The 144,179-nt window shown below is 39.3% G+C and overlaps 1 protein-coding gene and 1 non-coding gene across 3 annotated transcripts; both read left to right on the forward strand.

Annotated features, from left to right (window-relative positions):
- Positions 1-3,907: 3,907 nt before the first annotated feature.
- LOC124545276 (TBC1 domain family member whacked) lies at positions 3,908-93,845 on the forward strand. 2 transcript variants are annotated; one of them, XM_047124158.1, is made up of 9 exons: positions 3,908-4,179; positions 4,812-4,965; positions 42,621-42,720; positions 44,858-45,072; positions 70,265-70,445; positions 75,714-75,788; positions 75,874-75,988; positions 92,363-92,517; positions 92,675-93,845. In XM_047124158.1, exons 2-9 carry the CDS (start codon positions 4,826-4,828, stop codon positions 92,777-92,779), a joined length of 1,086 nt encoding a protein of 361 aa, XP_046980114.1. In that variant the 5' UTR covers positions 3,908-4,179; positions 4,812-4,825; the 3' UTR covers positions 92,780-93,845. The 2 variants fall into 2 exon arrangements, with proteins under 2 accessions (XP_046980114.1, XP_046980116.1); XM_047124160.1 differs by lacking the exon at positions 3,908-4,179 and adding an exon at positions 4,288-4,309.
- A 21,860-nt stretch (positions 93,846-115,705) lies between these two features.
- Positions 115,706-115,780, forward strand: Trnat-ugu. The gene has a single exon. It is a non-coding gene; the product is annotated as a tRNA-Thr (tRNA).
- Positions 115,781-144,179: the final 28,399 nt, after the last annotated feature.

A 144,179-nucleotide genomic window follows, 5' to 3' on the forward strand; every position in this document is an offset into this window, starting at 1 on the left:
GAGCTACCTGATTGAGAAGTAACGGCTCCGGTCTCGTAAACTGACATACGGCGGGAGCGCGGTGTGCTGACCACAGGCCCCTCCATATCCGCATCCAGTGACGTCTGTGGACTGAGGATGACACGGCGGCCGGCCGGTGCCGTCGGACCATCATGGCCTGTTCGGGCGGAGTTTAGTTTAGTTTTAGTCATCCCTAAAATAGGAGCCCAGTGCCATCCCACTGCGCCAACTTGCTCGCTAATAACTGAAGAGTACAGTACTCCTTACATTATTACGTATTATATTACTGGAATGTCAACTATGAGCTACAGACATTGGGGCACTTTGCAGTTGCACGAACGTGATGTTGCTACACAAAAAGGCAGTGAGGATAATTAGATCTTTTTAACGGCCCATCGTAAACGAGCCAACGCCTTGCCACAGTGGTAACTCCGGACTCCTTCAGATCACCGAAGTTGAGCACTGTCGGGCTGGGCTAGCACTTGGATGGGTGACGGTCCGGGCCTGCCTAGCACTGTTGGCAATCGGGGTGCACTCAGCCCTTGTGAGGCAACTGAAGAGCTACTTGACTGAGAAGTGGCAACTGCCGGGAGTGTGCTGTGCTGACTACGTGCCCCTCCATACCCACATCCACTGATGCCTGTAGGTTATGGATGACACGGCGGTCGGTCGGTATTCCGAGGCGTGTTCAGCCAGAGTTTAGTTTTATTGCAAACCCATCTTTATTAAAAAGAAAAAAGAAAAAGATACGTATCTTGAGTGTTTTCAGCCAATGTGTTTCCACTGTTCCTCTGCGTCACATGCGAAACTGAACCATAATTTGCAGCAAGAGAGATAAAATTCACCACCATAACACTCAAAATAAGGACACTCTACACAGACCAAAACATCTATTAATGAAGACATAAGATGATACTGAAAATGTTTAGTGTATGAACAGACAATATTTTAGTATCATTGGAGATAGCAACTATTGTTAAGATTGAGAAAAATCTTCTCGGTTTTCAAACCGCATCAGTTTGAATACAATACTCAAGCTTTGGACGGCTATCTCTGCCATCGTCATCAGGAGTAAAAATCACTTACCCTCCAGACATTTTGCTAAGATACTAACAGCAACACCGAGCGAGGTGGCGCAGTGGTTATCCCACTGGACTCGCATTCGGAAGGACGACGGTTCAATACCGCGTCCGGCCATCCTGCTTTAGGTTTTCCGTGATTTCCCTAAATCGCTCCAGGCAAATGCCGGGATGGTTCCTTTGAAAGGGCACGGCCGACATCCTTCCCTAATCCCATGTGACCGATAACCTCGCTGTTTGGTCTCTTCCCCCAACCAACCAACCAACCACTAACAGCAACACCAGTGTTGTACACGTATGTTTGCAGAAATCTTTCCAGTGGCAATGCAAGAGGGTGGTGGTAGCCTGCCTCTTAAATTGCCATTTTTGTTATAGATTAGATGATCAGTTTCGAGCTCTTTCATTCCACAAAAATTAAATTTTATAGGTGACACAAAAAACTCATCATATCGCAGAGAATTGGTGGTTACCCATTCAGTAAATGAATTAAAACGCTGTATTCCAGATTCCTCCCCCCCCCCCCCCCTCCTCCCCGCCATTCTTACCATGCCTTCTCCTTATGGCACCTGTGATTGTATTTTAAGTCTTTCTACAACATCAGGTTTATTGTTGAATTAATATTATGATTTAACGTAAGCCAGACTCAATTCATTTCGTCGTGGACTATTCAGTTACTTACCAATGATAATAAATGGCGACAGTAAGAGACCTCATCAAAGAAATTCATGATATCTGGGTTGTCCTGTTGCAATTTTCTTGGACTCACATATTCCTTGTTACCGTAGGTACAGGAGCTGGACAAAAATATGGAAAAACCGCGAAAAGTCCATGTTGAAATAAATGCAGATGTTTGGTTGTGCTGTTGTATTTGACCACGAACGGCATCTGTGCAATGTCTTCAATAGGTTGTGTCAGTCGTGCTCTGAACAGTTTTCTCTGCAGTTGTCAGTGCGTTATGTAGGAGCTCAGTGAATCTGAACGTAGGTAAATTCTTGATGCCCGTACGGTGGGTGCACCCGCAAACCAGGCTGCGGAACAGTTTGTACGGAGCCACCGCATCAGATTTATACCAGAGACAGGTAATGCACGGAAACATTAGACGATAAGTCACAACGCGGACAAAAGTGTGTGTCAGTAATAATGACAGACGGTCATTGAAGGAGACTGAGACGAAAAATAAGAGGACGACAGCTGCAAATCACTGCAGAACTGAATGTCGTATTCGCGAAGCACCAGAACAACAAGAAGGGAGTTCCATAAGCAGGGAATTTCAGTGTGAGCTGAAATTCCAAGACCACTCATCACTGATATAAACACTCGTAATTGGAAAACGTGGTGCCGAGGCTATTAAATCTGGACTATGGAACTGTGGAAGAGTGTCATTTGATCGGATCAGTCTCGCTTCACACTTTTCCAACTTTTGACCTAGTTTACGTCCCAAGAGTGAAACATGGCTGGGATTCGGTGATCATTTAGGCAGCCATACCGTGGTATTCCACGAGCATCATGGTTACTTCGCAAGGTCGCATTACTGCTAAGGATTGTGTGACGTTTCGGCTGATTAGGTCCATCCCATAGTACAAGGTTTTTTCCTCAATGGCGATATTGTGTTCCAAGACGATAGCTCGCAACGTCCAGGACTGGTTCTGTGAGCAAGAGGACGAATTGTCGCCTCTTCCGTGACCATCACAATCACCAGATCTCAATATTATTCAGCCTTACTAATCTTCGCTACACATTTCCCTCATCGTTGTTTGAACTTGCCACTATTTTGCAGAAAGAGTAGTATAAGATTCCCTTGTAATGCATACAGTAACTGTATTTACCCATTATGTGATGACTGGAAGCTGTCTTGAATGCCAACGGTTTTCCTACACCGTATTAGGCATGGCAATGTTTACGTTTGTGGCGTTTCCATCTTTTTCTCAACGCCCTGTACGACGTGATAAAATCCTGTTCTTATTAAAATAATGCATCTCGCAGATGCACTTACAGTTACCGGTACAATTTTAGTACTGCCGAATCATTACTATTCCAGAGTAATTTTTATACACGGAAAAACATACGAGTAGGTGCCTCTACTCTATGTACGGTATTTCAAATATTCAGTTGTGCTGCGGAGTTAGCTCATCATTGTACAATAAAAATTGCTGAAACAAAACACAATGTTCATTTTATTAATCTAACGGCATAACGTACCATTAAAAGTGTTATTTACATATAAAACTATTTAGAAAAACTAAAGAACCGCCGGCCAGGGTGGCCGAGCGGTTCTAGGCGCTACAGTCTGGAACTGCGCGACCGCTACGGTCGCAGGTACGAATCCTGCCTCGGGCATGGATGTGTGTGATGTCCTTAAGTTTATTTAGGTTTAAGTAGTTCTACGTGACAGATGACCTCAGAAGTTAAGTCCCATACTGCTCAGAGCCAACTAAAGAACCATTGCTTCTTACAGAATAGTAAATCACCTTGTGCTTAGAGTCATACTTCGCCTGAAGTGAATCATTTGTATAAAGAAAGAAATATTCCTTCGAGCTGGATGGTGAAAATCATAATTCTATTGTACACCTGCTATTGCTTATCTGTCTTTCATTCGGTAAGACTAACAGGCAATAACGAACCGTGCGCCTTAAAAGCTAGGAAATGTTCTGTTAGAAGTTACTGGTCCTTAGAGTAATTGTTACAGCTATGCTAACTATTACAAGTAATAAAAATAACCGTTTTCCAAGTGCAGTAGCCGCACAAGGCACCGTAGTATTGTAGTACTTTCTCCCGTCTGTCGTAAGCGTCTTATCAAGTTCCCGAATTCGCCACTGACAGCGCTGACTGCAAGCCACAGATTGCCGTCAGTGTTATTTTATTTTTCGTCGGCAGGAGTTGGTAATTTATCCGAAAACTTAAGGCTGGGTCACGGTGCGTTTGTGAGGTGGTCATTGGCTGCAGTGTTAATGCGTAAATATTTGCGTTGCGAATTTTGTTCTGTTGTTTTCTACTTGGTTGTAAGTGCAAGTTTTTACGCGAATGGTATGCAAACTGTTCAGCCATAGTGCTCTGTCGTCGACATGTGAGAAGGAAAACAAACGTAAATTTTAAATCACAGGTAAGGGGTGTATGTGTGATGGAAGTTGTGCTGAACAACATTGTTGACACCATACGAAGATAGTGTATTGGTCACGTTCCGTGCATGTACAAATGTATCGTGGCTTATGAAATGAATAATAGTTTATGAGGTAATCATTATTCATAAAGCTCACTAGCCTTGACCGTTCAGAGACTTAAGTCTCCGGATACTGTTAATGCTGTCACGTATCTACATTTCAATTGTTTTTTCCCGTCATGTATATCAGCAGAAGGCAGCATATTATTTATGACAGATTCATGCACATACTAGTATTACGTGGTATGAGCAGTATGGAAAGTAAAATCAGATTTCGGTGTTACTCCGTAAGTTTATTGCACCCCCCTGTGTTAGAAATTTCCGTGTTCTGGGAACAAGTACAGGACAGTAACTTTAGGATTCTGCCGCACCCTCTATATGACGTGACATCAGGATTGCTGATATATTTACACGGAGTGAAGCCCGAATGCATGTTGGTTGTCATTGCAAACGCCAGAATGTGGCTAAAATAAGTATAGCAGTAATATTGTTGGTGTTATTGAGTTTAGGGATCAACGTTTTGGTTTAGTTTATGAAGAAATAAAACAGTCGCTTCTATTTTTTTCTGTATTCAGAATGTAACATCGAAATGGCATCGGCAATAGAACAACAACAAGATGATGATGATACGTGTTCTGAGGCGAGCAGCGCAGTACACAATGGTTCAGTGATTTCCACAGTTCCTGATCGTCATGGATTTCTTGGAGGTTCACAGTACACACCTGATCCGTAAGTGTTTCAGATTCCCCGTTGCTAATAATTATTTGTGACTATGCATTATTTAGAAGTAATTTGTACTTATATTCAGTCGGTGAACTTTATTTGTTGTCATCTAAGTTATTTACTGTTGTTCATAATCAGGCATCGAACAGCCCGTGTTCAGAACCCAAATAGGAAGGGGAGGGAGGACACTTACACCTATCTTTTGAAGATATTGTAATTTAGTCAGTTATTTTATAATTTGAAAAAATACCTTTATTATTTATGATGAATTCTTCTACCAGGTTCCATAAATGTTTTAAATTTTTCCATTAAAATTAGGCCAAAAATTTAAGTTTTATCAATAGATGTCACTTGCCACGATCAACGGCGCATGCAGCGTTTTCTGCTCATCAATGGCTCTTTAATGTGTTGTGTGTAAAAGTCAACAACAATTAATCTAATTCGCGTTTTGAATTTTTTGTGCTGCTCGTAAAAAAAAAAAGTGCTCCCAGCTGGATAGTACACATTATTGACAATGTCTTGAAATTGCAAGGAATGTGCTAAAAGATGTTTTTCAGGTTCTGGACTTACACATCAGTACTTCTTAAACAAAACCATGTCATTAATATAAGAGAACAACACTTGAAGAATTTTACCTTTTTGAAACTTTAGAGTTGGCATAAAGTATGCCCCCCCCCCTTTATTAATGTGCATTATGGAAAATGTTTTGGTATTGCTAGGGTTAATGATTCTCTCTTTAAGTACAGATATATGACGAAATTTGCTGATGCTGTTTATTAGCCTAAAATATAGAATAGTATTTCATCATTACTCTTTTATGTTTATAGACAACATACACATTTACAATATGATATTGTATGAGTCCTAGACGTTACAATGGGTACAAGTTTCCTGATGATATCATGAATATTTTTTACAATCGTGAATAATGAACTGTTTACTAATTTTTTCAGCCTATTATTTTAACAGTTTTAGTACTAAAGTCTGTTGATAAGTGAGTAGGTACCCCTGAGAGTTACTGTTTGGCTACACACACACACCCCCAAGAGAAGAATTACGCTATTTATTATCACTAAAATAGGTCATATTTACAAAATATTTAAATTTTACAAGATGAATACATACATAGCATCTGAAAGGTCAACAACATGCAGCACTTTATGCCATAAAAAAATTCATCTTCGCTGTAATAGTTTGTTGTTAGTTAGTTTAGTTACTTATTGCAAAGCTTTATCCCAGTTTGCAGCTGTCCATCTTGCTTTACTTTTTACGTCTTTTGATTTGAGCGTGTAACTACAGCTTTTTGTCTGGTGGGTGATGTGGTTTCTGCTGTCATTTTCCTCACAAATATTGCCATCTCCAAAATGCGTGAGGAAGGCCATACAAGAAGTTTTTGTATTTTTAAACATTGGGTGATGCGAGTTTGTGAACATTGTTAACTTTTTGTTTTATAAACCAACTTTGGCCTGCAATAGTTCACATGTTCATCCCATTTTTAGATTATCATGTATCCTCAGACTGTGGAATTTAATGGTGTCCACAGTTTCAACTTGCTTTTTTAAAGCCGTGTAAATGAATTGAAACTGTGGCTTTTTTCTGCATCTATTATGAGAGTAATTTTGGACAAATTCTGTATATGCGATTCACATACTTCCATTTCACCATGTACCTTATTTGCAGTCTTCCTTCTTATTAGTAGGTTCATCATCATCTTCAAATTTAAGAAGTAAGTGATGTGGACTGGATGACTATAGACCACATAAATCATGAACAGGATTAAACATGTAACATGTTTCCTTCTTGTACATTGACTTACACTTTCTGTTGCTGTTTTGAAGATAGTGCAGCACCCATTTTTGCGTTGTTTCTGTATACTTAAAGTTCCAATTTTGTAGTCATTAACTCCTCATTAACACCTTTGTAAGATCTAATAATACAGACATTATGTGTTCTTTATATATCTGTGAAGTCAGGGCATCATTGGTAAAATGAAAGATACCACTTTTTGTAGATTTAACATTTCTGAAATTCATACTGCGAGATAAAAAATATTTTTTTTCTGTAAGTGTAAAAGTTTCTTACATAATATTTTAGAGAAACCAAAGAACAACAGGAATGCTCTATAACTTTTCAGGTCTTTCTTATCTTCTTTCTTTTACAGGACCCTCATTTCCCCACCACAAATTTTTCAGGAAATATTCTGAAGAAGAGGATTGCAGATGCAATCAGGACATTTGGCTTTCGCAGCTTCACTCTTCTGTGCAATAAAAATCAGCAATGTTATCAGTGATAAATGAAAACTTTGTACTTCTGTTCACACTGTTTCCTTCTTATTCTCCAAAATATTGAACCTACCGATACCATCCATATGCTTTGACCCATGCTAACATCAAAATGGTTATGTAAACCACCTGTAGGAAACCAGTATGCATACAATAACTACATCTGTATCTCTACTCTGCAAACCACTGTGGCAGAACGTGCGTCTCATTTTGACAGCTCCATTTCCGTTCCATTCACATATTGAGCACAAGAATAATTATTGTTTAAATCCCTTTGTTTATGGTGTAATTGATCTACTCTTGTCGATCACAGTCCGTCTGCAAGAGATTGTAGTATATTCCTGGAATCGTCATTTGAAGCCTATTCGTGAAACTTTGTAAGTGAGCTTTTTCAGGGTAGTTTACGTCTATGTTCAAAAGTCAGCCAGTTCAGTTTCTTCAGCATCTCTGTGACCCACTCCTATTGGTCAAACCAACCTTTGACCATTCGTGCTGCCCTCCACTGTATACATTCAGGTATCTCCTGTTAGTCCTATTTGTTGTGCATCCCATATACTAGAGCAATATTCCAGAATGGGTTGCACAAATGATTTCTAAGCAATCTCCTTTGTAAACCTATTGAATTTTTTGCAATATTCTACAAGTAAACCAAAGTCCACCACCTTCTTTACTCAAGACTGTTATTGTCCAATTTCATATCCCTTCAAAGTTTTGCATCCAAGTACACTGTGAGACCAAAAGTATCTGGACACCTGGCTGAAAATCACTTACAAATTCCTGGCGCTCTCCACGGTAACGCTGGAATTCAGTATAGTATTGGCCCACCCTTAGACTTGATAACAGCCTCCTCTCTTGCAGGCATCACTCAGGTGCTGGAAGGTTTCTAAGCCCATTCTTCAACGAGTGCTGCACTGAGGAGAGGTATTGATGTCAGCCAGTGAGGCCTGGTATGAAGTCAGCATTCCAAACCACCCCCAAGGTGTTCTGTAGGATTCAGGTCAGGACTCGGTGCAGGCCAGTCCATTACAGTGATGTTGTTGTCGTGTAACCACTCCGCCACAGACCGTGCATTATGAACAAGTGCTTGATCATGTTAAAAGATGCAATTGCCATCCCCGAATTGCTCTTCAACAGTGGGAAGCAAGAAGGTGCATAAAACATCAGTGTAGGCCTGTGCTGTGATATTGGCATGCAAAACGTCACAGGGTGCAAGCTTCCTCCATGAAAAACATGACCACACCATAACACCACCACCTTCGAATTTTACTGTTGGCACTACACATCCTGGCAGATGATATTCACCATACCCACACCCTGCCATCGGATCACCACATTGTGTACAGTGATTTGTCACTCCACACAACATTTTTCCACTGTTAAATCATCCAATGTTTATGCTCCTTACATCAAGCGAGTCGTCGTTTGGCATTTACCGGCATGATGTGTGACTTACGAGCAGCCGCTCGACCATGAAATCCAAGTTTTCTCACCTCCCACCTGACTGTCATAGTACTTGTAGTGGATCCTGATGCAGTTTGCAAATTCTGTGTGATGGTCTGGATAGATGTCTGCCTATTACACATTACAACCCTCTGTCAGTCAACAGAAGAGGTCGGCCTGTACACTTCTGTGCTGTAGTATCCCTTCACATTTCCATTTTACTACCACATCAGAAACAGTGGACCTAGGGGAGTTTAGGAGTGTGGAAATCTCGCGTATAGGCATATGACACAAGTGACACCCAATCACCTGACTATGTTCGAAGTCCGTGAGTTCCGCGGAACATCCCATTCTGCTCTCTCACAATGTCTAATGACTACCGATGTTGCTGATATGGAGTACCTGTCTGTAGCTGGTAGCACAGTGCACCTAATATGAAAAACTTATGTTTTTGGATGTGTCCGGATACTTTTGATCACAAAGTGTACCTCATTGTGCTAGAACTCAGATTCAACAACAAATCGATATTGGGTGGTAGTTTTGTGGATCACTTTTACGAACCTTCTTGTAAACTGGTGTGCTTTCTTCCAACTACTGGGCATCCCCCTACCCCTACCCCTCGCCTTCCCCCCCGTCACCACTGCCACTAATACTGATTTCGCATTTCACTCATCTTTTCAGTGGTTTGAGAATTGAATTGGGGTTTCCCTTAAAAAGGAAGATTTTAATTAATGGAGTTAAACATTTCTGCATTTTGGCTTTGCTACTTTGGTACTACTAACAGCCTTTACATACAACAGAATTTGTGAAAAATCATTTGATAGTATTCTGCTACGGTAGTAATTGAAGGTGCCACACTTCGCTTCCTTGACAGCCAAATGTATTTCATCTCTCTATCTATAGTCTTATACTTCGTTTTACATATGTTATACTGGAGTCAGTTTCTTATCAATGACCATGGAGGGTCTCTTCCATTATAAACTGTTCTACTGGGTACATACCTGTCCAGTGCATTGCCAACTATTCTTTTAAACTGGAGCCATAGTACTTCTACATACTCCTGCTGTGTGCTGAAAGTTTCAAGTTCCTCTTTGGTATATGACACTACTACTTTTTTTTTATCTAATTTACTGGACATATATACCTTCCTGCTTCTTTTAGTTCTGTTTTGTACTGTGGTAATCTTTGTTCCATAACCTCATGATCGTCACTGGTACCAGTTTAGATACGGACATCCTTAAAGAGGTCATGTCTGTTTATTGCCAGTAGATCCACTATATTTCCATCCTGAGTGGGGTTCCAAACTATCTGTTCTAGGTACTTTCCAGATAAGGCACTTAGTAATATCTCAAAGTACATCTTAGTTTGCCCACCATTTACAAAACTGTAATTTTTTCCAGTTGATTGTTTGATGTTTAAAGTCTCCACTGCTGATTACAGTAAGATTGGGGAACTTTTAGGTACAAGCGAACTTTTCTCTAAAGTTTTTGGTTAGCCTACATCAAGAGATGAGTTGGTGATAAAAAGATCAAATTATCATTTTATGCCCATCCCTGATACTGAGTCTTGCCCAAACAATCTCACATGTGGCTTCAATTTATATCTCAATGGATTTGAGTTTCTTGTGTAGTGCAACAAGTACACAACCTTTGTTTCTCATTTGCCTATCCTTTTGACATACAATTAAATTTTCCCCAAAAATCTCATTGCTGTGTAATTGCGGTTTCAACCAGCTTCCTGTATCTAGTATTGTGAGCTTCACTGCTTTTCAGGAGCACTTACTTTGGCCTAGGTTGGAGTAGCATGGAGAGCTGCATCAAACCAGTCTTCAGACTGAAAGCCACAACAACAACGAATACTGCATCCCATATGAGCATCTTCTTGAAGTTTCAAAACTTTATAAATGATTTCCCCCATTTGCAGCTTTTTGGCTAATTTGCCTGTGGTTATTTGAAAGTTGGCAATTCACTAAGGGGTCTAAAAGATCTCTGCATGCATTATATGCGTAGTATGACAAAATTAATCCAGAAAATTGACTTGCTCAAATAATGTTCCCCCCCCCCCCTTCCCCAAAAACAAAAAAAGTAAAATAAATTCGAAGATTGTACAGAGCAACAATTTTTGCGACACTTATTTGAAAAGAGGAAAGTTTGCTGGATCAAAAAGAGCTCACTTACGCATCCAGAGGTTAATGCTTGTGAAAAACCGGCTTTATGCGTAATAAGTACTTAGCTTAGGAATTATTTTCATCACATGATCTTTGCAGCAGCCTACATTGGAAATTTCCGCTGTGATGTAATCCAAATAGCTGCACTTACATTAAAGTCGCCTCATAAAATGTTGGAATGGATTCTAGTACTACGACATTTACATCTGAATAGGAACATTGAAGACACCTTTTGGTGCATACATGAGCATTGTCTTTACTTCAGTAGAACCATAATCTCGTTAGATGTAAGTAAATGTATATCAGACAACTTTACACTTAAGACAAACACTTAGGGCATTTTAGATTAAAAAATATCTACTCACCAAGTGGCAGCAGGGGAACACACACACACACACACACACACACACACACACACACACACAAAAGAATTTAACTTTCACAAGCTTTCGCTTGGTGAGTAGATTTTTTAATCTGTCCATGTACATTATGTTATCAGTAGTTGATTATTTTCTTTGCTATAAGTTAGGGCATTTTATAACTTTCGCTTGATTAACCATATAAGCTGCCATTTTATAAACCAAACATTTCTTTGTTGAGTTGCTTTCAAAATCTACAGCATATGTTGTCATTTGGACCGGGTACTGTGGCGATGCATATAGAACACACACGCAGTGTTTTATTGATTACATTTTCCGGTTCCAAAACTATCTCTGTTACTGTTGTGACTTGGCGAGACAGCCAAGCCACTATGAGGTAGCCGAAAGGCACGCGTTTAAGCCCACGCTGGCTGCCGTGAGGTCTGGAACAGTTAAAGGAGTTGAGTCTAGTAAAAAAAAGTACGTAGCTTCTGGAATACTTAACTTTAATCCATAATTGGTGAACATCGGTCTGACGGTACATGCATCACAAGATAAATAGCAAATGATAGTGGCGCCTTGCTAGGTCGTAGCAAATGACGTAGCTGAAGGCTATGCTAACTATCTTCTCGGCAAATGAGAGTGTAATTTGTCAGTAAACCATCGCTAGCAAAGTCGGCTGTCCAACTGGGGCGAGTGCTAGGAAGTCTCTCTAGACCTGCCGTGTGGCGGCGCTCGGTCTGCAATCACTGACAGTGGCGACACGCGGGTCCGACGTATACTAACGGACCGCAGCCGATTTAAAGGCTACCACCTAGCAAGTGTGGTGTCTGGCGGTGACACCACAGTTACCTTGTTGCAAAAGTTTAGCTAAAGCCCACATTTGGCTTATATATGATGTCAAGGAACATTCACATACATATCTCAGTTTATACTGGAATATAACAACTGTTCTACAGGGACAAGTGCAAAATTGAGAAAGTCTGTTGCTGATGAATGATCATTGAAACCTGGGGACTGTATGACACTGAAATGACGTTCAAGTGTAGCCTGATTAAATTTTTTTGTCAGCGTATTTCTGAAACATTTTCTGTACCTGATCAGATCTACTTTCAAAAGTTACTCATAGAGACTGGAGACGTCTTTTGGGAGCAGAGTTGTTACATTTATCGGCAAGAAAGTTTCTAGATTTACTTAAGGTTTTGTGAGCCTTTGAGTTGTTACACAAGGCTCCATTAGGGAAATAAGTTATATAACGTCCAAGATGTTCATATCACTTGTGAATTCCTCTACTGCTTTACTACCTTCAAATCCTATACCTTTTATTTCTCTAAAGAATTTTATGCTCTTCACAACTGAGTGACTGAACAGAGCTCATCTAATGTTTGTTCATTGATATGATGCCTGACCCAAATGAGTGGAAGTTAACTTGTGAGAAATTTTCAGTCCTGCATATCTGGGGAATTATCATATGGATAAAAATTATAGTTAAACTTCTCATCATGAAAAATTACATCAGTTTTACCACAAAAATATCTGAAAATACCCATTTCTGCTGTTTTTATGTTTGGGTTTGGTATAGTCCAAGTAATTTTATATTTTATGCCACTAATTCCTATAAATATTCAATTTTTTGTGTAATTGACTGTCAGCTGCAATAATTTTTGTTCTTGCTTGCTCTAGCTGGATAATCACCTGAGTTAGTATCTATAAGATGGCAGCACCAGGGTTGTGTTAGAACCCACATCCACAGCTACTGGTTGAATCCATTTATGGAGCAGAGGAGCAAATGTTAACATTAGAGCATGATTTTAAAGTTTATCCTTACAATTACCTTTAATACATTCCCATAGATGAATAAAACCATATATCCTCAGTCAAGCATTATTGAACTACAATAATTTTTCTTGAAGCTTCATCTTTTTCAAAAATCAACTCGCACATGAATTTGTTTTCATATTGTTCTTCCTGAAAATAATTCAAGTTGTTTCCACAGCATGTGTATTAATTGTGTGTGCATTTGAGACTCTGTACTAAATTTCAGAGGTGTGTACCCCAAGAAAGTGGCAACAATTCATGCTTCGAATAATGCCTAACTTTTGGGCAACTTAATTTTTAGGAGTACACTGTTCAGAAGAAATTTGTCATACTTGATTCACTTGTTATTTTTCAGTTAACATTTACTTAAAATTAGGTCAGCCGGGGTTTTATGTTTCTTATTGTATTTCAAATGGTGCTGTGGCATGTTGCATTTTTCATATGTGAGCTACTTTCGCAGTAGATCGATTTTAGTGTAGCTTCTCAGTTTATTTTGTAATTGCACAACTTTTAATTCCTTATACTTTAGTATACTTTCTGATCAGACTATCACTGCATCTGGTACCGATTCATTGCTGCTCATTTCGAGCAGAATAAACACTGGCAGACATCACAGTGTCTTCTAATGTACAATGCCCTCTGCCGTAACTTGTCTTTAGTAAATATTTTACTGGTTATTGTATTTATATAATCGTTGGAGTATATAGTTTGGTAAAATGAGGAATATCTCTTGCTTTGAAAGACCATCATCCTCTAGTGCTGGAGGGACCAGCTTTTCTGAACTACCCCAGATGCAACACATTCTTCACTCCTGTAATCCTTCTTGTCTCACTGCAACCACACTTCAACTAGTGCGCGCACGTGTGTGTGTGTGTGTGTGTGTGTGTGTGTGTGTGTGTGTGTGTGTGTGTGTGTGTGTGTGCGTGTGCGTGTGCGTGCGTGCGTGCAAAATTTTCATTCTTTTTTTGTGTGTATACCTGTCCCTTTTTCCCCCCAAGGTAAGTCTTTCCACTCCCGGGATTGGAATGACTCCTTACCCTCCCCCTTAAAACCCACATCCTTTCGTCTTTCCCTTTCCTTCCCTCTTTCCTGATGAAGCAACCGTGGGTTGCAAAAGCTCGAAATTTGTGTGTGTGTTTGTGTTTGTTATTGTCTCTATCAACGTACCAACGCTTTAGTTTGGCAAGTTATAGAATCTTTGCTTTTAGATATATATATGGAGTAAATGAATGAGGCAGATGTAACAAAAAAGACTACCACATATTATTAAGCTGTTGAACTAAGTCCGTCATCCATCGTGGATGAAACCAAACTTGCACACAAGCACAAATCTGACACTCGTGATTACTGTTGTATCTGGACCAGCTGGATCAGGATCAACTGCCCAGATTTTTTTTTCCAACACCTTCTGTATGTTGTGACCAGCAATTTATACTTTCCATATTGTTGTATATGTAAATAATGTTGTAAGTTTGAAGGTTTCGTGTTATCCAACTTTGTAATACAGCACTATACTGTATGTGATGTTGCACATAGATTAATCAGTGTAAAATGTAAAAGTACTTTATAGTGGAAGCCATTATCATTCCCAGTCAGTCATCAACTGATTGAGCATGGACATTTTATTATAGTCTCCTAGTTGTATTATTATCAACAACATCTAGGAAATGTGGTTTGTCCTTGCAACTGAGTAAAAGGCTGTTTGTTTCTGTGCAATAATCATTTTGCTGCTTCTTATTTATGAAGCCTTCTCAGGGGCGTGGATTGAAAGTAAATGAATTTCTACCCTGTGTAAGATGGAAAATAGTTTGTAATTGAAAACAGAGTAACTGTAAGAAAACTGCTTAGTTACTTGACAACTTTGAAATCCATGACAATACAAATTATCTTTCAGTTACCACATGAATTTTCTTACAGTGTACCATAAAATATATTTGCTAAGCTCTGCCAACTTAATAAATAATTACAGTCATTTCAAATAGTGCTCATTTTTTACACTTCTTAGGATGTAGAGAGTCTTAAAAAAAGGGAGTGGTTTTCAAAATGCTCAGTCTTAAAAACTCCTTTTCATGGATGCTATTTTACCAAAATTGCTAACAAGGTTCTTCTGTCACTTTTTCTAAATGACAGGGTTGTTGCCAGTCAATTTTTACCGATATACATCTGGCATCAGATAATGTATTGGCCTTGCAGTGTCACTAGAATGCACCCTCATCTGCTTCCTCATGTTTTCATCTACATCTGCATCTACATGGAAAATCACATTTAAGTGCTTGGCAGAGGGTTCATTGAACTACCTTCACAATTCTCTATTATTCCAATCTCGTATAGCATGTGGAAAGAACGAACACCTATATCTTTCCGTACAAGTTCTGAATTCCCTTATTTTATTGTGGTGATCGTTTCTCCCTATGTAGGTCGGTGTCAATAAAATATTTTCGCATTCAGAGGAGAAAGTTGGTGATTGGAATTTCTTGAGAAGCTTCCGTTGCAAGGAAAAAGCCTTTATTTTAAAGATGTCCAGCCCAAATCCTGTATCATTTCAGTGACACTCTCTCCCATATTTTGCGATAATACAAAACATACTGCCCTTCTTTGAACTTTCCTGATGTACTCCGTCAGTCCTATCTGGTAAGTATCCCACACCGTGCAGCAGTATTCTAAAAGAGGATGGACAAGCATAGTGTAGGCAGTCTCCTTAATATGTCTGTTACATTTTCTAAGTGTCCTGCCAATAAAACGCAGTCTTTGGTTAGCCTTCCCCCCAACATTTTCTGTGTGTTCCTTCCAATTCAAGTTGTTCGTAATGTATTTAGTTGAATTTACGGCCTTTAGATTTCACTGATTTATCATGTAACTGAAGTTTACCAAATTCCTTTTAGCACTCGTGTGAATGGCCTCGCACTTTTTGTTGTTTAGGGTCAACTGCTAATTTTCAGACCACTCATATATCTTTTCTAAATCGTTTTGCAATTTGTTTTGATCTTCTGATGACTTTATTACTTGGTAAACGAGCGTTGTCTGCAAACAACATAAGATGGCTGCTCAGATTGTCTCCCAAATCGGTTATATAGATAAGGAACAACAAAGGGCCTCTAACACTACCTTTGGGAACACAAGAAATCACTTCTGTTTTACTCAATGACTTCCCGTCAATTATTACAGACTGTGACCTCCCTGACAGGAAAACACAAATCAAGTCACATAACTGAGACAATATTCCATAAGCACGCAATATCACTACAAGCTGTGTGTGCGGTACAATGTCAAAAGCCTTCCAGAAATACGGAATCGATCTGAAATCCCGTGTCAATAGCGCTCAACACTTCATGTGAATAAAGGGCTAGTTGTGTTTCGTATATAAAAGCGAAAGAAAATAAGTTCACAAGACCAAAAATTACTCACTCCTAGAAAAATCATTACAAACATCATTTAATACCCTGTAATTCCGCTCTTGTACTTAATAATCAACTGGAATCAGGTAGGAGGTGAGCCCCCAAGGCCGTGCAGGTGCATCACATCCAGGTTACGCCACTCACTGGGGATATGATCATGTAATTCTAACATGTCTCACTGATTTTTCTATAGGTTGGTTTTGGTGAATTAATCAGGCCACTCGAAATGTAATAGGGTGGGCGAGTGTTCAGATGGCCTCACATTCTTCCATCCCAGTGAACTTTACTTTTGTCATCTTTATGTGCGAGTGTGAGCACTGGCCTCATGCGGGGTGGCAGACTCCAAATGTTCGTTGCAAGCAGTTCCCACTGCAATGTGCAGTTCCCATTGCAGTGTCCTCGTTTGGGGTGGACCTTCATTCACTGTCAGGTTTGGAAGTGATTTTGATTCACAAGGCGTGAAATGCATCTCCGGTTCCTCTGTACCAGGATCTTTTTCCAACCAAAATTCTGATGTCATGTTTTGTGGCCTCGTGCATTACGATACGTTGAATAGTCTGGTGCAAAACACCTACCAATCCAGAAACTTCACACACCATATGGCCAAGGGCGTGGTCAAATATGATTACCCCTTTTTGCAGTTCTATCATGTTTACCCACATTTATGTATAATTTCTAGTGAAACATAAATCTGTGATTGCTGCTGCCTTACACTCACATGGAGGAAGCCCACGCCCAGTTGAGCACATGACTCGCTCGCTGTACCACCTGTAAAGGGTTAACGATTCATCTATGTGTGCCCACTGGTGTAACAAATCTTTTGCCAATGAGCTTATAATGTCAATATATGCTCCTGGTAGCTCATCCCTCTACTATTAAGGTTCTTAACTCACCTCCAGTAATAAGGCTCACAAACAGCAGACAGTCTGTATTTACCTGACTATAAGATATTTTTTCCCCCAAATTTTACATTCCATTTTTACATAGGGTAATAGCTTAATACAGAAGTTGTCTTACACTTACAGATGAATCTGTGATACATTAGGTCCTGCACATGTTTAGTTTGAAGAATTCGTAATGGTGTGAGGAGGAACAGTGTTACCAGGTTGGCTGAGTTCTAGGATGTATGTGAGGAGAGGAATAGTAAGCGAGCAACAGATTTCATCCTGTTGCCACCCACGTGACTGTATACAGCACACCTTGGCTGTTTATGAGCATCTGCCATGCTCACCACTCTTCGGTGAGTCTGTCTTGGCTTCCATGGGGCCTCAACCTTTGCAGCACTTTTTCCTTTCCTTGCAGCATGTCTATCCTCCTGCTATTCTTTTTTCCCCCCTTCCTTGGGGAACATGTCTGGTATATTCTTGGGAATATGTTCTCAAGTTTTAGTAGCCTGACATCAGAACAGCCCCTCCTCTGGTTTTTCTTTCTTTCTTTCTTTCTTTCTTCATTCTCCATTTCCTATCCTTCCTCCACTTTGGCACTTGATGTTCCTTTCTGTTTCTTCTTTCTCCCTGTGCGCTCCTGAAGACTGGCCCATGTATCCTATACATAACAGGTGGCTAGAAAACAAATAATTCCCAACTGTGGGTTGACTGGTAGGGTTCGCACATAGCCCCTGGTACAGGTCAGGCCCAGGGAGGGGTAATTGCATGAGTTGTTACCTCCACAAATCACCAATTGGTCCCTCTGTCAGGAGTTTGGAAGGTGTGACATGAGGTGTAAACAACCACACCACCCAAGGTAGGTGAGCCTCCGTCTGAGGGGGACCCCCATTTGGAAGGAACGCGCCATCGGAGACACCCGCAATCATGGGAAATTTTTTTGCAATGAGCCAATAACCATTTCAGTGTACATCTACTGATCTACTGCATGTAAATGGAATGAGGCTAAAGATTCCAAGACCCTCCTACCTGCACCTTGGTTCCTCATGGTATCATGTACTGAAGGAGGCCAGTCCTTTACTACAGTTAATCTGTATATTATTCAGAAATACGTTGATGCAATTGCCGGCCCTGTGATATCCTGCCCTCGTTTACATAATGGCACTTTATTTTTGGAGACCAATTGTGATTCTCAAGCCCAACAACTGCTTGCAGCTTCACTCCTCCATAGCTATCTGTTCATGTTGAGGCCCATCGAGCACTGAATTCTTTGAATTGTGTATGTACACTAGGCTTCTTGATGATCTGAGCGAGAGAGAAATTCAAACTTACCTCTCCGATGAGGGCGTCAATGCGGTCTATCAGATAATGAAAGGGGTTTATGCAGCTTTAGTGCCTGCACAACTCTTGTTATCATGTTTGATAGAGCAGTGCTGCCATCAAAGATCCAAGCAGGCTATGAAGTCATTACGGTCTGACTGTACATTCCAAACTCAAAGTGCTGCTACCAGTGTCAATTTTAGGACCACACTCAAATGTCGTGTCGAAATGTGGCCAAATGTGTTACTAGTGGTAGGGATGCTCATGGAGGATGATCACTCACCTCCTTGTACCTGCTGTATCAATTGCAATGGTGACTATGCAGCTTCCTCTTGAGAATGTCTCGTACATCTCGATGAATGGGCCATCCAGGAGATCCAGCTGAAATGAAAAGTGCCTTACCCTTCACTCACAAGTTGTTTGCTAAACGGAAGCCTAGTGTTTTACCATCTGGCACTTACACTACTGTTCTTGCAACACCTCACTCCACAAAGAACATGGACACGCAGACTTGCCATCTCAAATTCAGCACCACAGTTGTAAAATCGCCCAATGTCAAGGTAGCATCTCAGTCTCCTCCTCCTCCAGCTGTGCAACAAGCCATCAAATCCAGTGGCAAAATCGCCTGCTGAACAACTGTCAGACTGGGAAGAACAGAAGGAATATTCCCACAAAGACTTTTCACGTCTGTCCAGCCAACAAACATATGACTCTTCATTTGCCGACTGCAAAGGCTCCAAGAGATCAAAGGCAAACAATCATCTCCTTCGCCGACTCTGAGAGAGAACCTTGTCAACAGTGTTGTCGTGGTACCCTCACCAGATCAACCTCAGTTTCACCAGTACACACCATCAACCGTTTCTCTGCCCTGGAATCTGCAGGCTGACTCAGTGAGAATGCTGATGCCTCTTGTAGATCTCATGGAACAGTACCGTCCCCTCCAGCCTCTGCGCCCCATAGCAATGAGTCGTCGTAGGATGGCACTCGACAGTCACCCTCGCCCCCTCTCCTGCGGACAGCATTCCATCTCGGGGGGGGGGGGGCCTCATAATGCTCATCCAGGATGACATTCATAGCCAAACCATCTTGCTGAACAACCAGCTGCAAGTTATTGCAGTTCCCATTGTCTTTCCTCGCTTCACCTTCATATCGTCTCCATCATTCAGTGTCACCAGGGCAGACTTCCTCTGGCTTATTGAGCAACTCACTCACCTTTTTGCTGCTCTGTGACTTTAATGAACACCATTCCCTTTTGGGTTCATTCAGAACCTGTCAGAGAGGTGCTGTCTTGGCTGCCCTTCTCAATCAACTCAACCTCATTTGCCTTAACACTGGAACACCTACGTTCTTTTCAGACTCCGTGCACACCTATTCCCAATTGGACATCTCACTCTGCACTGCCCAGCTTGCCCATTGTCTCGAGTGGTCCATTATCTGTGACACATACTCGAGCAACAATTTCCCGTGTGCTGCCCATTTGCTGACTCCTACCCCAACTACGTGTAAACCCAGTTGGCAGCTCTCTAAGACCGACTGGGGGCTTTACTGTTCCCTGGCAACCTTCAACGAACAACCAAGTAGAATACCTTACAAATGTTATCCTTACTGCCATAGAATGTTCCATTCCTCACACTTCATCTTTATTACATCATGTCTCAGTCCCTTAGTGAACTGAGGCGTGCTGCATTGCAATTTGCATGCGGAGACATGCTCTTTGCAGTTTTAACAGTCATCCTACAATGGCGAACTGCATTCGTTATAAACAGTTGCATGCGCAGTCTCGTCTCATTCTTTGGTGTAGCAAAAAAGCTGTCAGGATTTCTTTTACTAGTTCTTTTCAGCATTTCCACTCCCTCCTCCATTGTGGGTCTGCGGCCACTTTTTTCTTTATTTTGAGAAAGGCTACGACACCTACTGGAGGACTAGTATCCTCCATGCTCTCTACACTTGGGGCTTCTGTGAGGCTGTCTGCCCCTTTTTTTGTGGGAATTTTTGAAAGATAGGTTTTCAAGGTACATGTGGGTTTTGCCTTGGCGGACACCTTTATCCAGGAAGATGGGGTGCCTCAGGGCTCCATCCTAAGTGTTAACCTGGTTATGGCCTGTCTTCCACCAGGTATCTCCAGCTCCCTTTTCGATGATAATTTTGCAGTCTATTGCAGTCTCCAAGAACCTGTCTCCTTGAACGGCATCTTCAGCGATGTCTCGATTGTCTTTATTCCTGGAGCATCGACAGTGACTTTCACTTTCCCAATGACAAAACCGTCTGTATGAATTTCTGGTGGTGCAGTGAGTTTCTTCCACCATCTGTTGCTCTTCCGTTCGCTGAAACTGCAAAATTGGTGGGGCTCATGCTTGATAGGGAACTTTCTTGGTCCTCCATGTGTCTTACCTGGTCTCTCAGTGCCCTGTGTGTGCTAAGCGGTACTTCCAATGGAGCAGATCAAACCACCATCGTCCATTTGTACCTATCCCTTATCCGTTTGAAATTAGACTACGGGTATTTTGCTTACACATCTGCACGTCCATGTGTCTTACACCATCTAAATACAATCCACCATCATGGAACCCGTTTGGCCACTGGTGCCTTTTACTCTAGCCCAGTTGAGAGTATGCAGAAGCTACCGAACTATCACTGTCATACCGATGTGATGCTCTCCTCAGCAGATATGCCATGCCCGGCCACCCATCCTTTGCCTCCTCCTTGCTGGCTCCTTTGACCACCAGGATGGGGCACATCCCTCTTCTCGGAGTTCTCTTTTGGCTATTGCTCCGGCAGCTTAACTTCGCACTACCTGCCATCTTTGTGACTGTGTTGTACGCAGTTCATCCCTTAGGGCAAAGGTCGAAGAAAGCTTCCAATTGTTCACTCTTGATGGAGCCACTGTGATGTTTATGTGGCTCCCTGGTCACGTCTGTCTGATGGGAAACGAGGCTGCTGACGCTGCTCCCAAAACTGCAGTCCTCCTTATCTTGACCCACTAATTCTTCCATTCCTTCCGATGATCTTGTTGCTGACTGTCAGCAGGTGGTGTTGCTTTGTCATGATCACTGGTCTTCCCTCCATGGGAACAAGCTCCAGGGAATTAAACCTCTCCCAGTGGCTTGGCCAACCTCCTCTCTGCCCTCTTGCCATGAGGAGACCATTTTAGCTAGGTTACGCATTGAGCACTGTCGTATTAGCCATTGCCATTTGTTAAGTGGTGATCCTCCACCACATTGTGCTCATTTTCAGCCTTTGACAGATTGCCATCTCCTGACTGAATGCCCGTTTTTTGACTACTTATTTTCTAATGTCTATCTGCTGTCTTGAGTTGTCAGCCATTTTAGTGTACACTGCACAGGCTGTTGACCACGTTTTACTTTTTATCTGTCATAGCAGTACGGCGAAGGACATTTAATCTTTAGATCTGGATCTCCGTTGTCTCTACCTCATATTTTGTGGCCCTTTCTCCAAGAGGAAGCCTTTGCTCTTAGCTCTCTGTCCTTCCATCAATTGGAATTAATATGTAGTTGCTTCTAACTCCTTTTTTCGCCGTAGTGGTACAAGGTTTTGACATGGGTGCATATGGCCTAAAACAAAACAAACAAATACCATGCTTAAATTGCAGTTCACTTGAATCTACTTGCAGTTGGAACTGAACTGAGTTTAAATTTGGGTAGTTACTCAACAATAACAGCCTATATGTTTCTACAAATTATTACTGAAAAAGAAAATGTTTTTGCTAAACACTTGAAATGCAGTACAAAAAATGAAACTTAGGCTTTGACAACAGCAGTAAAGCTGCCACTGCTCTGTAGTATGTTGAGTTTGTAATAGTGTTACTCCGAAGTGGCACAGTTTCTGTCAATTCAGCTGTAAGGAGCTATGTGTTGTCATAGAGTTTGCTTATATTGTCAGTGCTGTAAAAGGCACTACGAACATGTCAATTTAGTGCCCGGTCAACCAAGCAAACAACTAGTTTGGTGGCAGCCTACACATATCCCAACAAAATGCACTAAACAATTGCAGTGCTGCCCTGTTACTATCACTGGTTGCAAATGTTTATAGTGAGTTCATTGGGGACATGTTCTACAAGCTGCTGCTACTGCTCTTACGAAAAGAAAAGCTAGAAACAGAAACTGGGATTTGCCTTGGCTATTTTAGATGTAACGAGGCCAAGAAAAGCCGAGCGAAAGCTGTGGACAAGGAAGTGGCTTATGCAAAGAAAGAAATTCACCCAGGCTTTGTTACTTAAGGTGCTGGGAGTCATTGATTTTCATAAATATGTAAGAATGGATGAAATGTGCTTTTCAGAGCTGCTGAATGTCATGAAACCATTCTTAACAAAAAAGAATACAATCGTGAGAGATGCAATAAGTTGTGAAGAGAGGCTGTTAGCTACATTTGGTGTCTAACCACTGAAGAAATTATGAGGATTTCAAATTCAGTGCTGTTGTTCCTCCATACTTGTTATCAAAAATGATTCCTGAAACCTTCAGTGTGGTTTTCAGGTGCCCGAGGGAATATATCAAGGTAATACAAAACAGATAAAAAAATAAAACAAATAATATTCAAGTAAACTTGATTAGCACACATTTGTACCATAAATCATCGTCATTTTGAACTGTTTCCAGCCACATGCTGGTTCTGTTTGGAACATATTTTCCCACCGTCCTTCTGTGTTCACTCTGGTCTGTCCTTGCCTCTTTCTTCCACACCTTTCGGCCATCTGTCCCTCGGCCTTCCTCTTGGTCATTTCCTTCACGTTTCCATTTCTTGTATCTTCTCGTGACTCCTCTTGTTTTCCGTTCTTTTTAAGTACCCATACCGTCTCGTCTTTGGTGTTCTTATCATGCTCTGCAAAGGTTTCTCTTTCACTATTTCCCTTGCTCTTTCATTTCTCAACCTCTCTTCTTGTTACTCCTGTCCTACTTCCAAGGAACTTCATTTCACATGCTTGTAATTTGGTTATATCTCTTTCCTTGATTACATATGTTTCAAATGCATAGGTTAGTATAGGGATGTGGTAAAGTCTGTATATTACTTTTTTTTTTATGTGGGATAGCTTTGTTCCAATCAGGCTCCTAACACTTTGTATGATGTTTTTGCCTGTCTGCCACATTCACTGATCTCTGTCACACTTCTCAAAATATTTGATGCTTTCCATCTTCTTCAATTGTTCACCTTCAATCCTTATTCCATTAGTTGACTTAGCTTTCTTTCTAGTTGTCACTAGGATCTCACATTTGTTAACATTATATTTCATTCCATACCGTCACTGTTTGTTCCCAAGCATCCACCTGTTCCTGAATCTCCTCCTCTCCGTCTCCTTAAATCATCAAGTCATCTGCCAACACCATTGCTGTAATCTTGTCTTTGTAGTTTTTTCTGACATCTTAACCATTATCTATTTCAGGACCACAGTGAAGAGGAGAGGTGACAGTTCACTGCTCTGTTTCACACTGCTTGTTCGCTGGAACCAATCCATCCTTTCGTTTCCCACTTTCACACAACTCTGCAATCCTTTCTGTTCCCTTTCTCGAACTCGGGGACAGTTAGCGCCCTCTTCCAATCTTCTGGAGTCTCATTCTACACCACCCTTGTCACACAGTACACTGTTTCCCAACCTCCCCTGCTGCCTTCACCACTTTGACAGTTACTTCATCCGTACCTGCTGCCTTTTCTACTTTCATCTTGTCCAATGCCATTTCCATTTCTTTCTATGTCAGGTCCTTTTCTCTCCAAGAGATTACTTCTAACTCCTATAGTCTACCAGATGTAGAAGTATGAAACAGAATTTCTGTATATATGGCGTCAGCCATCAGTGTAGGGCGTTGGAGATCGCATCTGCAACACCACCTGCTTCCTCTAATGGCTGATGACGAGTGTCAACACACACAGTAACCCGAGTTCCATACATTGATATCTGTTTCGTACCTGTAAACATGTAGTGTGTTGTGTCCATGAGCTACGATTTGCGGACAGCATTGGTTTTCTGTTGTTGTTTGGTTATTATTAGAAGAAAAATGCTGCAGAGTCACAATGAAAGCTTGTCGAAGCTTTCGGTGAACATGCTCTTGGGAAAACACAATGTTTTAGGTGGTTCAAAAAATTTAAAAAGTGGTGATTTTGACATGAGAAACAACAAACACGGGAAACCAACGAAAAAGTTCGAAGACAACAAATTGCAGGCCTTATTGGATGAAGATGACACTCAAACTCAACAGAAACTCTCTGAACAATTGATTGTGGCACAGAAAGCTGTTTCTCTTCAGTTGAAAGCTATGGGAAAGGCACAGAAAGTGGGAAAATGGGTCCCGCATGAACTGAATGAAAGACAGCAAGCAAATCGAAAGACCACTTGTGAAATGCTACTCGCCAGATACAAAAGAAAGTTGTTTCTTTATCAAATAGTGACAGGTAATGAGAAAGGGATATATTTTGAGAATCCTAAGCATTGTAAATCATGGGTGGATCCAGGCAAACCATTGACATCCACTGCAAGACCAGATCGCTTTAGAAAGAAGACAGTGCTCTGAGTTTAATGGGATCTGAAGGGTGTCATCTATTATGAGCTGCTAAAACCTGGTGAAACTGTTAACACTGGTCGCTACCAACAGCAAATGATCAATTTAAATCAAGCATTATGTTAAAAATGACGGGAACATGGGAAAAGGCAACCTAAAGTAATACTGCTCTATGATAACACCCCATCACACACAGCAAAACAAGTCAAGGAAACGATCGAGGAATGCAGGTGGGAAATACTAGGGCATGCGGTTTATTCCTCAGACTTGGCTCTGTCTATGTATCATCTGTTTGCATCACTGGGGCGCGTTCTTGAAGAGTATTACTCTTAATTCATGTGAAAATGTACAAAAATGGCTTGCTGACTGGGTCGCTTGAAAAGAACAACTGTTTTTTTGGTGTGGCATTCATAGCCTGCCGGAGAGGTGAGAGAAATGTATGAGCAGCAATGGAGATTATTTTGAATAAAATGTTGTTTATCAGTTTCAAACAACAGACATGTAATTATTGCAACCAAATTCCGGTTTCATACTTCCCCATCTTCAAGCCTTTTCAGATTTAGCACATGCTCAAAGTACTCCTTCCGCACTATATCCAGTGTCTCTTTATTATTAACCTCATTCCCATTTCTGTCCATCATTGTTGCATCCTCTCTCAAGCCTCTCTTACTTTTGACCATTCCATTATACTTTCCTACTTCCTCTGCTTCCTTCCTCCATCATCTTTGGCCATTCTTCCATTGACTTCCTTCTCTCACGAGCCACTGTTTTATTTGCCTCTTTCTTCTTTTTCTTATACTCTTCTCTTGCTAATTCAGTCTTTTGTCAGAACAACAGTCTGACAGCCTTGTTCTTCCTTCCCACTACCTCTGTGACTCTCTCTATCCACCATTGTGTCTCCTTCCACTATTTGCTGCCACTTGTCCTTCCATATACAGCTACTGCAGTTTCTACCATAGCACTTAAAGTGTCTCCATTCTCTTCCTGTTTCTATTTCGTCCTTCGGTAACCTTTCCCCTATAATCCCCAGGTATTCTTACTTGACGTCCTTTTTCCTTCAGTTTCCGTACTAAGAGTTTCATCTCTTGGTTCTCTGTCTTTTTCTGTTCCTTCATAATTCTCATGCTCATCACCAGTAGCCAGTGGTCACTGTCCAGTGCCTCAGATTGTAGTACCTTCATATCCGTTACAGTCCTCTTCATTTCCCAGTCGTAGAACATGTAATCCCCCCAAAGATTTCTGTGCTAGTTTCGTGCTGTACCACTTTACTACTTTATGGCAATCTTTTTTTCCTAAACCACTTAATGGGCATACACCTGAACCACCTCCATACTTCCTTTTGATATTATTCTGATCTTCATTATCCTGTTGCTTATGATCTGTACCTCTTCTTTTAGACCATCCCTCACTACGACTCACACTTCCTTTTGTCTTCCTTCTTCATTTCCATGCCAGTAAAATTTTTGTAGCATAACTAGTCATGATAAATAAAGAAACAGAAGATCCCTGTCTAGAAACACTATCAGATCTGTATTTGCCTTGCTATCTGTTGTAGTAGCCGTATTCAACAATGTATATTTTCGTGTGAACATTATTCATCAGCTGGGAAGTTGGCACATGTACAAGAACTGTAATTGTAGCAAGTGATAAAGGATGCAAATAACAGACTCTATTGAGGAACTTGTATCCAAGAGTTCACAGTGAGCTCATACAGATGATACGACACTAATTTTAAGTTAAGAGTGACATGTGTAGCAGAAACAACAAGCAGCTGTGGAACATGAAGAAAATTTAGTGTCGCAGAAGCAAATGGTCATAGGTGGTGTCAGATGAGGAATAAATTAAAGAACACCATTTCTACTTGCCAGACATTCAGTGGTCTTGAAGGTTTCATTAATTGGAGCAGCAGGTTGTTAAGTACATGTGAGAGAAACACAATGAGGCTTCCTGATTACGCGAAGTTATTCGAAATAAGGCACTAAAGGTAGGAGGAATTTTCCAACTGCATGCTTTGTGGAATTCAAAGAAAGTATTGGCTGGTGCATAAAGATCATGAAGAAGACAGGGCTTACTTTACGAGAGAGAACATCGCTAGCCCAGTGACTTACGTCATTTGACTAAAACCTACTTGTTTATCAATGTTGTGTGATCATTCTAATAACAGGGTGTGACTATTTGCTAGGCCACATGATCAGATGCCTGTTTATTTTGACATGCCCTTCAAAATTTATTGTCAACATGAAGAACATTAAAAGCATTCCTATAAATTCTGACAATAAGGAGATCAATATAACAGTAATTCTGGGGGCACTAACAGATGGAAAACCATACCAAAAGAAAATCTGCCTGCAGGTGTTATCTTCAGAGGCAGAGAAGTGGGATGGATGGCAAATGACCCAATACTAGACTGCCTAAAAGTAACAGAAAACAAGACATTTTGCTTAACAGAAGGAAAATGTTGGTGATGGATTCTCTCTGGGGACATCTCACCAGGTACATAAGAATTTGATCAAAGAACAGCACAGATACCTAGTGGCATGGTCTCACAGCTGCAAGTAATAGATTATGTTGTGAATACACATTTTAAGGCTCACCTGCGACAGCTTTACAGTGACTGGCTTCTTCAAGGAGACCAGCCCCTCACACCAGGGGGTAAGTCAAAGAAACTCTCAGTATCTATGCTGGACCAATAGATCTTTACTGCCTGGCACACAATCCCGACTCAATTTATAATGTAAAGATTCAAAAAGTTTTGCATATCCAGTGCTATGGATGACTCAAAAGATGACATAATATGGGAGGAGTGCCAGGAAGGAAGAAATGACAGTAGGCTTACAAATGAAGATGATACAAGTGGTGATAGTTAAAAACTAGTAGTAACACAGACTACTCACTTAAAAAGTGAGCAGAAAAGTAATTGAAGATGAAAAGTAGTGTAAACTATTTCTTTTTGTTAGTTGAATTCTCCTTGTATTACCAAGATGTAGAAAATCAATAATGGCATAAGTTTAGAATAGGTATAATTTTATTTTTTTTGACCAATGTTTTATGTCTATAAAACAATTTCTAATTTTGATTAGTAAGACTGTGTTAAAAATAAATATTTCTCAAAGATGTTTTAAAAAAAAGGGGAGCCTGTCATCTCAGATTCAGGACTGTCTTTTAGGCAGGTAAATTGGTACAAAATCAGTTACTGGCCACTAAAAAAAGTCATGCAAATAAGGTGAAATGAAGAGAGTGATATGAATTTAGCAAATTCTGACTTTGCAGTACATGATGAAAATTTCAAAAAACTTGCAAGTAGAACGAATCAGTGATTTGACCAAGTGGTCCAAGAAAAAAAATAATTGATTGCTTGACCATCTCAGAAAAATTTTATATTTGCTGGGCAAATTCCCCAGTGTTTAGTAGTCACAAAAATATTTTTTAAAAAAGTTTATTGTTTATTATTTTAAAATGGTGGCCACATTTGTTCCAGGCCGCATGCATTTTTTCGTATTTGCAAGCATCTACATTTTTTACAATTATTCAGTAGTGGATTGCCCTAAGGCTTTCAGATAAAATGCATTTAGTTCAACACACTCTGGGCTACAAATTAACATCATTATCACTTAGCTGAATGTATTCTGTAATATATTTTTAATAGTTCAAAGTTATCAGCCACAAATTAAAAAGACTCAATTTTTGAACAGTAGTTTTCCAAAGAAAGATTAATTTCTCAGCTTTAATATTTTTTCTGCTATTACACTGTATAGTATAGTTACTTTTTATAGAGTATCAATGGTGATACTTACACTTAAAAAATACATTTTTCTTTGTCTGCAATATCTTTGTTGGGGACCAGATAAAAATCTGAAAATTTCACAGTTAATAGACCTTTATTATATGAAACTTCAGTATAAATTTCAACTTTGCGATTCAATTGGAAGTTATGGAAAAAAAAATTACAAACATGAGTCAAAAATACATTTTTTAACATCTGTGATATGTAGACTTATGGAATCAGATGTATCAGTTGCAGTATATAATTTAATCATATCTATGATTACTTACTTTTTTATTGAAAATAAGCCTACTAATTACATTATATTGTTCTCTTGTTATTTTTTTTATTACATTGCTCATTGATCATTTGAGATATTTGTTCATTCAGTTTGGGTGTTAGATTATAAGTTCGCCCAGCCACAGTTGTAAATTACATGGGGGACAGCTTCCTTAGTACATTTTTAAGTAGCATCTAAACTTGATCCTTCTCAATTTTTTTAAAAGATGTCCTTGGTCCTGGATGGTGATAAAATACAACATGTACATCTTGGTTTTGACAGTCAATATTATCAACTTCTCCAATCCACCACTGTTCATCGTAAACACAAGCCACTGTGTCTTTATTTTCAAGAACCAATTGTACAAGTTTTTCACACTGATGTTCACTATCAGGCAAACTTGATGTGATCTTACACGTCAGTTGTTTGAATGGGATACAAAAAAAGGAAAGGTTGAGTGCCTTTAATCTTCTGACAAGTGTTGTACCTTTCCTTCAAGACACCGTCACAGTCTTCCTGTATTTCCTCAAATTGTACAAAAACATAGGTAATTCCTTTGATATGTTTTTTACAGAATTCAAACATTTCTTGAGGTGTTATGATATGATTGTCATCGGTCCACTGCAGACTTTCTTTCGTGACAGCTCGCTTTGTTGTACCCCCGACACCATCAGAAGCATTCTTCCCATGGTATGAAGTGAAAAAGTGCCATTCTACATCAAACCCAAAATCTTCTTTATGAAATGAGATGTTAATAAATGTCTTTTTGTTCTTATATCTAAAAACAAAGATGTTGTAACTTACCTAACGAAAACGTTGGTATGTTGACAGAGACACAAACAAACACAAACACACACACAAAATTCAAGCTTTCGCAACCCACGGTTGCTTCATCAGGAAAGAGGGAAGGAGAGGGAAAGATGAAAGGATGCGAGTTTTAAGGGAGAGGGTAAGGAGTCATTCCAATCCCGGGAGCGGAAAGACTTACCTTAGGGGGGAAAAAAGGACAGGTATACACTCGCGCATACACACACACACACACACACACACACACACACACACACACACACACACACACACACACACATATCCATCTGCACATATACAGACGCAAGCAGACATATGTAAAAGCAAAGAGTTTGGGCAGATATGTCAGTCGAGGCGGAAGTACAGAGGCAAAGATGTTGTTGAATGACAGGTGAGGTATGAGCGGCGACAACTTGAAATTAACGGAGGTTGAGGCCTGGTGGGTAACAGGAAGAGAGGATATATTGAAGGGCAAGTTCCCATCTCTGGAGTTCTGATAGGTTGGTGTTAGTAGGAAGTATCCAGATAACCCGGACGGTGTAACACCGTGCCAAGATGTGCTGGCCGTGCACCAAGGCATGTTTAGCGACAGGGTGATCCTCATTACCAACAAACACTGTCTGCCTGTGTCCATTCATGTGAATGGACAGTTTGTTGTTGGTCATTCCCACATAGAAAGCTTCACAGTGTAGGCAGGTCACATGGGTGCTTTCACACGTGGCTCTGCCTTTGATCGTGTGCACCTTCCGGGTTACAGGACTGGAGTAGGTGGTGGTGGGAGGGTGCGATTGGACAGGTTTTACACTGGGGGCAGTTACAAGGGTAGGAGCCAGAGGGTAGGGAAGGTGGTTTGGGGATTTCATAGGGATGAACTAAGAGGTTACGAAGGTTAGGTGGACGGCGGAAAGACACTCTTGGTGGAGTGGGGAGGATTTCATGAAGGATGGATCTCATTTCAGGGCAGGATTTGAGGAAGTTGCATCCCTGCTGGAGAGCCACATTCAGAGTCCGATCCAGTCCCGGAAAGTATCCTGTCACGAGTGGGGCATTTTTGGGGTTCTTCTGTGGGAGGTTCTGGGTTTGAGGGGATGAGGAAGTGGCTCTGGTTATTTGCTTCTGTACCAGGTCGGGAGGGTAGTTGTGGGATGCGAAAGCTGTTTTCAGGTTGTTGGTGTGATGGTTCAGGGATTCAGGACTGGAGCAGATTCGTTTGCCATGAAGACCTAGGCCGTAGGGAAGGGGCCGTTTGATATGGAATGGGTGGCAGCTGTCATAATGGAGGTACTGTTGCTTGTTGGTGGGTTTGGTGTGGATGGATGTGTGAAGCTGGTCATTGGACATATGGAGGTCAACGTCAAGGAAAGTGGCATGGGATTAGGAGTAGGAGCAGGACCAGGTGAATCAGATGGAACCAAAGGAGTTGAGGTTGGAGAGGAAATTCTGGAGTTCTTCTTCACTGTGAGTCCAGACCATGAAGATGTCATCAATAAATCTGTACCAAACTTTGGGTTGGCAGGCCTGGGTAACCAAGAAGGCTTCCTCTAAGCGACCCATGAATAGGTTGGCGTACGAGGGGGCCGTCCTGGTACCCATGGCTGTTCCCTTTAGTTGTTGGTATGCCTGGCCTTCAAAAGTGAAGAAGTTGTGGGTCAGGATGAAGCTGGCTAAGGTAATGAGGAAAGAGGTTTTAGGTAGGGTGGCAGGTGATCGGCGTGAAAGGAAGTGCTCCATCGCAGCGAGGCCCTGGACGTGCGGAATATTTGTTTATAAGGAAGTGGCATCAATGGTTACAAGGATGGTTTCCGGGGGTAACAGATTGGGTAAGGATTCCAGGCGTTCGAGAAAGTGGTTGGTGTCTTTGATGAAGGATGGGAGACGGCATGTTATGGGTTGAAGGTGTTGATCTACATAGGCAGAGATACGTTCTGTGGGGGCTTGGTAACCAGCTACAATGGGGCGGCCAGGATGATTGGGTTTGTGAATTTTAGGAAGTAGGTAGAAGGTAGGGGTACGGGGTGTCGGTGGGGCCAGGAGGTTGATGGAGTTGACTTGCTGCCCCATCCAAAAAGTAAATCAGTTTTTTTTTTAATGGAAAGGTGCTGCTGTTTAATGTAGTTCGTTAATTTTAGTTGAAAAATGTGCACTGCTGTAGTGTTGTGTTCAAGGTAGCCACTTATGACACAAAAGCTGTGGCTCATTAGTTTATCTTCATCTTTATAATAGAATAGAAATGGATGAACTGTGGCCTGTTTGTTTACCCAGTGGTGTCCTTGTACTTGATCTTGAACAACAAAGGAATAATTTTCCGAAAAGTCAGCAAGAACTATGCATTCATCAGCTGCCAAGGTTTGCTATTTTCTTTCAAAAATTTACTTTGAGCTTTTGCAATAAAATTTTCAAGGTTAGCCACCAACACTTCAAAAAACTTTTTTCGTGGTTTTATGACTGTCACCATTTCAGTTCTGTCTTGTGTCACCCATTGTTTGTATTTTATATTGTCAGGCATCAAATCATCATCTTTGGATTCTTCAAACATGTCAAGTAAGGCTTGTTTGCCTGAACAATTTTCACATTTTCCCTTGATCATACAATTGTAACTGTCAATATTGCATACTATAACTTCCAAAAGGTCTTTATTGTCAACTCTAAGATTGACCCCATCTATCGTCAAATTTACATTCTGATGATACAAACACAAATATTGTGGGTGCCAGATGCCCTGCAACAATACACCATCTTGGTCTCAACTCGCAAAACTTTGATCTTCCAATTTTAATGTCAGGGTTTTCTTTTTTAAATTCAGTGAATAGTTCATTTAAATTACACAATATTAACCTTTTTTGTCTCTGAATCTTAGAACCATTTTCTTTCACAGAAACACAGTCTTTTTTGCCAGACATCAAATGGCTGTTATTGTCATCATCATAATACATAATAACTTTATTGATTGAGTTTTCACCTACCAAATTATGTGCACTTTTCTTCTGTAATGCTGGTAAAATTCCCTGTTTTTTTACTAATTGCCTTATTAACTTGACAAGACATTCTGACACATTAAATTCGTCACTAACTTTTGCTCGACTCCAAGAATTTGGCAGTAAACTGATAATCTTAATTTTATCCTCTTTGTTTGAAGTACTGCATTTAGTTTTTTAGTTTTTCTATCAAATCATCATATTTGGCTGGTGAAATTTTAGAACTTCCATCTGTTTTAGTACAAATTGTATTTTGAAATGGAACTTCCAAATTCTTTGTGACTGTAGCTACCACGTTCTCAATTTTTATATTCAGGGCACTTCGTCTTTTATCTCGACTTAGTTTTCTAATTTTACTAGCAGGTGATACACCCAGGATTTCACAAGCTGTATCTACTTTTTTAATGGTTGCTGATAAGTCACAAAATTCTGTATCTGAGGTTTCACCATCCTTTCTCTTGTGAATTACAAATATCTTAGAATAACATGTTGGATACAATGATTTTCCTGGTATGAGATTGACAAAAGGGCTTTTATTTTTAGAATAATGATAAAATTTCTCGCAGTCCTTTTGTTGTAGGTTTCTTATGTTTCTCAAAAGGATCCATGCATTTCATGGTACTTGCATGTCGATTTGATCTCTGGGCCGACTTGTTAGTAAAACAACACTTTTTCTTCTTCACTGTAATCTTCTATTAAAGTAATGTCTTTAGGATACACTCCATACACATTTTTATGACATGCTTCATTAATAACACCAACAGAACACTGAGACACCATTTTTCAACTGCACACTTCAAGAACTTCTAGCTAAATACTGTGTGAGTAGACAATTGTTGGTGTAAGGGGGAAGACAACAATCAGACTTGTATAGGCTTGCAGATGCAATTGTTAGTCTGCTGAAACTATTACCATAGCATTGTTTCGACAAATAAGCATTAGCTAATGTAATGTGGTGTGTTATATTATGGGTCAGGCCATGATATTGTATGCCACAAGTACTGAAATTCAAAAACCTTTTAATCACCATAAAACTTCTGCTATTTGTACTATGTAGTTTCATATGCTATATAGTCATTTTCGTTTGTAAAAAATTATTAGTGTGTTTTTTTCACACATTTCGAAAATATAAAATATTTTCTATTACAGAAGGACATATCATTTTTATTATTTGTATCACACACGTTGATGATCCTGTGACAAAATCTATGTGAGCACTTAAGTTAGCCTAACAGGAATACATTGGTATTAAAAGAAGGAATTTGGTATGTTTATCAAAGACATAACATTTCCCCCAGAGTTGTAAATGTTCTTCCGTAACAAATTGTTGACATAATTTCAATATAAAATATAATGAACAGTTAATATAAAATTTTCTTTTCCATAACATCCTAATATAAGAGTATTAAGATGTCTTCAGTACCATAAAGCCACATGAAACATGACTATTTAATAAATATTTATTTTGTAAAACTTGTTACAGAAGGATATTTTTTGTTACGGAAGGACATTTGTTATAAATGTCTATTTGAGTTTCCCTCTAAAAATGAAACCAGCCACTCACAGCATGTCTTTACCTCGCTAGCCAATGAATCAATTCTGTCAGATGTTTTCCCTCCAGTTTTCTGTTCTCTCTCTCTCTCTCTCTCTCCATTGTTGTATAGGTTTCAAGTGGCTGTTCATGTTGGAAGTGTAAATTTGCTAGTTATAAAGGTTATAAACAATTTGAAAGTAAGTATTAGTTTAATGTAAACAAAGTTTGTTTATTTATGCATAAGTCTGAAACTTTTTTTTTTTTTTTTTTCAAATAAGCCTGATTACTTCAAAAGCCTGAGTGAAGAATTTAGGCTATAACCCCATGTGCTACATAAGCAAGTATATCAAATATTTACATGCTGAGGCATCTTATTAATATTGTTGGTATTTATCTGACAACTTCCAAATATTTTTAATAATTATTAACAGTGAACGAATATCGTAGCCTACTCTGCAAAGACTAGGTAACAGTGTTATGTCAGGGTGTATGCGACCCGGGACATCCGGGAAAATCCCGGGAATATTTTCGTCCGGGAGAAAACCGGGAAAAACCCGGGAATTTTTTAGAATTCCGGGAATTTTTCATTTTTTTAGTTACCAGTTAAATTTTTGTGATTTTGACTGGTAAGAACCAATACTCTAACGAAGGATATTACTGTATCCCGCTTCTGCAGAGTGATACTGCAGCAACAAAACATGAACGAGAGAAAAAAAACGAAAATAAAACTTAAGTCGCAAAGGAAATGCGCCATATACAACAACAAAACACAGTACTCATACAAGCGTCTGCCAACCAAATTGTGTCAAAGGCTTTAGGAAGAATATGCAGTGCTTCCTAACAACAAATTGCCTCTGATAAGCGTGACGTGACAGCTGTTTACATTAGATTCATTTGAGCAGTTGCGGGCGGGCTCTTACGCATGCGCAGTTGAGTCGCGTATGAGTACCTTCTCACGCTTCTGGTTACAGATGTGTGGCTGGGCGCCACTATCTAAATTGGTCCGGTTCGGAAATGTCGTAGATCCGGACCTGATGCACAGAGCAGTCTGAGTTGTATGGGGAGGTGGGTAGTCTCCAGTGATTTTTCTGTTTCCTCTTCGTTTATTGCTCTCACATTAAATGAAAACAAAACGGATTTCTGTGGCCGGGAGCTGCCAAATGAATTAAAATACGTTCACATAATCGCGGAAGGCTAAAATATGTTTTCAGTTTCAGGTTTTTTCCACTTTTCTGACAGTCAAGCATTAATCGCCTTGCAGAACAATGAAGTTATTTTTGACGGTTTGCTAAAGAGATTTGGCTTTTATTAATCTTTTCGCCGAGGCAGTCAATTTATTTGAAACGAAGTGTTTAATTTCACAGTGTTGGCTGCACACTGTTCGCTGCATTTGAAGTGCACGTTTTCCATCTTCTAGTTCGTATGGCATTATGCCATAATAAAGAACCAAACATGCAATACAATACTGGTACTCAAGAAAATTTACATCCGAATCTGGACACAGGATTGTGCACTTTAAGCCGAATTATGTATTTTAGTATGGTTCACGAAATTCCGGTGACGCCTGTTATCTGACGCTCTCTGGCAACTGCTGAAACGAACCAATTTCTAACAGGTCACGGGAAAATACTGTGGATGGTGGTTTTTCTTTTACGCAAGATGAACTACCATATGTGCGAGAATGTACGATGAATTTCTTAAAGCACAGAGCGTTTGACTCTCATTTACAAATCAACTCTTTAAGGACGACCATGTAGAAGAATTTCGAGCCTTGAAGATCAGACATTTACGTCGTTATTAAAAATTTTACTGGCACATTTGTGTGCTGTATCTTAAAGTGTAACACGCGCAAAAAGATCAGCATTATATGTGGAAGCTTAGCTTCTCTTGCAGCTTATTAATCTTCGAGACCAGTATTATTTGTGAAAGCTTTGTCTTTCTTGTAGCAACAACTATGTATATTAATTTAAACCATTAACTTTTCTTTTTTGTGCGTTCGCGCTACTTACGAGTAATCTTGCTATTGGTTGACTACATCACGTGTCCTATGCTGTCATCAGCTGGCGAGATCACGTGACATGAGCTATGACTAGCTTACAAAAGCGCGTCGCAATCTCGATTTCATTGCTTCGGAAAGTAACATGCAGTGTTTGGTGGAAATCGAATTTATACCTCCGTAACACGAAAAAATGGAGCGTACATGTTGCTGCACATCAAAGATCTTTCCAAAACGTGTTTTTTTCCCCCCCCCTGGGTTTCGTTTTCTAAAGTGCCGGCAAATTCTACGGCTGTGTAGAAAACCATGAACTTTCTACGGATTGATAAGTTTTACAGGGCCGAGGAAAAGTATATTGTCACTTAAGACTGAAAAGGTTTATTTACACCCGGGAGAAAGTGTATTTTCAACCGGGAAATCCGGGAATTTTTTTTTTCCTTGTCCATGTATATACCCTGTATGTGCAACACTTTTAAAAACATGTAAAAAGAATTTCTCAATTTTTTGGCTTGGTAATTTTTAATTCATACTCTAAACAAACATGGCATATCTGCTTTGAGCTGAGCATATGTTCACTCTTTGAGCTTGCAAATAAAATGCAATGTACATCAATGGCTTACTATGAAACTTTTGGAAACATAATGTAAATTCAATTGGTTCTTTGGTTCAGTTATAGACTTAACAAGTTTCTTGAATATATGCGCAGGTGTGATGGCCAAAACTGGTGCCAAGCGTGCTAAGGAATGCAGAAAACGAAAAATGAATGATCCAGGAACAGCAGAAGTGTATCGTCAAAAAGATCGTGAGAGAAAGAAAGCAAAACGATAGAAGTTAATAGCTGAGGGAAAGATAGGTCATTAACGAAAATATGAAAAATAAAATAAAAAAATGCAATGCACCCTTGCTCGTCAAACCAGTGCAAATCCAACATTAAAAATGCCAGCTAGCATGTTAGGTAAAGCTACCGCTAGGATCAAAAGATGTCTCCCAAAATCACCTTCCAAGCATCCAGAAGTTCTTGGAAAACTCGTCAAATCCTTTTCACCTCAAAAACTTAATAATTTTTTTGAAGTTGCTGGCTTTACTGCTATGAATGCAAAACCAAAACAATCAGTATTTGAAAGGAAAAAAAAAGAAGGGATTCTGTGACAAATCAAAAAATACAGAAGGTGATACAATTTTATGAAAGAGGTGACATAAGCTGGCAGTGCCCTGGCAGAATGGAACTCATTTCTATTAAACGTGGTAAAGAGGACAGGCAAAAGAGATTTTTGTTATACAATATTAAAGAAATTTGTGAACTTTTCTGCAAAGAGTATGGGGAGTTACCCATTGGATTGTCAAAATTTAAACAATTACGACCAAAGCATGTTGTACGTATAACACTAAGAGATTGAGAAGTTTGTGTCTGCACTTATGAAAATGCTGCTATGTTATTAAGGTCTTTGAGCAAGCATGTGCCAAGCATACCAAAAAGTTTAGATGAAGTACTTGAGAAAACAGTTTGTGATTCCATCAATATCAGCTGTATAGACAGGAATTGTGAAGAGTGTGGCACTTCAAATTTTGAAGGGTTAGATTTAAACAAAAGAATAGCTTTTTATAAATGGTGTCTAGAAGAAGGTTGTACAAAGAAACGAGAAATGCAAACAAAGTTGTCAGAAGCAAAGGTACAACTTTATTTACAATTACAGACTTTGACCAGGCATGTTTACAATGCACGTAGGCAGCTCTCAGAGTTGCGCACGTTAAAACGTGTCCTTCCTGAAACAGACGTTGTTGTACTAGAGAATTTCTCAGAAAACTTTTCGATAAAACATCAATCTGAGATCTTGCTGGCTCACTAGTATTCACCCAGTGTGTCTATTTTTACAGCCATTGTGTATTACAAGTGTCCTGAACTGAAGCATATAAAGTACTGTATTGCATCTGATTCTTTCGAACATAGTAAGGACAGTGTCCATGCTTTCAATCAGGCAATTTTAGCACATCTGAAAACAAAAGTTGGGCTTCCAATTTCACATGTTCATACTTTAGTGATGCAGCTGCAAGTCAGTTCAAAAGCCGGTTCTCTGGTTGTGATCTTTTTCATGAAGAAGATTTTGGTGTAACAGATGATCGAAGTTACTTTGAAACAGCTCATGGAAAGGGTCCACATGATGGCACCAGAGGAGAACTGAAGAGAATCATTTTTCGTTCCATACTCCAGAAAAAAATAGTAGTAAATAATGCAGAAGAATTTGCAACAGCTGCAAAAGATCTTGCCAAAAGTATTATTGTGATTTACGTTCCAGAGTCAAGAATTGAAGCAGTAAAGAAAATGTTGGAAAGCCGATGGAATAACTGTTTGCCTATAAGTGGCCTTCGAAAATATCATTTTGCACAACCCTCTTCTGATAAAAAAACATGTCACACTTTTGGAAAATTCTGTTTTTCTGGGCAGCATAGTAGTGGAAGGACCTACAAACTTATTCAGAGTGCAAATGTTTTCAAGCAGCAGCTGCAGAACCAAGTAGTTCAAAGCAAGTAACCAATGATTCAGTCTTGTCTAATGGGCCATTTTTACTTTGCAAAGTGTTTAATGATACAGCTATTGTATACAGGTATGCATGCATTATTCAGAAGTTTCATGTTGATAAAGACATTTACGAAGTGATGGGAATGAAGTCAACAGACAATACTAAAAACACATTTAAAATTGTCCAGAATTATGTCTTTAATGTTTCTCCTACTGACATTATTTCTGTGTTAAGTGAACCACATATTAATGGTAGTTCTGAAAGACTTACTTATATATTTTCAGATCCTGTTGATGTTTATAAACAATAACTAAATAAAAGTTTTTTTTCCTGTTGCTTTCTTTAAAAAAAAAAAATTTCAGCAACATTACTCATGCTTTCTTGAGCAAGTAATTATGCCTAAGTATATATTTTTTCAATTATTTTGACGTTTATAAACCATTTTCCAGTGTTACTTTATTAAATGTAAAGGGTACTTTCTCAGAACAGTGTTTTAAATTATTTATGTACAAAGTCTATATTTTACTAACAACAATTTCACTTTCCTACGCTACATAGTTTTAATTTCAGTAATAAATTAATATGTAGCATGTATGATAGCATTTATTGTTATAAAATCAATAAATAACAATGTATTTTGTGTTAAAAGTCAAATTTCTATAGCCGGGAAAAAATGTCCTTCCATAACGCCCTTCTGTAACACTGCAGCTATTCACTTCCTTGGATGCAGGATTTAATCTAAGAGCTAAAAAAATCTATTATGCCCTTATTTATGTACTAAACAGGTGCAGTTAACCAATTAAAAAATTTGCTTAGTGAAACATAAACATCAGAGCAGGAATTAATCTTTATATTCAAGCATCAAAAAAGCTGTGCTTTTTCTTGTCCTTCCATAATGCTCAGTAAAATAATTACTATTTAAAATATGGAAACATAATATTACTATTAAAATGCATAAAAAATTTCTGTTGCTTGTAACAGTTTGCAGAATATATGTTGTGCCCTAGTTTTACATTTCTAGTGAAAGTTTTTTACCCAGATTTCACAGAAAAGTGTCCTTCCGTAACAAAAAAATAGCATGGCCTGACCCTTATGCAATTGGTATACTTTATTTGATTAGCCTACCAGTTATCGCAGATGTTAAAAATTGTATTTTTGACTCGTGTATGTAATCTTTTTTCAATAACTTCCAGTTGACTCTCAAAGTTGAAATTTATCCTGAAGTTTGATGTCATAAAGGTCTATTAACTGTGAAATTTTCAGATTTTTATTTGGTCCTCCAACAAAGATATTGCAGGCCACAAAATGGAAAAATAAAAAAAACACAATTTTTTAAAGTAGTGTATTTTTTGAAGTGTAAGCTGCTTACCATTGATACTCTATAAAAAGTAACTATACTGTACAGCGTAATAGCAGAAAAAATATTAAAGCTGAGAAATTAATCTTTCTTTGGAAAACTACTGTTCAAAAATTGAGTTTTCTTAATTTGTGGCTGATAGCTTTGAACTATTAAAAATATATTAAAGAATACATTCAGCTAAGTGATAATGATGTTAATTTGTAGCCCAGAGTGTGTTGAACTACGAGGGCAGTTCAATAAGTAATGCAACACTTTTTTTTCTCGGCCAATTTTGGTTGAAAAAACCGGAAATTTCTTGTGGAATATTTTCAAACATTCCCGCTTCGTCTCGTATAGTTTCATTGACTTCCGACAGGTGGCAGCGCTGTACGGAGCAGTTAAAATGGCGTCTGTAACGGATGTGCGTTGCAAACAACGGGCAGTGATCGAGCTTCTTTCGGCGGAAAACCAGGGCATCTCAGATATTCATAGGCGCTTGCAGAATGTCTACGGTGATCTGGCAGTGGACAAAAGCACAGTGAGTCGTTGGGCAAAGCGTGTGTCATCATCGCCGCAAGGTCAAGCAAGACTGTCTGATCTCCCGCGTGCGGGCCGGCCGTGCACAGCTGTGACTCCTGCAATGGCGGAGCGTGCGAACACACTCGTTCGAGATGATCGACGGATCACCATCAAACAACTCAGTGCTCAACTTGACATCTCTGTTGGTAGTGCTGTCACAATTGTTCACCAGTTGGGATATTCAAAGGTTTGTTCCCACTGGGTCCCTCGTTGTCCAACCGAACGCCATAAAGAGCAATGGAGAACCATCTGTGCGGAATTGCTTGCTCGTCATGTGGCTGAGGGTGACAATTTCTTGTCAAAGATTGTTACAGGCGATGAAACATGGGTTCATCACTTCGAACCTGAAACAAAACGGCAATCAATGGAGTGGCGCCACACCCACTCCCCTACCAAGAAAAAGCTTTAAGCCATACCCTCAGCCGGTAAAGTCATGGTTACAGTCTTCTGGGACACTGAGGGGGTTATTCTGTTCGATGTCCTTCCCCATGGTCAAACGATCAACTCTGAAGTGTATTGCGCTACTCTTCAGAAATTAAAGAAACAACTTCAGCGTGTTCGTAGGCCCAAAAATCTGAACAAACTTCTCCTTTTTCATGACAACGCAAGACCTCACACAAGTCTTCGCACCCGAGAGGAGCTCACAAAACTTCAGTGGACTGTTCTTCCTCATGCACCCTACAGCCCCGATCTCGCACCGTCGGATTTCCATATGTTTGGCCCAATGAAGGACGCAATCCGTGGGAGGCACTACGCAGATGATGAAGTTATTGATGCAGTACGACGTTGGCTCCGACATCGACCAGTGGAATGGTACTGTGCAGGCATACAGGCCCTGATTTCAAGGTGGCGTAAGGCCGTAGCATTGAATGGAGATTACGTTGAAAAATAGTGTTGTGTAGCTAAAAGATTGGGGAATAACCTGGTGTATTTCAATGCTGAATAAAACAACCCCTGTTTCAGAAAAAAAATGTGTTGCATTACTTATTGAACTGCCCTCGTAAATGCATTTTATCTGAAAGGCTTAGGACAATCCAGTACTGAGTAATTGTAAAAAGTGTAGATGCTTGCAAATATGAAAAAATGCGTGTGGCCTGGAACAAATATGGCCGCCATTTCAAAATAATTAACAATAAATTGTTAAAAATACTTTTGTCATTACTAAACATTGGGGAATCCTCCCAGCAAATATAAAATTTTTTCTGAAATGGTCAAGTAGCCAGTGCTTGGACCACTTGGTATGGATTGACCCTTAGGGAACCTACTCTCTAAAATGTTTTCTTAAGTAACAATAAGAGAACAATGAGAAAACTGTAATTTAGTCGCATATGTGAAAACGTAGCACATTCATTATATACATACATACACCAAAAATGTATTATAGGCCACTGAGTATGCTTAATAAATAAAAGTAAGCGAAATGTGTGTGGCATAAAATCAAATGGCTTTCTGTTTAGATGTATAGACAGATCATACCTTCAAGGTGATGGTGTTGATAACAATTAGCTTTAGTTTTTCTGCGTGTTTCATAAGGGGAAACTTCGTAAAAAAAATAACCACAAAAACAGTTTATTCATTGTAGTTGCCTGGTTATGTTGTTTTTAGAATTTTAAACGTGTTATCATATTTGTGTGGAAATTTTAAGTTCTACCACAGAATCCAACTCTTCTTTTAAAAACTATATTTCAATTTCAGGAAATTGACTGTTCCTCCAAGTGTCATACTTCGCCGTGAAAGAAAATGGCTGCGCATGCTCAACAATTGGGAGAAAATGATGAACAAACACTATAGGAAGGTCTGTATTATTAATGCTTTTTTTCAGTTTGTGTCAGCTTCTTATACTGCTTCACAATTTGCAAATGTATTAATAACTTTATAACCTATCATCTCATTTAAGATAGTTTCTCAACATCAAAGCATGCATCTGTACTCTATAAGTCACCATACAACCCCACTCCCACTCAACACACACAACTATCATCATTATATTCTATTTGAAAATTACGTCATAGTGAGAACGGTTGTTGATGTGCCTCCTTATAAGTCCACCTTAGGTCGTTCCACCATAACAGTCATTGTGCAAATTGTATACGGCAGAGAGAGACTATTTCTTGACTCTTGGAACAGTCATTTTTAGAAATTTAAAGTTAAGCCTTTATGTAGTGCACTCCCTCCTTCCTGTAGCATCTTATGCTAGCTACATAAACATGCCAAATTGCAGTTCTTCTTTCATCCAAATATATACATGTCAAAGATTTAGAAACAGTACTGAAGTATTGATAAGGCAGTTTTGTAATTGAATCTCATTGGGGCGAATTCCATTTCCTTTGGAATTTCCCAATGGATATTCGGTATTTACCTTGCCAGCAACAAATCTTACATGTACTTCCACTTCCACTGTGTACCACTAGATGTTTCGCAGTCGTGACCAGTTCCGGTGATTCATGAGCAATGATTTAACAATTTAAGCAACTGAAAAATGCTTGCAACCTCTTTGCAGTTACATGCCAGTGAACTTCTGATCTGTCCAAATCCGTGCATTGCAAGCTTCGAAAGATGTTCTGAGAGAAAATAAGTCAAATTAAATCTGATAAGTTTTTTTATTCACTGACATTAATGGACATTGTGTATAAAAGAAACTAAAATAATTTTCTGTTTTCAGTTTTTCGTAATGTACGTAAAGAGTTTAATACAACTGGCTAATCATAAAACTGTATTGTTTTCTTTTAATATGAGCAATTTGTATTGTATAAATTGGATCTGAAAAATAAAATATGTAATGAAGGTTATTTGGTATTTAATTGAAACGAAGGTTAGGGGTTGTCGCTTTCATAAATGACATCTCAGCTGAAGAGCGAAGCAGCTGTAGCATCTTTTAGAAAATATCCCAGCAATTGCTTATAACTGTTTGAGGAGACAATGTAAACCTTAAATTTTGGATGGGTGCATGATTTGAATACTGTTACTTCCAAATAACATGTCCCAATTCCCACTGACACTTCAAATAAATAACTTAAAATATATGATGATAGATTGATCGGCAATTTTGGTTTTGACAGGCATAATTACAAAGAATGGTATATTCTATAGGGACTGCAAAAGAACTATTCATATTCCTTGTATGTATATTTTGCTTCAAACCTTCTTTCTCACCCATTTCCCTACACTTCTGTATGCACATTGGTCAACACAGTGTTTATGAAAAAACAGTGATCATGAATTGAATAGTTCTGAAAGTTACCAAACTTCTTGTAAGGGTAGTTGTTTGTAAATGGTGTGTTTTGTCAAAATATTATGAGATACAAAATGTGAATGTGGTTTTCTACAGCTACTATAATTGAATGCCCTAGTGGAAATAATGGCCTTACCTCTTTTGAGTACTTTTTTCTGGAATACATAATTATAAGTGATTTTTAAAATATACTTTATAACAACACTTATTTATGAAATTAAGAGTGAATTAGTTCTCAACATGCATGTTACAGAGCATGGAAGCTGGTAATATCGTTTTTATCAGTTTATCCTCCATTCAGAGGCTGTTGCACGCAGCTACCGTTATTTTGATTTGGAAATAATAGATTTCAGCTATCAGTCGTCCTTTGGAATATTTATTGGCAGATCTAGATTTCGGCTAGCAACTAGCCATTCTCAATGCACTATCCTTTCTGGTCAATGCCAGTTGGTGTGGCTTTGTACGTCATGACTGATAGCTGAAATCTATTATTTAGTAATACAATATCATTTTTATTTGCCTTAGTAATCTCACATTATTAACATTTCTTTTTAAATGTTAATATCATTCGTGGAAATCAATGATATATGTTAAAAATAAATATGTAGTATATACATTCAGTAGATGTCTATAGCATAAAGCATTGGTAGCATTGTTACTCATACGTGGAGAAATGATTGCCTAACTACTGCATTTTCAGGTGAGAGAACGCTGTCGCAAAGGTATCCCTCCATCAGTCCGACCACGTGCCTGGCTCTATCTTTGTGGTGGCAAACTAGTTCAAGATCAGTGTCGAGAGCAATATGCAGCCCTCATTAAACAAGAAGGAGATCCTAAGTGGGTTGATGATATACGCAAAGACCTTCATCGGCAGTTTCCATACCATGAGATGTTTGTTGACCAGAATGGACTTGGGTCAGTATATCTGTGTCTTTTGTGTTATATTATATAGAACACTGTAACATCTTTGATACATACAAGCACAGTTTATAGGTGTTACACTTGCTGAATATGTCTATTTGCCATGAGCAGTCCTATTTAGGTAAATAGTTCTCTAATTTGTGTAAATCAATGCCTCTAAATAAACTACATTTCGTTTCAGTAAAGAGAAAACTTCATTCTGAGTTTTTCACATCATATTTCACATTCATTGTTGGTATACTATAAGACAGGGCTTCACAACATACGTGCTCGCGGAGCAAGCTGTGAGCAGCAAGGCGCGAGCACGGAGCAGCGCGAGCACGCTACCCCCACTACCGGACCAGAGCAGAGAGTGGGGAGAGTCACGTGGGGTACACAACAGCTGCCGCCAGTCGATGTAAATCTGCGACCTGCAGGGATATCACTCACGAATTATTACTGCGACAAATGAAACAAATAAAGGAGAATGTACACGTGCCACATAATTTTATTAGCTTAGTGTATGCCTCTACCATCTGTAGACACTGAAACTAAAGAATTCCACGACAATCCTATATTTTCAACACTTTCTTCAACACTACTTAAAATTCACCTCCGGTTGTAGTGTTCTTCATGGCTACTACATCGAGGAGCTCCTCCCTCACCTGAAGATCTCTATTAACACCTCTAATAAATATGGTAAGCTGCGCTGTTCCAGTGATATCAACACTTTCGTCCAGAGCTAGAGAATACGCCATAAAATCTTTACAGATATTTGCAAGCTGGCTCTGGACGTCGTCTGCCATGTCCTGTATGCAACGCATAATGGTCATGTTAGATAATGGCACAATACGAAACTGTTCAACTTGAGATGGACACAAATGTTCCGCTGCAACTACCAAACATTCTTTTATTAAATCGCCATCAGTTAAGGGGCACAAGGATTTTTCTAAAAGCAAAGCAATTTTGTAACCCACTCTGAGAGCTGCCTCAGTTGATTTTTCTTTCTCCGTCCAGATCTTCTTCGGATAGCTTCCTTTTAAGTTTAATAACTTCCTTTGCACGATCTGGTCAATCACATTTTCCACGTCCGTAGTCTTTCGCGTGGTACGACATATAATGTCGCTGCAAATTAAATTTCGTAAAAGAATTCAGCGTTTTGTGACATACTAAATATTTTGCAACACCATCTTTTTCTGTAAACAGATACAATTCCTCCCAATGGGGGTTGAACTGCGAAAGCATGGTTGGGGTTACACAACGGCGACTTCACATGATTCTTAACCAGCGAAGTGACTGTTAAGAGCTGATCGTAGTACTTTAAACGTTACACAGTCGGCGCGAATTCAATAGGCACGCTGCGGCCCTATTCAAACGTGCGCGCGCATTTCCCCTCCCTCCCTACTCCGCGACCTTGCACCTGCTCGCGAGCACGTGCCTGAGCAGACGCGAGTACTCGTGCTCAAAACCGGCCAGTTGTTAAGCCCTGCTATAAGACATTGTGGCTAAGTCCTGTATTATCATGGGGGGGGGGGGGGGGGGCAGTTTTTGTGTAAATTGTGAACATTGCCTCTGTGTGTCATGCTCTATTTGGGAAAACACTGTGAATTACACTGTGCTGCTACTTTCTTTCCAGATGCTGAAAAATATGTAGCTCTTTGGAGTGTTTTGAATTATGATGCTTTGTGTTTTGTTACTTGTGGCTTTTACCAGCTTCATCTCTGTGTTACCAACTATTTGTTCATACATTTAACAGCTTGATGTGGCAGACATTTATCTCAGCAGTTTGTTTGGAATATGAAGTTGTTTTCTGTATGTCACAAAGTTCAAAACTTGCTGTTGTAAGACAATGAAGTATAAGAACTGTTTGTACCATTTTTATTTTCTAGTGAGAGTATTGCTTACAAGCAGCTTGTGAAATTAGAAAGTCTTTAGTAATGGAGACCATGGCTAAAGGTTCTCATTTAACTTACCATGTCAAGTTTTCTCATATCTGCTATTTGGAAGGAGAGTCTGTGTATGACATAAAATTCATCTTGCAGTTCATGTTTATATGATAGTTCTTCCACCATTCTTACTGCTCAAGAATCATCTGACAAAGCATCTAAGAATCTGCATTCAGTCTGAAAATTATTACTATAATCCGTTCACCATAAGAATAACCCCGATGTAAACAAACACAAACACGATGATGGGTCAAAGCCTTAGCACACGTAAACCAGTGTTGTTACACTGTTGGAAGTAGGTCATAATTATATATTAGAATCTTATTACTAGGTTACATTAAATGAAACTAAGATATTCAAATTTATTAACAGCCATCAACGTTTTTCTTAATCACGCTTTAGCTACATAGTTTTTATTTCAAAATTCATGTACAGTCGCAGCCTCTGCAGCGTTGTGCTCTGATTGTCATGCTGTTAATGCACAGAATAAAAATGGCTGAAGCTGCTTTCTGTTCTGTAGTAAAACACGCACGTGGAAAATGGTTAAAAAGTGCCGAGAAATAGGCTGCTCTTAATGTTTTTCATAAATTTACGGAGATAATCGGCTTTTAACTTCTACCAGAGTTGTATCTGATGCAGTTGATTGTATTAAACATGTAGCCCAGTTGGTAGCGTAATGTGATGTAACCAAATGTGATTATTTGTCCATTGGTTCAAATCTCCCCAGTACCATCTTTTTATCATTCAATTTGAAGTTCCTACATCTCATTATAAAACTCATAATCATTTTTATGAATAATGCACATCTTGTTTCTAATTACATACTGAATGCAAAATTCCTCTTTCCATTTCAAATACAAATTCTTAATTATCAATGGCTTATGAAAGACAGTTCATAAAAGTTGTTTGAATTAAGAAAATGTAACAGTTTAATTTTTTAAGGCAAAAATCAAAAACCATATTTTCTCTATTTGGACTATGTCCATCGTTTTATACCACAGAGGTAAATAAGTAACGAAGAAACATGAAAAACAATCATTTTCACGGCATCAAGCACATCACACAAATGCTGCATTTTTACATTTGCTGCTGTACCATTACAATATGAACCCAACAGAACTGATCTGGAGCCAAGTGGCAGGATTGGCCTGAGAAGTAACAAGACTGTTAAGCTGCTAGACGTACTGGAACTAACACACACAGCTTTTTAACACTTCACTGCCGAGCACTGGCGGGATATAGAACAGCTCACGATAAAAGAAGAAGAGAAAATGCTGCATCTGTTGGCTTTGTGGATTCTGTTGTTGATAGGCTCATTATCAACGTAGCAGGTGACACTTCCAGAACTGAAATGTATTTGTCGCATTCGGATAAGGAAGGAGCTAAGAGATTAACAGGCGACTGACTGTAAGTAATACCTTCAGTGGCTTCAATATTTGATTGTATGGTGAAATCCTTCAATACTCTTACGTTACACACTGCTTATGCAGAAAAACTATCCTGTAGTTAAGTCAGAAATTTTCATCAGTCTTGTTTTTCATTACAATAGTACGTTAGCTAAAAACAATAACATGTTGCGATTTTCGTCTAGTTGTCTAAGGAGCGTGTTGTGGGAGATTTGCAGTGTATTATTTCATTCTGCTTAAAAATTAAATGACATTCGAAGCTGTATTACTCCTCTGCTTGTTTCTTTTATCATGTGAACTGCAGCTGACCACGTCACTGCAGGCTAGCTTTACCAGCTGACCAACCAGTGCTGTCCAAGTTAAATGTGCTGGTAAAGCCGTTGTCCCGTATTATCGCTAGGTCGATGTGCATGTAACGCACAGCACAAAACATACCCTTATTACTGTACTTGACAGTACTCGAAACAGCTTGGGTGCAGTCCCGCGTGAACCGGAAATCCAATGAGGTTCCAGCAAGCGCGGAAGAGCACACAGTGCAATGTTTACATCAGGTTTCTTCTTATGATGAACGAATTATAATAAGCAGGGCTGTTTCCAGTCAACTGTATGTATGTGTATTATGACAGGAGCTTTTTTCTGGATTACATTAATGCAGGATTCTCTCGTGAATGAATATTCCTCTTTTAATGTTTCACAAACTCTAATCTCATGCAGGTCACATGTTTTAAATACAGAACACAGATTCGAAAATGCATAATCAATCATATTTTATTCCATCAAGCCACAACACAAATTGTGCATTGTTGAAACTTTGCATCACAGTGGCATTCTCTGTCTTCTCAAGAAATCAAGTCGGCAAAACCTGGGTTTAATTTGGTCTCCATTCAAGGGTTCTCACTCTAATATTCAATAGAAATCTGTTCTGCTTGTCAATTGCTCCATCTAAAATACAAAGGATCATCAGCTATTACTCATCTGACTTGTGCCATTTTGTCCTCCATGACCTGGTAGAATTTCTGCTGGACTCTATACCACATTTGCAGCTAAGTTAGAGATTGTCTTTAACCATTATATACCATAGATCTCTTGAACACAAAAAGCATGCCCAGTGTTTGGAAGAAAGCACAGGTCACAACGATCTGAAAGAAGGGCAGCAGAAGTGACCCAAAAAATTGCCATCTATTATCTTTGATATCAATTTACAATAGAATTTTATAATATTTTCTGTGCTCAACTGCAATAAGGTATCTTGAACAGAAAGACCTCTGTGCCAACTAGCATTGATTCCAAAAACTTCGATCATGTGAAACCCAACTTGCGCTTTTGTCACATGTCATCCTGAAAGCCATGTATCAAGGCAACCAGATGGATTATGTCTTGACTTTCAAAAAGCATTTAACTCAGTACCACACGTATGCTTATTATCATAAGTAAGGTCATATTGAGTATCAAATTAAGTGTGTGACTGGATTGTGAATTACTTGTTAGGGAGGACATAGCACATTATCTGGGATAGAGGGTCATTGGCAGATGTAGATGTAACTTTGGTGGGATCCTTGTTGTCCATGTTGCATATTAATGACCTTGCAGACAATATTAATAGTAACCTCAGTCCTTCTGAAGGTGAGACAAGGTATCCAGCATCCTGTAGAACCTGGGCATTTTATTGCCTTCTGCTTGGCTCGATACAACACTGTGCTCACCATTCATCGTCAGCTTGGTGCTGTGTGAGTGCCTGCCTCTGGCGTTTCAGTATCCCTCACTCCGTTCCCTCACTCTGCCCAATGCAGTGCCCAGCCGCCCAACAGGGATGCGGGCAGACAACCTGAGTTGTGCATAGGTTTGTTGTTGTTGACATGGAACAGCCTGTCACTGAAGCCAGGGCACACTTCCCTGGTTTCTTGTTGTACCCGGTGGTGACCACTGAGGCCTTCCATTGGCGGTGCAAAAAAAACATAGTTTAGTAGCATCGAACGTATTACGGCATTTCGTCAATAATTCATCAGACAAAATGTATAGGGAAACAGAAATAAACACTTACTACAACAGCATATATCTCATGCACAGTGAGAGTTTGATATATTCCTGAAGAACATGATAGCAAACATTTGAGAGAGAGAGAGAGGGGGGGGGGGGGGAGGGTGCTTTAGCTATCTTTTTTTCCGTATCTGCATGAGATATAAAATGTAATGACTCAGAAAATCTCTCTCGCACACACACATGCTTGCGTGCGCACACACTCATACAAACAGCACAATTCTTCACTGCTCACAGGGTTTGTGTGGTCACTTTTACGACGAACAGCACAATTCTTCACTGCTCACAGGGCACGTGCGGTCACTTTTATGTGGCAGACATAAGTAGGGGGTGTTTTGATGTTTGGTTGCTTAAGATTTGGTGTAAATCAGGCGTGAACTACCATGTTAATGACACTGCCAGTCTCAGCTAACAATTGCACTCTATCAGTTACCGAATGATTTATGTGCTCTGCTTTGTGTTGAGTTGTGCTTGCTGGTTGTTTCCTTTTCTTATTTTGAAATGAGTGCAGAGAGCAATCCAGGGTTCGAATATGACTCTCACAACACCAGAAGGAATCAGTGATCTATGTCCATTATTACATCGGTTCTGCCTTTCCAGGAGCAGAGAATGTGGATGTAGGCTGCCAGCCCTGTAAAAGGGAGGCATGGCTTGTCCTCCCACTTCGCTCTTCTCCCCTCGACAGCTAGAACTTCTCGTTTGTTTTACATTCATGGCCGACTGCTAGAAAAGTGTCTGCTACAACATGAGTGCCAGTACCGGAAATAATAGAGCATGTATAAATCATTCGAACTTGTAATCTGGATTTTGCGAAGCAAATTTAATCAAATTACTGACATTTAATACTAAAGGCACTGTACTCATCTAAAGCAGCGACTCCATGACTGTTTGCCTGCGGATTGTGATGACCTCAACCCACAGGAAAAATAATTATCAAAATCTGAACTGTGAAGTCCAAGATTCTAGTTGGAAAACCACACTCTTTGTTATACTTCTCAATTGGTCACGATCCCACTTTGTTTATGAACTGAAAACTCTAATAGTCACGAGAAACTGCTCTGAAATTAACCTGAACCGACAAAATTGTGTATATATTCTCTGAAACTTCAAAGACATCTAAGACAATATCTGAAAGGAATTAGAAAAAGTGCCAAAATTTCGTGAATCACACACAATACTGTTAATAATCACATGAACACTGGGGGGTTTCACCATACATATACCCACTTTTGAGTATAATCAGTGTCTCTTAATACTACGACTCGTAGCAATACAATATCAAAAACTTTTTATTACTGGGTAAACAGTCCCTACGTGATTTGACAGCTGACATTTATAATTCCCGCTCACGTCAGGAAAAGCACCAATACGGGAATAGCAGCTTTTACGTTATTGGTCAGAACGCAAGCAATTATGGCGGTCTCCGTAATTTTCGCGCGAAGCCATATTTCGCGACAAAATACTCTTATTAGTCACTATCGTATAACTAGTCTCATAACAATACATAAAACTACATAAAATAACTACAATAATTTTGACATGTAAGGAGAATTAGTCCTAATGAGAGGAAGAAGTTTATGTTTACTGGTGTTTCAACAATGACTACCAGGCAACTTTTAATTCACTGATTGTAATTTTATTTTTGTTGGCAGAAAGCAAACATAAACTAAACGAAGAATTTATTTTAATAGAGTCTGTAATTCTTTTACTTTTAATAGAGAAATAAAGTTTCTAGGTCAGGGGATAGTGTTCGGCGAAATCTCTTTAACTTTTTGTTGCATACACAGCGTTGCATTGAGAAGCACGATGTCGGCGGGTTACAATGATGAGAGCAGGATACAGACAGTTCCGCTGGTTAATCTTCTCTGGCGAAACGCAAATAAAGTTCTGGCACAGCTGTATCATTAACCCCGTGGTGATTAACAAACCACAAGACACCAGTATACAAACGTTGTTGACGTGTCCTCTCTTTCAAAGTACATGACGTAGACATTGCTCGTTTTTACACTTTATGCACTGTCCGCGTTGCTATCGTACGTAATTACAAAGTTCATCACATTCATATAGTCATAGCCACAAATACACAGTTCATAGAATTGTTGTTGTGTGGTAAACGAAATCACACCGTAAACAATGTCCACTCTGTTCTCGCATTTCAAACTTCGACGACGTCACTGAAAATCATTTATATTGCACAGTTAATTAAAGTCTTCACTTTCACGGCTTGATAGAATGTGATATACTACAGTTCCACCACCCAAAACCAATACCAGCAAAGTTCATTTGAATAAAAGCACAGTTCGTGTCGGCCACAACAAAGTAATGTTAGCGGCACTTTCACAGTCCGGTTTATTTGCTCTTAAAGTTAGCTGGCGATGGCATTACATACCGCAGTGGTAAAGAGAATTAACAATCTGATAGTTCAGTATCATTGTCCATACAATTACATACGCTTTTCATGAACCACAGTACTATTTTTCCCGCGCACGCTTCAGACACACCATCCACCATCCCTTCTACTACACAACCACCTTTCGACTATCGATAACACTATCGCTGTCCCCTGTCTATAGATGTTATATCATTATTGTAAATTACATAAATCTTTATAAATTGTTATTGTCTGCATTTTTCACCATTAATAATGTTCCAAAAGAGAACTTTACCACAGGTACAAAGTGAGAAACATACTTATCCATTGGTGAATGAAATAATCACAATTACATCTTTACATTTAAAAACCACAGTAGAATGTTACATAATCGCAATTAAAAATGCCCATATGAACAAAAGAAAAAGAATAGAAATCTAAAGAAAATCACGAAAAAAAATTGTATGTGCGTAATTAGCAATGACTTCACAGGATCCAAGGGTTAGAATAGGCCCGAGGTATTCCTGCCTGTCGTAAGAGGCAACTAAAAGGAGTGTCTCACGTTTTGGCCTTTGTGTGATGGTCCGCTGTAGAGTTTGACCTACATTTTCTAAATTTTTTCGAAGAGCGAGCCAATTGGGGAAGTGCACCTTACACGGTGCATCGTGGTCATCATGCATTGAGATATTTAGCCCACTTTCTCGTCGTGGCATTGCAGTCCTGCTCATTCTCCATCTCTTGGGTGAGGGACACCTTCCTGGGTGTGTTTACCTCCACTCTCTGTGCAATGTCATTTTCTGCGCCGACGATCACCATGGAATTCTTCGCACCTCATATCCGGCAGGGTAGCCAGTCTGTTGTGGTGGGGCTGCCATGTACCCTGTTGGTTGTAGCCCCCTGCTTACACAGTGATCGCTCTGCTTATGCCTTCACTGTTAACTCCCCACGTATGCCAAGGAGTAGATGCCTGTCTCCCTGGGGCATTGGGACTCTCGGCAATGGCCATCCTGCCAGGTGGCCCTTGCTGAGGCTGGAAGTGCTCCTTTGGTGAGGTCCCCTGGTCAGAATGGGTGGCATCAGGGTGGATGACACGCCATGAAGCGTAGTATGTCATCTCTTGCTGGTGGTCCTACACCAGCAGTCTCTAAGCGGTCAAAGTCTAACTTCAGTGTTAAGAAATATGACCCCAAATTGTATCCCTCCCCGGCCACACCATGGGAGGAACGCCAGGCTAAGGATGGCAGTTAAGCTTATTTGCCCCAGTACCTCGTTTATACGAAAGTTGACGGGGAATCTTTCATGCCAATGAACCTTCCGATTTTTGTAGAGCATTTAGAGGGCAAGTTTGGGGAGGTGGAGGGCTTGTCCAAAATGTGATCAGGATGTCTTGATAAAAACAGCATCCTCTGCCCAGTCAAGGGCATTACTCACTTGTGACAAATTGGGGGATGTATCTGTTACCATTTACGCCCTATAAGAGCTTAAATATGGTCCAGGGTATTATATCCCACAGGGACCTTCTTTTGCAGTCTGACGACGAGCTGCACGCCAATTTAGAGTGGCGAGGTGTTCATTTCATGCGGCGCACCCATCAGGGTCCGGGGGATAATCTGGTTGCCACCGGTGCCTTCGTCTTGGCCTTTGAGGGTACTCGAGAAGGTCCGGGTGATGGTCTACTGCTGTGATGTCAAGCCAAATATCCCTCCCCCGTTGCAGTGCTTTAAGTGCTGGAAGCTCGGCCATATTGTCTTCCCGCTGTACTTCCACCATCACATAGCGAGATACTCCATGTGCCCCGCCTCCCATCTATGTCATCTGCGGAGAGCATCATTCACCTTGCTCACCAGACTGCAGGATCTTACAGAAAGAGAGGAAAATCATGGAATACAAGACCTTGGACCAACTGACCTACACTGAGGGAAAGCAAAAATATGAGAGGCTACATCCTGTGCATACAACATCCACTTACGCTGCAGATATGACAGCGATTCTAACATCTTCTGCCCCACCGCGCACAGTTGGCTCTGAGCTGTCAGACTCAACCTGCCCCCTTGATGGTGGGGGCACTTCCCTCTCTGTTGCTCCTGCACCACCTACTCCAGGGCAACCCCCCCCCCCCCCCCCCCCCGCCCCTCCAACCATTGTGACATCAGTCCCCACTTCTGTCGGAGAAGCAAAAATCTTCAGCTCCTCTCATTAGGAAGGGTTCCCTTGGATCACGCCCTTCCAAACGTTCCTACCAGTGGCAAAGCTGACACCCACCTGTGGCCGAAGCAACCACAGGTAGCTGGTCGAAGGGCTTCACGTTCCTTCTCCGTCCCTGAGACTGACTCAGGGAAGCCCTTCCAGCCAGTACAGCCAAAGGTGCAGCGAGAGAAACCAAAAAGAATAAAAACCCCAAAAACCCAGACTTTGCAGTGACACGCATACCACCGCTACCTACAAGCTCTGTGTCTGTGGATGAAGTGGAGATTCTTGCGTCCGCTGAGGACCTAGATCTCTCTGGGCCCTCAGACACAAATGGATTTCAATCACACAGGTACCCATCCAGTGGCAGCAGGTGACCCTGAGGAGTAGACAGCCTCAATGAGTGTTTCATGCCTTCCCAATCTCGCGAGCACGTCATCCTCCAGTGGAATTGCACCTGCAATGTGGACCCCTGCCCTCCATGGCTATAGGGGATATTACAAGAACCATAGTGAATACAATAGTGTCAGGTGGAGTTTGCGTCTCTTTCCTGAACTCTGTTTGTAGTGAACCTGTGCCCATTCAAACTCCTCTTGAAGCTGTGGCTGTCAGGATAAGGACGACGCAGGAAATAACTGTCTGCAACGTATATCTTCCTCCACATGGAGCAGTACCCCTGAATGCAGTGGCTGCAGTGATTGATCAACTCCCTACACCTTTCCTACTGTTGGGAGATTTTAACGCCTATAACCCCTTGTGGGGCGGCACCGTGCTTCCTGGCCGAGGTAGAGATGTCGAATTTTTGCTGTCTCAGTTCGCCCTCTGCATCTTAAATACTGGGGCCCCCACACATTTCAGTGTGGCTCACGGCACTTACTCGGCCATTGGTTTATCCCTCTGCAGCCCAGGATTTCTCCCATCTTTCAGAGGAGAGCACATGATAACCTGTGTGGTAGTGACCACTTCCCCATCTTCCTGTCACTCCCCTGGCGTCGTGCCCATGGACGCCTACCCAGATGGGCTTTCAACAAGGCAGACTGGGAAGCCTTCACTCTGCTGTCACCGTTGAATCTCTCCCACATGGTGCCATCGATGTTGTGGTTGAGCAGGTCACTACAACGATCGTTTCTGTGGCGGAAAACGCGATCCCTTGTTCTTTAGGCTGCCCACGGTGAAAGTCAGTACCGTGGTGGTCACTGGATGTCACTGAGGCAATTGGGGAGCTTCAGCGACATAAGCGGCACCCTTCCCTAGAGCACCTAATAGCCTGTAAATGGCTCCATGCCCACGTTCGCCAGCTTATAAAAAGATGGAAACAGGAGTGTTGGGAGAGATAAGTCTCAACCACTGGGTGCCATACGTTACCTTCCCAAGACTGGACGAACATCAGACGTGCTTTTGGGTACCAGAACTCAACAGGTGTCACTGGCATTAACATCAATGGCGTGTTATCTACAGATGCAAATGCGATTGCTGAGCACTATGCTCGAACCTCTGCGTCGGAGAATTAACCTCCAGCCTTTCACACCCTTAAATGGCAGATTGAAAGGAAAGTCCTCTCGTTCATCACACACCACAGTGAATCCTATAATGCCCCATTTACAGAGTGGGAGCTCCTCAGTGCCCTTGCACATTGCCCCGACACAGCTCCTGGGCCGGTTCGGATCCGTAGTCAGATGATTAAACATCTCTTGTCTGACTGCAAGTGACATCTCATCCTCTTCAACCAGATCATGTGCGATGGCATCTTTCCATCGCAATGGCAGGAGAGCATCATCATTCCAGTGCTAGAACCCAGTAAAAATCCACTTGATGTGGATAGCTATCGGCCCATCAGCCTCACCAACGTTATCTGTAAGCTTCTGGAACGTACTGGAGTTGCTGAGCAGCACCTACAGGGAGCCATCCACAAGGTGCAGTTATGGGCTCTAGCCCACAGCTTCCAGTTTTCGGCCACGAAGTCGTGTGTTATGCATTTCTGTCAGTGTCGTACCATTCATGGAACCAGAACTTTACCTTAATGACAATCCACTCACTGTAGTGGATACATATCAATTCTTAGGATTGGTTTTTGATGGGATTGACTTGGCTTCCTCACCTTCGTAAGCTTAAGCGGAAGTGTTGACAGCATCTCAATGCCCTCAGCTGCCTGAGCAACACCAACTGGGGTGCAGATCGCTCTACACTGCTGCAGCTCTAGACAGCCCTTGTTCAATCCTACCTTGACTAAGGGAGTGTGGTTTATGGTTCAGCGGGGGCCTCAGCGTTGTGTTTACTTGACCCAGTGCACCACTGTGGCGTTTGACTAGTGACGGGAGCTTTTAGGATGTGTCCAGTGACCAGCTTCCTGTTAGAGGCTGGAGTCCCTCCATTGAAGGTTAGGTATGCACAACTGCTCGCCAGTTACATTGCACACATTCGTAGTTCTGCGCATCCAAATTACTGTCTCCTTTTCCCAACCACGATGGTTCATCTCCCGCATCGACGGCCCAGGTCAGGGCAGAACTGGAGTCCTTACCTTTACCACCTATACGTGATCTCCATGCAAGTACACCTCCATGGTGTATACCTAGGCCGTGTTTTTACCTGGACCCTTCACATGGCCCTAATGACTCAGTCAACCCCGCGCTTCTCCGCTACCACTTCCACTCAATTCTTGACATTTACCAAGGTCAGAAAGTGGTTTACACTGATGACTCGATGGTTGATGGTCGTTTCAACTTTGCGTATGTCCATGGAGGACGTATTGAACAGCATTCCTTGCCCAATGGCTGAAGTATTTTCACTGCAGAGCTGGTGGCTATATCTCACGCTCTTGAGCACATCCGTTCATGCCCTGCGGAGTCATTTCTTTTGTGTACTGACTCCTTGAGCAGCATACATGCTATCGACCAGTGCTACCCTCGTCGTCCTTTGGTAGTGACCATCCAGGAGTCCATTTATGCCCTGGAACGGTCCAGTCGTTTGGTGGTGTTTGTTTGGACCCCAGGTCACGTCGGAATCCCAGGCAACCAGTCTGCCGACAAGGTGGACAAACAGGCTATACGGAAACCGCTTATGGAGATCGGCATTCGAATAGCTGACCTGCGTTCGTTTTTACACCGCAAGATTTTTCAGCTTTGGGAGACGGAATGGCTTAGTCTCGGTATGCATAACAAACTGTGTGCCATTAAGGAGACTGTGAATGTACGGAAGTCCTCCATGTGAGCCTCTCGCAGGGACTCTGCCGGTTCTGCATTGGCCATGCTTGGGGACCCACGGCTACCTCCTGCGCCGTGAAGACCCGCCTCGGTGCAGCGCCTGGTTGACAGTGGCCCATATTCTGGTGCACTGTCCCACTTTGAGTGCCCTGCGACGAAATCTTGGGTTGCTAATTGTATCTGACATCGCCTCATCGGCTGATTTAGTTTTATGTTTTCTTCATGAGGGTGAGTCTTATCATTTGATCTAAGTTTTAGCACATGTCCTTTGTCCCTCTGTATCCTCCACCCTAGTGCTTTTATGGTGGAGGTTTTAATGTGTTGCAGTGTGGCTGGCTTCTCCTTTTTATTCTTATGGTCAACCCGCCATGGTAATCTCCTTTGTCGTTTTAATATCTTGTACCTGTTTCTTTTGTTTTCTTGTCCCCTTTGGTCCATTTAAGTGTTTGTTGCCCTTCCATCATTCTTGTGGTTTTTCCTTTCATTCCGTTTTGTGTTGTAAGTCTCGTTTGTTTTATTCTCACCCTTGTGGCATTGTTTTATTCGAAACAAGGGACCAGTGACCTATCAGTTTGGCCCCCCCCCCCCCCCCCCTCAATCAACCAACCAATCCATGACTTTGGGATAACAGCTTCAAAAGATTTAGTAGGAACTATATTGGAAATTCATTCCTTGTTGGAAATAAATCTGTCACTCTCAAATTGAAATCTTCAGTTTTAGCCTCAAATGACTTTTCACAGGATAGCATCCCTAAGGCACTCAGTCGTTCTTCTTCCATGGTGTTGCACAGGAACATTTTAATTCTCTTGAGCCTTGAAAAGCATCTCTCAGCTTCTAATGTCGAGATAGGTGTCGTTATTAGCAGTTTCAGAATATTTTAACAGTCTTGTCAAATGTGTCACAAAGTTCATCCTCTAGAATGAGTGAAAGAAATGGAACTATGCCAGAAACTGCTCTCAACTCAAGCTAACATAGAAGACTTGAAGCTCACCCCTCTAATTTCTTTTTTCCAGAAATGTATATGTGTATGTAATTTGAAGGAATTTGTGTGGAAAATTTGTGATGTATTTGTCAAACTGATTTACATCAAATAAGTTGGCTGCAGTGAGGTTTCCAGTGAACTGAAAATGTAATATTGTTTCAGAAAGGATGGCAACGCACACTTCCAAAGCATCTCTCTTTTTTATGCCCATCAAAAGTCCGTGGATTCTTGGCAGGCATCATTTCATCATTTTTGAAACTAATATCATTAAGGATTGAGTCAGTGTCATCTCTCTTGTTTTGCATTACCACTTTAAAGTTTTGGGTGTCTTGTTCTGCTTTGGTCAGTTCGGTTATCTTCTTCTGGAGCTGATTAAAAAGTACGTCTGCATGAGGAATTATCTTATAGAAAAATGATAGTCAGAAAATGAATTCGTTATCCTGCAGTCTTTGTTTGTATGAACCAACTTTTTCAATATTAGAAGATAGTTTTATGCTCTCAGTTGTTTCAGTGTCTTCCATAACAGCAGTAGTATCTTCCCTGTTTTCAAAAACATCTTTTACCACTACTGAATGGTAATTCCATCTCGTGACACACACACAGGACAAGCTTTTTTGAATAATGCTATGCACACTTTTGATGTTTGTGGCGAGTAAAAGAAAAGAACAAAGAAGTAACTGAAAGATGTGCAAAAAATATACAGGCTTTGCGATTAACAGAGGCTGCCATAGATATAATAAAGTTGAACTGATGTGCATAACAATGGATGTAGTTTTCATTTGGGTATTTGTCTTTAATTAGTTTCTGGACGAGATTCGACTTGCCACTCCTAATGTTTGCACCATCGTAGCTGTGAGCTATTAGTTTTGCTGAGTCATCGCCAATTAATGATTCAATTTCTTTCACAGTATTCTCAGCTATAGTATGAACATTCTGACTTCCTGGATTAACAAAGTTCCAAAATCTTTCAACAGGTTTCCCCTCAACACTATAACGCAAAACAATAACCAATTGAAATTTGCAAGTCACATCTGTATTTTCATCCGCAATGATTGCAACATAATCGGCACGTTTTATCTCTTTACGAAATTCATCATGGTATACTTCCAACATGCATTGCAGTAGTTCATTTTGAAGAGTGTTAGAAATGCCCTTGAACACTGATGCTTGACTAAGATGAACGTGAAGATCTTTATCCTGTTCCGCACTGAAGTGAATTAGCTCACAGAAAATACCCTTATTTTGGGAGGCATCAGATTCATTGTGGCCCCTGAGAGCCAGTTCCAAAGCACCACAGAATTGAATACATTTTACAGTTGAATTCAATATATCTTTTCTAGAAGTTTGCTGTTGCTGTCAGTTGTCTGTCTATATTGCGAATCTAATTTCTGCTGAACGTTGGTTTTGGCTGGAAATGAAAGAAAAGCACATTATTCATGTGTCACTTTGACATTTCATGTACTTTTATTTTAGACCATATATGCCCAATATCAGTTATTTCAGTCTTACCCCAATGAACATCTCCCCCAAATAACATACAAGGAAAACAGTTTTTCTTTCTTCACAGCCACGAATCCATTTGCTTTTTGGTAAATTTCCAGATTGAACTTATGGCATCGATTTTTTGTTTGCTGCTGCGGATTCAGATTTTTTTCGCTGAGAGTCCTGTCACTAACAAGGGAACCTCCCCATCGCTTCCCCCTCAGATTTAGTTATAAGTTGGCTCAATGGATAGGCCGTGAAAAACTGAACACAGATCAATCGAAAAAACAGGAAGAAGTTGTGTGGAACTATGAAAAAAATAAGCAAAATAGACAAACTGAGTAGTCCATGTGCAAGAAAAAAATTCAGATAAAAACACTAGATAGGCCACTCCCGAATCTGAATCTGCAGCAGCAAACAAAAAATCGATGCCATAAGTTCAATCTGGAAATTTACCAAAAAGCAAATGGATTCGTGGCTGTGAAGAAAGAAGAACTGTTTTCCTTGTATGTTATTTGGGGGAGATGTTCATTGGGGTAAGACTGAAATAACTGATATTGGGCATATATGGTCTAAAATAAAAGTACATGAAATGTCAAAGTGACACATGAATAATGTGCTTTTCTTTCATTTCTAGCCAAGGACAGTGTGAGCTCAGGAGCGCCGTGGTCCTGTGGTTAGCGTGAGCAGCTGCAGCGTGAGAGGTCCTTGGTTCAAGTCTTCCCTCGAGTGAAGAGTTCAATTTTTTATTTTCGGACAATTATTATCTGTCCGTCCGTCTGTCCGATACGAGGTAACTGCGCCGTAGTATTGGGACGCTACACCTAAACAATTAGCACACCCACAAGAAAACCTAATTCAGGCAAGGTAGAAGAACCTTTTTACCCATTCGCCAAGTGTACAAGTTAGGTGGGTCGACAACATATTCCTGTCATGTGACGCACATGCCGTCACGTGTCATATAGAATATATCAGACGTGTTTTCCTGTGGAGGAATTGGTTGACCTATGACCTTGCGATCAAATGTTTTCGGTTCCCATTGGAGAGGCACGTCCTTTCGTCTACTAATCGCACGGTTTTTCGGTGCGGTCGCAAAACACAGACACTAAACTTATTGCAGTGAACAGAGACGTCAATGAACGAACGGACGGATCATAACTTTGTGAAAATAAGGAAAGTAAACTTTTCACTTGAGTAAAGACTTAAACCAAAGACCTCTCGTTCCGCAGCTGCTCACGCTAACCACAGGACCACTGCGCTCTTGAGCTCACATTATCCTTGATGTTGCCTATCTTGCGCATGGACTACTCAGTTTGTATATTTTGCTTATTTTTTTCATAGTTCCACACAACTTCTTCCTGTTTTCTCAATTGATCTGTGTTCAGTTTTTCAAGGCCTATTGACTGTGCCAGCTTATAACTAAGTCTGAGGGGGTGCGATGGGGAGGTTCCCTTGTAAGTGACATTTTTAATAACTTGTTTACTTTGTTCACATTTGCTATTTTCACAGTCAACTGAATTTTCCCTTACAGATAACACTGTGCACACAGCTATATACAGTCAATTACATGATCTCACAATAAGAACAACATATTCGGACAGAACTGTATTACATGAACGCAAAGAGTATAAACAGAAATACTACACCGTTGTTTGAAAAACAGATGCTCAACAGGTGGTGAATACGTTAGATTTTTTGTTCTGTTCCTATAGCCCTGCTGTTGTGAAATATGCCAATATTGAAATAATGCCTCTTAGTTTCAGAATCTAAGGGCATAATTATTTCACATTGTATATAACTATTTATAATGATAATTAATTTTATTATTTCAGTGTTTGATTTAATTAAGCATTAATTTCCATTTAGGAATGCTTTAGCATTCGCTTGCAGAAAGATTATAGAACTAGTTTGCACCCCGATGTATTCTAACGTGATCACTAAATGGCAGATCATGCTTCTGTAGTTCTGCACTGTAATGCTCTCTGGCAGAAGGAACGTAAAGCTCTGTGCCAGAGCAGCTGTGGCTCCATTCACCGCCATAAGAAGCGTATAGAAACAGACCGCCGATCCTTTCGCACAGTGCTTATTAGAGCAGATGGTACCAGTGTGCAGTTGACTCAGAGCTTCAGAAAACCACTGTGAGAGCGCGCGCAGCGAAACGTACCTTTTCAAATCAGAATATACATACTCTGGAACAGTGTTCTGCTCGCAATTCGTATAGATTTCTCTTTCTTTCTTTTTCATACAAGTGGGGCCACAGCACAGTGGCACTACCTCAGAAGCTGCCCCTGTTTGTATCACTGTGTGTTTACCATGCAATGTGACCAGCAAGGATCTGTGAAGGCTATTTGGCATGGTTTACATTTACACTTGCACAGATGTAAGTATTGCTTTGTGTACTAGCATGATGTGGTGGAAAAGATATGTCTTTTAAGGGATGTCTTTTAAGGGGAGTTCACAGCTTATTTAAATGCGTTTATTTTGAACCAGGTGTAGGTGGTACCGAGTGATAACAGCTCTATGTTGTCAGGATGGTGTTGTGGAACCTGTAGGGTATCTTTCAGTGCTAATAAAACACGGTTAGCGAGTTAATATTTATTCATTCAGATATACAGTCGTGTCTCTTCTCGTCAGCCTCATCTGATTCCTCGTGTCAATGACGCAATTCTGTTGACTCCTGTTGTAGGCTCAGGTGCTAAGCCTCCCGCTCCAACAATCTGGCCGAAGTCTTGCGGTCTGAAATCCGCTGTCTGCAGGTGAAGCCATAGCAAGAGATTATGTCCTCACACTGTTGTTACTGTTCTCACTCCCTCTCCAGAAAATCATGATGATTCATGGTAAATGATTGGTATGTATCACACTGTCGAAAACCGTGTAGTTGGCTGATCCAGACCCCAACAGACAGTTAGGCCAAGACACCCAGAAGTGCCTTTAGCAAGGATCAGGAAACAGGCACTAGACAGCCCTCTTATCCAGCAGTGATGACGAAATTAGTGGGGCAAGCACTGCAAGATGTACTGGCGTTGGAAGACCCTCACTTGGATGCTATCATCTTGGAAACAGCAAGCATTGTGTTCATGAGAGGTGCTGGAACATCTATTACGTGGGTGTCACTACACTGTAATAATCATTAAATCTAGGGCTTCGGTACAAAAGCCATCAATCTTGATGACCAATTGAATTCAGAGCTGGAGAACTGCAGTATATATGAAGACATGTGGGAGATAATGACATGAGACTCTTGTCTGTTATGACTGAATGTGATCTGCTTCTTTACTAATGGTGAGGAGTCCTTATTCTCTTGTGTTTGTTTGATGATTTGTTACAGGCCATTAACAGCACTGGAACTGTCAACTCTGTGAAGTGTGTTATTGCATCTAAAGTATAGTTTATTGCTCCATGTAACAAGAGCTAATAAATCTCTCGACTCTTCGTCAGTAAAAAAGACACACACACACCATTCATACACACAAGCAAACACACCTCATGCACACATGACTGCCAACTAAAAAACTGAAATAACTGATGTAAAATGATGCTGGCGTGGCATTGGACATCACTTAGCGTATACAAACTTTGCATGGTTAAGTTTCCTGACACCAAGGTCGTGCTCTAACACAACACATCTGAACTGATAAACAGGTCACGATTCGTACCATATCTCCTGCCGCTGCCAAGTTCTACTCAGCTTGGCGGCTGATGGGAGTAATGAGGATTGTTTGTTCGAATAAAGGTATCATGACCAATCACAGTCATTTCCAAACTGTCTGCTGCGCATGAGCAGCTTTGTGGATGTTCTGATCATCATGACATCTTTGTCAAACCTTATTTAGCATGTTTTGTCGTTTGGCCACTTGTAGCGTTAGCTGACACCTTTGCCCAGTTTTTGTTGCTCAAAGCCTCAAATGTTTTTGATTTAAACTCGGTGCTAGTAACGTTTTTTTTATACTTAGGAAGACATGTTTCAAGTTTTTATTCTTCTTGTCAAGCGCAATATTTATGTAAGTATTTTATGTGACATTTCACAAACTAACAATTTGAGTGAGAGATTGTGTGTGAGTGGTTTTCTGTGTAATTGGGGGACACAGTACCGGATAACTTCAAAAAGACAACTACATTGCAAGAGACACAGAACAACACATAAGCCAGTACTGCACAGAATACTTAAGTAAATATTTTCACTAGGCAGTGAGAATGAATTCTCGAAATAGGTCTTGCTAAGCATGAAAAAATAAGTAACTGTTGCAGTGTTTCATTATTCAAATAATGAATGAGAGCTACATGCTTTCCAAAAACATTGATTATGATGTATGGAATTAAGTCAAACATTTCTATTTCCCAGACAGTTACTAGTTCTAGTTATATCAGTGGTTTTTATTGTATAATAAACCTTTACATGTAACTTTTACCACTTAAAATGTTTTTTCCTCATTTTACATTTTCCAACATTTATTGGTCAAATAATAGGGAAGTGCAGTGTCTGCAAAAGAGATTGGTTGCAAAATATTTGTGTGACCCACCTTAAAATATTGCTCAGGTGAGTGGAACCTATTCTAAGCAAGACTAACAGGTGATATGGAATGTATACAAAGTATGGCAGCACAAAGTTTATTTGACCAATAGGAGATCTTCATGGAGATACTGAAAGAACTTAACTGGCAAACACTTGAAGATAGATGCAAGCTATCTGTGAGAGCTTACTAAGTAAGTTTCAAGAACCAATTTTAAGTGATGAATCTACAAATATACTACAATTCTCTATGTATCACTCCTGTAGAGAACACAAAGACCATCCTAATTACAGTGTGCACAGATGCATTTAAGCAATCATTCTTCCCACATTCCATACGTGAATGGAATGGGAAAAAGACCTAATAACTTGTACGATGGGAAGTACCCTCTACCATGCAATTCACAGTGGTTTTCAGAGTATTGCTGTAGGTAAGTGTACCTTTCGTGAAATACTCTCATTGGGAACAGATTTGCCAGTCTACTTCTTCAGATATGATTTCATAATGTTGTTGTCTAGTTTGGGAAAGGGGAATACTAAGTGCCAAAATTGCTGCAATGGTGTCGCCATAAAAAAAATTATTTCTACTTTTTTAACTCACAGATACCAATGCCTCAGTAATACACAATTGTCGTTGTACTGTTACCATGTTGTAGTTCCTTATTCTTGGCATGGCTGGCACTTTATATATTTTTGTTGGTGCTTTTTATCAACTGGATTGAGACGTTAGAAATGCTCCACCTTACAGTAGATTTGTCGCCCTGAATACTATCACTGATACAGTCCTCTAGTGCTCATAATCTATTTTGGCATCTTGGATGCAGACAAAAAAATAAATAAATAAATAAGCAAAAGGACACCATAAGTCATACAAACTGAACTCAATACTGTTTGAGATGTACTGAACCTCATGGAGTGGGCACGAGACCGCAACTACATGTTTAATCAGCATAGCAACCATTGTCATACTGAAGTATTTCAGTAATCTAACTTGCATGTCTGCCCTACTTTTTGAAAATCAAAATACTGGACAAACTTTTGAATGCATGTCTTCTGTGAGAAACTCTTTCAGGCCAAAATTCAAATATTGAGACTTGGTCTCAAAAATAGGGTAAACAAAATACATTATGAAAGGATTACAGGCGGAGAAGAAGAAAAATATGCTAGAAAATGTGTTTATGCCGCAAAGAGGTTCAACTGAATCACAGTTGGGAGCATTTATTTCGTGTTTTCTTTGTAGTATAAGTCATATAAAACCATTTGTATAGCAAAAAATGTAAAAACATGTAAAAGCCCTGGATCATTGTCACAATAGCGGTGTTGTCAGAGGAACAGGACATAGTGTATGTTCTACAACTGCCAAAATCAACAAAGATTACAAATATTATATACTCTTGTGGGAACTTAGGATATAATTTTATAAATATTTTACATAAATAGCAATCAACAATTTGTGTGCTTTGCTTTGTTGAATGTAAATGCAAGTATCTGCTGTAGAACTAATAAGCATTCCCGCCCCCCTCATGAATGAGTTGAAACTTATTATTCCAGCTATGAGGTGACTGCATAAGTGCATACAATGATTTTGTGAGGCGACAAATACGACCTGACCCATCATCGAAACCTTCTGGTTGAGTCATGTATACTTCTGTATCCAAGTCACCATACAAAACTGCAGTTCAGACATCTAATTGACCAAGTTCCAAATTTTCTTCTGCTGCAATCGCTATTATAGCACAAATACTGCCATAAAGAGCAACTGGACTAAAAGTTCCATCAACCTGGCATGTTGAAACATATTGCACACAACCAAGTAAGCACAGTATCGATCAGTTGATCCATCAGGTCTATTTTTAATATGAAGTGCCCATCGATTATTGATAACACCTCTTTTTTTGTACAGGTATTTTCTTCAGAGGACTTCATTTCTTAGCTTTTATCACATTAAACCGTTTATTGGAATTACTACTTTCCGTAGCTTTGTTGAAGTTTGGTGGCTCAAGCTTCGTTTTTGTCAGGCAAACTAATGTGTTTGCTTCTTGAGACTCCTGAAGGTGTTATCCCAATTATAGTTACTAAATTTCACTTGGGGACGTATTTTATGAACTGGTTGACGATTTGGCAACTTATTCCAATATTCTTGGTCACTAGTCACAAGCTGATCGACAGTAGATCCACTTTGTTCTCCAGTTTCTTCAGGTATGGAATAAAATTCCAATTATATCAAATTTCCAGTTGCACATAGTTTTTCTGGTTGAAAATCAACATTGCACAATTTTGTCACACAATGTTTCGATGGAATCCACACTTTGTAACGATTGTTGTCAGTCACGTAGCCAATGAAATGGGCAGGCATAGCTTTGTCATCAAACTTTGAATGAAATTCTTTTGCAAATAAACATAGCATTTGGATCCAAAAAATTTGTAGATAGCTGAAACACTTAAACATTTTGCCAGACCACAATTCGAAAGGTGTATTACCTTCAGCATGTGACTTCCCAGTACAATTGAGTAGAAAAGCAACTGTGTCACTTGCACGAGTCCAAAATGATCTAGGTAATGTGCTAGATGTTAACATTGAGTGAGCTAATTCAGCTATATTTTTATTTGCTTGTTCAGCAGCATCATTTTGCTCACACCCAAACCTCCAGATGTCAGCCAATCAGATTAGTACCAAGCATTGTGTGTTGATAAAGTATCTACCAAAACACCAATTTAGTTCATGCTGTGTGCTGTTGTCACGCAGAAGGTGGGCAAACAGTAATTAAAAGTAACACCAGAACTATGGAGTATAGGCAAAACGTATAAAGATCTCTGGCAGGTGAGTTGGTAGGGTGTCAGATTGTCATTCTAAAGATCCTGAGTTGAAAACTCGCTGATTGTAGTGTTTTTTTCCCAGTCTGTTTTTGCTTCGTTGGTTGAAAGTAACAAACCTAAGAGTACATTTATATAGGCAGGTGTGGTGTTATCTATACAAATGTGTGCTATAGGTTTGCTTCTTTCAACTAACAAAGTGAAAGCAGACTGCCAAAAGAACATTGCTATAAACTCAGAAACGTCCTTTTACATGGCAGAAAAATGTTCTCCCATAAAACAATTTCACACGTAATCTGTTACTTTTTAATTATCATTTATGCATCTTCTAGTGGACAACAGTACACAGCACAAACTAAGCTGTTGTTTTGGTTGGTACTCGATTGATGCACAACATTTGGTACTGATCTGAGTGTCTTGACATCTGGACATGTAAAATAAAACTTAAAACCATGTTCTTGTAGCACTGCAGCTACCATGTTACAATTACTCTCTCCTCCACCATCAGACCAAAGTACTTTTACCTTATGACCTGTACCGAGCGAGGTGGCGCAGTAGTTACACACTGGACTCGCATTCGGAAGGACGACGGTTCAATCCCGCGTGCGGCCATCCTGATTTATGTTTTCCGTGATTTCCCTAAATCACTCCAGGCAAATGCCGGGATGGTTCCTCTGAAAGGGCACGGCCGATTTCCTTCCCCATCCTTCCCTCATCCGATGAGACCGATTACCACGCTGTCTGGTCTCCTTCCCCAAACAAACCAACCAACCAACCAACCAACCTTATGACCAACAGCATAACACTCCTTCAAAAATGTTTTCAAATTGTCAGCTGCTTTAGATTTATTTTGCATGAAATATATCCAAATGAAGCAATCATCTCTCAAAATAAGATAGTAACGAAAACCATTTATAGAGTTAGCAGACATTGGTCTATTAACGTCTGCATTGATCAGCTCACTGAAAGTTTGTGGACAATCTCTGGTGTGGCGAAATGGTTTGCGGTGGGATTCCCAAGAACGCATCCATCACAAAATGATGTAGTATCAGAACACTTAAATGATATACCAAACTAAGAGAGCAAATTTTGTACATGACGTTTATCTTGATGACAGTCTCTCATGCCAACATTGCAGTTGTTCTTCTGAAGTTCATAAATTAATCATTACTTGTGAATCTGGAGGACAGACTCACATGTTTGTAATAAAGGCTGGACACATAACTCTTCCTGTTATGACTGTTTCACTATGTTGTTATCATAATTCACATTATATCCACGTTGTGCAGCTTGATGCACAGAGAAAAGTTGGTGTCTGATATTGGGTACATACCAGTCACTTTCAAGCAAAGCAGTTGTCCCTCATTTGTTGAGGAATGTTTGAGTATGAATACTGCTAGCCCTCTGTGCAAAAATAATTTCTTTGCCAGCTGTCTGTTACACATTGCGGAATCTGAAACTTTTCAAATGTATTGAAATGGTGTTCATTTGGTGAAATGTTCGAAGTCCAAGCATCTGCACTATCACAATTAACATGAAGCAACAAGCTAGTGCCTGTTTGGTTTGCTGCTCACTTTTAAACAGGAAATCAAATTGTTATTGTTGTTAGCTGTCGTTTGTACTTCTGTGGCCATGTGCTTTCGACAGTTCGCGACAATATGTTCAGCTTTCTTGCAATACAGACATGTACAACTTTCTTTCTTTCTTTGAATGTCATAACACAACTGAAGCATCATGCCTGCCATTCCACAAATCTTTCAGTCTCACGAATATCCTAGTAAATAAAAAAATAGTCTAGTGAATGAATACTATAATTATCACAATCTGAAATGTTCAAACCTGGTCCCATAATTTGTTGTGGTCAACTTAGGCTATAATTCATACAGTAAAAACACGAAAACAAAAGGAAACTCTTAGGAGCAAAGAATGCCACACAACACAAAACTAAGCACTGCCGTAGGAGAGGACAGGAGCCGCCACTGCAAAAAAAGAAAAAAAAATTCTTTCAAGAAAATTATTTAAAAGTATATTTCATAGATTTTTTAACAGGGTCAGGCCTGAAACTTTTTTGTGGCTACTTAAGCCATCATTTGCCTTCCAAACAAACTATCATATGGCCACCCTTGCATCTAGATGTATACCATACTTTTTGTGTGTGTTTCTTGTTTAGGAAGGAAAGTAATGAGGGCATAGTCATTAACATTTTCAATTTCTTTCATTGTGTTATATAATTTTTGAGTGCTGTAGCAAATATTTCCTTTGTATTTTACAGGCAGCAAGAACTTTTTCAAGTACTGAAGGCATACTCAATCATGAACAAAACTGTTGGCTACTGCCAGGCACAGGCTCCGATTGCAGCTTTCCTGCTAATGCACATGCCAGCTGAACAAGCATTTTGGTGCCTAGTCTCCATTTGCGACAAGTACCTTGTGGGCTACTACAGTCAAGGAATGGTATGTATAGTGCTACTGAGACTTCTTGCATAGAAAAGAGTTAACAAAAATTAAAAGCATGTTGGAAATAAAGATTGGGGGACTTAGATTCACACACTGTGAATAGGTTAGCAGATTATAGTAATGCGCCTATGAAACCACCTGGAGAAAATTATTGTTTCATTAGATTTTTGAAAAAAGGGAGAGGGTTATTTTGGAGTCAGTCCCAAGGAAGAACATGAGAGGCACTGATAAGAGATGGAAAAGCAAGGTGTTGAAGATAATGAAGTAAGTTTGAAAAGATCTTCTGTTAGTCAGTAATTGAAGTGAAAAAGGATAATCTGTATCGTCACAAAACAAGCTCTTGTGTTACGCAACATCGACAATTAAATATGAAAAAGCACATGTATTTACTGTAAAAATAACAACTTTATAAGTTGTGGATGTGTCTCAGTAGAACTTTCGACCATGCCTGTCAATTAAAATTACTTTCATTGATTTGTAGAAAGTTTCATTTACATTTATACTCCGCAAACCACCCAACAGTGTGTTTCACAATGGAAAAGTGGACTGTAAGTAAAGAGGGAGAAATTTTGAAGAATATGTTGACATAGAATCTTGGTAGAATGGAAATTGGAAGAACCAGATAGGAAATGACTTTGATAGTCCTGTAAACACAGCATGGCAGATAATCCATAACGTTGACCAACTACAGAGTTTAGTGTTACATTCATTTCTTTAGGCAATAGCGTGGGATTTGCCAGTGGGGAGGGGGAGTGTGGAATGGAAAGTAAAGTGGATTAGAATAAATTTAGTACTAGCTAAGATCACAATTTTCCTCTAGCACACCAATGATTTGGGTTTTGTGAAAGGAAATTCTGCGTTAATGTCAAATCATAATAAAAATTTCCATGCTAGTGTCAAAGATATTATCTTTACATAATTCAAATTTCACTTGAAGCTGTACACTATAGAAATGAGTAGATGTGCCTTTTAGGTGATTTTGTGTCCAAGAGATGCTATAGCTACAACTATTAAATGTTTTCATAGTGGAAAAACCTTTGTGGATCATTAATCTCATTTATGGTTAAATTTTCACTTCTAAATTTTGGCAGTACCTTTTCTATCTGTACCATGACACAATTTTTAGTTTTGTAGTAGGCAGGTCCTTCAGTCCACTTATACTGTGTTGTATTGTGATCACTTCATTTGTTCTGCTTATGCTTTTGGAACTATAAGGACCATCCACAAAAGAGACGTAAAGGTAGTAAGGTTGTGGAACAGAGCAAGTTTTGTGATGTCATGAGATAGAATTTCACATTACAAATCATTCACGAATGTGAACAGTGCTTGAAGTCTTGTTGGATTTTAGCAATGTGCTTTAAAACAGAAATCAGTACAGTGTGAAATGCCTTTCAGCTTTATGGGCTGAACTGAGCAGATACTATATTGTGATCCAACTGACATGCAGTATTTGGTGCTTTTTAGAATTTGTAAACAATGAAAATGTAGTGTTTCAAGGCACTGGACATTATAGACACATCAAAATCACATCGTGTTAGATACAGTTTGTTATGAGAGTGACAGATGGTATAGGATGAAAAGATAAACATCTCCAAATGCTTTACTCAACCAATGGTCATGTGTATCTCCACTGCTCACAGAACAGTGAAAGCTTGGTTTGTTGTAAGCTTGGAAGACATGGACATGAAACTTTGATGGCACCTCTGTTATGTACATGTATAGTACATGATGTCTCAGATTTACTGACCATGATTGATTAATGTTGTGCTTCTGAGTGTTCTGTCAAATAGTAGTTTCCATTGTATGCACTAACTGGTAGGGCTTGTTTCACGATCGAGAAGGTTGACATGATAAAATGTATCAAATGAACAATTTTGTATGACTGACATAACACTGCCTTTGAAAATGGTGTAAAGTCAAGGTTGTTGGAAAAATAAGTGTGCTCAACACATAAGAAAAGTTATCAAAAGTACATCCACATGGCTGCATCGTCTCACAGCATTTTCATGCATATTGCAGTTGTTGTAAAGATACTGTGCATAAAAAGGAAACAACTCATCAGAACACATTAATGTGTAGCATGTTTGGTAGAGAGTTGTTTTCTTGATTTGGGGATCTAAGTTTGATTCCCAGTCACACACAAAATTTTGAACTCCTCGTGATTGTTTTAAGTTCTCTGTGTGTTCAAATAAATTATCTGTAGTAGTTTATCTAGAAGGAAATTGAAAATGTTTGTAGTTCTGTTTTCCAATTTGTTAAGTACCTTTGAACCCATAGACACCTCAACAATATTCTTAGTTTTTCTTCATGCATTTTTGAAAGTCACTAATGAAGTTAAATCATCCATTTCTATGTGTACATTTTTTGGAAGCAAAATGTGTGTGTATGGTGTACAGTGCACCACTGGAGCATGTTATGGCTGCAGATCACATGGGTGGACATGTCACTTGTGACCATTTCTGAGCACTCACCATCCATGTTCGGAATTGTGTCCATGTTTCTGTTTCATTCTGTGTGAGGACAGCTTTAAAATTTAAGGTGATTTTCTCATGTTCATGTGTTAATAAAAGAATGTATTAATGTGGTTTCTGGTATTTTCATAGCGGTTTTTTTTTTTTTTTTTTGGGGGGGGGGGGGGGGTGACCTTCCAGATTTATGATTTTGTATTAATGCACACTTTTAGAGATTGATCTAGTTGTTAAACGATGAGCACATAGATTAATTTTATTTTCGTAATTCTTTGACGTGGCCCTTCCATATCTTTACATCTTATCCTTGCCGTAACTTGGTTTAATAATGAAGTATGCTTACAAGCGCTTTGAATAACATGTTGATACTTTCTTGAAATGTCTGTTTAGTGACATGAAGCATGATTAGTGACATGAAGGAGATACATTTTTTATGTAGTCCAACAAACAGGTCTATAAAGTTATGAACTGGCAATATTGAGAAGGTAGACTACAACTTACCGCCTAGGTAAAGTGATTTGTGGTGGGTAAGAATGTAAAAATTTGTGATAACTGCATCTGTAGGCCTGTAAATTTTATTATTCCTTGCAAACAACAAATATGTATATACACTTCTTGGATGAGGAGTTGAGGAAACCAGGAGAGTTTGAAGAGAGAAGTACTGCTGTCCAGGGAATAAGTATACAGTGGAAGTAACAACAGAGGGAAAGAAACCTAAAAACAAACCAAAGTTGAATAAGTTATGTGAAATTAAATAAATAATGAAGCAAGAGCAGAGCATTTGCAAAGTCAGAAACCAAGCAGAGGGAACATTTTAGGACATGGATAGATGAGTCTAGGGCAGTATAGTGGACAGGAGGTATAGTTGGGACGGTAGAATTTGCTTAGATGATTGTTGGAACCAAGGGATACACAGGATGAGAGTTCGGAAGAGCTAATATATGGGGAGTGCCCAGGTGCTATTAGCCATAAAGTAAGAGTTGAAAGTGGCTCTCTGGTGTGGTCTGATACATCCAGGCAACATTTTTTGACTGGCAATTAATTGGAATGGACAACAGGATCATTGTGCATGGTGATTTCAATAGGTCCTTTTCATTTGCTAGAGTAATAAATAATTGTTATGAGACAAATTTAAGAAGTAGTGGGTAGATGGATGGGCTGGACTTGTAAGTTGTTCAAATGTACATTATCAATGGACCATTGGGTTGGAAGCAAAAAGGGTATAAGCATGAACCAGTAATATTGTACGGTATGGTGGAGGAGAGGCAGATTAACAATTTTAAGGATGCAAGAAATATATTAGGCAGAATATTCTTATCCTTTCAGAGTGTGACAAAATGTATACGAAGACTGAGGACACAGATGAATAGCACGACTGCAGGGACTTATCCCTTGCACGCTTCCCATGAGACCCACATTCTCAACTGTCCACAATCTACATATGTAATGTTCCTAACAGACATTTGCCCATCTACTCATTATTTGTGCACACTAAGGTGACGATTTCCGTAAGAGTTCGAGCAACCTGTGCACATTCGCACAGACGAAGGTCAATGGCCAGAAAGCGCACAGGTTGCCCAAACTCTTACGAGAATCGTCATCTTAGTGTGCACGAGTAATGGGTAGATGGGCAAACACCTATTAGGAACATTACATATGTAGATTGTGGACAGTTGGGAATGTGGGTCTCACGGGAAGTGTACAAGGGATAAGTCCCTGCAGTCGCGCTATTCATCTGTGTCCTCAGTGGCTCAGATGGGTAGTGTGGTTTGTGGGATTAAAGGGACCAGACTGCTACGGTCATCGGTCCAGACGGGTAGTGTGTCTGCCATGTAAGCAGGAGATCCTGCGTTCGAGTCCTGGTCAGGGCACACATTTTCAGCTCTCCCCATCGAGGTATATCAACAACACCTGTCGGCAGCTGAGGGTTTCAGTTAATTATCATGTGACCAAATGTAATTCAATTTCTGCAGGATGTTACATTTAAGTTGTTGAAGTCAAAGGTGGTATTACATTTTGGCTCTTACCGTCTGAGGCAGTGCAGTGTTTTAGACTTCGAACTCGTATTCAGGAGCAGCAGGATTCAAATCCCAATCCAATATTTTCAGTGAATACCCTAAATTTATAATTTTAAAAAGAACACAGCTTGTTTTTTTTCCAATTCTCTTGAAATTCATCTTTTGCTTTATATGTGATAACCATGTTGTCGACAGGACAGTAGACCTTAATTTTTCGTCCTTCAATTTTGACTACTGCAGTAAATGTGAGAATTAGTAGATATAACAAGTTTGTTGGAGATAGAGAGGATCCATTCTGTGTGTATAACCTTTTCAAACTCATTATAGTGGGATAGTGACTTTGTGTACAGTGTATGAAAGTATCCAGACAATAAGGAAGAAATTTTCATTGATGGGGAGTTTGCAATTGTTGAGGTGGAGAGACTGCCAAAAATATGTCGGGACCACGTCAGAACTTGAGAATTTTGGGTCAGTGGCTATATCTATTTTGATACCATCCTTTGGTTTTCATTTTTAATGTTACACTAGAAAGCATCAGGAAATATGCTTATCAGAATAGAACTACACATGACATTGTTCAACAAAGTGTTGTGTTTTATTACATACACCACTTATTGTGAGAAAAACCATTTGGTAGCAGTGGTGGAGTCAGAAAGTTTAATACTGACTACTGTAGGATTACAATATGTATTACAGGATTATAGTATATACATTACGGGTGTTAAAGCAAATAATTAAAAGCTGTATGATTATGAATGATAACCCGTTGCTTTTTCCAGGAAACATTGCAGCTAGATGGTGACATTTTGTTTGGACTACTTAAAAAAGTTTCTCCAAGTGTTTATAAACACATAGTAAGTATGGTATAGCAGTTTTTAGTCATAGCAATGGTGTAGTCTGATAATACATGTTATTTACTTATTTTCAATTTTTTTACAGAAAAAGCAAAAAATTGAACCTATTTTATACATGACTGAATGGTTTCTTTGTGTGTTTACAAGAACACTTCCATGGGACACAATCCTTAGGGTGTGGGATATGTTCTTGTGTGAAGGTAAGCAAACAAAATGCTGCACCACTTAGAAAATAATTATTAATTTGTTTCCATAATGTCACCTTAAAACATGCTATATGCCTTTATTTAGTTCATTATAGCATCCCTAATTTTAACTTACACTTTGCTTGAAAATAATAGGATAGGCTACAGAAATTTGGAGCAATATTTGTTATAGATCTCTATGGAATAACAGCAGTGATATACGAAGTTCCTTGTCTTGCAGCAGGCACCTCCCCTACTAGCAGGTAGGGAATTCTCGCCCAATATGGTGGGTACCAGGGAAATAGAATACAGAGGGTGGACCAAAAGAAGCAACTGCTGTTTTCTATTATTATGTCGGTTTATGCGAGCCTAAAGGAAGAAAGCCTTGAGAGTAAATTAAATGGTCCTCCAGGTTTGGGATTGTGTAGCAGGCCAGCTTCTCGGCACCTAAAAAAATGAAATGCTTAAAAACCCAATAAAATGCGTTGGAAAAGCTGGAACTTTGGATGACAGTCTAATGATGGAAAAATGAGATTTGGATGCTGGCATATGTGAGGAATTTTTGTTAAACTGAATGAGTTAACCACAGAACGTAGCACACTCAAAATTGATGTTACTATATTTTCTTAAACAAAGTTGAAAGATAAAGGAGAGAAAGAGCTTGGTAAATATATATACATTCGGAATGGTATAACCAAAGCGGGAGTTTCTATTATGATAGAGAAAATTATAGAAGAAAAGAATCGGAAATTGGTAATTTATTAGCAATGTATTGATATAGTTCAAATGACACTATTTGCTAGGAAAGTTGGGATTATTGCAGTATGTGCACCCAAGAGTGATATAAATGACCAGAAGAATGGGACAACTCTCAGGGAGACACAGAGAAATTAAAAATCCCAGGAAGCAAAGAGCTGATTATTATGGAGAATGCAAGAGTAAGAATGAGGAATCGTGTAGGATAGTGGGAAAATGCGAATAACAGTATATAATGACAATGGAGAACGACTGATCAAAAAATTTTCTACACAGTTTTTTTTAATACAAGTATTCGGTAGCAGAATACCGGACAGTGTGAATCTATAATGGATTATATATCCATTTGAGGAAGAAGTACTTGTGAGGTAGCTGAAATGAGACTTTATGGAGAATACTAGTGAAGATTAATCTTTCTCAGTAACTGTTTACTGAGAGAGAAGTGTTTCTGGCTTTGGAAAACAGCAACAAGATTTGTACCTTTCTTAAAAGTCCTTAAAAGCTCTTAATTTTTGTACCGTGCTATAAAAGTACTTAGAAGTGCTTATTTTGTCCTTTCTTTTCTTTTTTTTTTTTTTTAGTTGCAGTCCTGAAAGGTCATTATTTTCATCTTGGCAATTGTATTCATACTTAAAAAAAGATTAACTTGTGAAGTTAAAAAAGCGAAAAAAGGATGGATGCATGTGTCGAAAGCCAAAGCAGTTATGATGGTCACTCAGCTGCATGACGTGTAGGGCGAGAGGGGCAGGCTGCCCCCCCCCCCCCCCCCCCTTCACCACAGGCATGTAGAACAGAGTGGGGGTATGATTACATGCGGTACTGGCAACTGACACTGCTTGCTGTATGTGAACTCATTACTGCAGTGCTTGTGCAGGAAAATACTATACATAGGCCGCAGTGGTACTATACATTGGCTGAAATGGCAAGGGGCACGGAAATCTTAACTAAATAGTACACCTGTGACAAGAAAATATATGTGGCAAAGTATCAATCTGCAATTTATCAGCCATCCCTACATGTCACATACATTTGGTTTCTATTTAAAATTGTGATTAAAATGTCTGGAAAGTGTGCATTTAGCCAAATGTGGCAGCGACAGGACAATTATAAACAATGATATAGGGATGATGGGAGAAGTTTAATTAAAAGCTCATATGAAAAGTAAATGTTATTTCACATCATATACAACTTGATTAGAATGATTTGAATCGTTAATGAGTTGGTAATCAGTTTCATCTGTAACTACTTGCATAATAATGATATTTAGTATCTGCGAAAGTTAGTGTTAAAATATATGGGAAAGGTGAGGTATAAATGAAGCAGACATTAACAATAAAACAAATGGTAAAAGATTAGTGTGCAATCACGATCACTCGAAACTGTGAAAACTTATCGGAAAGATGAGGTACTTTACAATCAAAAGAATAAAAATAAAAGTAACAAAGGTTGAGGTAAATTATTTGTGCACTGCACTTACCGTATTTACTCGAATCTAAGCCACACTTTTTTCCGGTTTTTGTAATCCAAAAAAACCGCCTGCGGCTTAGAATCGAGTGCAAAGTAAGCGGAAGTTCTGAAAAATGTTGGTAGATGCCGCCACAACAAAGTTCTGCCGTCGAATATATGTAGCACTACACAGGCATGCTTTGCAGGCACAAAGATAAATACTGGCGCCAAAACCTATGCGTCAGTAAATAAATTAAAAAAAAAAAGGTGGAAGACGAGCTTTTTTTTTCTCCGCCCCGAGTTTCGACCACTGCATTTTCATACATTATCCAACGAAGTAAATACAAATTCCATATTGTTCATCTTCGAATGTAGCACCATTTCAATGTACTACGAAAATCCGACTGGCAAGACTGTTTGGGATGTTTGTCAATATGGCCAACTCTACGTTCTGAATTTTTTCCTACCTGTGAGAAAAGATGGTTGATAATAGGAACTTTTATGTATTGTGAATCACATGCAGTATTCTCTTCACCATAAGAATAATACGAATATAAACATTTTGCCAGGTATTGTTTCGTGTTTGCTGCTATCTCACTTAAATCCTGTCTGCCTAATAAACTACGAAACTACAGTGAGACAACAGCAAACACAGAAGAATATACATATCATGTCATGTTTATATTCGTATTATTCTTGTGCCTAATAGTGGTACAATCCGAAATGAAGCACGGCAATTGACTAGATTTTTAAATCTAATATGACTCTAATTTCTGTGCAGAATGTTACGTACTACAGAGGCATCTGCAAAGATTTTCAAACGGAGAAAAATTTTCACTAAACTCTCGTTCAGAACATCTTCTATCATATGCAGTCTATTATTTGGTTCTTGTTGATCATTATCGAAGAAAGCAGCAGTGTAAGTAACAACAAATAGCAGTCTGTTGCCATTGTTTCGCTAATGAGACGATTCCTCTCTTTTGTTTTTTAATTGTAAGCAGCGGTAGCGTGCACAAAAGCAAGCCATGCCACGAGCGGCGACAGGTCGTAAACACACATTGTCAGAATGCGACAAACAATTCATTACACAGTACAGTAATGCATTTTCAGCTGAGAGTGACGTAAACACCTATAACAAAGAGAACGGCACTTATCAGATCAAAGAAAAATAAGCAATCAATTCAAACCAGGCGAAGCACGTGAAAAAGGAAGGGTACCCGTATATATACGGACGGAACACCTGAAGCATAGCAATGGCTACCTGGTAAAGCTTAACTGCTAAGCTTACGACTCGAACCAAACTACTGTAGCTGTATCGTCATTCATTCGACCTAAATTGTGACTCAACTTTGTTTTGATTTGGAGGTGCGGCCTAAAACTTTTCCCTCCCGTTGAATTTCGAGGCTCAAATTTCATGTGCAGCTTAGATTCGGGAAATTTTTTTTTCCTTGATTTCGAGTCTCATTTTTCTGGTGCGGCTTAGATTCGAGTGCGGCTTAGATTCGAGTAATTACGGTAATCCGTGCTACACCGACAAATTATATCGCAAAACTCGTAATTTCGCGAGCACTTTCATTATATAGATGGGCACAAAGATATAGATTTCTCATAGCAAGTTGATTTCAGATTAAAAAGTATGAATTATAGACCAAATCGTTCAAAGTCAATATAGCGGAAGCTAGAGTGTTTAATGGCAACTATCAAGACCCAATGAGGATGGAGCTGGGTACATGATGGGAGAGCTGCGCCACCAGCAGATCTAACACGAAACTGGAACACTACAGGACACACACATTTAAGAACATTGCGGGCACTGTGTAGCAGACTGTACAGAAAGCATGATGTATTACCTCTATTTGATATAACATTGGCAGTGACAGGAAGGCATCGAATTGTCCGGCTGGAGGCATGTTTTTTTTCTACTTCTAGGCTCCTAAAACCTGCAAAACACCAATTCCAGGGAAGCTGGTCAAAGAAAGTAAGTTTTGAGATATAGTTCGTAGTCGTAACATGTGTCTGAGGGAAAAAATTTGCCGTAACTCGTAAACTGAAGACATGCCAATAATTTTTTAGAAAAAACTGACTTAGGTGTTTATATTAATTACCAAGAGTATTACTAAATAATAATACTGGCACATTTTTCTTTTCTTCTATGACAGAAACACATTGTGTTGGTGAAACAGCAAGGAAGCATGCTACTTTTTTTACCCTACTACAGGAACATTACAAAGTGTGGACCATTTACTTTTGTCTTATAAAGACTTGCACTCAAATTCAGAAACAAATGAAGCTTCAAGCTTTTCATCTTCGTTAACAGTAAAATCATATTTATTGGGAAGTGAATGTCTAAAGGCTGAAATAATTAGGGTAATGAAATTCTGTGAATCAAATTATTCTTTCAAGTCATGAACAAATATTTCGTCTTTATTTATAAACATGTTTACTGATAGTGAAATAGTGAAACACCTCACCTGTGGAGAGAAAATAAAAATGTGCCTGTATAATTTGTTTTGGTACTACCGTATTTACTCGAATCTAAGCCGCACCAGAAAAATGAGACTCAAAATCAAGGAAAAAAAAATTTCCCGAATCTAAGCCGCACCTGAAATTTGAGACTCGAAATTCACGGGGAGAGAAAAGTTTTAGGCCGCACCTCCAAATCGAAACAAAGTTGGTCCATTGTAATATGAGACACAATTTAGGTCGAATGAATGCCGATACAGCTACAGTAGTTTGGTTCGAGTCGTAACCTTAGCAGTTAAGCTTTAGCAGGTAGCCATTACTATGCGTCAGGCGCTCCATCCGTATTTATACGGGTACCCTTCCTTTTTCACGTGCTTCGTCTGGTTTGAATCGATTGCTTATTTTTCTTTGATCTGATAAGCGCCGTTTTCTTTGTTATAGGTGTTTACGTCACTAAGCTGAAAATGCATTACTGTACTGTGTCATGCATTGTTTGTCGCATTCAGATAGTGCGTGTTTACGGCCTGTCGCCGCTCGCGGCATGGCGTGCTTTTGTGCACAGTGCGCACTGCGCACTAACGCCGCTTACAATTAAAAAAAAAAAAAAAAAAAAGAGAGAGGAATCGTCTCATTAGCGAAACAATGGCAAGAGATTGCTATTTGTTGTTACTTACACTGCTGCTTTCTTTGATAATGATCAACAAGAACCAAATAATCCATGCAATGTACATTGTCTCTGGATGAATAAACTACTACTACTACTGTGCATGATAGAAGATGTTCTGAACGAGAGTTAGCGAAAATTTTTCTCCGTTTGAAAATCTTTGCAGGCGCCTCTTTAGTACATTACATTCTGCATAGAAATTAGAGTCATCTTAGATTTAAAAATCTAGTCAATTGCTGTGCTTCATTTCTGACTGTATCACTATTAGGCATAAGAATAATACGAATATAAACATGACATGATATGTATATTCTTCCGCGTTTGCTGTTGTCTCACTCTAGTTTCGTAGTTTATTAGGCAGACAGGATTTAAATGAGATAGCAGCAAACACGAAACAATACATGGCTAAATGTTTATATTCGTATTATTCTTATGGTGAAGAGAATACTGCATGTGATTCACAATTCATAGAAGTTCCTATTATCAACCATCTTTTCTCACAGGTAGGAAAAAATTCAGAACGTAGAGTTGGCCATATTGACAAACATCCCAAACAGTCTTGCCAGTCGGATTTTCGTAGTACATTGAAATGGTGCTACATTCGAAGATGAACAATATGGAATTTGTATTTACTTCGTTGGATAATGTATGAAAATGCAGTGGTCGAAACTCGGGGCGGAGAAAAAAAGCTCATCTTCCACCTTTTTTTGCAATTTATTTACTGACGCAGAGGATTTGGCGCCAGTATTTATCTTTGTGCCTAAAAAGCATGCCTGTGTAGCGCTACACATATTCGACGGCAGAAGTAAGTTGTGGCACCAACGTTTTTCAGAACTTCCTCTTTCTTTGCACTCGATTCTAAGCCGCAGGCGGTTTTTTGGATTACAAAAACCGGAAAAAAAGTGCGGCTTGGATTCGAGTAAATACGGTACACCACATTTCAAACAAAGTTTGTTTAAATACTTAGATTGTATAGATGAGTACACAGTTTTATTTTATGAAACTTTAAATAAATCCACCCAGGCTGAGCAGATGGATGCTTCAGTTACATTTTGGAACACATACTTAAATCAGGTTCACACAAGATACATTACTTCTTCTTTCATGGGTGTGCAACAGCAAAGGATACTAAAATTCATTTATGCCTACTGTGGAAAGTATCAAGCTTCAGAAACATCTGCAAGTGTGCATGGATGGACCTGCAGTAAATAAAAAATTCATTAAGATGCTGCAGAAGAATATGAAACAGGATCATGGTAAGAAATTATTGGATTTAGGCTCCTACAGGTTACACACACCAATGATGCTTTTGATAAAGGTGCTCAAATTTCTGGCTGGGACATATATATTTCCTTAAAAAGTTTCTATTGTTTATTTCATGACTCACATGCAAAAGTTGAAACGTACATAGAACTTTCAAATTCAAAGCAAGTTGGCCTAAATTTTGCCACCGTAGGTGGTAAGAAAACTTCCATGCAGTTCCAAGGGCTCTGGAAATTTTGGATGACATTTCTCTGCTTGTTGCTTATGTAGAAGAGGGGAAAATTGACAAGCCAGCTTCCAGTTTGAATACTGTTGTTACATCAGCAGTAGATGATAAGTTACTTCAATTTTTTGTAATATATATATATATATATATATATATATATATATATATATATATATATATATATATATATATATATAAAAAAACAAAGATGATGTGACTTACCAAATGAAAGTGCTGGCAGGTCGACAGACACACAAACAAACACACAAAATTCAAGCTTTCGCAACAAACTGTTGCCTCATCAGGAAAGAGGGAAAGACGAAAGGATGTGGGTTTTAAGGGAGAGGGTAAGGAGTCATTCCAATCCCGGGAGCGGAAAGACTTACCTTAGGGGGAAAAATGGACGGGTATACACTCGCACACACACACGTATCCATCCACACATATACAGACACAAGCGGACATATTTAAATATGTCTGTCCCCCCTATATATATATATATATATATATATGGGGGGGGATGACCTCACAAAATTAGTAAACCGTTGTCTCCTCAGTTTTCATATACTGAAGAAAGAGGATATGAAGAAAATGGATTCCTCAGATAAGCTTGGCACTTATGAAGTGAAACCATCTTTCACTCTGTGAATTAAGTAAAATAGGTTTAGGCTCTATTGGAGACAATATTTTGTTTAGCATTGTTAAGGAGGAAAACATTACTAGGGAAGATGTCCTAACCTTAAAATGCAAAGCACAGTCATTTATTATGAAAATGGTTAAAAGTATTTTTGAAAAATCTCCATTGCATATTATTCCTTTGTACGTAATTACGTGTGTCTGGATCCAAAAGTTATTCTTGAAAATGAAGATGGTTGCATGATCAACATGAAATTAATGCTGCAAGTCTGACTGGAAGTGGCCACGTTTTGATGGGAAATTGTGATTCCCTCTTATTGGAGTTTGGAGATTTTGCATAGCAAATTCCATATAAAGAATGTAGAGACTTTGATGTTAAAATTTCAAGATTACTTCCTGTACAAGAATTATGTATTCAAGAAGTTTCAAAAAAAAAAAATTGGAAGGTTTGGAAGAAGATTTTAATCTGTTCGCATGGTCAGGCAGCAGTAGAGAGTAGATTCTCAATCAACAAGGCTCTAGAAGTAGAAAATTTGAAAGAAAGATCCTATGTTGCTATGCGGCAAGTTAAAGACCACCTTAAATTTTGTGGGAGAGTGCAAAATGTACAATTTACTAAGGATATGTTGGCACCTGCATCTCCTGCAAGAAACACAATACATGGCTTATCGTGAGGAACAAAAACAAGTGCAGAAGACCGAGACACTACTGGAAAGAAAGTAAAATTGTAAGAGGAATTGGAAGGTTTACAGCAGAAAAGAATGCACCTCAGTTCTGACATTCCTTCATTGCACAAACCTGCTGATGAACTTTCAGAGGTTGTAGAAAAGGCAAGAATCATTTCGTACTGCTTACAATAATGCAATAAGGAAAAAGACTTACAAAAAGAAAGAAGAGGTTCAAGCATTAGACAGCCAAATTAAGGAAAAAATTGACAAACTTAAAACATGTTATGTTTTACTGTTTATAAGTTTTTCTTATTGACAATTCTCAATTTCGTTAAAATTCACACGTTGGAATTACTTTTAAGCTTTATTGTTGGATGAAAACTGCAGAGAGGGCTATAAAATGTGACGTACTTACTTTAACCACTTCAATAAGAAAAAACATTATCAAAGATCAAGCAAACATGTAATGAAGTAAATTGTTGTAACTTGTTAGAGAATTTGCCTTATATCTATTAAGCTGATACTGCTGAATTTTATTATAGTGATACTATATTGAAGTTATCATCTATTTGTGCATGTTAATTTTATTCTTGACGTTACTACAGCATTGAGTGCAACTATTGTCGGTAAAGAAGAGGTACTTAAAAGTCCTCGATTTTTATTTTGTAAATTCAGTACTAACCCTGTGTAAGTAAAAACTAGTGCTGTAAAAATGAACCACACTGAGAAGAATGAAAGTAAACATTATAATATCAAGAGCATACAAAATGAAAGTATAAGAACATTGCTTGCTACCAGAATGGGAATGATTCATCCAGCATCATTTTGAAGAAAGAACAGAAGAAATGTATGAACAGATAAATACCATTGTTGAAAATAGCAGCAGAGGTATTGGGTATACAGGAAAACAACCACAAGCAGAATGGTGGTCAGAAGACATAGAGATAGCAAAACAGAAAAGGAACACACATTTTCAGTGTTTGCATTATAAATTGGAAGAAACTGAATCTATCTATAAGGAAAACAAGAGTGAAATTGGAAAAAATAAAGATAGCAAAGAATGAAAGATGGGAAAGAACATGTACCAATGTCAATAATAAGCTGGGATTTGAGAGAGTGAAAGAAGTGTGGCCAGTATTAAAAGGAGCTTGACGACAGATAAAATCCAAAGCAAATATACAGTTTATAACACAAAAATAATGGGAAGAATATTTCAAAAAATTACTAGAGGAGGATAGAGAATAATAGATCTGCCTGGATAGTGGTCTGTTAGCATGCCACTTCCTGGAATCGGGGAGGTGCATCAGCCCTAGGTTATATCCTGCACGGCGTGTTAACAATGAGGGCCAGTGTGGCAGCCAACCTGGTTCTGATTTTTATGTGGTTTCCTACTCTGATTATGTGAATACCAGGCTGGTATCCATGTCCTGCCCCAGTCAAATGATTCACACACACAAATTCATGTGGGATCACACTGCATGCAGATAGAGAGCTTGCACAAAATCCACCCAAGGGAAGGACGGGGTGTGACAGGAAGGGCATCTGGCAGCCATCCTCTGCCACTAACGTTACCAAATCCAGATTAACATGCTGATCCTGTGAAGATACATGGTAAAGCCAGCAGTGAGAAGAAGAAGAAAGAAGGATAGAGAAGACTGTATGGAGGAAGGAATAATAGGGAGAAGTGAACACAAAGGTGATGAGTTCCAAATTTCTGAAAGTGAGTGCTTGATGTATTAAGAACAGGAAAGATGGGCAAATCACCTGGACCAGGTGATACCAATCTGGGACTTTGAAAATATAGTGGCAACAAAGTTTAGCATCACAGCTACTCAACAAAACATTAATGGAGACTTAATATCAAAGGAAAGAAGAAAAGTTATACTGCTACCATATTTAAGAAAGGAGATTGCAACATTTGATTGAACTATAAAGAAATTTTTGCTACACTCTCATTAGTGAGAATTTTAAGAATAATAATACAGGGGGAGAGGGAGGGAGGAAACTAATTTTAGGACCCAAGAAGAACGATGTGGTTTGACAGGAGATCGTCTATAAACCATATTTTCATATTACGACAGATTTTGGGAAAGTATAGAGAAAAATTAAGAAGTATTGGACTAGTTTTAGAAAACATTAAATATGGCAGACACAGAGGCTCCCTTAATTAAAAATACTGTAAGACATGTATTAAGGGAATACAATGATCAGTCAGAACATTATGGCCACCTGCCTAATAGCTAGTATCTCCACCTTTGGCACAGATAACAGAGGTGATGCATCGTGGCATGTAAGCAGTGAGGTCCTGCTGGGTTTAGGTTGCTGGAAGGAGTTGGCATCACATCTCTTCACATAAGTCACCTAATTCTCGTAAATGCCTGGGAGGATTTGAGCTGTAACACCACATTCAATCGCACCCCTGATGTGTTTGATCAGGTTCAGATCTGGTGAGATGGGGGCCAGCACATCAATTGGAACTTGCTGCTGTGTTCCTCGAGCCACTCCATCACACTTCTGACCTTGTGACATGGCGCATCATCTTGTTGAAAAATGCCACTGCAACCAGTCTACAATTGTCCTGGTGCCTTGCATGAGCTCCATTGGACCCTTGTATGCCCATGTGAATGTTCCCCAGAGCACAGTGGAGCCGCCACCAGCTTGTCTCTGACCCACAGTGCATGTGTAAAGGAGCTTTTCCCCTGGAAGATGACGTATTCACACCCTCTCATTGGCACGATAAAGAAGGTCTCGGGATTGAGCAGCCCATGCAATGCTCTGCCACTACCCCCAGAGCAAGTGCCGATGGTCACGTGCCCATTTCGGTCGTAGTTGCCAATGTCATGGTGTTAACATTGGTACATGCATGACGTGTCAGCTGCAGTGGCCCCTCATCAGGAGTGTTTGGTGCATGTGTGTTCAGACACACTTGTACTCTGCCCAGCTTTAAAAACTGATGTTAGTTCCATCACAGTTTGCCGCCCGTCCTGTTTTACCAGTCTGCCCAGCCTACGACGTCTGACATCTGTAATGAGGGGTGGCTGCCCAACCCCATGATGTCTGGACATGGTTTCACCTTGGTTTGGCCATGTATTGAAGACTCTAACCACAGCATTCCTCGAACACCCAACAAGCAGTGCAGTTTCAGAAATGCTCATACTGAACCGCGGCCCCTTACAATCTGCCCTCAGTCAAACTTGGGTGGATCGTGTGCCTTCCCCATTCTACATACAGACAGCACTCTCACTGATACTGCACAAGCGTGAGCGTGTCTGGCTAGCAGTCATTCCTTGTTAGGTGTCACGGCTATCAGCTGAACAGGTTTGTATTGATAGTAGGTCAGTGATCATAATGTTCTGGCTTATCAGTGTATATGCCTAATAAGAACTGGTAATATACTTTCATAGTAATTTAGAACAAGCTAGGACTTCTTACAAGCTCATGTCACCAGTGCTATTAGATGTCAGTCAGTGGATCTTCTCATTTTGCTGTCAGTCAGAAGCAAGATGGCATTCACTCAACAGAAGACTTTTTGTGTGCTGCAAATACGCAAAGAGTGAGTTAATGATTTCAGTCGAGCATTCTTTTTGTTGGCGTTTTGGTATTGATCAACTGCACTGAAAAACATTCGTCATTGGTATCGCCAATTTGAAGAGACAGGGTGCTTGTGCAAAGTTGGGAGTCCAGGTTGACCTCAGACTTCTGATGACACAGTGGAAAGAATTTGGCAAACTTTTGAGTGGAGTACATGAAAGTCTACTTCCCACACAAGCAGAGATTTGACATAGCCTTACATAACTATCTGGCGAGTATTACGACATCAGTTGGACTGTAAACAATACAGACTACAATTAGTGCAAGCTCTTTGAGTTGGTGATAAAAGGTAATAGATTGACTTCAGCAGTGCTTCACTAGAGAATGTGGAAGATGATACATTTTTACCACACTTAATTTTCAGTGATGAAGCAACATTTCCTGCTAGTGGTAAAGTAAACTGACGAAATGTGCACATACAGAAACTTTAGAACCCTCACAACATTATTGACCATGAAAAAGACTCACCTAAACTGAACTGTATCCAGATGCTGCAAAATTTGCTTTTTCCATAACTTAAGGACTTTTATGACTTCAGTTTCCAACAGAATGGAGCTCCACTTCACTGGGACAACAACATACATCAGTTTCTCAGTGACACTCTGCCTCAAAACTGGATAGGGTGCATAGGACTCCAAGATACTGCCCTGCATTCTTGACCTCCAGTATCGCGAGACATCGTCCCATGCAATTTTTTTTCTTGTGGGGTTGTGTGAAGGGAAGTGTGTTCATCTCACCTTTACCTCGTAACAGCAGAAGTGAAGAACAGAATAACAGCTGCCATAACTTCTGTAATAGCTGATATATTGTGTAAACTTTATGACCAGTGTAGCTATTGGCTAGATGTTGTTCGTGCTGCTGCTGGTGGTGGTGGTGGTGGTTGACACACAGCGCATTTGTAGTAATATAGCAAAAACTTCAATTTTATGAGTATTTTGCAATTTACCCCATGTGTGAGGTGTGTTTTTATCATTAAATACAGAATTTTGAAATCGGGTTGTTGATTATGAAATACTCTGTATATTATAGAGTAGATTCCTGCTTGGAACAGAGACGTGGACACCTATTATCAGCCACACAAAAACAAGCTGAAAGTATGGAAATTGATTTCTGGAGAAAATCCTCAGTGATCTCAAGGAAAGACCTCGCAGGGAACACTGAAATGATGATGGAAGTGGAAAAAGGAATATGTGATGTTACGGATCAAAGTAAATTGCAGTTGTACAGACATTCCGAAGAATGGAGAAAACAAGAATACCTACCAAAACTGATATTGGGGCGGGAAACTGAACAAAGAAAAAGGAAATGACCAGTGACTACCCAGCTTCAAAATGTAAAGATGACAATGAGAAAATATGGCACAGAATAAAACCCACAAGACCGAAGTACAAGGAGGAGCATCTTGAAGAGATATTATTGTGTAATACTAATTTTAATAAGTTTTAAGGATATTATTGTGATGGAAAGGAACCTCTGTTCTGTGGAAAGTCTGAATAAATGAAAAATAAAAAATGGAAGTGGGAGTGAAAAGGGAAGTAGCTGTAAATGTGTAAATATTTCTTTTAAGTGGCTGTTGTGGTCTTGCTCAAGAATTCTCACAGTTTGTACTTGAATTAATCTCTCTCTCTCTCTCTCTCTCTCTCTCTCTCTCTCTCTCTCTCTGTCTGTGTGTGTGTGTGTGTGTGTGTGTGTGTGTGTGTGTGTGTGTGTTTGTGTGTGTTTGTTTGTTTGTTTGTTTGACAAAGGCCTTGTTGGCCAAAAGCTTATTTTGTGACAGTCTTTTTGTTGTACCTATCTGTGACTCAGCATCTCCGCTATATGGTGAGTAGCATCTATCCTTTTCATAATATTGTTACATTCCATTCTGGGATTTTCCATTGTTTCATTGTGATCTTTGCTGTGACGAATGTGGTACCTTTTAAAACATTTGTGGTAAAAACCATATATGTCTCAAAATGAAAAGGCATCAGTAGCTGTGTTGTGTACCAGATGAGCTATCTGTTTTTGCTGCAGGATTATGTATCATCTGTACCACACTGGAGCATATGAAATTTACTCGTAATGTGGAATCTTGCATCTGCTATAGTGTCATTCAGTCAATCCAACACATGTTCCCAGCAGATAAAAAGCCAAGAGTATCCAGTACATAATTCACTGGGAAAGTAAATGTCATTCTGCTAGGTTGTGTCACAATTCCGGGAAATTTAGCATATTCAAGGGACTCATGGGCTCATGCTCAAATGTGCTTGTAGTGTAAGGATTTTAGTACACTGGTCTCAGTGTTTGTATTTAGATGAGAACAGAGTTTGCTTTACCATTCCATTTTCTTCTGTACTGGCAGATAGACGGACTTTTAAGGTATGTCCAATTTGCTTTTGAAATTATGAGAGACAATATTTTATGTATTGTCAGGGTGGATGATGTAGCAGACTGTACTATTCAACTTATATATTCACTTTCTGCCCATCATTTTAATGGTTATTAAATCACTGACCTTGTAAACAGTTTCATTATTCTGAATGGTAGTATGATTTTGTGGGTGAATGTGAGTGAAAATGGGAGAGTGATTGGTATTTTAACAGTTTATATTTTATTTTGGCTCACTTTAACAACATTTGCCTTAGACTATTTCATCAGAATGTTCAGTTACTTTTTGTGAAAGCTTATGAACAACATAAACCAGTAAAATCTGCAAACAAGCATATAAAAAATTACCTATAGTTTATATATCAATCTAAGTAAAATTAACATAATTTAAGTAAACTTTTTGTATAAAATCTTGCTATTTTGAATGTACAAGGTTATTACTGTGAATAAATGAAGTGATTTCACTGATTTGATGTACCTATATTATTTGAAATTTTGTCACAGGGCTTTGCACACACATAGAACAACTCAAAATGCCCCCCCTCCCCACACTCAAGCACTACACGCACACCCCTACTCATTTGGTGCAACCTATCCCTATTTCTTTTTATTCTGTTGGTGGATTTTAATTTGTCATGTAACTAATTGGTATGTCTTTTTACTGATCTGTGCTCAGATGTTAGTGATCTCTCTGTTGTGTACACCAACAATTAAATCTCTAATGTATTCAGACTTGATTGATACATTTCTTCTACTCTTGGTAACTCCCCCCCCCCCCCCCCCCCCACACACACACACACACAAATAAATATATGGATGACACCTTGAGGTTTCAGATATTGTGACAGATACCAGTGTCGTTCTTGCACAATATTTCGACAACATGACTTGTTATCATTTGGAGTCAATAGAGGTGGCTAGGTACAAACCCTTATGCTTCCTTCAGGTATGTGGATGATGTCTTTGTGATGTGGCATCATGGTAGGGATTAGCTCAATGAGTTTTTGGAACATCTTATCTCAAGCCACCCAAATATGAATTTCACCGTGGAGCCAGATATGAATGGTCAGTTGCCATTTCTGTATATATTTGTCGAAAGGAGAGCAGGTTGGTGGTTTGATCACTGCGTGTATTTCAAACCTACTTGTCCTGATTTACAACTGCAAGCCAGCCACTGTCACCACCCGATGCAGAGGAATGGACTGCTGAAGACATTGATCCACAGGGCACACACCTTTTCAGACCCAGATAGATTGGCAGTAGAAATAGATCATCTCAGATCAGTGATTTGCAAGAATGGATACTTGGCCAGATTCAGAAGGCCCTTCAACCAGCCACTCAGCCACATGATGTAGAAGATGAAGAAAAAGAAGAAGAAGAAGAAGAAGCGACAAAGACTGTGGCATACAAGCCATATGTGGGATCCATTTGTGCCAAAATCAGAAGGATTCTCAAGAACCATAACATCAAATGTGCATTCTGTCCACCTACTAAAGTGAGAGAACTACTGAGGGTGGAAAATGCGCAAGATGACCTGGGACAATGAAAACCAGGAATTTACAATATACTTTGCCATTGTGGCATGTTGTACATTGGCCAAACAATTAGGACAGTAGACATGAAGTGCGAAGAACATCACACATGCACTCGACTAAGACAACTAAATCAGACATTACCAAGCATTGTCTGGAACTCAGTCAGTCCATGATCTGTGGTGAAATGAGGATTCTGGCACAGACCCCTAGATACTGAGACAATGTTATAAGAGAGTCTTTAGAGATGAAGTTGACAGAAAAACTCATGAATCATGACACTGGGTAAACTTCAGTAGAGCCTGGGATTATGCACTGGAATTGCCGAAAATGTAGTGGGGGTCAGCAGCAAAACCCTACAAAAAGAACTACTGAGGGTGTGGATATGGGGAATGAACCTCAGATAGAGCACCAGACCGAAGAGGAAACATTTAAGAACACTGCTGGTGGAAGAAGGCGGCATAACATGTCGAACTGACCTTGGAAGAGGAAAATTGTAGGTACAAATACTGGACCTTTACCACTTGAGGAACGTTCTCGGGTAGCACCTGATGAAGATAATGGGTCATGTCAAAATATTGTGCAAGAACAAAGCCGATATCTGCGAGAATATCTGAAACAAAGGTGTCAACAGATCGCCAGGAAAGTCTGTACATGTAAAACTGGATAGGTATTCAAAGGCATTAAAGATTTTATTTTCAGTTCGCTTTGTTCATTCTTTTCATATATTTTAAACTACTGATTATTGTGTAATAAGGAGAATTTTTATGGTTTCAGGGGTTAAGGTGATCTTCAAGACTGCACTTGTACTTTTGAAATTCAGTCTTGGAAGACCAGGTGTTATAAAAAGTTGTCCAACTATGTACGAAACCTTGGAAGTACTACGCAATCCACCAATTGAAGTCGTGGAAGAAGAATTTATGATCAGCCAGGTAGGTCTGAAACCCATTTAAGGTCCAGAATACTATAAGAATGTATTGTACTAATTCCACACATAAGATTTGTAAATAGACAAGGTGTTTCACTTTAAAACCTACATTATGCAAAGAGGCAAAAAGATGTGAAGAATGTGTTTTTTGTTAATTGCAGATACTGCGCTTGAATCTTTCTGAAGAAGATTTTGATTATGAGCACAGGCGACAGTTGGCAAGAAGGCGTGCAAGTCAAGAGAATGGTCACAAAAGCAAGAGATAACAAGAAACTGCAGTACCAGAAAAGGCAAACTCTTTTTAAAGTTTTTCATGTAAAATGTGCAATGCTGCATGAAATATAAATGCTGCATTCATTCTCAAGGTGAACCACATTTTTCACGTATTCTAGTGCAGTCCTTATTTTTTGATAATGATATACTCAGTATTGCTTCACAGTTTTTTGGTCCTTTTAGAAGTATGATCCTAAAAGCAAAAAAAGTGTGAAGTTGAATAATGAATCTCTCCCCTTTGCTCTAAACCATTGTTTCTCATTAAAATCACATGCTCCAAACTAAGGTTCTGTGTAAATTATAAAAAAGTAGTTTTGTAGTGTGGTACTGTTAAATGTGTTATGGAGTATAAAGCACAAAACACTCATTATTAGAGTTTGCAGCTATGTACTTTTGTAAAATTGCAAGATCCAGGAAAATGTGCATTGTGCACAGAGGTTTAGAAACTGTTGACTTGTGAATTGTTAAACATTACTGTATTTAAAATTATGTGAGAGTGAGTTGTCTATTAATGTTTTCCTTGAAACAAGACAGAATTATAGGGTCATATCAGTCACAGATTAGAGGAAGACAGATAACGCAAATTAAATTTTAAAATACTTCTCACGTACCGTGGTTTGTTCATAACTATTCAGGTACTTCCATAAGTTCAATATGGTACGCACAGCATAACACAAAAAAGATCTTTCTGAGTACCTGCTCTAAATTTCGCTGTTTTTTTAATAAATACAATCAACCAATCAAGTTTAGTTGCTTTTCTTCTGGATTAAATTTTAAGTTATGTTTAAAATGTTACTGTGTTCCTAAGAAGATAGTTGTGCTACATGTACAGTGAAGGTTGAAGAGCAGAGCTCAAACAAAAATTGCTGTGCACCTGCTTAGAACTATGTGTAAACAATCAAAAAACTTATTAATTCTGTACTACTTACTCTATTCTGTGCCTTAATGAAGAAAGACTGTACAATGCAGGTTTTATAAAATGTTTTTAAATCCATTTATATATAGTTAGAGGTTTGGAGTGTTCACAGCATTAAGCAATGGTGGAAAATTTTGAGAAGGTCCAATTGATACAACTTATACCAGGACATCAAAGTTAGTTTTTAATTAATTAAAATTCTTCAGAACAGGAAGATCAGAAAAAAGATGGACAAGAGCTTCATTCTGTCTTTAATCATTTCTTTAGTTAAGCCAAAGTGTTACTTGCCATTACTTTTGTGAAAGGAATAAGTTTTTTTTTTTTTTTGGCGGGGGGGGGGGGGGGGGGCATTGTGCGAAGTTGGATGTTGAAATGTCTTTGCGTAACAAGAGCTTCAATAAACATCAGAAGTGTATGAAGACATGATTTATTTAAAAAAAAAAAAACATTTTAAGCAGTGCTTTAAGATATACAGCTGAGGTTATATTCCTAAGTTAAATATATTTGCTGTAATTTTTACAATATAATCACTTTCTTTACCAAGTACTGATGTTCTAATGAACAGATTTCGGATTTCAGTAGGAAACAAGTTTTGAACACTTCCAAATCCTCAGAAGTATTATAGAATTGTATTATTGAATGTGTATCGGATGCAAAGTGATGTTTATGGCAGCATTATTTCTATTTTTGATACTCAAAAGTTTAGAGGTGTGTCTTCCCTTGACATAAATGACCTTTGTTACATATCGTTCCACGAAAAACAAATTTATGAAAGTAGCTGCTGTTATGTGTGTAGAATATACTGGTGCTTTTTTTATGTGACACACAATTAGCCAAAGCAAGTGTACCTATTGAATTTTATTTTCATTTTGTTAAAATCATTTACTTTCCAGATAAGTATGTATCTTTATTCAAAATACTTGTATTAGTTAATTTATTTATTACAGAAAATATTATATTCTTGCACTTGTTGTTTTGTGTGCACAGAAATATGATTGTGTACATAGATAGCACAGTATAATGTGTTCTGTGTATATATTGCAATGATCAATGTTTTGTAGTTTAAATTTTCATAGTATACATTCTTGTATTTGCATTTATCTACAGTATTACTTTGCTGTAGGCAACAGACATTTGAATATTATTTGATTTGACTGTTCTTTTTTTAAATAGCATATACTACGAAGAAATATTGTCCAAGATGCTGAAGTCATTTATTTGTTGCTGCATAAGTTGATTTTATGAATTGACATTTTATTGCTGTTTGACATTCCAACTTTTATTGAGACAGCCATTTCATTTGCTATTATGTTATCTGTCAAGTTACTGTTTGTTGAAAGTATTACTTCTTTTTATAAGAATAAAGAAAGGCTGTTAGATTGAAGTCAGTTATTTGTTTAATGTAATACTTCCCTTTTCATAAGTAAAATAAAACAAAAAAGAATGTTTTGTTAGTAATACTCTTTAGTCATATTAAATATTTAATTGAACTAAAGTAGCATGTTGTATTTAGAAAAAAGGCAGTTGGAAAAAGGGACAGATTATTGCCATAGATTTTTAACTCTGATTTTAATCTACTACAAAATCATGAAACAAACATTTTGCTTAGACATTATGATGTATTTGAAGATTAAAAAATGTCTCTAGCGGTCACCATGGATTTGAAAACCAGTGGATCTGTGAAACTAGACATGCTCTCATTTGTTCATAGGCTTCTGCTACCTGGCTCAATTTCCAAAAAATTCTTCCGAGTTGTAGAACATGTCCTGTTATAAAAAGATAAACTGTTTCATATACTATTACAAACACTGATGTAGGTCATTTGCAGTAATGATAGACGTTGGTCCATCATTTTAGAAGATGACACTGTCCACAATCCAGAAAAATTGTGTGTAAAAACATCAGGTTGCTCTGTTTACATATGGGGTCCAAGCAGCAGTATATATACACAGTTGTAACCAAGGTGTTGCTTATTTTTTGAACTCCTCGAAGGTCCCACGTAGTTGCGTAATGGACAAAATACGAGGTTAAGGAGCCTTCAAATGTGAAAGACCTTTTTATATGCACTAAAGGAGTGTCATATGACTGGGAATTAATGTCAGAAGCCACATTGTGCTGACTGCAGATGATGTTGTTGTATTCAGTTCAGGAAACTTACAATACCACAAAAGTATAGAAAAATGCAGGAAGATATACAGTGGATCAGCAGTTTGCACAGGGACTGGCAGTTGACCCTTAACACAAACAAATGGGATGCACAATTGGGTGGTAAGATACATCGTTTGATAACCATTAGCAATCAGTCACAGGAAATAGTCACAACCATATACCTAGAACAGTTTCAGATGGAACTGCCAAATGAAACTACCTGTACGAATGGAAGATGCCAGGCCAAGATTCATTGGAAAAATTGCAAGAAAATTTACTTTAGCCGTAAGAGCAGTCGCAGCTTAGAAATCCCTCATGCAGCCAGTTGGTGAGTTGCTCGATGGTCTGAGGCTGTAACTGCACAGTATTAATAAATGTGATTTAAAGAAGAGCTCTTTGCACACTCATTGGATTTGTTCAATCATTGGAAGAGTGTCATGGAGAAAATCTGCAAAATCCTGGGGGGGGGGGGGGGGGGGGGGGGGGCGGCAGACACCACAAGAAGGGCAGTTGCATTGATGATAGTTTATCAATAAAATTTATAGAATGCATGTGCTTAGAAGATCAGGACAGTTATTGTCCTCAAGTTCCATTCACAAAAGTAACAGGAATAGTGGCAGATGACGTACCCTGTGCTGCACATTGCAGGAAGGTGGCTGGCAGAGTATAGAATGTAGGCATAGATGAAGTTTCACAGTTACATGCATTTTCGTCTTACAGTTGGGACAAAATGCAAATGCATCACCAGGAACAAAACCGGTTCAGTAAGAAACTGTTCAGGGACAGAGTGGTACTGAGGAGCAAGACATACTCCCTAAACAGCTTAGGATCACTGTTCTCACCAAGAACTTGATAGAGATAAAATCAAACCTTAGTTACTGGGAATGTTTCAAGATATACTTGCTACAGCTGTCTCTCAAGATAATTTTGGGATCATTTAGTGCAGCATAAAGCCTTTTCTCCCTCACGTCATAGTCCAAAATAGTTAATTGATATTTTCTCCTATTTAGAAATAACAGTGTGAAAAGAATGGACTTGAAATCCCAGAGGGGACTATTCCCTGCCAAAATGAAATAACAGTAAAGAATTTTATCACACTCCGAACAAACAAACACACCACATAAAAAAATGTCGCTGCTCACTTATTACATCCCAATAAGGATCTGTACACAAGTAAGAGCAATGAGTTAATGTTGTTTGAAGTATTTTGAACCATTTTCGTGAATTGTTTTTCCAGAGAACTTCTTTTTCCTCTTCAAAAACTGAACATTTGTGAGCTATAAGCATCACACCTACTTTGACCTATCACCACAGTGTATAAACTGCAAAACTCCATTAAAGAATTCCACAAATTTCAGATTTATGCAAAAGGAGCAGTTAGTGTAAATAATTCACTGAATGTTGGTATCTGTCACATAACAACAGTATTAAAACATTACAAGAGTAATAGTCTTTTCATATATCGTCACATTGTAACCACAATCAAGACTAAATCCGAAAACAGGGTCATCAATGAAATACAACACTTATCCTGAAAGCACATCTATTATATGCATCCATGTACAAGCACAACAGAGCTGCCTCATGGACGCAATGTGCAGCTATTTATACAAACAAAACATATTTCAGAACTTGCAAACATAGGTAATTTTGAGAACCTTCTTGAAAGATATAGGCTAAATACACCCACAACACACCAGCCAGTGACACTAAGTGCTACTTCACAATGCATATAGCACAGCACAGCATTGCTCAGTCACCTTAAGAAACAGTGACTGGCTGTTTCTGAAGTTCTCATTGCAGCTGATTACAACCACCTACTTCTAGATCCTCTCACTGATTGTCTGTATGGTGTTTGGATCTTGTTGTTGCATCCTCTTTGCTAGGACGAGCATCGAAGATAGCCAACTGTCACAGCTTCGCAGCCATCGAGTGGACCTTCAGCTTCATTGAATGAGAAGCCCTAATCGTCAGTCTGTGCCTCAGGACTCTTAGGGCTTCACCCGAGGACATGGATGACATCTCTGCACTTTTGTCGCCTGGTTGAAGGTCATAATCCTCGACTTAGTATGTAATGTCGGACAAGCAACAAAAGGTGTCATATGGCCCAAAGGTAGTGTTTTACTAACTTTCCCAATAATCCCACTTTTTGCATAGGTGTAAAAATCCACACCAAGTTCCCAAGCTGTGTCTTACTGGCTGGTTCTTGGCATCATTGTGCTTGGTCCTTGGGCATCCAGGGACCAAATGTGAGCCAGCTGTCTTGCTTCTTTGGTCCAGATGATATGAAATCACCTCCTGTAATAGTCTTGACTGGAAATCATTTCCATTGTCAAAGGTCACTTAGGGTGCTCCAAGCTTCGAAATGATTTCTTCTACAAAGAACCTTAAAACTTCCAGAGCTCCAGCAGTTACATCTTTGGTGACAGTGCAGCAAGTGAGGTATTCAGTGCAAACTATTATCCATGGTATTCGGTGCAAACTATTATCCATTGATTCCTCTTTGTCGTTTTTGGGAACCTTCCAAAGCATTTGATTCCAATATGGTAGAATAGTGCTGCCACAAGCGGTATTACTATCAGATGGCACAGAGGTAATTGCGGCACTTGCTTCCCCAGCAATCCTTGCAAAGGCTCACAGATATAAGCTCTACTTTGAAAATAAAGATTCAATTGCCAAAACTGTGAAAAACAGGGATTTGGTGCAATGCCCCCTTTAATGGGAAAGACAGCATCTGTTAGATTTAGGAAGTGCCATTGAATTACATCACTGGGCTGAACATTAGATATAGCATTGGCACATGTGGTAGTAAGTACATAGTTACAGTGCAGCCTCACAGGGCGAGCATAATTCATTCCAGAAACTCGTGGTGCAAAATACTCTATAAACGAAACAATTTATCCCGCATAAATTAATGTAAAATACGGTAATGCGTCCTATGCAGAAAAAGTACTAAACGGATTATCTTATTCGTGCCAATTATTCAAAGAGAATTATACATACAGTATTATGTACTTTATATCTAAAAACAAAGATGATGTGACTTACCAAACGAAAGTGCTGGCAGGTTGATAGACACACAAACAAACACAAACACACACACAAAATTCTAGCTTTTGCAACCAACGGCTGCTTCATCAGGAAAGAGGGAAGGAGAGGGAAAGACGAAAGGATGTAAGGTAAGTCTTTCCACTCCCGGTATTGGAATGACTCCTTACCCTCTCCCTTAAAACCCACATCCTTTCGTCTTTCCCTCTCCTTCCCTCTTTCCTGATGAAGCAGCCGTTGGTTGCGAAAGCTAGAATTTTGTGTGTATATTTGTGTTTGTTTGTGTGTCTATCAACCTGCCAGCGTTTTCGTTTGGTAAGTCACATCTTCTTTGTTTTTAGATATATTTTTCCCACGTGGAATGTTTCCCTCTATTATATTCGTATTATGTACTTTATTATTCACGATACATAAATAATTCTTTTTTACTAGGAAGCTATCTATAGTCATTTGTTTCTGTCGACACTTCAACACTTGGCGAAAATGCGACACAGCAATATCATCAAATAAATTTGTAAATGCGTTGTACTGCTTTATTGGAATGATGATTTTCAATGTACGATGCAACTGATGCCCACGCTTTCAGCATTTCTCTTATTGCACAAGAAGATTGCTGCTGTGCTGTTACTGCCGCCTCCTCTGAAGAACTCCTCTCCACAACTTTCTGTTCTGAAACACACTGCAACTCCATAAGCTCTTTGGTGGTCGTTTCATTGCTACGATCTTCTACAAGTCCATCAGTACTTTTGTTATCCACTTCTAGTCCCATTGCTTGGCCAAATGTGCAATCTTGTTGACTACAGGCTCCAAAGGTACTGACTCAAATGCCTGAGAGTCATATTCGACAACACACTTCACCCAAAGCCGCTTCCAAGCAGAAGTGAGAATTCTCTTGGTAACCCCTTCCCAAGTCTTTTGCAACCATTTTGATGCAGGCAACAATGTTGAAGTGATGTTTCCAAAACTCTCTGGGATTTAGTTTGGTAGCTTCAGTTAAACACCAAGCAGTGCTTGAAGAGTGCTTTAGTGTAGAGCTTCTTAAAGTTAGAAATAATCTGCTGGAGTAACTCGTTGGTGTTGGGAGGCAGAAATTGGATCTTGACAAATTGAAATTCTTCAAGGAGGCGGTCTTGTGGGCCTGGAGTACTGGCAGGAGCGTTGTCCATAACGAGTGACAGATTCATCTCAAACAAATATTTCTTCACTGAAGGACCAAACACTTCATTCATCCAATCAAAAAAAAAAGTGTCACCCAAGCCTTTGTTGTTTTACCTCCATATCACATTTAAGATGGTCTCCTGGACTTTACACTTCTTGAAATCTTGTGGAGTTTCTGAATGGTAACCAAGCAGTGATTTAATTTTCAAATCTCTGCTTGCATCGGCAGAGAATAGCAGTGTGAGATGGTCTTTCATTGGCTTGCGACAGGGCAATGCATTCTGCTCTGCTGTTATAAGTGTATGCTTTGGCATCTTTTTCCAGAATAGACCTGTCTCGTCACAACTTGGCGATGAAGTTCTCTGCTGCCTTTCTGTCGGAGCTGGCTTATTCGATCCCAGTTATTCTCGTAAACTTCTTGAACCACCCACAACTTCCCTTAAACATTTCAGCCAATGGTGATCCTGGCGTCGTCTTAAGGAGGTCGGCGAAAATCATTCTCACCCTCTCACAAATGACATTCTCATTAATAGTGTTACCTTGCAATTGCTTTTCATTTATACATATAAGGAGCAATCTTTTGACATCATCCAAAATACGCAACTGTTGTTTAGATACTCTTGTCACTCCCTTTGAAGTATCTGTCTTCTTAAACTTGTCTTTGTTCTTGAGGATAGTGCAAATAGTTGATCTAGAACAATTACATGTGCATGCTAATTCAGCAACACTCACACCACATTCGCGTTTTTCAATGATTTTTACGTTTCATTTCTTAGGTCATTTTCTTTCTCTTATCATTGCCTTGTTGGAGCTTTATCTTTGGGGACATGGTTATTAAAACTTGCACACAAACAAAACAATCTGTGAATACAAGTCTAGAAAAATATGTGATCAAAATCTGCATTAAGATGGTAACAGAAAGAGCAGTAAATCCAGACTGTAGTACGTACTAAAGTCATTGCTCATACGTTGCTTTCGACAATGAAAGGAGTCCATATTGTTCGAAACATTGCTCTTCAAGCGAGTCATTTCTTTTACAGTTTCTTTTGCTCATTATGTGAATTGTACGTTATGTGAGATGGTCGTTAAGCGAGGTTCCAGTATATATTGAATCGAGTGTAAAGTTGCTTTGCCAAACCAAGTGTTTAGTCGTTGGTAAACAACAGCTTTTCTGTAAACAGTTTCAGATAATTAATACAAAAGAAGTGTTTTTCTTACCATGATGTTCAAGTAAGATGTTGATTGTAACAGATTGCTTATTACTTTGGTAATAAAATATTAAATATCATGACTTAGTGTTCAAGTCTGGAATCTTAGCTATGCTCAGGACTATATAATTAACTATTTGCGCCCCCTTCCTCATTTGGGCATAGTGGGCAGGAAACCTGGCAAAACTGTGACAGGATTGTTAGACATTAACACTTTACAAGTGACATGTTATTTTTCACTGAAAAAGCATAACATGATTTGCAGATAGTAAGATTGTTAAGTACAGTTCTTTAAAAGATAATCAAACAATGAAAAATACAGGATGGAATGTGACAGTATTATGAGAAGGAAACTTGCTACTCACCATATAGCAGAGATGCTGAGTCGCAGATAGGCACAACAAAAAGACTCTCACAGTGGGGGTGACGGACATTGAAGTGCTGCAGGTTAGACGGAAGGCAGGGGAGGAAGGCAGGGGAGAGGGGGGGGGGGGTGGAAAAGGAGAGAAATAAAAAGACTGGCTGCATTGCTGTGATAGAGGGCTGTGTAGTGCTGGAATGGGAACAGGGAAGGGGCTGGATAGGTGAGGACAGTGACTAACAAAGGTTGAGGCCAGGACGGTTACTGGAATGTAGGATGTATTGCAGGGAAAGTTCCCACCTGCGCAATTCAGAAGGTGGGAAGGATCCATATGGCACAGGCTGTGAAGCAGTCATTGAAATGAAGGATATCATGTTTGGCAGCATGTTCAGCAACAGGGTGGTCCACTTGTTTCTTGGCTACAGTTTGTCGGTGGCCATTCATGTGGACAGACAGCTTGTTGATTGTCATGCCTACATAGAATGCAGCACAATGGTTGCAACTTAGCCTGTAGACCACATGACTGGTTTCACAGGTAGCCCTGCCTTTGATGGGATAGGTGGTGGTGGGAGGATGTGTGGGACAGGTCTTGCATCTAGGTCTATTACAGGGGTATTAGCTATGAGGTAAGGGATTGGGAGCAAGGGTTGTGTAGGTTCGGTGGACAGCAGAATACCACTGTGGGAAGGATAGTGTGCAGGACATTTCTCATGTCAGGGCACGACAAGAGGTAATGGATCCTTCCCACCAACATGAGTTTTCTGATTTGCGCAGGTGGGAACTTTTCCTGCAATACGTCCTACATTCCTGTAACCCTCCTGGCCTCAACCTTTGTTAGTCACTGTCCTCACCCATCCAGCCCTCTCCCTGTTCCCATTCCAGCACTATACAGCCGTTATTCCACCACCACACCCAGTCTTCTTATTTCTCTCCTTTTCCACCACTTCCCCACCTCTCCCCTGCCCACCGTATAACCTGCAGCACTTTACTGTCCATCAACCCCACCATACTACCCCTCCCCCTCCCTGCCCCAGCCTCCTCCTTACCCCCACCCAGTCGCCACTCCCACCAAGCACTGATGCTGCTGCTTACAGTGTGGTTTCAGTTGACTGAGACTGCAGTCGTGTGTGTGTGTGTGTGTGTGTGTGTGTGTGTGTGTGTGAGAGAGAGAGAGAGAGAGAGAGAGAGAGAGAGAGAGACAGGGGGAGAAATATTGCTGACGAAGGCCTTAATGGCCAAACGCTATAATTGTGTGTCTTTTTGTTGTGCCTATCTGCAACTCAGCATCTCCGCTATGTGGTGAGTAGTAACTTTTTTTCTCATAATATTCTTTAAAAGATAGTTTTTCATTATGTAGGATTTACCAAAATTGTCAGTTTTCTGCTTTTGTAGTTCAAGTTCCTGTAATTAAGTCTTTGTTTAGGGTAATAGCTTTATGTACTTTTAAACAAGGCAAATATTCCTCATTTCAGTTCTCGCTGACAGTGTAACTTCAATAGTGTATGATCAACAAGGCAGAAACAGTAGTATAATGATTGTAGTTTTCCTCCTTTTTTCTCATAGTAAAGTGTTAAAATTCAAAGATGGTGGATTGTAGAAATTGTTGGATGTTCCTGTAGGCGATGACCAATTGAGATGGATCCAAGGGCAAGGTGTGGGCAATGATGTCAGTTGGGATTACACCACTTTATTGTCCAAGGTCCTAACAGAAAGGTGGTTGACTGGAACAGTAGGCAAGAAATGTCCATATAGTTCTGGATGCATTTAAAGGTAGCATCAGAGTGACTGTCATCACCAGCTTACACGAAACAGTCGTGCAACAGAATAATAAGTACATAGCATATGACCTACATAGTTTGTTCTGAAAGAATATTCATTACTAGTATAAAATAACATTTTTATACAAATAGGAATCACAAAGGATAAATTAAATACATCAAATGGATCCTTGTTTAGTGTAGGGGGTCTTTTATATATTTCATCTACTAAGCATTGCTCAGCGTCATGTACAGGGTGGTTTAGTACATCGTGATTTAAACCACCAAAGTTTGTGATGAGCAAGTTCATAGAGTCGGAATCACTTTTGTTATTAATGTCCATAACATGCACTATGTAAGTGTCTCTGGCAGGCAGTTTTATTTGAGTGTAAATATACGGTTCAAGAGGGTTAGTCACACCATTGCATCACAGTGCTTATGGCACATCAAACATCTAAGTTCCTTAGCACATGTGAAAGTGTACGAAAAATCATTCCATCTCACATGAGGAAAACTTCATCATCTTGCCACTGTTCCAAGAATGGATAGCAGAATACTGAATTTATCTAAGGTAAGCGCAGGATACGTCAGAAAGCAGTAACTGCTATTTACACACACATATCAGTAAGTGTTTAAGTAACATAGGCAGTGCAGTGCCTAGCAATAAGTTCATTCGACATGTATACAACTAGTGAGTGAAAAATTTGCTCCATCTAGATGGTAAAAGTCTACATTTTTCTCTTTCTAATAAATGACCTAGTACTAATCGCATAGTATTCTTTCAGTCCACATGCATACTTTGCCTACATGTGACTCTACATATCTAAAAGATTCTGCAAACATCTCTGGTTAAGACAGTTGCTAGATCACAATTGATAATTTAAGCACAAACAGTCATTCATGTAAATATTTTTAAGAGCTTGGTGCTCATATAATTTCTTAACTTTATTGGTTTTAGGATAGGCAAGGAGGTATCTTCCTTCTTGGGGAATCCTGAGTATTTTGAAAGGACCTGTGTACAATAGTTGTCACTTACAATTACTTTTGTGAAGAAGTAAAGATTTTGGGAAACATCCTGCCTGATATCATTGCATTTGCTGTAATTTCTTGTTGTAATGGGCTTTTCTCATATGTGCTTGTTCAATGAGTGTGTCTAAGGTTTGTCTTACCTTTGTGACCACCATTCTCTTGGTCCATGGGCTGGAATATGTATTCTAACAGTATATTTCATGGGGGTGAATTTTCAATTGATGTTGGTACACGTTAATAACACCAGGTTTTTCTCATATACATCTACTTACTTTAAAAGCAATTTCTTTAATTCTGCCTGTTGCAAGGAGTCAATAGTTGTGGATGCTGTAACCTTACCTTTTCTTCATTTTCAATGCTCTCAGCTGGATTACCGTGTGAAGGCGTACCACCGGTGCACACTATGCTCGTCTTAAGGAACTTGACCTTCAAGCCTTGGCAGTATTTACCATGCTCTATCTTTGTTTTTGCCAGGTCAGTTACAATACTTTGTATTCTGCCATCAGTGTTTAGAAAGCATTTTCCTGAGATGTTGATCACTGTGCCCTTCTCCCTTAGGAAATCAATGCCAAAAATGTATTCACTGACTAACCTGCTTACTATTGGGAACATGCATTTTATAACTCCATTTCCTATTTCAACTTCCACCTGTATTTACATTTTGACATCTCATGACTTAACACCAATAGCTCCAATAAACTTACAATTCTGTGGAGGAAATGTGGATACTTTTGTGACCTCACAAATCTTGCAGAATAAACTGCACAACTCAACATTCACTATAGCACACATGTCCAGAACAATTGTAGTCGGCACAGTTTTTATGATAGCATGTACAGTAATTTGAACAATCTCTTCACTATGGTGACAGCATGTGCAATGGTCAGTTGTAAATTCTTCCCTAATGTCATTGTATGGTAATAGATTTACAGAGTTAGTTACATTGTCCCCGGGCCACCCCATGGCTTACAGTTTCTTGTTACATTTAATTTGTTAACCTTTGATTATGGGGCATGGCTCTTCCTCCATCTCAATAATATTTATGATGGGATTCTGTGATTGGCAATTTCCTTCGATCATATGGTTTTCAACGTGACCTTCGTGCAATTGTGTTTTGTTTACATTCCAGTGATTGTTTTTCTCATGTCCTTGGCACTGTCCTACTCCAACACAATGGTAACCAGTTTGGTCTGTTACCATCACTCCTTATCTTAATAAGCCTAGGTGGGCCACATTTAGCATTTAGAGCATTCCGTAATGGAGTGTTGCCAGTTACGCCACAGGATTGACGTGATAGTCTTTTGATCTGCAACAACTGTAAAATTCTATGTGCAGCAGAAAGAAGTGAGGTGCATCCTGTTGTTATTTTTACTGGTTGTGAACACCTGAACTTGTTCATTTTCAAACACATATTCATGTAACGAAATTGACTGTAAATAAAGTACTGCCCCCACTCCATAGGATAAGTGCATAGATGACAAACCTGCATGATTTGTTTTTTTACTGGTTATTTCCCCAGGTGGTGCATAACTAATATATTCATTGGTGATTTTAACAACAAAGGATGGTGTGTCGTGTATTATTTGCATTATACTTGATAGCTTGTGTTGTACATTGCTGCATTGTAACATAAGACTATCTTGCCACTCCAGTAAATATTTTCATAGGGCAGTTTTAATTTGGTTCAGGTCTGTGTTAATTACTTCTCCCAAAGCACTGTCCAGTGATAACACATCAGTAACTGTCTGCTGAACAACACACAGTAGATCTTAATCTAATCATTCATTTATATTTGTTTCCTTAGTTGAAGTCCTCCTGGAAAAATCTATAGAAAAACTTTCTCTTCATGCAGCAAACTGAATACTTGTCTTTGTCTCTTGCTAAGCAGTAAAATCCTCTCCTTTTATAACTAGTTTAAGAACAATTCTTTTATTTGTGCTTGTTTGTCAGTTGACTGTTTTATAAAGTCAGGAATGCTTTGATACGCAGTTTTCAATGCGGTGGTTTCAGTAGTTAATGCACCAGGTTGAAACATGAAATTTGATTTAATGGTTGTTAAGTTTGTTAGCTCAGAGGACATCTCATCTTCTTTGAATGACATCTCATTATGTTTAGTGGACACTTCATATTTCATCTTGAGTGCATGAGATTTCATTAGGCATTTCATCATATCTGGATGACACTTCATTATGTGTAATAGATATTTCTGTTGGCAGTTCATATTTTATTTGTTGTGAACTTGTCCTCATCATATCTGCTAAACTGTGATACAAGGCAGTATTTCGATCTTGTATGGGGTTGATAGTTTCATTAATTTCCTCGCTCTGAGCAACTGATTCCGTTTCACAAGGTGAGGTTTTATCATTTTCAGTGACCGCTTCAGCGAATTCACTATTGCTGAAATTCAGTTGTATTTCATCTCATATTTCAGTTTCCATATTTGTGGCTCTTCGTATTTTTACCATAATATGTAAAGTGGCTCGAATTACATGTGTAAAATCGTGTATTTCAATTTAATATCAGCAAGCAAATAATAGTACTGCTGAGCAAGAATGTTCTGGAAAGATGACATTCATTGGCTAAAACAACAAAGAAGTGCTGTGCCACGCAAAGTCAGTCATCTTGTGAAAACTTGTTTACCAACAACTAAACACTTGTTTGGCAAAGCAACTTTATACTCAGTTAAATGTAACTATGTACTTACTACCACTATATGCCAATTCTACATCTGACATTCAGCTCAAGTACTGCAACTGAATGGCACTTCCAAAAATTGTAAGAGATTACCATTGTAGGGAGCATTGTAATGGTTCCCTATGTTTTTTTAATGTCACTGATTGAATCATTACATTTAAAGTAGAATTTATGTTATCTGTTCTAGATTTTCATTCATCTAAATGTACATCTACATGGCTACTCTGAAAATCACACTGAAGTGCCTGGCAGAGGGTTCATCGAACCACCTTCACACTAATTCTCTATTATTCCACTCTCAAACAGCGCACAGCAAGCTCTGATTTCCCTTATTTTACTACGAAGATCATTCCTCCGTAAGTAGGTCAGCATCAACAAAATATTTTCACATTCTGAGAAGAAAGTTGGTGATTGGAATTTCGTGAGAAGATCCCACGAGATACGGCTTTGTTTGTAATGATGTCCACCCCAAATCTTGTATCATGTTTGTGACACTCTCCCCTATTTCTTGATAATACAAAATCTGCTGTCCTTCTTTGGACTTTCTTAATGTACTCCATTAAGTCTATACGGTAAGGATCCCACGCTGCACAGCAGTACTCCAAAAGAGAACAGACAAGCGTAGTGTAGGTGGTCTCTCTAGCAGATCAGCTGCATCTTCTAAGTGTTCTGCCAACAAAACAGTCTTTCGTTCACCTTCCCCACATTTTCTGTGTGTTCTCTCCAATACAAGTTGTTAGTAATTGTGATTCCTTGGTATTTATTTGAATTTATCGCCTTTAGATTTAATTGATTTATCATATAACTGAAGTTTAATGGATTCCTTTCAACACTCACGTGGATGCCTTTCAACACTCACGTGGATGACCTTGCACTTTTCATTATTTAGGGTCAGTTGTCAATTTTTGCACCATACATATCCTATCTAAATCTTTTTGTAATTGATTTTGATCTTCTGATGACTTTACTAGACATACAACAGCATCATCTGTAAACAACCTAAAACAGCTACTCAGATCATCTCATAAATCATTTATTTAGATAAGGAACAGCAGAGGATCTATAACACTACCTTGGGGAATGCCAGAAAACACTTCTGTTTCACTTGATGATTTTCCATAAAATGCTACGAGCTGCAACCCCTCACAGAAGAAATCACAAATCCAGTTGCATAACTAAGACGACATTCCATAAGCAAGCACTCTGATACCAGCTGCTTGTGAGGTACGGTATCAAAAGCCTTCTGGTAATCAAGAAATACAGAATCAACTTGAAATCCCCTGTTGACAGCACCAACATTTTGTGTAACGAGCTAGTTGTTTCACAAGAACGATGTTTTCTAAATCCATGTATCAATAGGCCATTCTCTTCGAGGTAAATCATAATGTTTGGACACAATATATATTCCAAAATCCTGTTGCAAATTGACGTTAGTGATATGGACCTATAATTTAGTGGACTACTCTTATTGTCTTTCCTGAATAATAGTGTAACCTGTGCAACTTTCCAGTTTTCGGGTATGGATCTTTCATCAAGCGAGCAATTGTATATGATTGTTAAGTATGGAGGTATTGCATCAGCATACTCTCAAAGGAACCTAATTGGTATACAGTCTGGACCGGAAGACTTGCTTTTATTAAGTGATTTAAGTTGCTTCACTACTCTGAGGATATCTATTGTGTCCTCTCATAAGTTTGTTTGTTTCGCTTACCTGTTCCATCTATAATGCATACAAACACTGAACCCACTGTGGCCCCCAGGTTAACACAGTTGCCTAACTGCCCTTTGATGTAGAGGTCTACAACCTGATGTGCCATTGCATACTTCAGTGTGTGTTTGTGCCTGGCACTGGATGAACAGCATGAATGTGTGTTTACAAGCTATGGAAAGCAAGAAAGAACATTTACAACATCTTATGCTGTTTTACTATCACAAGGGGAAAACCACCTCACAATTCTGGAAGAAGATTTGCACTGTATATAAGGACATAGGGACATATATCTTAGAAGAAAGATTAAGGAAAGGCAAACCTACGTTTCTAGCATTTGTAGACTTAGAGAAAGCTTTTGACAATGTTGACTGGAATACTCTCTTTCAAATTCTAAAGGTGGCAGGGGTAAAATACAGGGAGCGAAAGGCTATTTACAATTTGTACAGAAACCAGATGGCAGTTATAAGAGTCGAGGGACATGAAAGGGAAGCAGTGGTTGGGAAGGGAGTAAGACAGGGTTGTAGCCTCTCCCCGATGTTGTTCAATCTGTATATTGAGCAAGCAGTAAAGGAAACAAAAGAAAAATTCGGAGTAGTATTAAAATTCATGGAGAAGAAATAAAAACTTTGAGGTTCGCCAACGACATTGTAATTCTGTCAGAGACAGCAAAGGACTCGCAAGAGCGGTTGAACGGAATGGATGGTGTCATGAAGGGAGGATATAAGATGAACATCAACAAAAGCAAAACGAGGATAATGGAATGTAGTCGAGTTAAGTCGGGTGATGCTGAGGGCATTAGATTAGGAAATGAGACACTTAAAGTAGTAAAGGAGTTTTGCTATTTGGGGAGCAAAATAACTGATGATGGACGCAGTAGAGAGGATATAAAATGTAGACTGGCAATGGCAAGGAAAGCGTTTCTGAAGAAGAGAAATTTGTTAACATCGAGTATAGATTTAAGTGTCAGGAAGTTATTTCTGAAAGTATTTGTGTGGAGTGTAGCCATGTATGGAAGTGAAACATGGACGATAAATAGTTTGGACAAGAAGAGAATAGAAGCTTTTGAAATGTGGTGCTACAGAAGAATGCTGAAGATTAGATGGGTAGATCACATAACTAATGAGGAAGTATTGAATAGGATTGGGGAGAAGAGAAGTTTGTGGCACAACTTGACCAGAAGAAGGGATCGGTTGGTAGGACATGTTCTGAGGCATCAAGGGATCACGAATTTAGTATTGGAGGGCAGTGTGGAGGGTAAAAATCATAGGGGGAGACCAAGAGATGAATACACTAAGCAGATTCAGAAGGATGTAGGTTGCAGTAGGTACTGGGAGATGAAAAAGCTTGCACAGGATAGAGTAGCATGGAGAGCTGCATCAAACCAGTCTCAGGACTGAAGACCACAAAAACAACAATAGGGACAATGCAGCAACAGCTCAATCATGTCAAATGTGGAATGAAATTTTCAATCTACAGCGGAATGTGCACTAATATGAAACTTCCTGGCAGATTAAAACTATATGCCGGATCGAGAGACTCGAACTCGGGACCTTTACCTTTCGCAGGCAAGTGATCTACCAGCTGAGCTACCCAAGCACGACTTACGCCCCGTCCTCACAGCTTTAATTCCGCCAGTACCTCGTCTCCTACCTTCCAAACTCCACAGAAGCTCTCCTGCAAACCTTGCAGAACTAGCTCTCCTGGAAGAAAGGATATTTATTACACAGACGTGGCTTAGCCACAGCCTGGGGGTTGTTTCTAGAGTGAAATTTTCACTCTACAGTGGAGTATGCGCTGATATGAAACTTCCTGACAGATTAAAATTGTGTGCCGGACCGAGACTCGAACTCGGGACCTTTGCCTTTTGCGGGCAAGTGCTCCAACAACTGAGCTTTAATTCCGCCAGTACTTCGTCTCATACCTTCCAAACTTCACAGAAGCTCTCCTGCGAACCTTGCAGAACTAGCACTCCTGGAAGAAAGGATTTTGTGGAGACATGGCTTAGCCACAGCCTGGGGGTTGTTTCTAGAATGAAATTTTCACTCTACAGTGGAGTGTGTGTTGATATGAAACTTCCTGGCAGATTAAAACTGTGTGCCAAACCGAGACTCAAGCTCGGGACCTCTGCCTTTCGCGGGCAAGTGCTCTACCAACTGAGTTACCCAAGCACGACTCACACCCCATCCTCACAGCTCAGTCGGTAGAGCACTTGCCCGCGAAAGGCAGAGGTCCCGAGCTTGAGTTTCGGTCTGGCACACAGTTTTAATCTGCCAGGAAGTTTCATATCAATGCACACTCTGCTGTAGAGTGAAAATTTCATTCTAGAAACAACCCCCAGGCTGTGGCTAAGCCGTGTCTCCGTAATATCCTTTCTTCCAGGAGAGCTAGTTCTGCAAGGTTTGCAGGAGAGCTTCTGTGGAGTTTGGAAGGTAAGAGACGAGGTACTGGCAGAATTAAAGCTGTGAGGACGGGGTGTGAGTCGTGCTCGGGTAACTCAGTCGGTTGAGTACTTGCCCATGAAAGACAAATGTCCCGAGTTCAAGTCTCGGTCCAGCACACAGTTTTAATTGGCCAGGAAGTTTCGTGTCAAAAGTGGTTTAGTCAATTTCAAGCTGGGAATTTTGCCTTAACACATAAACCTTGATCTGCACAGCTAACAGTTACAGATGTAGACGGCTTAATGACGTGATAGCCAACAAGCCACGAATGACAGTGCCGGTATTGGCATTGGTGCTCAGTGGCACTTGTGCTACTGTAGCCTGGAACATGAAGGAGCTGTGTTATGTAAATATTCCTGATGTATAGATTCCACATTAACTGAATGGAGCAAACTGATTCAGCAAATGTCCATCTGTGACCCCTTACTGAGACACAATCCGAATGCTCCTTTTCTGGAATGGATGATAACTGGAGAGCTGAGAAGTGGATCATGTATAACAATGCATGGAAGAGTATATTGTGCCAGAAGACAGGGCAGCCACCACTATTGGTTCCTAAAACTGGGCTGCATCTGAGATAGGGTTCTGCTAAGCATCTGGTGGGACTGCAGATGTGTCCTGTATTAAGATCTTCTTCTGGTTGAGACTATCACTCCCAATACCGTTCACAGTTGGACCATCTCAAGGCAGCCATTGATGAGAAATGAGTGGATCTGGGACACAACATTGTCTTTCACTACAACACTGCCAGACCACATACTTCTATGGTGTCCTGTCAAAAGCTGTGTTCTTTTGAGTGGGATGTGTTACCTCAGGCCCCGTATTCACCAGACTTTGCCCCTTCTGACTTTCATCTATTCTGTTCCCTGCATAATTTCCTGAATGGCTAATGCCTTACCTCCTGGGAGAACTGCAGACTGAACCTCGAAGAGTTCATCAACATGAAAACCCCCACAATTTGGAAGAATGGCATTTATAAGTTTCCAGGGAAAATGGCAATAGATTGTTGACAATAATGGTGTATACTGCACGGCCTTATTTATTTATATTGTGCATGATCTTGTGTGTGAAGTGTGTAAGCAGACAGGCTCGCAACCACTCTGTTGTGTCTGTGCTGCAGGGAGGTGCATTTCCAGGCATTCTTTGTGATACCACTGAAATACAGGGAGCGAAAGGCTATTTACAATTTGTACAGAAACCAGATGGCAGTTATAAGAGTCGAGGGGCATGAAAGGGAAGCAGCGGTTGGGAAGGGAGTGAGACAGGGTTGTAGCCTGTCCCCGATGTTATTCAATCTGTATATTGAGCAAGCCCTAAAGCAAACAAAAGAAAAATCAGAGTAGGTATTAAAGTCCATGGAGAAGAAATAAAAACTTTGAGGTTCACCGAAGACATTGTAATTCTGTCAGAGACAGCAACGGACTTGGAAGAGCAGTTGGACGGAATGGACAGTGTCTTGAAAGGAGGATATAAGATGAACATCAAAAAAAGCAAAACGAGGATAACGGAAAGTAGTCGAATTAAGTCGGGTGATGTTGAGGGTATTAGATTAGGAAATGAGAAACTTAAAGTAGTAAAGGAGTTTTGTTATTTGGGGAGCAAAATAACTGATGATGGTCGAAGTAGAGAGGATATAAAATGTAGACTGGCAATGGCAAGGAAAGCGTTTCTGAAGAAGAGAAATTTGTTAACATCGAGTATAGATTTAAGTGTCAGGAAGTCGTTTCTGAAAGTATTTGTATGGATTGTAGCCACGTATGGAAGTGAAACATGGACGATAAATAGTTTGGACAAGAAGAGAAGAGAAGCTTTCGAAATGTGGTGCTACAGAAGAATGCTGAAGATAAGATGGGTAGATCACATAACTAACGAGGAGGTATTGAATAGAATTGGAGAGAAGAGGAGTTTATGGCACAACTTGACAAGAAGAAGGGACCGGTTGGTAGGACATGTTCTGAGGCATCAAGGGATCACAAATTTAGCATTGGAGGGCAGCGTGGAGGGTAAAAATCGTAGAGGGAGACCAAGAGATGAATACACTAAGTAGATTCAGAAGGATGTAGGCTGCAGTAGGTACTGGGAGATGAAGAAGCTTACACTGGATAGGGTAGCATGGAGAGCTGCATCAAACCAGTCTCAGGACTGAAGACAACAACAACAACCACCACTGTAACAAAAAGCAAAATAACTTATGAGAAAACTCAGTACTTCGAAGTTACTCATGTTGACAGGTGTTCTTGTTTTGAATTCTGGAATGTTTACTTCGTCGTCTTTGGTGTAGGAATTTCAGAAGGCTGTGTTTAGTAACCCTGCCTTAGCAGCACTGTCATCGATAGTATTTCCATTGCTATCACACAGAGAAGGCATTGATTGTGTCTTGCCACTAGCATACTTTACATACAGGCAGAATTTCTTTGGATTTTCTACTAGGTTTCGAGACAAAGTTTCAGTGTGGAAATTATAATAAGCATCTCGCATTCAAGTCTGCACTAAATTTTGAGCTTCTGTAAAAGATCACCAGTCCTGGGGATTTTGTATTTATTTAAATTTGGCATGCTTTTTTCATTTTTTTCTCCAACAGTGTTCTGACCTGTTTTGTGTTCCATGGTGTATCAGCTCTGTTGTTTGTTAATTTATTTGGTACAAATCTCTCAATTGCTATCAATAGTATTTCTTTGAAATGAAGCCACATCTGGTCTGCACTTACATTGTTAATTTGGAAGGAGTGGAGCTCATCTCTTAGGAAGGCGTCAAGCGAATTTTTATTTGCTTTTTGAATAGATATATCTTTCGTTTATTTTTGGTGTATTTGGGGGGGGGGGGGTTGTTTGGGGAAGGAGACCAGACAACGAGGTCATCGGTCTCATCGCATTAGGGAAGGACGGGGAAGGAAGCCGGCCGTGCCCTTTGAAAGGAACCATCCCGGCATTTGCCTGGAGCAATTTGGGGAAATCACAGAAAACCTAAATCAGGATGGCCGGACGCGGGATTGAACCGTCGTCCTCCCGAATGCGAGTCCAGTGTCTAACCACTGCGCCACCTCGCTCGATGTATTTGGGAGTTACAGTATTCAGTTTCGCTACAATAACCCTATATTCACTAATCCCTGTATCCATTTTGATGTTCGTTATTAGCTCAGGATTATTTGTCACTAAGAGGTCAAATGTGTTTTCACAGCCACTTACTATTCGAGTGGGCTCGTGATCTAATTGCTCAAAATAATTTTTAGGGAATGCGTTTAGGACAATTTCGGATGGTGTTTTATACGTACCTCCAAACTGAAATATGTATTTTTGCCAGCATATTTAGGGTAAATTGAAGTCACCATCGACTAAAATTGCATGTGTCACCGTCCTCGGTGGTCTAGCGGTTCTAGGCGCTCAGTCTGGAACCACGCGACTGCTACGGTCGCAGGTTCAAATCCTGCCTCGGGCATGGATGTGTGTGATGTCCTTAGGTTAGTTAGGTTTAAGTAGTTCTAAGTTCTAGGGGACTGATGACCACAGATGTTAAGTCCCATAGTGCTCAGAGCCATTTTTGCATGTGTCAGGCACATGTTTGAAATCAGATTCAAGTTTTCTTTGCACCTTCCAGCAATTGTATCATCTGCGCTGGGAGATCGGTAAAAGGATCCAATCATTATTTCATTCCAGTTGCCATGAATGACTTCTCCCCACACTAGCTCACAGGAACTATCTACTTCAATTTCACTACAAGATAAACTGTTACTAACAGCAACAAATGCACCATCACTAACTGTTTTTAGCCTATCCTTTCTTAACATCGTTAGATACTTTGTAAAAATTTTGGCTGAACTTAACTTATCTCCAGCTTTAGCCAACTTTCTGTGCCTATAATGATATGAGCATCAGTGCTTTTTATTGCTGCTTGGAGCTCTGATTCTTTCTCAACACAGCTACAACAATTTACAACTGTTACACTGATGGTTCCTAGATCCACATTCTTCCTGTGTTCAACCTGCACACTGTGAGACTGAAGCCTTTTTTCGTGTTTATACAGTTATCTTGCAATAAAGTCTTGGGAAGACAGTATTGTCTGAGTTTATTCAGGATGTTACCTCAGTGTATGATAAGTGAATAGACTATTAATGAGTTCTTGACTGTATCATTCTTAGAATTAAAATGCTTAGAATGAGTGAATTTAAATTCAAAAGGTGCATAAATAACATTCAAAGATGTTCTTTCGGGAACAGATACTACTGTCATATATAGTTAAAATATGGCTTCCCGGCCATTGACCTTCTTGTCCGAATGCACACGCTATGCCCGAACTCGTACGGGACTTGGTAGATTAATCTGCCACGAGTAATGAGTATGATGGGCAAACATCTATTAGGCACACTATGAATGCAGTGGTGTGGACATGTTGGGAATGTGGATCTCACAGGGAACGTGCAAGGAATAAGTCCCTGCAGACGCACTATCCTCTATGCCCGCGGTGGCTCAGATGGATAGAGCGTCTGCCATGTAAGCAGGAGATCCCGGGTTCGAGTCCCGGTCAGGGCACACATTTTCAACATGTCCCCAATGAAGTACATCAACACCTGTTTGCAGCTAGGGTGTCCATTTAATTATCATTTCATTCAAAGATGTATTCTGTTTTGAGGGAAAAGAGTATTGTGATTGACACTTTCATGTATTGTGACCAATCCTGTAACTTAAATTAATTTTTTTAACAAAATGTACAATCCTTCAGAAATTTTTGTGGTAAATGTATTAGGTGTATCTGCTGTAGCAAGCATGAAGGCTGCCATTCAGAAATCGTCTTTAGGAAAATGGCAGGAGCGTGTACAAATGCACAGCACTTCACAGTTGAAAGTACGCATTTCTTTTAACATATATACAGATTTCTCCCTTTACAATACATCATAACAAGAAGACAACAGTGAGTACTCCAGAGTTTGCAAGGTAGTCCACATCACTAATGCTCCTCTTGGTCTTTGGTCCCCATTAACTTCCGATGAGTTCAACATGATTTACGGCAAGTTAATTTGCTTCATGATTGTCAGTGAAAATCTTCATACAATGGGACAGAAAACAGTCTTGACCAATCTTACTGAAAAGCTGTTCATCCACTTCATTTCCGCTACACATTCATTCAACTCTGATTCGACAGTGCTTGTGCTTAGAGCCACTGTTCAGTGTTTCTGATGCTCCAACTTATAGCTGCACTCCCAAAACCTGTCAAATATCCACTAAAGGATTTATGATGATTTGGATCAGCTTCCCAGTCTGCACTGAATGCATTTCAATTTTCTTACCCATCTTGCGGTAACCATTTGCATCATTATTGTTCTAACAAATAACATAGTATGTGTTTGATGACACTGCTTCTCACTTGGATTGCTGTCGTACCAGCATTAAATAAGTTGTTGGATGGGCTAAATACGGCCTTGTACCCGTAGCCAAGTACAGAAGACTTCCAATTATGGTTCTGTGTTTTGATACCCCCTGTCCACTGAGCTTGTTGGCATCTCTTCACACAACATTATATCATCCACATATGCAATTGCTATGAGTTTATGCTGTAGCTCATAGTAAAGAGATTGAAGAAATGTATGATGGGATAAAAGAAATTATTCAGATAGTGAAGAGAGATGAAAATTTAACAGTCATGGGAGGCTGGAATTCGATAGTAGGGAAAGGAAGAGAAGAAAACGTAGTAGGTGAATATGGAATGGGGATAAGGAATGAAAGAGGAAGACGCCTGCTAGAATTTTGCACAGAGCAAAACTTAATCATAGCTAACACTTGGTTTAAGAATCATGAAAGAAGGTTGTATACATGGAAGATGCCTGGAGACACTGGAAGGTTTCAGATAGATTATATAATTGTTAGACAGATATTTAGGAACCAGGTTTTAAATTGTAAGACATTTCCAGGGGCTGATGTGGACTCTAACCACAATCTATTGGTTATGAACTGTAGATTAAAACTGAAGAAACTGCAAAAAGGCAGGAATTTAAGGAGATGGGACCTGGATAAACCGAAAGAACCAGAAGTTGAAGAGAGTTTCAGAGAAAGCATTAGTAAACAAGTGACAAGAACAGGGGAAGGAAATACAGCAGAAGAAGAATAAGTAGCTTTGAGAGATGAAATAGTGAAGGCAGTGGAGGATCAAGTAGGCAAAAAGACTAGGGCTAGTAGAAATCCTTGTGTAACAAAAGAGGTATTGAATTTAATTGATGAAAGGAGAAAATATAAAATGCAGTAAATGAAGCCAGCAAAAACAAACACAAATGCCTCAAAAATGAGATTGACAGGAAGTTCAAAATGGCTAAGCAGGGATGGCTAGAGGACAAATGTAAGGATGTACAGGCATATATCACTAGGGTAAGAGGAAAATTAAAGAGACCTTTGGAGAAAAGAGAACCACTTGTATGAATATCAAGAGCTCAGATGGAAAACCAGTTCTAAGCAAAGAAGGGAAGGCAGAAACACTGAAGGAGTATATAGTGGGTCTATACACAGGTGATTTACTTGAGAGCAATATTATGGAAATGAAAGAGGACATAGATGAAGATGAAATGGGAGATATGATACTGCTGAAGAGTTTGACAGAGCACTGAAAGACCTAAGTTGAAACAAGGCCCCAGGAGTAGACAACATCCCATTAGAACTATTCATAGCCTTGGGAGATCCAGCCATGACAAAACTCTTTCATCTGGTGGGCAAAATGTATGAGACAGGCGAAATACCCTCAGACTTCAAGAAGAATATAATAATTCCAATCCCACAGAAAGCAGGTGTTGACAGGTATGAAAATTACTGAACTATCAGTTTAATAAGGTACGGCTGCAAAATACTAACACGAATTCTTTACAGATGAATGGAAAAACTGGTAGAAGTCGACCTCGGGGAAGATAAGTTTGGATCCGTAGAAATGTTGAACACATGATGCAATACTGAGCCTATGACTTATCTTAGAAGATATGGCTCAAATGGCTCTGAGCACTATGGGACTCAACTGCTGTGGTCATAAGTCCCCTAGAACTTAGAACTACTTAAACCTAACCAACCTAAGGACAGCACACAACACCCAGCCATCACGAGGCAGAGAAAATCCCTGACCCCGCCGGGAATCGAACCCGGGAACCCGGGCGTGGGAAGCGAGAACGCTACCGCACGACTATCTTAGAAGATAGATCAAGGAAAGGCAAACCTACATTTCTAGCATTTGTAGACTTGGAGAAAGCTTTTGACAATATTGACTGGAATACTCTCTTTCAAATAATGAAGGTGGCAGGGGTCAAATACAGGGAGCGAAGGCTATTAACAATTTGTAAAGAAACCAGATGGCAGTGATAAGAGTCAAGGGGCATGAAAGGGAAGCAGTGATTGGGAAAGGAGTGAGACAGGTTTGTAGCCTATCCCCAACATTATACACTCTATATATTGAGCAATCAGTAAAGGAAACAAAAGAAAAAAATTGAATTGGGAATTAAAATCCATGGAGAATAAATAAATAAAAACTTTGAGGTTTGCCGATGACATTGTAATTCTGTCAGAGACAGCAAAGGACCTGGAAGAGCAGCTGAACAGAATGGACAGTGTCTTGAAAGGAGGATATAAGATGAACATCAGCAAAAGCAAAATGAAGATAATGGAATGTATTCGAATTAAATCAGGTGAGGCTGAGGGAATTAGGTTAGGAACTGAGACACTTAAAATAGTACATGGGTTTTGCTCTTTGGGTAGCAAAATAATTGATGATGGTCAAAGTAGAGAGGATATAAAATGTAGACTGGCTATGGTAAGTAAAGCGTTTCTGAAGAAGAAAAATTTGTTAACATCGAGTATAGATTTAAGTGTCAGGAAGTCTTTTCTGAAAGTATTTGTATGGAGTGTAGCCATGTATGGAAGCGAAACATGGACGATAAATAGTTTAGACAAGAAGAGAATAAAAGCTTTTGAAATGTGGTGCTACAGAAGAATGCTGAGGACTATATGGGTAGATCACGTAACTAATGACAAGGTACTGTATAGAATTGGGGAGAAGAGGAATTTGTGGCACAACTTGACTAGAAGAAGGGATTGGTTGGTACAACATGTTCTCACACAAACAAAGGATCACTAATTTAGTATTGGAGGGCAATGTGGAGGGTAAAAATCATAGTGGGAGACCAAAAGACGAATACGCTAAGCAGATTCAGAAGGATGTAGGTTGCAGTAGGTACTTGGAAATGAAGAAGCTTGCACAGGATAGAGTAGCATGGAGAGCTGTTTCAAACCAGTCTCTGGAATGAAGACCATAACAACAACAACAACAACAACAAACACATGGGTCAGCTACTGATGACAGGATCCCTCGTTTGCGAAGGAATTCATCAAGTGTTTCATTCCATCTTCTGCCTGACTGGTGCAGCCCATAGATGTACTTTCCAGTCTGCTTATCCAGTCACCTTTGTTCAGTTCCTCTTGATCTGGTATGCCATTGAATTTTCTTTGTAGTTTCTCAAGTGGCATCTGTGAAACCAATGGGTAATTCCACATAGTCTGGATTTTTTATGTCAGCCATTGTGGGGCGGCGGGTGAAATAATTGTTATTAAAAAATGTAATGTAGAAAAGATGCATTTCCCGGCCGATTAGCAACATATGTGGGGTGGCGGGTGGAATTATTGTTATTAAAATGTTCCTATTATTTATTTAATGCTGTTGTTTGCCATTCTCAACACTGGCTCTCTAACTACAATATTGGCAACCAGAAAGTGATTAGCAAAACGTGAAGCCTGTAATTAGAATTCCTAGTGCCACTTCATCTGAGAAATACATTTATAGCTACAGCTTATAGCTCTGAGGAATTAGGAGATTGTCTGGGATTCATAATCAAAAACGATTCTCTCTAAAATGTTCACTATATTCTGAAAATCACAGACCAGAAAGGAATCCACACAATCAAACTACCAGAGCAGTTCAGAGTCTAATGCGCTGATGCAACTATAACTGTTCAAATTAAATGTTTAAATGAATGATCTCCATAATTTGATGATAATGTTCATCAACCACCTGAAATCTCCAGACAGTGCTAATAAATACACTGTTTTCCATCAGAGCATTCAAGGCTTATTAAGTAAACTAGATAAGCTATCCATAACATTCTAGACAAGGTCTTTATTAATAATCTGATGTAATCTATTTTACTGAACACTATGAAACTTGGTTCTGACACTCCCTGAATAACTATAACCCAGCAGCTCTTTATTCTCTTTATTGTAGACATACTTTAGATAAAGGTGGAGTGGCGATTTATGTTAAGAACAAAATAGCTTATAGATATTTAGACTTGAGTGAGTACTGTCTTGATCAACATTGTGAGGTCTGTGGAGGTGCAATCTGTAATGACTTTCTGAAATTACTGACTTCTGATTTTACAGGGCTTCTAGAGGCAAAATTTGTATTTTCCTAAAACAGTTGGGATCTCTGTTAACTCATTTTTTTGCAAAAACAAAAGATATTATAATTTTATGCGATTTTAATGTTGACTTCCTTACTGATAACATGGGAAGAAATGACTTACCACATTTAATGAACTCTTTTAATTTAACAGCACTGGTGAATTTTCCCACTAGAGTCACAACTAACTGCATGAGTCGAATTGACAATATCTTAGACAGAAGCAGAAATCTAAACATAACTGTAAAACATATGAGTATATTAAATGGTTAATGGGTCTCAGACCATGATGGTCAGCTACTTTCAGTTGAAGGTGTTAGCCCTCTTAGTAAGAGCAATTCCTGCAGTAAAACCTTCAGAGTAATTGACACACAATCTATCAATACCTTCTGTAATTCCCTACAAGAAGTTGACTACGACCAGTTTGAGCTCTTTGACAATGTTAATGACAAGTACAACGCTTTTCTAAATGAATTTATCTGCCTATTCACAGTGGCCTTTCGTAAAAGGACTGCCAAATTCAGACGTGAAACCCATTCTAATAAAAACTGGTTAACATTGGGCATCAAAACTTCCTGCAGAAGGAAAAGGAATCCGTGTGTCTCACTCAAATCCAGTTACAGCCTAGAAAAGGAAAAAATTCTCTAATAATAAAATTAAAACCACATGGGACATAATAAAAAATGAAACAGGTAAAATCCCTGCTGGAGAAAACATCATAGAAATTAAAACAAATGATATCATTCATAAAATTGCTGAAATAATTACTGACATTCTTAACGACCACTTTTTGGAACCAGCAGCCCAAACTGCAAAAAACATGTTCTCTTAATGAAGCCATGTTATCCCTTCAAAATGCTATTTTTAAAAAAAAGGAGATCAAAATGTCTCCTGTCACAGTACATGAAATTGAGAATATAATTAGAGAGATGAAAAGCAAGAATTCTGTTGGTACTGATATCTCTTCAAGATTACTGAAGGAATGCTATCAGCCAATGAGCAAAATGCTGTGCCATATATTCAATGAATCCATCCAGCAAGGGACTGTTCCTGGGGGATTAAAGTATGCTAATGTCAAACCTCTCTTTAAAAAAGATAATAAAACTGACATTACCAACTATTGGCCTACATCCCTTTTAACAACTTTATCTAAAATGGATGAAAAATTGGTTCACAAGAGACTTATTGACCACCTCATTCATTATAAGGTGTTAAACAGTAGCCAGTTTGGATTTCAACAGGGTGTTTTAACAGCTATTTTCTCCTTGTGTCTTTTAATAAAAAATTATCTCCTGTTGATATCTTCTGTGACCCTTGTAAGGGCTTTGATACTGTTAACCATGAAATCCTCTTAGCAAAGGCTGAATATTATGGTATAAGTGGATCAGCTGGCTCATGGATTAAATCCTACCTCACTGGAAGAAAGCAGAAGGTCATGTTGAATGAATCTGAGGGGCTCTCTGTGTAATCTAGCTGGGGCTCTACTGGCTGTGGTGTTCCTCACCTCAGGGCTCAGTACTTGGCCCCCTTCTCTTCCTCATCTTTACAATGACCTTCCCTTGTTTACTAGCTTTAAAACTCATTTTACTCTTTTTTCTTATGACACTTCCATCCTCATCAACAAAACTCCCAACAACAATCTTGAGGAATCAGCCAATATTGTCTTTAATGAAGTACTTAATTGGTTTGAAAATAATGGGTTATCACTAAATGTTAACAAGACCCAGTTTGCTCATTTCCAAGTAACTTAAAAAGTGGAGGCTCAAATAAGTATTAAATGTAATGGTAGTAAGTTACTACAAGTTGAGTCCTCCAAGTTCCTGGGTGTACCCATTGACAGCAATCTAAAATGGTCTGAACATATTTTACAACTTCTCGAAAAACTCAGCTCAGCAACATTCACTATTCATTTTATTTCCACTGTCTGTCACCGAGACACTAAAAAACTGCTTATTTTAGTTACTTCCATGTGCTGTTGTTGTATGGCATAGTTATCTGCGGCAATCAGCCACGTTCCAGAAAAATATTCATTGCCCAAAAGATAGTTATTAGGATAATGACTGGAGTCCAGCCTAAACATTCATGTAGAAACCTTTTTAGAAAATTAGGGATCCTGACAACTGCATGTCAATATATCTACTCCCTGTTATGTTTGTTTGATAAAAATGAGCAACTATACAAAACCAATGATCCATACCATACTCACAATATGAGGAGGAAAATGGACCTCCATCATGAATTAAAAAATTGTAGTATTGTACAAAAAGGAGACCATTACATGAGCTGCAATATGTTCAATGCTCTCCCCCCATCACTGAAATCACTTGTCCACGAGCTTCCCAAATTTAAACAACAGTTCAAATGTTATCTAATAGATAATTCCTTTTATTCAGTTGAAGAATATTCCAAATGTGCTAACTCTAATTGATTTTTCTTTTAATTAAATCTAATGTACTTTTATGCATTACGATAGTTGGAATCATTGTTAACATTTCTATGCCTTTTATGTAGCTATTAGGATCTACTTTTATTTTAACATCTTTAAGTGTAATTTTGTCTATGTCTACTAATGTGTATTTTGTCTCATATCTATACTGCCTCTTGTAAGAGGGTTCTTTGTGTGTTCCTTTTGTAATAATCTGACACGTCCTACATCCATGTGAATGTCTCACTGTGTTGGATTTATGGGATCTAAATAAATAAATAACATATTTGTTTGATTTTGCAGGAAAGATTTTTAATCAAATACAGCATCCCTGGCAATCACTATATATTTAATGATTTTTGAATATCCAACCATTACATGAAGTTGCCCTTCAGGTTCAAATTTTCCACATCTGTTTTCCATGACATCCAAATAATCGCAGACAGACAATCAGTGTGTGTTTGTTATCCATGCCATCATTTGTAGGGACTTTATCATTTGCTGTTGTCAGACATCTATTTCGCAGGTAATTTACCATTGCTCTTGCTTCGTCCTTGAAGTTTTGTGATGTTCCCCCTCCAACAGCATACATCGTGCACTATTTCAAGGGTTTGGTTGAACTGTTCTGCAACACTATTTTACTGAGATGTGTCAGAGACAGTCAACTGCCTCTGAATTCCTTCTTACAGCAGATGATGCTTGAAGTCTTTTCTCATACATTGACCTCCATTGTCCATACATAGCATTCTTATTCTTTTCTGCTGAAAATTTTCTGCATACACTCTGTAATTTTTGAATGACTGGAACACTTCACTCTTGACTTCTAGTAAAAAGCAAATACTACTAGTTTATTTTGAATAATCGTCAATGAAAGTAACAACATTTCGCTCCACCAAGTGATTGTGACCAGAGAGACACATTACTTCAATGTGTATCAAACATAAGGTTCATTTGTTCTGTTTTCAGTCTGTTTGGGGCAATGAGTTTGAATTTCATAGAGTGGCTATACATTCTCCATATCTGAAGAAAACTGAATTCTCATTTGTCATTTTATCTGTAATCAAGGGTGTTTGCTGCATCACAATCTCTTGAAATTGACTAACCTCAAACAGTTCATGCTAGCTTTATTTTTTTCTCAAAATAACATTAACCAGCAGTGATTTTTGTGTACAGTAGCAGCAACAGGGAAAGTTTTAGTAGAAATGTGAATAAACTTATCACTGTAGGTAAAATTGAAGGTGACTTAAAATATTTTCATCCACCACAATAACTTCTTATTGCACCCAAATTGAATGTAAATTAATCCAATTTTAGCAGGTACCACCAGAAGATTTTGGAGTAAATTCAAAATGCATTGTGGTTAGCTAGTAGAAATGGTGACTGGCGCTGAAATTCTGTACCTTCATTTGTATGAAAATATGTACAAGCAGTGTAAATATTAAATTACATACTTACTATGTGCTACTCATGACTCATTAAGAGTTTTATTGACCAAATTGTTAAAAGTTCACTTTCTGGGCCCTGGCTGAGCAATTTTTTTCTTACTTTCTTTTAATTATGTTGTGGAAAATAAAAGAGAGTTGGGATTGCTGGACAAAATGTGGCTCTGACCTCATGTGTCTTCAAAGTGATGTGGACAGATGTAGTTCATTTTAGTCGGAAACCATTTGTCCCATTTCATATTTTTAACCCGTCTCTTCAGTAGCTCCTGTCATTTTGATTCATGCAATTGGCATGTTTAATTCATATTTCATTAAACAAATTGCAACAAAAAATTAAATGATTCACCAAATAAAGCAATTCACTTTCCATACAGACAAACAATAGGCTGGCTTCTCTCAGTGTTCTGGCCACCATAAATATGGCAGCCGAGTTAACGTTAGTTGCCACAAGGAGTGCTGTAACTTGAATGTTACCCGCTCTATTAAATTTAAACTCATTGATTTGGGAAAGGCTTGGCTTTCATCTTGCCCCCCATCGCAAACAGATTTGTTCGGTCATCTGATGCTTTGAGAGTTATTCCACTACATTTGACATGTTTCTTAGCTTTATGAATGTGTACATGGCTTAGCCCTTGGTGCCATAAATCCATTTCCCGACTAGTGATAAGATTTGACACACAGCCACATCCATGCATTGAAATTCTTGAGTTTTCTTCCCTAAAGTAGTATGCATTGCCTTTCTTTGGACCTTTTATAATTATTTTCTTGCTTTGTTTTATGATTCTGGCTTCAGCTTTTATTAAAGATAACATCTCTCTTTCATCAGTAATCTGAGACACTAATATAAAACTACGCATGATGCCTGGAATGTACAACATATTGTACAAGCTGACTGTTTGTCTTACACATTATTCTGATACAATACCAAACCAGTACTTTACAAATGTCAACCACCAATTACTTTTACTGACTCCTCACACTCAGTGAAAGTGACAAATTTTTCATGTAAGTCATTTAATCTGTTGTTTGACTCTCCAAAATCCACACATTATTTCTTTCATTTTCTCAGAAAATGGTGGATAATACACAACAGTGTCCAACATGGCTGCACTTAATTCATTGCTAGGATGACATTTTGTATCATTGTGTTTCACTGTCTGTAACATACTTTTGCTAGCAGTTGGCATCACAGTATTTGAAGAAGTTTTACCTGCTGTCTTCCTGTGGTTTGCTCGGTCATTGTTTGAAACCTGATCATCAAGTTGTAGGCAATATTTTCCAGTATGTCTGTAGTCTTGATAATGAATTTACTCTGAAAACTAGCAAGTTTTCTTTCTTTTTGAGTCTGTCTTTTTGTCAACTCAACACTTCTGCTTTTATTTACCTCCCACCAGAAATTTCCTGCAACAATTATACAAACTCGATGTGTGCTATATGTTGATGGAATGGGTGACTGATGAGGTAATAAATGTTTTAATGGGCAATCTCAGAGGCACCACCTACACTCCAATTGTGTCAGGCTTACTTAAGCACTCAGTATTCTGCCCGAGTTACTTTATGTTTTCTTATCTTCTCATGGAACTCACAGATTTAAATTAAAAAAAAAAAGTCCCAGCAATTTGGTCACACGTCCAGGGAAAACCAACAGCCACCATCGTAAGAGGACTCAAATATGTAGTCCTTGGATTGATGCATTATCAACAATAAAAGGAAATAGTAATAATAACATAACTCATATTGTATTCCAGAATGTGTTTTTTACAATGAAGAGTATGGAAGGTATTTTCAAAAAGCATTTTTCATTCCATATCCAATTGAAATAGCAACATCACATCAGGCAGCAAACTCACTGAGAATACTCTGTAAGAGTATCCAATACAATATGAAAAACACAATCCATCTCTGCTATATGGTGAGTCGCAATTATCCTTTTCATAATATTGTTACAATATATTTAAGAATATTAAGAAGTAATTATTACATACTGTAACATAATGTCAGTTGGTGTTGAACAGGAATAAGATAGTGACAGAGTTATGCATGTATGAAACATACTTAAATAAATGTATGGGGAGCATAAGGAGCAGACATTTTCATATCCACCAGTTAATCGAGCTAACCAAAAAATGTATCAACACCTTCAACTAATAAATGTATGGAGAGCATAAGGAGCAGACATTTTCACATCCACCAGTTAATCAAGCTAGCCAAAAAATGTATCAACAACTTCAACTAGCATAATTTGTACAATGAAAAGTTTATCCATAAAAATACATCATCTAGCATACTGTGATATACCATGTACTTATTATTGCCGATCTTGTATGTGTGTTTTTTTAGTCATATTTATAGTTCCCCTTAATTCATAGGCTGTCACAGTGTTGCGGCAGGGCTCCTCCATGAAACTAAATGCCCAGGCACCTTATAGTTTTGGTTATTCTACTAATAGAACATCTCCATGTTTAATGAACACATATTATTATTGAGTTCCTGGAAATTCTAAGATGAAAATAAATAATAAAAAATGAGTAAAGATAACCACAGTCCTATGATAGGTGGTACACAGGACTTCTGACAACACTAAATCTGACAAGACCTCCCACAGTAAGATGGCGGTGATGAAAGGTACACGAAAATTGAGTTCCACAAAAAACGCAAAAAAGAATGAGTCTTTATGTACTCAGTGCAAAAAAAGTATCATGGTTCGACCTGTAAAATGTTACAGCTGCGAAGTTAAAGTGAAAAAACCGTGGCAAATATAAATTCAATTTACATCCATATGTAAATCAGTGAACTTAAAAGGACTGTTGTCTCACTGGAGAAACAGCTGCAACATCTTGGTTGTAAAACTCAACAAACAGAGCATCAACTGAACCTGGAAGAAATATTGGCTACCGGAGATATAATCAAAGAAAGAGCGACTGTGGAAACCAGCACAAAACTTGTAAATAATAAAGTAAGTGCATCAAATAGTTATAATGACAAACATGATTCTACAAACAATGTCACTCAGAAACATATGAGTCCAGATAATAATTACAAACAACAACAGCCGTGCACTGTAAATTTTTTGTGCTTGTCATATTGTTAACAATGAAATATGATTAAAAAATCAGTCGACTGGCCACAAGTGTGCAAAAAAAAACGACAAGTCTTGATTTTTACCAATAATCATGGGTGTCAGACAGCAGAAAAAGTAGCAGATACACAAACTAACACAAATGTCCAAGCCTTTGTCAAACCAGGAGCAGGCATTGCAGAAGTGACAAAAACAGTGGTAAAATCGTGTGAAAACCTTAACCCAAAAGACTGTATCGTATTTTGTGCAGCTGCACATGATGTTTCCAGAGATAAAGGTAGTGAACTCACCACTGTTCTTCAAATTAGGCAACACCAATGTAGCTATTGTAAATCAACCACACAGATACGACCTACCTCCTTGGTCATGTGTAAATAAATTAATAGGAAGAGTAAACAAAGAGAGAGATTATGTATGCAAAAAATTTCTGTGTGTGAACTTCATAAATGTAAGCATGCTGGACAGGTTCATGCATACCAACCACGGCCTTCATTTAACCACAGTGGGAAACAATTTTTGGTTGAAGAAATCTGTCATTTAGCAAATTTGACTCACAAGAGGCATAATATGGGTCATAAAGAAAGATATGATGTCTTATAAAAAGGGCTAAAGACATTTTTTAGGGAAGTAGACTGTATCACAAAAAAATGTGATGCAGAATTAAATTGCAAATACACACTGATGAGTGTACACCAGAATGTACAGTAATTAACAAACAAAGTTGATGAAATAAATATACTCCTCAATAGTGAATGGAAAGATGTGTCAGTTTCATGTTTTGTTAGCTTTGGTTACAAAACGAGTATTTTCAATATATGGGAAACAGGAATACGGATCACTGTATACCAACAAACTGTTCCCATAATTGTCTATACACACATATATTTCAGCACAATGAAAGATACATGTGTACACTGTACAAGGTACAAAGGCTGACTGGAACATTAACATGGTGGCTCATCAGAGCAGTTAGAGTTCATGCTTTACGTGGTCAATGTGACCTATCGACACCACACAGCTCCTTTGATGTAGCATACGTCTGTAATAAATTGAGAGACCAGGTCAAAGTGGCGGAAATGCCGAGGGGATGGGTTCTCGGGAGGGTTAAAGAAGGCATCCGCCAATGATTTGTGGTCAGAAAGGATGAAGAAAGAACGACCCTCAATGTCAGAGCGAAAGTGTTTGACAGCTTCATAGACCTCCAGAAGTTCTCTATCAAAAGTGGAATATTTCTTCTGTGCTGTAGACAGTTTTTTAGAGAGGAAATGAAGGGGTGAAACCATGTCGCCTTTGCGATGCTTTAATACTGCCCCAGCTGTGATGTCGGTGGTGTCTGTAGTGATAAACAACTCAGCAGACAGATTGGGGTGGGCAAGCATGATGGCATGAGCTAACGCTGTCTTTAGAGCTCTGAAGGCCTCTAGCATAGGTTCAGTCCAACAGACTGGCTTAAGGCCTGAGGTCTATTTGCCAGACAGCGAGTCCATCAGCAAGGCCTGCACTGCGGCAGCAGAAGGTAGATGTCAGCAGTAGTAATTTATAGTACCCAAGAAACATCAGAGTTCTTTGTATGTAGCTGGGGGAGGCACTGACGTGGTAGCCTGCACGCGGGATTTGAGAGGCTGCATTCCGTCTGTGGAGGCGGTGTAGCCCAAAAATTTCACAGGAGACTGGCACAACTGGAATTTATCTTTGTTGACCTCAACACCATTTGAGTTCAAGGTCTGGAGGACCTAGCATAAATGGTCTTCATGGTCCTCAGTCGACTTGCTGAAAATGAAGATGTCATCCAGGTATGCGAAACAGAACTCGAACTGTCATAAGATTGAGTCAATGAAACGTTGCCACATTTTTACCAGATTGTTTAAACCGAATGGCATGAAGTTGTATTGTAACAAACCAAGCAGCATGATGATAGCAGTCTTTGGAATGTCTTCCAGCACTACAGGAATCTGATGATAGGCATGTTTACAGTCAATCACACTGAAGATTGTGGCGCGCGATAACATATGGGTGAAATCGTTTACGTTCGGCACTGGGTAAATGTCCATGACAGTACGAGCATTTAAGCATCTGTAACCACTACACATTTGAAAAGAACCATTGTGTTTGGTGACGAGGTGAATTGGTGAAGACCAGTTGCTGTCCGATGGCTCTAGAATGCCTGCCTCCATAAATTCGTTAATTTGCTGCCGGGCCGTGCGCAACTTAATGGGGTTGAGGCATCTAACCTTGTGCCTAATAGGAGGGCTGGCAGGGATAATTATCTTGTGTGTCATTCCGTCACTGACGGAAGAGACTGAGAACCGCACAGAAGGCTGAGTAACATCCCGTCATGATGTTTTGGGACGAATGGGGCGCGATGAGCTGTAGCCATTAGTGCAAGTGGGAAAAGGCAGCACGAAAGTCACTTGCCTATTATGTGAGTGTGGCGTGTGCTTATTTGGAGAGTTCGACTGCGCATGCAGCACGGAGCGGATCAGGGTGTGCAGTGACCTTCTGTTGTTAGCTTGGCCTTGAGTAACTGGCGTGGGCGAGAGAAGCATTGGCATCGCGCGGGAAACGGCGATGGCCGACGAATCACGTGGTTGGCGCATGAGAGAGGGGAAATGTTTACCAACACGCGGCGTGGCTGCCTGCGCTGTGGGCGTGTTTGCATCACATGTGCGACTGTCATTAGAAGCGCTGTTTGAAATACATGGCACTATACGTAGCGGACGTGTGGCGGGTGCAGAGATCACTGAACACAAATCATCACACACAATGAATGTTTTTGAACTAACCTGATGAGTGTCCATACTGGTATCTGCTGATAAAGGTCAATCAGGTGACGTATTAGCCGCAGTGAGCTCATTGAAAGTGTGAGCAATGCATTGTTTCAACTCGTCATTTTTCTGACAGAGTTGTGCCGCAGCGTCGTACTCTGACAGTAGTTAGTGACGCAGGTCACAATTTTGTCCGCAAGGATGGAGCACTCGCAAACCAAATCACATGTCGCAGTGGAACTGGAATGACGAGCATAAGTGCCTGAGCACTTATCTGGATGTCAGAAGGGTGATGTAGCACTGAACCTTGGACTATGTTCCGGGAGAGTTTGTAATGGGGCAAGAAATCCATACCGAGAATTGGTTCATCAATCTCGGCGATGTAAAAAGTCCACGGGAAACGTAGAGTAGGAGATAGATGCACCATAACTTTAGCAGAGGCGACAGTTTGTAATGTTGATTCGTTGACAGGACACAGAAGCGACTTCGTCGGTGGAAAAATGGGAGGAGCCAACGATGTAGGTATGATGGATACGTCAGTGCCTGTGTCGACTGGGAAAACAAGCCATGAGGAAATGTCACGTATAAATGAGTGCTCGGCCAACAGGACGAGTGGACAGAGTGCAATGTTTGAGGATGCCTGTGAAGTTCCCCGCAGGACTCGGCGTTTTTTAGATCCTGTGGTTGGCGTTTGGGTGCTGTCAGGGAAACCTGCACTTCTTGGCCTCATCACCGAAAATTTTGCGGTACCAACAGTACGGATGAGCCGGATGTGGCGGTGGCGGTGATTTTGACAGCAGAGGGGGTTTGTCCTCGTTGATCTGTTCCAGAATGTAAACAGGGACATATGGTGCGTGTACGATTGTTGAGTGCTCGGAAAGAGGAGAGAGCGGACAAGTACTGCCTGATGGTGTAGATGGGGTGGAGGCGGAAGAAGCCCTGCCTCTGCTTGCAGACGGCCGGTAAACAGGTGGCATAGTGCCAACCAGCGGTGAGAGGTGTGCTGGTTGTTTTTGTCACAATAGTGCATACAGCTGATCTGCAATGTGAAGGCGAGAGCCAATGGTCTCAAAGGAGTGCAGTAGCAGGTGTATCTGCAGGTCAGTGTGTAACTTGGCAGACCGTACTGCCCACAGGGTAACGTCCGGCATTGTGTGTTCACTCACAAGTAGCCGAAGGCGGCGCCAGAATTGTGACGGAGTGCGGACCCCCAGATGTTCCTTGTACACTATCTGGATTATTAACTCCTGTGGCTAGCAGGCGAGTCAGTCCAATATTGTCTTCTTTGTGAACTTGTATTTTGGCGGCAGCGGTGGCGAAAGGAGGAGGTCACAATTTAAATTTGAGTGGTCATGGTGGTGTGTGATGAGACATAGAAATTTAGAGTTGTCGTCAGTCACCTGATGTAACTCGAAACGGGGTTGTCCTCATATAAAGGAGGTAACTTCAGCAGGCAGCCGAGGGCGGGGGGGTGACAAGTGTGGCTTCGGCGTATCTTGGAAGCCCTGGTGTCCTGTGGTAGGATAGGCTGTCCTGTAACCCGGCACTACTGGCGTGGGTGTATTACTAGCAAACACGTCCCAAACAATGGCCTGTTGCAATGTCCCTGATGAGTCATGGAAGCACAACGCGGCAGACACAGTCAGTACCGTGGGAACAAACAGGTGAGTAGTGCGTGAGGTAGGCCCGTAAACTGGATCGGAGGTTAAAGGCACAGTACTTAAATTGTCCACTTCAGAAATGACGCGGAAGGCTAGCATGGCAGGCGGAGACGGTACTGCAGAAGGAACGAGTGGCTGTATGGTCGGAATTGGCTCCCGCCCCCCCCCCCCCCCCCCCACCGTCAGTGAGGAGGGGGGGGGTGTAGGGGGGGATGGTTTGGTACTTGGTGTGGCAACAGCGAGAGTTTTCTGTGCACATCGGAGACACACCCCATGTGGAAGGACCATAAATCACTGGTGAAACCTGCTTGCAGTCACATTGTCGTGGTACAACCTTCCTGGATGGCGAAGTGCCATTGGGTGTGCTCAGACCCACGTGGTCGACAAACTGGGTGACAGATCTGGTGGTTGAGCCTGGCGAACTTGATGTATAAAAATGTCCATTATTAAATTGTGAGGAAGGCAAAACTGGCATAGCTTGATAGCAGCTGACCGCATGTGTGTTTTGCATGAATGGCGGCATTGCACACGGCACTACCGTAACCGACATTGCGGCGGGTAGAGGATCAAAGCACGTATGCGGATTTGGGTCCCTTTGAACGCTACACGAGTGATCAATCGTTACACAATTCTGGAAATCGTCCACTTCACCTTTCACATGCTGGCATGCACAGTCCAGTGACGCGAAATCTGAGTCCATTGTTGGAGGTAACAGTGTAACACTCGGCCATTGTAGAGCTGCAGAGTTTGAGGTTAACTCTGTTGGAGATCGCGAATCACTGTCCGTTAGCAGTGAAAGAACCATTGGCAGGGGATTGGAGTAGCCTGGTAGAAGTAGCTGAGCCTCCAAATCCTCATATAAAATGTTGGGTGAGGCAGCCATGGCGCAGAACGTAAAGCCTGTTGATTGACACAGCCAGCGCAGAAGTCGCGGAAGATGTAGAAACTTTGGAGTCACCAATATGAGAAACGGGAATACGTATCATTGTATATGCAATAAACTGTTAACATAAATGTCTATACATACATATATTTCAGCACAAAGAAAGATACACCAAAGGCTGACTGGAACATTAACATGGCAGCTCATCAGAGTAGTTAGAGTTCAAAGATCTTGTTTTACATGGTTGATGTGGCCTATCGACGCCACAAATACTTAAAAATAATGCATTTTAAACTTGCAAACTGCTTTTGTAGAATGGAATAAAAACATGGGGGAGCTTCTATACATGTGAAGGAAAATGTAGATTGTAAGAGTATAGGCTCTGTTTGCAAACTTGGTTGTGAAAGAGACTTTGAAATCTCAGCTGTTGAGTTAATATCTGAAAAAACTATTATTTGATATGTGTATAGATCTCCTGTTAGCAACATCAGAGTTTTTTTTCTCACCCCCCCCCCTTCCAAAAAAAAAAAAAAAAAAAAAAAAAAAAAAAAAAAAAAAAAAAAAACTGGACCTTGCTTCAGGCAAGACGACTGGGAAAACAGTGGTACTATGTGGAGATTTTAATATTGACTTTCTGAGCCATAGTCCTCACAGGGAAAAGTTCTTAAATATTATAAAATCCTACAATCTTTGTCTAACTGATCGCTCTCTAACACATGTAACAAAAACTAGTGTCACTCTCCTTGATCAGGTATGTGTAAAAATGGACAAGAGTACATAAGAAAACTTTGATACCGGCTATAGTGATCATCTTTCACAATTACTAACCATACCTGTACATCACATTTCGACAAGTGTACAAAATCTTATCCATAAAAGGATTTATAGCAGGAAAAATATTGAATAGTTCCAGTATCTAATCAGCGAAAAATCTTGGAGAGAAGTATATGATACCTCTATTACCAACGAAAAGATGGAAATTTTTTTGAACATTTTCAAGCATAACTTTGACATAGCTTTTCCACAAAGGAAAGTGATTTCCAAAAGCACAGATAGATTCAAAAACTGGATTACATCAGGAATTAGAGTATCCTGTAAAAGGAAGCGGGAACTTTTTCTGCAGTCAAAAACTGACAGCAGTCCAGAATTTCTTAGTTATTTGAAAAAATACAAGACAGTTTTGAAACTTGTCATAAAAGAGGCAAAAATTAAGGAAAATGACCAATATATTGTGAAGTCATCCAATAAAACTAAGTCCATGTGGAAATCTGTGCAGGATCTTATGGGGAAGAAGACAACTCACAAAAATATTGTGATATCACACAATGGCAAGAATGTCACTGACCCTAGGGTAGTTGCAAACAGTTTCAGTTCCTATTATGCATCTGTTGCTGGAAAATTTGTGAAGCAAAAATTTGGTAATCCACCTAATATAACATGGAAAGAACTTTCATCTATTGAAATCAATAATATATCCATGTTCCTCAGTCCAATAGGCCCAACAGAGCTCCTTAATACCATTAATTCACTGAAGAGTAATTATTCAACTGATATTGATGATAGTCCAGATTATACTATAAAAATAACAGCAAGATAAATACTTTTGCCTTTATTGGACATATGCAATTCATCCTTATCATGTGGTGTCTTCCCACAGCAACTGAAAATGGCAAAAGTAATACCCCTATATAAAAAATGGTGATCATCAATGTATGGGTAACTATTGGCCTGTGTCTCTACTGTTCCTTTCAAAACTAACTACATTCTTTGACAATAATAATATTATTTCTGGATGTCAACATGGCTTCAGACTACAGCGATCAATTGAAACAGCCACTTTCAATCTGATAAACCATGTCTTAAATTCAGTGGACAACTACATAATATCTCACGTTTATTCTTGGACCTAACAAAAGCTTTTCATGAGATTGATCATTCTGTGCTCCTGAGGAAGCTTGAACAGTATCATGTAAGAGGTGTGCCAAATCAATGGATTAAATCATATTTGGAATATCACTCTCAGGTAACTGAAATTAAGTACATGGAAGGAAATGAACTCCAGGTACACCTTTCAGAACCATGTGGACCAAGTCATGGTGTTCCACAGGGCTCCACTTTAGGCCCCTTTCTTTTTTTGGTGTACATTAATGATTTCCCATCACACTTTAAGGATTCTGAACCAGTACTGTTTGCAGATGACACCAGTCTATTGATTGAAGGGAATAAAGAAGAAAATCGTACTGCATCTGCAAAAGATATTACAAAAGGAGTGTCTGAATGGTTTCCAGAAACAGGCTAATAGTTAATACCTAAAAAATGGTACTCATGAATTTCCACACCAATCAAAATAAAAATGTGACAAAACCCATAACACATATAAATAATCAAAACATTAGTGCTGTCAATGAAGCTAAATTTCTTGGGATTCATATCCAGGAAAATCTTAAACGGATCAGTCATATCACATCCCTAAATTCAAAACTAGCAAAAATGAGCTATGTAGTAAGAATTCTTTGCAACAGCACTAGTGCAGAAACAGGTGGGGCTGTATACTTTGCTCATGTACATTCAGTACTGAAGTTTGGTATCATTTTCTGGGGAAATGTACACCAGGCAATAACAATTTTCAGGAAACAAAAGGCAATTATAAGAATAATGAAACAAGTGAGCAGGAGAAAACCATGCAAAAACCTTTCTTTAAAGATCTAAAAATCCTAAGCCTTCCCTGCATTTATATACTGGAAGTAGTCATGCATGTCAAAAAAAGTATACTGAGAAAACCTTTTTTCTCAAAACAAAAGTGTCCGTGATTACAGTACCAGGTCAGACAGTGACATACATGTTAATCATTGTAACAACACATTATGCCAGCCAAAAAGGTGTATATCATGCAGGAACAAAACTATACAACAGATTACCAAGACATATAAAATCTCTTCCTGAAGTACAGAGCTTTAAAAGTCCGCGACAGCCTACCTTCTGAAAAAGAGCTACTATTCAATCTCACAGTATCTTATGCAAGAAAAAATGTAATTTGTATCTTTAATTGTAGAAGTAAGTTATAAATATAAAGTATTTTTAAAAAATTGTAATTATTAACTATATAGATCCAATTTGTTATAAAAATTTAAATAATGTATGTTTGACATTTGAAAAACCAATAAATAAAAAGGTTTTCTGTCCAATATCCTGTGTACGATATATGTACTGAAAAAGAGATTTATATGGACAAATAAACAAATATGCATGCCTGACATCTCACAACATTTTACCACAGGAGAGCATAGATTAGATTAATACTTGTTCCATAGATCATGAATACGACACTTCGTAATGATGTGGAACGTGTCAGGTTAATAAAAGATGTCTGTACAAGATATTACATTACACAAAATATTGCATGACACTAATGTTGAAGTAGTTTTTTTTGTCCCCCCTTAATTTATATCTAAAAATTCAGCCAATGAGTAGAACGAGTTGTCATCTAGAAATTCTTTTAATTTATTTTTAAATGTTAGTTGGCTATCTGTCAGGCTTTTGATGCTGTTTGGTAGGTGACCAAAGACTTTTGTGGCAGCATAATTTACCCCTTTCTGTGCCAAAGTCAGATTTAACCCTGCATAGTGAAGATCATCCTTTCTCCTGGTGTTATAGCTATGCACACCTCTATTACTTTTGAACTGGGCTGGATTATTAACAACAAATTTCATAAGTGAATATATATACTGTGAGGTTACTGTGAGGATCCCTAGATCCTTAAATAGATGTCTGCAGGATGATTGTGGGTGGGCTCCAGCAATTATTCTGATTACATGTTTTTGAGCAATGAATACTTTTCTACTCAACGATGAATTACCCCAGAATATGATGCCATACGAAAGCAATGAATGAAAGTAGGCATAATAAGCTAATTTACTGAGATTCTTATCACCAAAATTTGCAATAACCCTAATAGCATACATAGCTGAACTCAGACGTTTCAGCAGACCATCAATGTGTTGCTTCCAGTTAAACCTCTCATCAATGGACACACCTAAAAATTTTGAAAATTCTACCTTAGCTACAGACTTCTGTTCAAAGTCCATATTTATTACTGGAGTTGTGCCATTTACTGTACGGAACTGTATATACTGTGTTTTATCAAAATTTAAAGAGAGTTCGTTTGCTCTTCATCAATGTGGAATGGTAAGTCATTAATGTAAATCAAGAACAGTAAAGGACCTAAGACCGAACCCTGTTGGACCCCGTACTTGATAGTCCCCCAGCTTGAGGAATCAGCTGATGTTTTAACATTACATGAACCACTTATTTCAACTTTCTGCATTCTTCCAGTTAAGTATGAATTAAACCATTCGTGCACTGCCCCCCTCAAACCATAATGATTTAGCTTATCTAAAAGAATTCCATGATTTACACAATCAAAGGCCTTTGAGAGATCACAAAAAATATCAATGGGTGATGTCCAGTTATTCAGAGCATTTAATATTTGATCAGTGAAAGCGTATATAGCATTTTCTGTTGAAAAGCCTTTCTGAAAACCAAACTGACATTTTGTTAGTGCTTTATTTTTACAAATATGGGAGGCTACTCTTGAATACATTAATTTCTCAAAAATTTTTGATAGAGCTGTCAGAAAAGAGATTGGGCAGTAGTTGCTGACATCCGACGTTTCCCCTTTTTATGCAATGGTTTTACAATGGCATATTTCAGTCTATCAGGGAAAACACCCTGCTCCAAAGAGCTATTACATATGTGGCTGAGAATCCTACTTATCTGTGGGGGACTGCCATTAGCGGCCCTCACACGGATGCTCCTAACCGCGTGAATTAGGATGTGCCACGCAGCTCTGCATGCAAGAGCGCCCGTGTGATTGCACGTAAATTCAAGACGCAGGTGCGCAGTCAAGCCGGCGGTTAGATGCGCCCCGCTCTTGCCAGCCAGCAAATTCAAACTTACACGCCTGGCGTGTGGCGTTCTCACGTGTGCTGCTTGTGCTTCCCTTAGTTGCCTACAGTGACGTGAATTATTGTGCGCTCTCCCACTGGTTGTTGTCAGTAACCAACAGTCCTCGACGTGATCATGGCAGAGTCCCATTGCTGGACGAAGGACTTTTTGACGAAATTTATAAACATCTACAAAGAGCAACAGTGCTTGTGGAAAGTGAGATCAAAAGGCTACATAAATAAGAATTTAAAGAATGAAGCTTTGATAAATTTGTTGTGTTTTGTAAACCAGTTTTTCCTGAAGTGAACGGCGACTTTGTTGCAAGAAAAATACAAAGCTTGCGGGGCTCATTTAGAAAGGAGCTGAAGAAAGTTTGTGACAATAAGCGTAGTGGCAGTTCTCTCGATGACATTTATGTACCAACTTTGAGGTACTACGACTTGCTTTTATTTACTGTAGATCAAGAGCTGCCAAGTGCGAGTTGTTCAAACATGGATATTTCTGTGGGTGTGCAGAGCGGTATCTCTGACTGTGAAGATGACAATGGAATTGACAATGAAGGCAGTGATGAGGTCAATGAGGTTATGATTGATGGTGGAAGTCAACACAATGAACGACAACTTGAAAAAGTGAGTTAACGGTTGTGTATTTATATTGTTAAGAGTACAGTTACTTGAGTGTATTTTATAGCAATAGAACTTCCAGAAAAATGCTAGAACAATATTATATCTTTTACTATACAGTTCCCATGTAATGAAACAAATTACGCTCTTCCAGCACGTAACATGTCTTCCTGCCAGGGCACACTTCCTTCTGATACAAAATATTTCTTATATGCTTCTCGATTGTCTTTTGCTCGTATAGATGGATTTCTTGACACTGCAGACTGTAAACCCTTTCGCCAGTCACCCTCATGTAATGTACAGTCTACCAAATCTTCCATGCCCAATGCTGTAACTGTAATATATCCTTTACTTTGTCTACGTAAAAAATTGTGTAATGCACATATGGCCAAAATAATGTACTTTATCTTTCCGATCTTCATGTTGATTGGTGTGTGGAGGATTCTAAATCGTAATGTTATTATACCAAAAACATTTTCTACAACATTGCGAGCACGTGATAATCTGTAGTTAAAAATTCTTCTGTCGTGATCTAATTCTCTTTGAGAATAAGGTTTTAAGAATTTCTCTTTCAATGAAAAAGCTTCATCACCCAAAAACACAAAATTTAAATTCTATATAGTTTCATCATTATTTGACAAATTTATATGTTCGTTTAGCAGTGCATGAAAGAATTCTGTGTATTCAAGAATTCCTCCATCAGACATTCTTCCATTTTTTCCCACATCAACAAATACGAATTCATAATGTGCATTTACCAAAGCGAGTAAAATGACACTGTAGAAGTTCTTGTAGTTGAAGTAATGGGCTCCAGAGTGAGGTGGTGGCACAATGCGTATATGTTTTCCATCTATTGCTCCTCCGCAGTTTATAAATTGCTACTTTTCTTCAAATCCTTTTGCTATGTCTATCCATTCTTCTTTTTCTGTAGGAAACTGTGCCGTGCGGGATTAGCCGAGCAGTCTCAGGCACTGCAGTCATGGACTGTGCTGCTGGTCCCGGCGGAGGTTCGAGTCCTCCCTCGGGCATGGATGTGTATTTGTCCTTAGGATAATTTAGGTTAAGTAGTGTGTAAGCTTAGGGACTGATAACCTTAACAGTTAAGTCCCATAAGATTTTACACACATTTTTTTAGGAAACTGAAGCAAAACCAAAAACAGTAATCTAGTATTTCTCCTCTTACAGGGAGAACAAGAACAAACACAACCTACATGTATGTCTTTGCCAGAAATTCCAAAAAAAAAAAAGGAAACAGAAGTGTAATATAGCATTGGCCACATATGAGATGATGCAAACGTGCACCAGTGCTTTGCAGCAGATAAGAAGAGATGATCTGAAGGAACATGAAGCTACAGGTATCAACGTGGCGAATAAATTAGAATGGATGGAGCCTGTAACAACAACAACGCTGTACTATTATACAAATAATATTTTTTTCTGATTTTTCGATAAATTAGTGTAATCGATGTTCTGATTTCATTTCTTTTTTTGTTTCATGCCATTATGTTAGAGAAACTGTAAACAATTTTCGATGTGAATATTAATGTTTATGTCAAATTTCAAGCAATATTATTACAGAATTGAAATGTAAGAAACATTGAAACTATTGTAAGATGTTAAAATTGTAATTGTGCGTCTGGTCCATACACAGGCAATGTATTAGGATATGTAGAATGCAAAACCTCAGGTGAATACCCTGTCTGTAGGGGAGCGGTAAAAGGTGGATGGCAGGCGAGCGCTGGAAAATGCACACGGGCACTGCACGGCATAACGGGCTCAGCAGTACTAGTCAGAGTTGGGCATCGGTCTGAGCAACACGTTCTGGATCAAGGAGGCTCTCCTGGAAGACGTAGTTTCATTGAGCCTCGGATATGCTGTTCAGATGCCTATACAGCATGGCAAAATTCCATAGGCACTAAATGGGAAAGTATTGCGACGCTATGAAGAAGTGAAGTGCCGATACATCAAGAGCCATTGCTGGGGTTGTATGTGTGCTCTGTGCCTCGCCATCTCGCCGCCCGCCAACCGCCACATCGATACAAACAGGTTGAAACTTTTAGTACTGTATTCGTGTGGACCAGTGTTACTTTTGTTCCATACTGTTCAATAACAACTTAAATTTTACCAGAACTGTCCTATCATTTAATTATCCTCACAACTAACCTAGACAGGGTCCTTTCCAAATGTTGTGCAATCCGAGTGCCCCAAAATGAAGAATTAAAGTTTATGTTAATAATAATTACCGGTAGACCTAGCTATGTTAGAATGATGTTTGAAGAACTTTTTTTGTTAATGAACCAATAGACGAATAACAAGGTCTGACAAAGTTGGAAGATAATTTTGATATTGATTTAGTAATGAAGCTTAATTATTTCGAGACAGATATAATGGTATTTAAATGAGCAGGAAATAAGACAAAAAGAGTAGTAAATCATATATTGGAAATCTTGAGGGCATAATGATTTCAGTAATTAATTGTTTTAATACAGTGATCATAACAGTTTCAGGGTGTCCCCCCCCCTTTTTTTCTTCATTTGAATTCTGGAGTGTTCTAAACTGATTTGACCAGCAAAGTCAAAGCCAAAATAGAAACCAAAATTTATCAGTGTTTTACCTTTATCAAAATTGACATTGTGTGTGTGTTTCGAAAGTGCTATTTCTAGGGTAACCTATGCCCAATTTTAATCAGATCAATAGACAGTACGAAGTTTTGTAGTAAATATTAATAGTGTAATGTTATGTATTTATGGTTTCTCCATATTAGTACAGAAAGTGAAATTATCAGTTCAGTAGATTTTCTGGTTCTAAAATTTACCATATTATGCAGTGTTATTACGTATGGTTTCGCATGAACGTACATTAACTTGTACTGGGAAGAAACTCAGTTAGTGCCTAATTAGGCTGGCGACCATATTATTAACAAATTGGTAGCATCTTCTGTGTTGTTTCTTGTCCGTCCTGACGTGTAGTTGCATTTCGGACTTGCTCGACGTATCATTGTTATTACAGGGTGGGTGTAAGTCTGATTTGCCTCCATTCAGGTATACGCCATCAATTTCTATACAAAAATCCTTTCTCATAAGGTGAAGCCCGTCAACTTACCATAGTACAGGCTTTAAGAAGTATCGTGTGCCCACAAGCGCAGCGTTTACAAGACCATACAAGCAATATATGCTGAATCATTAATTAATGTAGTGTTAACATGAGGTTTGCTGAAAACTTCGACCCAACACACTGATTTGTGTGGTAATGACATCTTTAAAGTCAGGCTGTTGTCAGCATCATCCCAAGCTTCTACACCTATTTCTGCTTTATCTCCTTCTACATCAGCAGTGTCTCAAACTTCTGTTATGATCAATATGGTCATTATATGATCAGAGATTAGTAACAGTGGTGATTTTTTTCTAATTTTTTAAGCAATGGTTCCAGTATGTTTTTGTAAGTTTCGTACCATGTAATAATAAGCTACAAGTACTTCTGAAATAATAATTACTAACACATCATCAATATTTTTAATTGCTTAGCTTCATGACCTCTGGCCGAAGTGTTTCATAAATTGCTTTGCATGTCTCTGGAATTATATTTGACAATGACGGTGCAGAAATTCCTGTGGCAAATTTTAAATCTTCAAGGGAGTGACCCGTTGCTAAAAATCAGAGAGTAGCTGTTCCTCTACAGAAATGCTTCTTCTCATCACAGTGTCCCTCCGGCTGTTTTTCTGCTTGATGTTGTCCAGCAATGCATCAAATTTTTCACTGTCCATTCTTAAATAGTTTCAAAAGTCATCTGGATAATTGTCTCGTAGTTCTTTAATCAAGGAAGTATGGTTGTGACAGTTAACCCAAGTACCAGTTTTTTAATTTTTTTTTATTTTTTTAAATTTTTTTTTATTTTCTTTTTTTTTAAATTTATGGTCATGCTCATAGCTGCAATACCTACTGCTGTAGTAGCGAGAGCAATACTTCTTCGTTCCTTTTTCGCACAAAACATGGCTGTAACTAGAGCACTTGCTGCGCACGCGCCACGCAAGATTTTAGAACTGACAAAACTCCACGCGCCATGCTTGCACACGGGTTTCACAGTTTACATGCAGACGCCTGCACGGGGCACTCCTGACTGCTGACTTGTGTGTGCACAAGAGCATGTCCCTAAACTTCCCTCCATGCACCTGAGCGCCACAGTTCAGCACGCGTTCAGGCGCACGCGCAGATCTGCCCCGCTCAGTCGCGCGGTTAGGAGCATCCGTGTGAAGGCCGCTATTGTTCTAATGGCTTACAGTAAACTGTCCTTGTTTTTCAAGCAGAATGAGAAATATTAGGTGTGTAAGATACTTGTCTTGAAGTACAGGCGGATAAGGACATTGTAGTGAAGAACATGGTTGCAGCTCCTGAGAATATGCTACTGAGAGAGAAGTAGCTCATAATCAAGACACTTCTCTGAGGTTTTACATATGTGGAAAGGAAGTAGTCTAATTTGTGCTAAATATGCAGGGCTCATGGATCTGTCTCTAAAAATACATAACCATATCAGCAAGAACATTATCACCATTCATCCTGCCAGCACCCAATGCTTTAATTGTCACAAATAGACACGTCATAAAATATTGCCACAATCAGCTGACGTGTTAAATGTACTGTCAAACATGATACCATGTAAAACTGGTCAAATCTAAATAGTAAAGCAACAAATCTCTCTCTCTCTCTCTCTCTCTCTCTCTCTCTCTCTCTCTCTCTCTCTCTCACACACACACACACACACACACACACACACACACACACACACTATTGTTTCTCCCAGTAGCAAATAAGGGCCACTCTCCTCCAAAAATAAAAGATTTTCATTATAGCTGAAGTAAAATTATAGACATGGAAAGGGTCTTGATCAATTTTCTCCACCTGTCATCCCCACCAATAGCAATATGACACTGTCAGTGGCATTTGAAGGTATGCATTCAATAGAAATTCATGTTAATATTCATAGATTATACGTAAATTAAATGAGTAATGAACTGAAGCTTGATATAAATTCATATTTTTCCACATAAAAATATCAACACTTTTGTTCTTTCAGATCTATTATATACATACCTATACACAAGAGTCTCTCACAGAGTTTAGAGACCACTCCAGTATTATGAAAGACTTGTCTACAAAGATCAACTGGCAGAGTCATAGGTGGGGAAAGCTGGGTGCATCTGGTCTCCTCACAAAATCACATGTACATAATGTCTTGGTGTTAGCTGATGCCTCTGAACCAGTGTGAATTTCAGTTAGGGTAATTGTCATTTTTAAGAGTTAATGGATATCATGACAGAAAAATCATTGACGTCAACATTGTGCATTCTGTCATGGTATGTTAGTACTTTGTATGGGCCAACACATGGTTGCTGGTGCAGTATTCAAATGGTAATGAGTCAGATTAAAACCTCTTCACAGGCATGCAAGTTGTAGGAATGAATAGTCACTGGATAGTATGTTTTTTCGAAACAGCTGGGTGGGACTTGTGAATCTGAAAGTGGAGATGTTTGTGCAAAGTGTGATGCTTCAATTATATTGTTTGGTATGTTGGTGAAGAATTCTCATGGCAGCCAAAGTGTTTGTCCATATACTAATTCAGAACATCTTTGAAAGCTCCTCAGAGATCTCATAGAATTATAGAGAGGATGACACTTCAAATCTCTGTGACAAGG

This window comes from Schistocerca americana, chromosome 8, assembly GCF_021461395.2.
Source record: "Schistocerca americana isolate TAMUIC-IGC-003095 chromosome 8, iqSchAmer2.1, whole genome shotgun sequence".
In the NCBI taxonomy this organism is placed as follows: domain Eukaryota; kingdom Metazoa; phylum Arthropoda; class Insecta; order Orthoptera; family Acrididae; genus Schistocerca; species Schistocerca americana.

What these genes read in the sequence shown, in the direction of transcription:
- LOC124545276 (XM_047124158.1), top strand. Translation starts at nt 4,826, where the DNA reads ATGGCATCGGCAATAGAACAACAACAAGATGATGATGATACGTGTTCT. An exon ending in TGAACAAACACTATAGGAAG is followed by an intron (nt 42,721 to 44,857) that starts GTCTGTATTATT and finishes CTGCATTTTCAG; the next exon opens with GTGAGAGAACGCTGTCGCAA. An exon ending in AAGAATTTATGATCAGCCAG is followed by an intron (nt 92,518 to 92,674) that starts GTAGGTCTGAAA and finishes TGTTAATTGCAG; the next exon opens with ATACTGCGCTTGAATCTTTC.